We start from the raw sequence: 138,050 nt of genomic DNA on the forward strand, positions 1-138,050 counted from the left end.
AGGCCAGCCTGGTCTACAGAGTGAGTTCCAGGACAGCCAAGGATACACAGAGAAACCCTGTCTCAAAAAAACAAACAAACAAAAAAATCCAAAACAACAACAACAACAAAAAGAACTTATTGTTGAGTATAATGGAGTTGCTTAGTAAGAGTTCACAGGTCTTGAAGACAACAGTGCTCTTGGTAGATTGCTGTCTGTACCTGTGGGGTTGAAATTATGAATAGAACACTACGTGGCAAAACAAAACAAAAATGTTAGTCATCTCTTATTAAACTATGTAGCCAAGGATGAGCTTGGCCTCCTGACCCTCTGCCTCCAGCTCCAGGGCGCCGACGTCCAGCACCATGACTAGCTTTAGTTGGTGCTGGAGATCATGCATGCTAGGCAAACACTATCAACTGAGATCCGTTTGCAGTCTTTCCCGCTTATTTTCATGATGTGTGCACATGCGTGTGCTACGGGGAATCCTATCGTGAGCGTTAGCAGAGACACTTCTGAGTACAGTGCTAATGACATCAACTGTTCAGCAAATTACATTGTGGGTGAAGATACAAAGAGCCACCAGTAGTGCTGGTGGCTTCTGGTGTAGCTCCACTTACCAGAGATGTGGCAATGTTCTGCCTGTTAAACAAAAGCAGTACAGTATTACTGGCTAAAATTTGTTTGTTTAAAAGCTGTTTGCTTGGTTGTAACTTCTTTTGAGGGGAGGAGCTCCTGGGGATTGAATTTAAAGCTTTGTGCATGCCACATAGGCTCTATATAACACTGAGCTGCATCCTCAGTCCTTTTGTAAATGTTGTGACAGGGCCTTACTATTTAAACATGTGATACTCCTGCCTTTGGCTGGAGCCTTAGGTTTCTGCCTGTGTGCTGGAAGTATAGGTATGTGCTCCTATACGTATCTTTTATATAATATTTAATTTTAACTCCTTAGATATATTCATCATTCATCTATTTTTGGTCATTTTAGAGAATTTTGTTGTCCATGTACTGCCTTTTCTTGAGATGACTGTCTCAATGTCCAGTTATTGTTAAGGGCAACATGAAAACCAAAGCTTTCAATGAAAACTGTAGACATAAACAAGGCTCCAGCTGTCACCCGCACTGTGGTCAGCCTGGGCATCCTCCTGAGAACTGGCTACAGCATCACACACCTGTTCCAGGTGCAGTGATGTCGGTGAAGGCAGAGGATGAAGGGAATTACCCAAGTCCAGAGGTAATAAGGCCACACAGCTCCTTGTGGTATTAAAGGGACAGTGTGAGAACCAAGACAACTTTTCTATTCTAGGCAGTCTGGCATCTGCTGTTCTAGTGGGGAGCCAAAATTCCTCCTGCACCAGGAGTAAAGAGGAGGGCATGGGTACTAGACTTCCACCCACCCTGGGCAGTCAGAGCTCTCCGTTTACCTTCAGGGCAGAGTCAGACAAAGACTGAGGAGGCACAATGTCTAAGCCAGACCTAGGGTTTCAGAACTACCCATAGAGCTGAAGAAGAAAAATTCTCAGAATGAACAAGAGGACAGCTAACAGATGCCAACATCGAGATGACACAAAAAGAGGAGAAACTGTCAAACTCAAAATAGGTTCAAAACAGTCATGATGGCACACAGGACAACACAGAGAGACCTATCACAAAACCTAACCAAAAAAAAAAAAAAAAAAAAAAATGGAGTCACTTATGCCAGCCTTCCAAAAGTAGCTCGAGTTTGGGCTGTATGTATGGCTGTCTGACACCAACTAGACACAGATGGTCACCTTGGCTACTTGCATCCTGCTTCCTGCTTCTGACACTTCTTCTAGGCACAACATATTTCCAGAATTTTCACTCCCAGACAAAGGATGTTGATGAATTTGTTGTTGGTTGACCTTTAGAGGCATAGCTAAATGAAGCTCTCTGAACAGAGGAGAAACAGTGACCAGAGTCCCAGAGCACCAGCAGGAAAGGGCAAGGGAGAGGGTGAAAAATGGATCACCACCATCCTTTTTTGTTCCAAATTATCTCTGAATAAAAACTCCAAGTCCCGCCCGTCGAGGCTCTGAAAGTTCAGACATCTGTACTGGAAGAGGGAAGAGAGGCCCAGCAGGGAGTCTGAGGAGAGTGTGGTAAGGCACTGGGCTGTGGTGGAAAGCCTTGGCTGGACTTTCAGCACCATAAAGCACAGTGGGTCATATGATGTAACACCTCAGAGCACACATCAAAAAAGGCAGTCTCAGGAGATACAATCAAAGACACTATAGGCCAATCAAAACTGCATTCTATAAGAAAAAAAGTTCAACGGCAGGAGAAAAGAAAACAAACAACACAACAGAAAACAGGAACTGGATGGCAGACGAAAGCCCTGACAGATCTGTAATTATATGTAATGGGAATAGTCTGCAGCCACCAATTGAAAATGGGAAAATCACATGCTGAGCATAGTTGGTCCACTAGACATTCATGTCTCATATAATCATATTGGTAAATTTAAACAGAGAAGGGCCGAGTGCACCTCAGTGTGTACAGGTCCTGGGCTGTCTCAAGACAAGGGCGTGGGGCTGAGAGAGATACAAGCCAGAGAAAGAGAAGTTAAGACAGACTTTGGGATAAAAGCTAACAGCCACACACAGGAACCTTACATAATGAAAAACAGGCCAACCCAGGGGAAAAAATAATCCCAAGTGTGTTTGCACCAAATCACAGAAATGTAAGACTTGTGAGTAAAACTTTTAAAGAGCTGAAGAGATTGTAGCTGGTGATTCCAATACCACCCTGGCAGAAAAGTATGGCTGACCACCAGGTACTCAAGAATATGACTGTGAACAGAATCTTACTGACCTCCATAGAACCTGACAGCATCAGAATAGGAGGCATCCCTTAAGTGTCCACAGAACATAGGGCAAAGTGGACCACATCTCAGACCATAAACAACTCTCACTCAGTAAATATGGAAGACCGAATGAGCCATCGTCCATACGCTGTTAGACTGACATCACGTAGTTGTGAGGAGACTGGAGGGCAGGTATCTCTCATATGCCGCTGCTGAGAGTATAAAATGCCATGGCTACCCTAGAAAACAGCTAAGATAGTTTCTTATAAAACTAAAACTTTACCACAAGGCCCAGTCGGCATACTTCTGGCTGTTCACCTAAAAACTTGCATACAATCACCCGCTGCAGCTAAAGGCATCAAGTTCACTGGCCCCAGAGGCAGAAACAAGATGATGGTGAGAATGACTTGTTATAGAAAGCGCAGGAATAACATGCAGTGTGTTCCTGCCATGGCTCAAGAAGAAGTGTAACTGGTGTGTCAAAGCTAAGAAGCAGGACACAGGGACAAATGAGGCATCATGGAGTCTGTGAAGGCACCACAGCTGACCCCAAGGGGACAGCTGCTGCTGCAGCATGCAGTTCATCTTGAAGATTTCAATGATCAACCATAAAATGCATGCTCTGTTCACAAACTGAAGGAAAAAGAGGGTCTGTCAACAGGCTAATGCTTAAGCTGAGGCATAGCCGAACTATGGACACACCTCTGCAATAGAAGAGATGAGCTATATTACCCTGTCACAAGACTTGGACAGGCATCAAAGGAATTACACTGAGGGGGAAAAAAGAAAATCTCAAAGGTCATGTACTGTACAGGTCTATTTGTGTATTATTCTATTTAGAGAGCACAGGGATTAGTGCTTGCTATGAGCTGAGATGGGCAGTGATTATCAAGGGGTAGGGCAAGAACTCTGTCCCGAGAGAACAGTGTGTCTTGACTGTGGTCGCAGGAACCACACACATAATGAGCCAACATTCAAAAAAAAAAAAAAAAAAAAGCCTGTATGTGCACTACATGTCATGGCGCAGTGGAGGTCAGAGGGCTCTTGCGTCTGACCTTGTTGAGGCAGGGTCTCTTGTCTCTGCGGCTGCGCTATCAACGCAGGCTAGCTAGCCCACAAGCCTGCAGGCACTCGTTTCCACCTTCTACCTTCCTCCCCAGTAGGAGTGCTGAGGTTACGAATGTAACCAATCCAGCTTTTTATGTGGGCTCTGGGGAAGCAAGCTTGGGTCATCAGGCTAGTGCACTAGCAGTTTTACCCTGAGTCATCTCTCCAGCCCTCAATTTTCTCATTTTGGTGTACTAGTTAGGTGAAAAGAAAGCCATGGGGGAAAGCTGGTGAGGGTACACAAGGCCTACACCACTTTTTTTTTTTTTTTGGGGGGGGGGGTTTCGAGACATGGTTTCTCTGTATAGCCCTGGCTATCCTGGAACTCACTTTGTAGAGCAGGCTGGCCTCAAACTCAGAAATACTCCTGCCTCTGCCTCCTGTGTGTTGGGATTAAAGGCATGTGCCACCATGCCCGGCTTATACTACCACTCTTTTTTTTTTTTTTTTTTAAAGATTTATTTATTTATTATATATAAGTACACTGTAGCTGTCTTCAGACACTCCAGAAAGGGAGTCAGATCTCGTTACGGATGGTTGTGAGCCACCATGTGGGTGCTGGGATTTGAACTCCGGACCTTCGGAAGAGCAGTCGGGTGCTCTTACCCACTGAGCCATCTCACCAGCCCCTATACTACCACTCTTAAAGCACATGCAGCAGAAGGGCTCAGTAGGAACTGGATTAGGCGACTGGACACAGTAAGAGCTAGCTCCTAAATGGGCTCAGGTCAATGGAGTTGTTTTTGGATTTTGAACTGATAGATGGAGATCCATCAAGGAATCCATACTAGACAGTGCTATGATAACAGGGAAAAAAAATCTAATTCTGAGGGGCTGGAGAGACAGCTCAGCAGTTAAGAGCATACAGAAGGCAGGGAGTTATATGAGTTCTGTGCCAGTCTGGGCTGAGCGAGAACCTTCTCAAAACAAGGAGCTGGTAGGTGATAAGTCCCACTTAAGGAAGTCAATGAGTCTCTGCCTCTTCCAACTACCAGTCCTAAACACATGCTTAGAAAAGATGAAAGGGAACAAAGACTTCTTCCATCTTTTAAGATTTATGTATATGAGTACACTATAGCTGAACAGACGATTGTGAGCTTTCATATGGTTGTTGGGAGTTGAATTTTTAGGACCTCTGCTCACTCCGGGCAACCCTGCTCACTCCAGCCCAAAGATTTGTTTATTATATTATGGGTGGTTGTAAACAACCATGTGGTTGCTGGGATTTGAACTCAGGACCTTTGGAAGAGCAGTCACTGCTCTTACCCGCTGAGTCACAGCACCGCGTTCCATCTTAACTGTATCAGAGCCTCAACTTTCATATGACTCAGCAGTGGATTCAGGGACCCTAGGGAGAAAGTGAAGAAAAACAGCTGGCTCTACTGAAGTCAGTTTAATGTGCCAAATGTCTACTACAGCTATGGTCTCCACCAGAGATCTAATGCCAAGGCAGGCCTTAGATTCTCTGTGTAGCTAAGCTGACCACTGCTTCTACCTCCTGAATGCTGGAGTTCCAGGTATTTACTGGCACACTCAACTATCTCTCCCTTTATAGGTGATGAAGAGCTGTGGGCTGATGTCTGTCCTGGGAAGACCAGAAGGACCTAAGGATCAAAGGGGGTGGGGGAGGTCCCTCTCGATACAGAAACAAAAGTAACCTTAAGGTTAGAATCCACTTACCAACCTTTTTTTTGAGACAGGGTTTCTCTGTATAGCCCTGGCTGTCCTGGAACTCACTTTGTAGACCAGGCTGGCCTCGAACTCAGAAATCCACCTACCTCTGCCTCCCAAGTGCCGGGATTAAAGGCATGCGCCACCACTACCCCACTTACCAACCTTTAAGTACTTATCTCAGAGTCAAAGGTGCAAATTCACAAACGTGTGTTAGGACGAACAGCAAGAGATCCCACCCCCCATCTCCCAATGGGCCTAGTGGGAACTCTACTCAAGCAACGTCAATCACTCTTGGCCTGCCTGATGGGAAAACTGAAAAGGGCCACATTCTCCTCACTTCCTAGGCTAGTCTCCATTTCTGGTCTTCCATTTCAGAACCCAGAACAGACATCAGCCAGAACCTCTTCCCCACCTATAAAGGGAGAGAAAGATGGGTGTGGAGGTATATGCCTGTAATCCCATGGCTCGGTATGCAGAAGCAGAAGAACTGGGAGTTAAGGCCAGTTTAGCTGCACAGTGAATTTTAGGCCTGTATACAGTGCCCAGGCTTCACAGCCCCAGATGACCTCAGGCATCATCCATCACTCCATCTAAAGTCTGGCTGGAGGCAATTCCCAAAGCATGCAGAACCAAATGAAAACAAGCTGAAGCAACGCAAAGTTCAATGTTTTGTATTTTATTCTTTTTGCTAACGTAAGATCAGAAACATTGCTCTGGCTCACTTCTATGAAGTCATCCAACCCAAATTATTATAGTGATGCAACTGAAGGTTGCTGTCTTTGCTCCTCACTGACCTCCTCACTGGGCATTCATAAGCCCTCGGTTGCCTGAAAGAGAATGTAAAGCCTTCCTGACCTTCCACACACTCATAAGAGTACTACCTTCTGAGGCCACACCCTCAAGTCTGCCAGGAGGTGGGTGGGGTGAAGTGTCTCTCCACATTCCAGCTGGTGTGCTTTGAGATGGGACCTGAGGAACATGGTCTACAGACTCCAGTCACTTCCTCGTTGGTCAGCCCCTCAAAGGTGACGATCAGTGTGCTGCAGCTCCCCCTCCTCAGTTTTGCAGTTCTTCAAGGTATGCAAGCTATGCCTCAGAAGTCACCCATGGGATGCACAGATTAACCACCAAAGCAGGATACAGGTTTTCTTTGGTTCCAGAACACAGGGGCAGCATCTTTCAGGAGCAGCCCTCCAGTGTTGTTCAAGCTGTTCTCCTAAGTCACAAAGGGTTGTTCAGGGTCCTCTGCCAACTTAAACAATCCCTAAAGGTTTCATAGACTTTCCCAGTCTTATCCTCTCTTTTGGTGGTTATATGCTCTGACCTATGAAGCTATCAAGGCCCCAGCGCTAGGCGCGCCTCATCCAGATTTCATACCTTCTCAAATTCTCTGAATGCCTTCTGAATTTCAGAAGACAGCTCCACTCTGTGAACCACTGAGTGCAACTCCACAGCTAAGGCGAGGTGTGGAGACTGGAGACCTCTCGCGTCCTATCACCCGTCTCTGACCTGACTTGCCTGAGGCTCCTCCACACTGTGTCCACTCAGATTATAGGTGAGAGGGCTTTGGTGTAGCTGTATATGGCCCCGTGACCAAAATCACACTTGAGTTGCTTTATTTCTCATCTTAACAGAAACTTTCTAAGTATGAAAGGGAAAGGAGCCTTGAACACAAGCTCAGAGCCAAACTCCAAGCTCCATCTGCACAGCGTCACAGGAAATGAGAGGCTCTGCTCCATCGTCAGTGCCCACATCACCAGGACCACAGTCTACAAGGCTCAGGCTGGCCCCGGAGCCTCACACAGTAGTCAACAACCTTCCTACTTCTAAGCAGAAAGGCAGAGTTCTAAGAAAGGAGACAAACTCTGAAGCACAGCCTTCCCTGTCCTACTGCCCCAAGCTTCCTACAACAGCAGAGATAGCATGGTAGCTGGTCAATTGCTTCATTGCCAGGCAGCACATAGGACTCTCAGGGATTCGCAGTTTCCCTGACTTGGTAAATTCCATTTTTCTAGCTTTTCTTAGGCCCTCAAGTGTCATGCAGAGCTCCAAGCCCAAGCTGCCAGCAGCATAGGGCCCTTGGGTATGCCTTGCCAACTACTTCCTTTGCTGTCCATCCCTCTTTTTGGACCTACAGGCTCTCTTCTACAGGCGATTGCACAAAACATTGTGAGGAAGAGGAAGGGGCCAGCCATCACATGGTAACCACCATTCCCCACATCTTAGAGCAGCTAAGGGCTGGCAGCTGACAGCCCACTTCTTCCTGCCTTCATCATGAAACTGCAGTGAGCCGTTCTATACTGACACTGGGGTCAAATTACATCAGTGTTGGGGTATAAATGCCAACTATCCAACTATGCCAGACCTGGGGATCCCAGGAAGCAACTTGCTGGCCTTATATCACCTGGCCTAATGTTTTCTCAAGCCAGAGGCCCAACCCCAAAGACAGCTAGTAGACAGGTGAAAATGGCTGTCTTAAGGATGTCTTCAGACACTCAGCCGGTTCAGCAGGACCACACGGTTCACCTTGAGGCAGTTTTCACCAACCTGGTAAGGACATTTTGCTGGCATACTCAGGGTGCTGGAGGCAGACGCTGTGGCAAAAAAAGGGTGAAAAGGGGTCAAAGTTTAGCCAGACTAGACCCCTCCTCTGACCCAATCATCCCACTCCCAAGAATGTAAGCCAATGTAACGATCAATAGGAAATAAGACGCTCTGCTCTGGTGTTATGCATGTAAGAGAACTTGGATTCTACAGTCAGGCCCACTGGGCTACAACTTGGGGTAAGGACTCACTAGCTCAGAGGCTCTGTGAGCTCCCCTCTCACCTGGGACACAAATGACAGCACCTGCTTCCCAGGAATACTGCAGGGATTAAGTAAGATAACCTGCATAAAGCATCAACAGTATAATTCTCGCTCAACCACAAACATCAGCTCTTGGTTGTATTTATCACACCCAAGGACAGGAAAGGAACACAGAGAATAGGAAACAAGTACATCACTAGACAACCTGAAAGGGAAATAAATGTCCACAACTGTTACGACAGTATCATCTTTAGGTCATGGGAATTTTGGATGTTGAGCCTTGCAGCCTGGGAAGAGGGCACAGGTGGACAGATGACATCTACTCGCTAGGCTACCGTGTTTCTACATGTCACACGGATAGAAACCCCAAGAACACAGTGAAGAAGACTAAGAGCATGGGAGGGAAGGATGAAGGGTTTGATGAAGGACCCACTCCCTACTTGCATACAGAGCCCCAGGACAGGGGTGCACACAGGAGGTCACTGTCCTGATCTAAGTGAGTGTAACTGAGCAGGGACTCCTGCAAAGCTGTAGTGTGGCACACTGCCATGGACAACAACTAGACAAGGGCCTCCCAGGCGGCCACCACCAGTGTGATCAGAAGGACACAGAGACTGGGAATGTAGGGTACAACATAGCCGCCTTCTTTATCTGCAGCTCTTATCTGTCAGGACAAACAATAGCTCAAGCCCATCAAGGAAGCATTTTATGGATCTAACAAAAATTAGTTGGTACCATGCACCAGTACTAAGAACCATAAAATAAGGAGATGGAGGAAGAGGAGGAGGAGGAAGAGAAAAAGGAGGAGGAAGAAGAGGAGGAGGAAACGAGTACTTCTTTAAGTCAGGTTCCCATTGGTCTAGGTCAGCTAATCCAGGTCCTGGATGCTGCTATTACAGGCATTCACCATCCTGCCTGACTCATTTGGTGTATTTAGGGCTTCATGCATGCTAGGCAAGCACCTGACCACGCCCACCCCAAAAGAACCGATTTTTCATTAGATGAGCTGGTCATGGTAGTTGCTTTCTTTAACTCCAGCACAGGTCTGTAGGCTGGAGAGGTGGTTCAGCAGTTAAGAGTATTGACTGCTTTTCCAGAGGTCCTGAGTTCAATTCCCAGCAACCACATGATGGCTCACAAACATCTAAAATGGGATCTGATGTGTCTGAAGACAGCACAGTGTACTCATGTTTAAATTAAAAAAAAAAAAAAAAGGCAGAGGTTCGTCTCTGAGTTTGAGGCTAGCCTGCTCTACAAAGTGAGCTCCAGGCCAGCCAGGAGTTTATATAGTAAGACCCTTTCTCAAACAACAAAACAAAAATTAGGTAAAATATCACTGTCACATATAAAGAATTTAACAAATGCTAGGCACAAGGACAAGTATATGTAACCCCAGTACTTAGGAACCTGCAGAATGCTAAAATAGGGACTGGTCTGAACTATATTCTTGTGGGCACGTCTCAACAGAAAGCAAACAGTGCCTTTTATCAACAAGTACCCACTGAGTGTTCACATTTCCAACAGCCTCAAAAATATCAAATGTGGGTAGTTTGGTTTTTCATCATTTAAGCATTTGTGTTTCTAAGGTCCTTGGCTTAGCTGGTTAGTTTTATGTTAACTCGACACAAGATAAGACTAATTTTGAGAGAACCTCAATTGAGGAAATACCCTCCCCACCCCTAGACTGGCCTGTGGTGTATCTTCTTGACTGTGAGAGAGCCAAGCTCACTGTGCACAATGCTACCCCTGGGCTGGACCCCAGCTGAGCAAGGAATGAGAGCCAGCCAGCAAGCAGCATCCCCTAAGGTTTCTGCCAGACTCTGTTTCATGGTGCAGTGTGCTCTGGTATTTTATCACAGCAATAGAAACCCTACCTACTTAAGTCAATTTCTACACCAAGCTAGATAATAAGGCCCAAACCTCAAGAATTCAAGTGATTTGCCCAGGATCACACAGCTAAGAGCTGAAAACCAAGTCTAACCTGAAGCACAGAGTTCTTTCTTTTAAAATCACACTGTTAGGCCAGGTGAACAGAGATAAAACTGGAAACATGGACTTGATAACCCCTTTCCTGTTGGAGAAGGACCACAGTGGACCCCGCCCAGCAATAATGTACCCATTTTATTCACATGAAAACTAATCTGGGTTAAAGCAATGAGGAAAACCCAGCTTTCATGCAGCGCTTCGACTCAGCATGGAAAATGAGGTGGATGTCTTCTTTAGAGAAGAGCAGCAACCTGCATTCTGCTGCACAGCCCCTTTGTTCAGTCCCCATCAAAGCACGAAGGAACAGAAGAACTTCTGTACTGTCTGCTGTAGTGTACAACAAAAAACAAAACTCTTCCTATTGTATTCTACAAGGACCAAAATTATCTTTTACAAAACTAGTTAACAACACTAAACACACACACACACACACACACACACACACACACACGAGGTGGAAGCAAAAAACAAAGGGAAACCTACAGTCTAATACTATAAGTGGAGCCTAAAATTCCAAGTGAAACAGAAGCAAATGGAAAGGATAAGCACCCCATTAACCAGCAGACGCTTCTGTTTCCAGCCTGTTCTCCTGTGACAGGGCCTTGTGTCCTTTGTACACATAATGAAAGTAACAAGGGTTGCAGAAAAGAGCAAGAAGGGGAGATGGCAGCGTGCATCTGTGACTCTGGAATTACACTGGCACCTGGGAGACATCTGAGGCCAGTCTGAACAACACAGGGTGACCCCATCTCAGACAAAACAGGATAAAACTGATGGAAAATAATGCAGTCCTGGCATTTGAAAGGCTAAGCCAAGAGGATCAAAAGTGTAAGGCCACCCAGGGTTACACAACAAGACCCATCTCAAAGAAATAAACCCAAACAACAAGAATCCAACAGGGCATGCTGAAAACAAAACAATACCCACCCACCCCCGATTCAGACAACGGAATATTAGGAAGGCTATTTAATGAATCATTTTCACCAAAAAAGAACTGTTGATGTTCAGTCATCTCATGGGGATGATTCTAAGAGGGCTGGGCACCTGCACTGTCAGACAACAGAAGGCTAGTATAGAAAGAGAAAGAACAAGGTCATACGACAGACTCACATGTGTAGAGTTACATGGAATATTAAAGCAGAGAACTTCAAATGTTTTTTAAGGATAAACAGATTCACCCTTTACTTCAATGGGTGAAAGGTAAATAAAAGTGCATGGTGTGCACGCCTGTGGTCCCAGGACTTGCAAGGCTGAGGCTGTGAGTCTTCTACATAAGTCAAACGCTGCCCCGAGGACAGAAAAGAAGAGTCAAATGTAGGGCAGTCTATGCTGCCCTTCTAAAGGGAAACTTGTAAACAAACAAACAAAGATGGCTGGGCATATTCTAGCAGATGTGAGTGATCTCAGTCAGTTTGAGGCCAGCCTGGTTTATATTATCAAACTCCAGACCAGCCAGAGCTATACAATGAGACCCTATCTCAAAAGAAAAATTTTTAGCTGTATGCATGTAATCCTAGCTATTTGGGAGGCTGAAGTAGAATGATCACAGCCTTGAGGCAAACCTGAGCAATTCAGCAAGACCCCGTCTTAAAAAAATAAATCAAAAAGGGAACTGGGGAGATGGCACAGTAGGCTAAGCACTGAGTCGGCCTGAGGGCCTGACTTCAGGTTCCTTCCTGCTCATACAACACTTACAGTGAGCACCTGTACTCCTGGAGGCCTGAGGTCTGCCCAACCCTAGCAGACACGACAAGTTCCAGAGTCACCGAGAGATCCTGTCTCCAAAACTACAGTGGAGAAGTGAATGAGAAAGATAACCCCAATGCTAAGCTCTGGCACCAGCACACAAGTGTGAGCAAAATGCACGGACATACACCACAAACAGACAGACAGACAGACACACACACCATACAAGATCCAGAAATAGAAGTTAAAAGCCAAATGTTGAATAAAAAGATAAAATGGGCTGGGCGTGGTGGTGCAACGCCTTTAATCCCAGCAGGCGGATTTCTGAGTTCCAGACCAGCCTGGTCTACAAAGTGAGTTCCAGGACAGCCAGGGCTACACAGAGAAACCCTGTCTCAAAAAACAAAAACAAACAAACAAACAAAAAAAGATAAAATGGCTTGGACTAGAGCTCTGGCAGGCAGTGTTTGCCTAGTCTGCATGGGACGCTGGGTTAAATCCTAAGTATTATACAAGGAACTGAAGGAAGTGACACACATGCACCTGTAACTGGAGAACTCAGGAGGTACAGAAACGAGGACCAGGAGTTCAAGGCAATCCTTAGTTACATATTAAATTCAGGACCAGCCTGGGCCTGATCCTCTCAAAAAATATAATATGCAAAGGTAGATGAGATGGCTCAGTATTTAAAAGCACTTGCAGTTCCTGCAAAGGGTCATAATTTGGTACCTGGCACCAACATGGCAGCTTACAATTGTTCTTGACTCCAATTCCAAAGGATGTGGAGCCTTCTTCAGAACTCTGAGGGTCCCAGGAATGCACACATAAATATGCAGACAAAACTCATACACAAAAAATAAGAATAATAAAATAAAGGCAATCTACTGACCAGGATAAAGCGTAAGAAACTGCGTAACAGAAAAAGGATTAACATAAAACCACTGTTTGTTTTACTGTATGTAAAAACTCACATTGAAGTGACCAAGATCCAACTCTAAAAAGTTGTCCTCTAATCCCCACCTATGATCTAGGGGGTTTTTTGTTGTTGTTTTTCCCTAACTTGACACAGCTAGAGTTATCTGGAAAGAGGAACCTCAACTGACAAAGGGCTTCCATAATCACACTGCATATATGTAACTAGCAGAGCACTGATGTGGGAGGGCTCAGCTCACCATAAGCACTGCCGCTCCTGGGCATGTGGTCCTGGGGTGTATAAGAAAGCAAGGTGAATGCCGGGCATGGTGGCGCACGCCTTTAATCCCAGCACTCGGGCGGCAGAGGCAGGCGGATTTCTGAGTCCGAGGCCAGCCTGGTCTACAGAGTGAGTTACAGGACAGCCAGGGCTACACAGAGAAACCCTGTCTCGAAAAACAAACAAACAAACAAACAAACAAACAAACAACAACAACAAAACAAGGTGAGCAAGCCACAGACAAGCCATTAAACAGTGTTCCTCCTTGGTCTATGCTGCAGTTCCTGCCGCCAGACTTGGTCTTGAGTTCCTACCCTAAGTTCTTTTCACCCTGTCAAGCTATTACAGAATCTATGAGAATAGCACTGAGAACTGTAAACATCCCTAAATTACACTGTTCCTGTAATGTTCCAATAATTTAGTAAGCATAATTATTTTTGTAATTGCAAAAAAAAAAAAAAGAGAGAGAGAGAGAGATATGAAAAACACTAGGCCAGTAGCTGGGCAGTACTAGGTCTAAAGCCAGGCAATGGTGGTACATGCCTTTAATCCCAGTGCTTGGGAGGCAGAGGAAGGCAGATCTTTGAGTCCGAGGCCAGCCTGGTCTACAGAGAGAGTTCTAGGTAGCTACACAGAGAAACCCTGTCAGAAAACAAAACACAAAAAAACCTTCACAGGCCGTAGGGACAGACTGGGCCCGCCTGCAGACATACAGTCTGTCCACGCCTCGCTCATTCCTATGCAGACAGCCGAGTGGAGTCAGCTACTGTAGAAGAGTGCAGTGTTGGACCAGGACAGTCTTGTTTAGCCTCCTGTCTCTGGATGGCTGCTCAGATCAACACTGTAGATCAGAAGCATTTACTTTCCTTTAAAAAGTCATAACGGAAATCAGCTAAGAGGAATCGACTGCTACTTCCCGGGTAAACTGTAAAAAAAACTAGCTATGCCCTAAAGATAGCAATGAAGACATGGATTCAAGAGTCAGCCTCTACTGACAAGCTGTGAATGATGAAACCAAGAGAGGGAGGAGAAAGGGAAGAAGAGAGAAATACTCAGAAACATTCTACCCAGTCACGGATGCCCTTGGAGATGCACCACCTCAATTCTCACAACAGACAGTTTTACAGAGAAGGAAAATCAAAGTGACAAGGCTAGAAACCTCAGAGTCCAAATGTGAATCTAGTCTGCCAACAACTTCAGTGCAATGGCAGGTGTGATCAACACTTTGGCCAGCCCCACATTTACCTAGGACTGGAGCCTGCTCACTTCCTGGGTCTGCCCAGGCCAACTCACCTGTGAACTAGATGGTAGCATCTGGGAGTTGGGCTCCTCGGACGGCGCTGCCCCTGACCCCATAGGGCTTAGCGTGGTAATTCTGCTTGGCTGGCCACGCAGCGTCAGAGTAATGGTGGTGGGGACCTTTAAGCCTAAGTAAGAGACAGACAGACATAGAGATAGGAAGACAGGGGACTGATTTCTAGCCTCTACTTTCAGGTAACAGTTTCTTCCCAAAACAACATCTTGGCTTTCTTCCTGGGTAGGTAGGTCTACGCTGTCAGTAAAATTGAAAGGCACCAGTCTGTGTTCTCTAGACCTTTCTGAGGGCAGGTTCCACAGAACTGAATCCAAGAATCAAGGAAAGTTCACCTTGCCTATATAAGATCTGGAAATACCCAGAGCTGGAAGTCCCCATCATTTTCATGAGACTTACCTGATGCTTGGTTGGAAATTTGAGCCAAGCCAGGTAGGCTGCTTGCCAACTTAGCGAGGCTCCCATTGGTCAGCAGCTGGTGAATGGCAGTGGGCTTCCCACCAGGAGTGGCACCCAAGGAGGAGAGAGTGGTGGCCACAGGGATGGTACGGACAATGGTGCTCGTGCCTGTGGTGATGGCACCCAGACTCTGCATGGGGGTTGGCAATTTCACACTGGTGGCCTATTGGACACAAGCAGATGATTAGAAGTTACCACCCAACAACAACACCGGAGCCTGCAGAGCCCACTCAGCACATGTCAAGGTACTCTTCCAGGATTTTTATTATCTTTATATTATTTTTAAGCATCACAGATGTATGAGAGAGCTAATATTATTACCTTATTTTATAGGTGAAGACACAGACAGAGATGCCAAGAAACTCATCTAAGCCCATAGAATAAGTCATAGATTATAATGTCTGGTAGCTTCTTGACTATGTATTTAGAAGGCTTTTTGTCCTTAACCCACTCATATCAGACATAACCTCCCTTCCATAAGAAGTTCTTATCCCACACTACCCAGTACAGCAGATGATATACCTGTGGGGCTGGCCCTGGGGAGGGACTTCCTGGGAGGCCAGAGGTCTTGCTGCTAATATCTTGTAAGCTGAAGCTGAGGCCCTGGAGGAGGCTGCTGGCTGAAGCGGTCCCTAGGAGAGGACATGGCAGATGCAGCAGACATCAGTCCCGGGTATTACCCACAAGCGGCCTACAGCACTTTCATCCTACAACAACCTAAGCTTGCCCTTAAGCACTACCCTGCTCTCAGAAAGATACCAGGAAAGCCTTCCCAGCACACACAGTAGTTACTACACAAGGACAGGTGCTATGCCAGACACTGCCTTGGATTTACTCTTCCAATCTGTTCTAAGCCAGCAGTCCTACACTTTGTACAGAAAAATGGAGAGCTTGAATCTCACTTTTCAGAAACACAAATTCAATTACTTCTACAGAAAATAAGAATAAAGCAAGTGGATTCAGATACTTGACCACATGACATATAGTCCAACAACCTGAAAGTAAAATCTTAAGGGAGAGGTAATTCAGCAATGTCCTAACCCACGGTATCAGCAATCAGCCCTTCCAGGTAGGCTAGGCTCAGAAAAAGTAGATATCAAAGAGGTAAAACACATCTCACTTTGCTGAAGTCCAGTTCAGCACCACCTCCAGCTTTATCTAGTTGGAGGTACGAAAAAGAAGAAACAACACAGGCATTGTCCATCCTCACAGTAAAGGACACAGCCCCTACCGACAGTGAAGACAAGCTAATTCCAGTTCCCATTAGCTTCTGCTACCACTGGGAGAGCAGAGCTACTCTTCTCGCTCCAGTTCCAGAACTGGTCTAAGACCGCCCCCCTGTGCAGCAGATCCAAGACAAGATACCTGGAAGGGAGCTGCCTGGGGAAGTGGCCACCAAGCGGCTCTGCAGCGTGTGGATAGCATTAGGTGTGGCACTGCTGGAAGCCACTGATGGGGTTGTGCTGGCTGTACCTCCACCTTCAGAAGAACTTGACCTGGAAAGAAAGAAAGGAGCCCTGTCATCCAAAGAGCAGCAGCCCACAGCCACAACGGGGTATCCCATCCCGAGTGAAGTCCGGCAAGGAAGAATCTTTGGTTTCTGTTTCAGTTTCTAAGCCCCACCTCTATCCTTCTAAAAGCCAGGCCTAAATGAAAGAACTCAAGTCCTGGGTAAAGTCAGTGGATGCTCTGCAATATCATAAGGAAAAATGAACTCAAGACTGTCAGAAATGAAAGAAAGCTCCCAATCAGAAAAAAGTCACATGCCTACAACTGACTCTAGAATCTCTCAACTTCCCTGAAGACCAAAAGAAGCAGAAGTTGAGTGAAGAGGAGGAAGACTAGGAGAGCAAAGGCAGACTCACTTGGCTGTAGTGAGAAGTCCAGTGAGTTCCTTGGCTCCTGCTGAAGCTCCCAGGGTCATGGTGATGGGCTTCCCTCCGGCAGCTGCAGAATAATCAAGACCAAAGCTAGGTCCTAACTTGCCCCTAAACCAAGGCTGAATTTAAGATGGAAGGTGAAAAAGGACAGCTATGCTATTCCGGGAGAGCTGGGGTTCTTCCTTCCTTCCATTTTTTAAGCTTTCAATTACCTTAATTAAAACCCCAAATGGACAAAGTGTATAATGTTCTAAATGGCCCCACAAGTACTCTTATATTGTCTTCCTTCTTGAGACAGGTGACTACCACTTTCCACCATGTGTGACCTCAGACCATCTCTGTTCCAGGTGACCATTGACTGACAGAGGCTGGGTTGCCTGCCAAGCCTGGGAATGCTGATCAGCCTTTATCAAAGACAGCACAAAAGACTCACCTTCAGGTGTTCCACCTTGAGAAAGAGTGCAAGGTCCTCCAATTGTGTCCCCTTGGGAGATCAGGGACACTTTGATCTTTGGTCGCTTGGAAGGCTTTGCTCCAGGAAGAGGACTGGAAGAATGGTGCCTCTTAAGCTGGACCCGAAGCTCTTCTTTCTCTATGTCCTCCACTGATTCTGATGAAATGGGAACTAAGAAACAGAGCTGAGGTAAGATCTTCCATAACTTATAAGTACCACAAGCCAAGCCAGCCAGAAGAGACATGTGGAAGTTGCACAGGAAAAGGGACACAGGTACAGGTTGTCCCACCCATTGGGGACCTGACTTGGAGTATCTCAGAGATAACTCAGCCCATCTCAGTTGCCCTGGAGTAGGGAGACAAGGGGCCTTGAGCTGTTGGGAACCAAAGGATAAAAGGCATGCAGACGCCATCTAGCAGAACCAACCCCATCAGAGAACTAAGTAAAGAGTTTTCTCAGCACTTTCCAGACTCGAAGAAGTTGGTCATTTCCCTGTTAATCAACTTCTCCCAAGTTGTCCCATAGCTGGGGACAGTAAACAGCCTATAAGGAACATCCACAGGCAGGCCACCTAATCCTCTGCACAAGGGAGTTTTCCCAGGGCTTCCGCAGCCTCCATCATGCATTAGGTACTTGAGGCTGAGGGCTTTGCTTGTCAAGTGGAGGTAAGGCAGACAGACTGCTACCAGGAGTTGCTGGCTCTCAGGAACTACTAGGTGAGGTAGCATTTCAGCTGCTGCCCAAATAAGACAGAAGTGGCCCATGTCCCAACCAGGTCTAGGGATATGGACTTCCATTAACTCAAACAGATCACTGTGTATAAAGGCAAGCGTCCCGTGCCTCCCTAGACTTGATAACCTTTATACTTTCTCAGTTTCCTGCTCTGTAACCTCAGAAGTCTCTTCTGTAGTGAGCAAGACAGCAGGCCAATGAACATTGGGGTTGCTGGCACGGGGCTACAGTGAGGGAATCAAGGGCTGCTTAGGGATGAATGTACTAGCCTAAGACAGAGGAGTGCTCTAAGTAGCTCTCTTGTACTTGCAGCAATCAGGATGGAAACAACCAAGGCAGGGAGAAAACAGACAAGGAAATGCAGGCTCACATGAAGGCAAGCAGGCCACAGGCATACAAGCATAAAAGGGAGACTCAGAGCCAAGGAGCGTGGCAGAAAAAAGTGAGAAAGCAAGAAATGCCACCATGAGAAACCAACAGGGAGAACATAAGCAAGGGAGCTAGTACAAGGAGCTGGGAGACAGAGAGAAAGGAAGAGAAAAAAACAGTGGAGAGCAGAGAACACTGAGAGGCAGGGAAGAGAGCAGTAAGCCTAGGCGAGCAGGTGAAAGCAATACTCACCAAAGAGACAGGAGGAGGTGCCAGGAGGAAAAGCTTTCCTCACCAGCATGTTTTGTTTCAGAAAAGCAGCAAACTGTGCTGGAATGAATCAGAAAGAATTATAGAATCACAGCCAGCTAGAGAATGGAGGAACAGAGTGGGAACAAGGAAAAGATGAAAACCGTCAACCATTCTTTCTAAGGGAACCACACGGATCTGGAACCTGACTTTGCTGTGTAATTGTCACACGGGGCTGTTGCCAAGCCTCAACAAGCTAGGGCAAGTCACCTCCAAATAGAGGGGTCAGCAGGCAGTGAGAGTTCTGTTAACTACTGTTCCCTACCCACCCATCAGCTCTGCCTAAGCCATGGTTGTATGGATGCTGCTTTCCCACTGACACTCATGGCTCCCATCTTAAACCCAGCTCACCACTCAGACTTCCAGACCACCTTACATTTCTCCACTAATCATGCTACCCAGAGATACAGCAACCTGCTGGCTCTGCCTTCACTAAATTCTAAGGAAATTCCACTAGCCCCAAGTACCACTTACAGAGCATGTACACAGATCGCAGGTACCCAGCCTCTTTTGTTGCCTTCACCCACCCACTCACACTTGTTAGTGGCACTTCATAAGAAGCCTTAGTTTAAGTAATGGAGCCTTTGGCCTCAGTAAAAGTAAAAAGGGTGGGCTGGCTCAGTGAGTAATAGCACTGACTGCTCTTCTGAAGGTCCTGAGTTCAAATCCCAGCAACCACATGGTGGCTCACAACCACCCATAATGAGATCTGACACCTTCTGGTGCATCTGAAGTCAGCTACAGTGTACTAATGTATAATAATAAATACATCTTTAAAAAAAAAAAGTAAAAAGGGTGGTGAGCAGAGGACCATGTTGGGATGGAGGGGAGTGGGACAGACAGACATTAGGGACAGAGCCACTGATGTTTCTTTCTTTACTCACTGAATTCTTTCTTTTCTACAGCTCCTTACTCACACAACCCTTGGATCCCTCCAAACCCTGATTTCAACAATAGTGATGTTCCCCAGCCTTATCTGAAGCTTAATGGCAGAACACTGACTGAATCTGTAAATGTCGCATCATGGAACTCTTTAACTCTTCAAGACCAAATCAAAAGGGCAAGGTGAGCTAGCCTATTCTGAGGAGTAAAATCAGTCACCATGTGCTTATCATTTGGAAAGCCCTCTGACTCCAGGAATGGTTGGCAAAATACACGGCTTCTTCAATTAGAAATTAGAAAAAACGCCAGGCTACCACACACACACACACACACACACACACGCGCGCGCACACACACACACACACACACACACACACGCACGGTTAGCTTATAAGCTCAACGTCTCCAGCACACCAGAACACTGAGGGCTGTGACGAATGACAAAATGCCTATTACCACATAGCCTTGGGACTCATTTCAACCTGAGTTTACCTAGAAGCAGTATGGGAGCCTCTCAAGCTGCCCTGAAAAAGCTGCAGAGCTAATACTTCCCAACTCCACATGACACTAGCTACAGGGGACAGAGCCCCACTGGGGCTGCTGGGCCAGGAGACCATCTGTACCTTGGGCTTGTCTGTGGGTCAGCACAGCTTCTGTCCTCTGCACATGTCTTTTCAGCAGCTGGGAGGTCCCAATCTGACTTGATTTCTGGGTAGAGGTCACTGTGGTCACTTTGGTCTTAGGGCTAGAGGTGGGGCTGCTGGACACACTGGAGAGATCCTGGGTAGTGAAAGTACAAAGAGACTTGAATCCAAGCATCATTCGGCATGGCTCCCTGCATCTCCCCTTACAGGGATTCCCAGACATCCCCACAAAGGAAGACCTCAGTAAAGGTGCCTCTCCCTGCACACACTACCTCTGAGCCTGAGGGGGATGTGGAAAGCCTGGCAGCTGGGGAAGCAGGACGACTGCCTCGCTCAGGAATTTCAAAGGCCAGGTCTCTTCGGGCCAAGTCCCGGGGTTTCTTCTTCTTCTCAGCATCCTGATCCCGAGGCTCAGAGCCCACATGACCCTCAGCACGAGTGAGCACTCCAGTCAGGAAGTCCACAATCTCATCCTAGTGTGAAAAGGAGCAAAGGCCTTCCTTAGTCCTCCCCTGGAGAACAGGACCCTCCTAGATAGCACCAAGATAAACAGAACTCTATCCTCCAATGATGGTTCTTTCCACTCCCAAGGCCACATACAGGCCAAGCTTAGCTGCAATACCTGGGGAAGAGCAGCAGGTGCCTGTGCAAAAGCTCTGGGCATACTCCACGCCCCACTCTGTTGAGTGCCCACCCATATCTCAGTTCACCTCTTCTTTGCTTTTTCCTTCCCTGTTCTCCTTTCTTTGACCATGACTTAGGTCTACCACACAGCCTACTGGAAACCCTTCATGATCCAGAGTGAGAAAGGCTGCTGCCAGTAAGACAAAACCTAGCAACAAAAAGGAGAGCAAACTGTTTACCTGAATACATCTGTCCACCATGCTCTGAGTCAGGCCCTCTGATTTCTTCTTTGCTTTGCTTATTCTAAGAAGCAAAAAAGAAACAGTGAGAACAGTGAGATGACCAAGCAGACAGAGCATGACGACTGAGTGCAAAATTCTGCAGCCTAGAGTGGAAGGGACCTGACCCTGAGAGTTGTCTCTCTCTCTCTCTCTCTCTCTGTCTCTCTCTCTCTCACACACACACACACACACATACTCTCTCACACACATGGAGCGGGGGAGGGAGGAGAGGGAGAAGGAGAGAGAGAGAGAGCTGTAAAAAATGTTTTACCTACAGAGTAAGACCCTATCTAAAAGCAACAAAAACCTGATTTCTGGCTGATGCTCCTGGAAAACAGAAAATCAGACCTGTAAGTTTTACAATGGAAAGCAATATTACTAAAACTATACCAGCCCTCCAAAATAAATGGCATTTAATACAAATACTACCTATGTTCGTATTGATCTTCCAATGTGAGTTGCTCAGGACCTACATGGTTTAAAAGAGAACTAACTCCTGCACATTATCCTCTGACCTTCATAAAGTGTCAGGGCATGGGGACACCTGCACACAAAACCAGTAATAAAAATGTAACTCAAGGAGGCTGGTGAGATGGCTCAGTGGATAAGTGCACCAACTGCTCTTTCAAAGGTCCTGAGTTCAAATCCCAGCAACCACATGGTGGCTCATAACCATCCATAACGAGATCCAATAGCCTCTTCTGGAATGCCTGAAGACAGTTACAGTGTACTTACATATAATAAATAAGTCTTTAAAAAAAAAAAAACTGACCTTGCTTTTTAAAAAAAAAAATGTAACTCAAAAGTTACAAACAAAAATTTTTAACCAGGTAAGGTGGCATACACCATTAATTTCAGCACTCAGGTAGCAGAGGCAGTAAATTTGAGGCCAGTCTGGTCTACATAGAGAGTTATAAGACAGCCAGGACAACAAAATTAAAAACTTAAAAAGAAATAAAATAAAAAATGTAAGGTGTATGTAATGAAAAGTTTGATGTCAAAGACAAAAGTCTCAAAATCTTTCCTCTTGACAGACCAGTGCACACCATTAATTCTAGCATTAACTCAGGGCAGAGGCAGGTGGATCTGTGAGTTCCAGACTAGCCTGGTCTACATAATGATAGTTCCAAAATAGCCAGAGCTACATAGAGAGATTCTATTACAATTTCTGCAACTAAAGATGTTTCCTAAGATTTAATGAATGGCTGTCTTGATGACCAAAGTCACAAGACACCTTACCTTAAATCCCTCCCAAAATTTGGCTTTATTGATACTTTATAATGTATCTAGTCAGGCTTAACACAAGTAAATCTATGTTCATACTGGTCCTCAAGGAATGAAATTTTTTAAAATGCCTACCCCAGGAAAAGTCTGATGACAAAGAATCTCAAAGTATATTCTCCCCACAAGATGACTCCTAATTACAAAGGGGAAACAGTAATTTCATAGTGGAGAACCCCACAGTAGCTATCCCAACTGTATGATCAACGTTATTATCAGTAGTAACAAGATAAATTGAATCATGTATCCTCTGACAGAGTACACCGAGAAGCAATGTCACCTTTGTGGCATTCCTGACAAAACTAAACATCTTCAATAGATCAGAGGAAAAACATGTAAAAGAACTATCGATATTATAACTGATCAGCCATCTTCAGCTGTGTCAAGGTTCCAGAAAACAAACACTGAAGACTAGGCATGGAGACTCAGGAGGCTAAGGGCAGAAAGATCCTCCTCAAGGCCATTCTCAGCTACATTATAAATGTGAGTGCAGTCTGGGCTACATGAAATCCTGTCTCAAAAAAAATAAGAAAGAGAGGAGGGAGAGAGGGGCTCACGTTCTCTCCCCCCTCCCTCCCTTTCTCCCTCTCTCTGTTCCTCTCCTCTTTTGGGAGATACTGATGAAATCTAGGTTTGTTATTTAGATTAGACAATACTATCAAATCGACAATTTGGTTATATTTTGTTTATATAAGAAACTCTAGGTGAGGGATAGAGGAGATTTCATATTTCTTGTACTAGTGCTGTAGTTTTTTGAAATAGGTTCAAGGGCCAGCTAGCTTTTGCTTTAGCCTCCTGAATACATTTTGGGATTATAGGATGCAAGTTTAATTGTTCCTTCAGTCATACTGGTCTGTCATTATTCGGCCACGGATAAACATTCTCTAACATTCCAATACATTCTCGTCCTTCGGGAGATGGACCCACCTGAGATTATCATCAGCTCCCCCAACCACCACCAAGCTATTTTCTGCTCGAATCTTTTCCCGGAAGTCCTCCATAGCTTCAGGGTGACACTGTAGAGAATTCTGACCAATGACAAAGAGGACTGGAGTCTTCATGTCCAGGAGGGGATCGTCCACATCCTGGAAGAGGCAGTAGTTTAGATGTAAGCAGTTGGCCCTCACCTAACCCCCATGCAGCATGCACTCCACTGTTCCACATTCCTGCTGCCTCCACTCCCACTGCCAAAGACCAAGCAGTTTCATCTCCCTCTTACCCCCCTGGGTCCATCCACAGTAAGCAGAGGAAACCCAAGGCAGACAACAGCAGTGACGTACTCCATCACAGACACCTGTACATAATAAAGGCATCATTAAGCTTTAGGATAAGTAAATTCACTACACCCCCAGCCTCCCCAGAATGCAGGTGGGCCTGGGTAGCCCAGAGCCATCAGTCAGTCCCAGCTTTTCTTGCTTGTTCTAGCCTTCAGTTTTATCAGCCATACATGATTAAGAGTACAGAGCACAGGCAGTCACCACCTAGAGAACTGGAACCCTGATAGGACGACCTTCATACACACCTGAGTCTGATGGGAGCTGTCATACTCTAGTCCTGCTAGTCAATCTAGACCAGAGCCCCCCCTTACTTACTGACTTTGTTATTGAGAACACACATAATCAAAAGAACACAAATGTTACCAGGCTGGGAGATATAGGAAAGATAGAGTAGCACACTTATCTCATATGTGCAAGGCCCTGGGCTCCATCTCTAGAACACACAGAGAAATACCCCAAACAGAAAAAACACAAATGCCAACACTGTCCCTTAAAAGAAGAAATCTCTCATCAGCAGTTTTAAGGGACACTCCCACCCAGCTGAGGCTTCTCAAAGCATGTGGGCCTGAGAGTCTGTCCTGGGCGGGCGCAGGCGTGTGCGTGTGGGCGTGTGGGTGTGCAGAGGGTAGCAGATGCTTGTTCTCGCTACTCTACACCATACTTGACTACACTGGTTGGAAGAACTGGGACTCTTCAAACATGAAGACAACATCAAATTCAAAACTAATTTGTGTCTATTTGAAATGTTAAGCAGAATAAATCTTAAAAAAAAAAAAAAAAAAAGAAATGTTAAGGAGAGATCACAGTATGTATTTAAGTCTGGGGCGAAAAGGACCCCCCCCCCCGAGATACATGCTCTGTCATATATAAATGAAATACAGATTTGAAACTTTTAAGACTGTTTAGTTTTCTTCTCTTAAGAAGTTTGGAGTAAAGCCAGTGGGCAGTGGTGGCGCATGCCTTTAATCCCAGCATGAGATCAACGAGTTTATCTTGGGAGGCAGAGGCAGGCGGATTTCTGAGTTCGAGGCCAGCCTGGTCTACAGAGTGAGTTCCAGGACAGCCAGGGCTACACAGAGAAACCCTGTCTTGGAAAAAAAAAAAAAAAAAATGAAAAAAATGGAGTAGCCTAGAACTTATATAGTTCAAGGTAGCCTGAAACTCAGGGCAACCTTCAGGCCTCAGGCCCCAGAGCTGACATCACAAGCATGTGCCATTACACTTTGGAGGTTTCGTCAAAATAATCCGGAGCACAGAGAAGGTGGGCAGGAATAGAACAAGCAAGCCTGACTATGAGCTGATCACTGAAAAAGCTGGGCGAAGAGATCAACGAGTTTATCTACTACTCCCTCCTTCCTACTGTAACATTTCTGTAATGTCATCCAAAACTAAGACTGTCCTCCACAGTGTAAATGTAGTAGCTTCCCGTGCAGACTACCTAGGACTAAGACAAACAAGGGAGATCTCAAAGTAAGAAAGGCTCCCAGAACCACCTTCAGGTTCTCAGTAACCTCCAAATACGTCAGGAACTACTTACATGACAGGCCACCAAAGCTCCTGTATTCCATCCAATCAAGATGATGGGTTTGTGTGGGAAATGGCTGTGAATCTTTGTGGCAAGAGAAAAAAAGACAGTAAGTAAGATGGGAGACTCCCTGGCACAGAACAATCACATACGGGGTACGTCTCAGCCAACTAAACCCAGGCATTCTCACCTCTAGCACTTTGCTTCTCACGGCCCCAATCATGTGTTCGAGGCACTGCAGAACTCCTACCCCACTGCCATTGTTCAGTAGATGGGTAGCTACAGGGATGACCTAAAGGGAGACAGAGCATCTGTGCCAGGAGTGCCAAGGTTCAAATCTCGATTCTGCTTGATATCCCAAATCCCTTAGACATGTGACACTTAATGCTAAAATCAGAGTTAGGGGAATGAACCACATTTGTGTTTAACAAACTCAACCCCTCCCCCACACTCTTCTCTTTAATCCTCCAAGACTATACACATTCCTACCCAGAATTCCTCTTGCCCTTACAATTACCTTGCCTAAGCAGGAGAGCTGAGACTGCCAGAAGCGGTGGCGGCGTGAGGCAGGGAACACAGAGCTGGAGGGACCAGAGGAGACGATGAGAATCAAAGGAGAACCAGGGAGTTTGCTCTGAGGAGACAGAATCCCATCCAGAACCACTGAGTGAGACATGTTCATCTATAAGCCCGCAACAACTGTAGCAAACACTTCCTGCACCAAGCACTGGTCCTTTGCTTATGACTGGAGGGATGGCTCAAGCAGTTAAGAGCACAGACTGTGCTTCCAGGGAAGCTGACAGCAGTTCTCAGCACCCGTATCAAGTGGCTCACAAATGCCTGTAACTCACCCAGGGAATGCGAACCCTCTTCTGACCTCCACGCGCACAGGAGCATCTGCACTCACATGCGAGTGCACACACACTTTAAAACAAATCTTTACAAAGAACCCAAGCTATTAATAAGAAAAGTGGAGCCACTTATCACCTCTTGCCAAGCCTCTAAAGGCTCAGTCTGAACATTTTATGTGCACTTAAAGGCTGCTGATGTTAAGCCAAGGCTGAACAACCAACTTACTGGTTTGTTATGTGAAAGCACACCAACAGCAGGGTCCCAGGGCCTCTTGAGGAGAAGTGACAAGGCCTCTGCTCCTGCAGCCCCAGTTTTGGTGTTGGACGACACAAGCATCCGGTCTATCAAAGTTGGGATCTACGAAGAAGGAAGAGCAAAGATGTTTCCAGTGTGAAGTGAGAAACCTTCCCTTCAGCTGCAACCAGCTGCATGAAGAATCCCACTGCGCTCCTAGCTCTTATGCACAGCCACAAATCACAAATGAGTCCACAGCCAGAGAGTGCACTCCTGTGGAAGCAAAGCAGCGCTGATCCTCTGGAAGGCAATCTGGTGGGGTTCATTCTGCCATCCTTTTCCCTCATGACTGTACTTCAGGTACTTTCTCACATCAGAAGACACAGAAACCAACCTCAGCTATGGTGGTTGTGGGGTGGAACACTGCAGAGCACGGGATAAAAAAGACACTGCTTCAACAGACAAATAGTCTTCAAGATGAGACATGCATAATGAACCCTGTTATTGTTCCCCCAAATATATCCTACTATATTATGTATATTTTGCTTTATATCATATCCTGTTTTTAACTAACTATCCCCCAAAAAAGTGACCTCACTAAATATAGGTTTCAGACATGCTGATGCTTATACTGCAAAGAATTATCTTCATAAATTCCACAATACCCACAGAGAAGTCAAAACAATCTCAAGGAAGAAAGGAGAGGTTTTAAGCGTGAGCATTTTCAGGGGAATTTCAAAGGAGTTTTCTCAGACAAGAGAATATGGTGTGAGGCAGGCATAAAACTGCAAAGGCAAAGGGAGAGGGAGGAGGATGGGAGGGAGAGGGGGAGAGAGAGAGAGGGAGAAAAACATGCAGTCAGAAAGACTGATTTGAAGCTGGGAGTAGCTCTTATCTAAGATTTGCAAAGCCCTGGGTTTAATCTCTAGCACACAAAATAACTAAAATAAAATGAACAATGTGGTATGTTACTTGAAATCCCTCTCTGTCCTTCATATAAATATGCTTCAGATAAGTAAGTTTAAGAAGATTTGAAATCTGGGTCCAGCACTCAGGAAGCTGAAGCAGGAGGGTATCTAATTCAAGGCCAGAAAAGGAAAACCCTGTCTCAAAAAAGTAAGTAAGTAAACAACAAAGGGAGAAAAGACACCGAGAGGAGCTGTGCGTGAGACTGTGCACATCTAGACTGCCTCAATGCACTCAGTGCCTTACAAAGCACCAAGCTAATCCTGCAGAGGGATTTTCTCTCAAAGGATGAGAAAGACAAACCAAGTTGGGGGTGGTGGTGGGGGGCGATGACAACACAGAAAGCACTAACTGGTGATAGTGCCATCCAACAGAGCAGGGAAAGTGAGCAAGAAGTCACATCTGAAGCACCAATTTATAAGGTGACGCAGGCCTAGGAGAGGCAGGACTCTATCGTGAGATGAGGTATGAGCTATAAACCAAAGGCACAGCTGGGTATGGTAGCCCAGGCTGGGTATGGTAGCCCATTCCCATAATCCCAGAGTTTGGGGAGCAGAGGTTGGAGAATTAAACAAAGTTCAAGGCTGTCTGGTCAACAAAGCTAGTTCTAGGCCAGACAGGGTTACCCAGTGAGACCTACTCTCAAAACAACAAAAAGCAAGCACATGTTGTGGGGTTTATTCCAGACCCAAGTAGACTGAAATCCCAGATTCCAGCGAGGCAGAAGGAGTACGCAGTGACAAATGCTCACCCCCCACAACTGGCCTTTCTTTATAACTCCCTCTAATCACTGAGGTTGCTTAGAAATCTTTCCAGGCAGCAGTCTACGCAGGAAACTGAAAAGCCCCGAGGCTCACTGTCAACATGAAAAAAGCCATCAGTAACTGACTTCCACCTAAGACCAAGCTTTATGGCCTTTTCAGCCCTGTATGCTTCTGTCTCAACAAAAAAAGAAGACCCTGAGATTGCTGTCCCTTCTCTGCTAGGAGGGAAAAGAGCAGCCAGGTGCTGTCTAAAGCCTAGCACGTATTTTAAAGCAAAACAACCCATGCTCACTAACAGCTGTAAGTCTGGTGGTAGAGGAGCTACCAATGGAGAGAGCACGCCTAGGGCAGAAGGTACCTAACATTCAATGTGCTTACTGGCTAGTGTACCAGGCACAGCCATGCCATTTCAGCTAGCCCACACTGGACTCCAGCAGTATGTCCAGGGAGCACTAGCTGTGCACACGAAAGGGGTCTACCACGCTCAAAATATCGATCACCTCATTCACACAGAAACTTACACAAAAGTAGTTGCAGCCTTGTCCCTTCAAGCAAGGGAATTCCTTCTAAATCCTGGTGATGGCAAGTGTGGCAGGCAGGGCTACCCCTGCCCTGGGTACTACCAGCACTCTGCCATAGCACGCTCTCCACCAGATAAACTTCTAGTTGCTCCTCCCATGCAAGGTAAATATCAGGTAAAGAAAAACTGAGGCCAAATATCCTACCACACATTAACCATTGTATCTAGCTCTAAGTTCTCTTTTATACTGGCACACAACCAGTTTTCTTCAGCTTTCTCATGAACACAGCATTTTCTAACTTCAAAAAAATTAAGATTAAGAAACAATGAAACCGGGCTGGTGAGATGGCTCAGTGGGTAAGAGCACCCGACTGCTCTTCCGAAGGTCAGGAGTTCAAATCCCAGCAACCACATGGTGGCTCACAACCATCTGTAACAGGATCTGACTCCCTCTTCTGGAGTGTCTGAGGACAGCTACAGTGTACTTACATATAATAAATAAATAAATAAATAAATAAATAAATAAATAAATAAAAGAAACAATGAAACCAGAAGGACGTAACTCTGTGAACATCTGGCAGAGCAGATATAAGGACCTGGGCTCTACCCCACTAGCACCATGGGAAAGAAAAGGAAAGTGAAAAACTGAATTCAGAATCAAGACCTGCTTGTGCTGGAACAAAGCACACACTCCTCAAACCCCTATGAGGGCCACTTACATAATCCTCGGTGGTTACTGTGTGTGGGCTGTGGACTTCCCATATGCTGGCTTATGTGTCAAGAACTCCACCTCACTCACTAACTCAAGCCCTACAATGAACTTGCAGTGTAGACCAAGCTCCAAGTGATAGAGCAGATATACCTGCCTCTGCCTGTACAGTTCTGAGATTAAAGGTGTGTAGCACCATACTCAGCCTACAGTCCATCTCTTCATGAGGAGAGTTAACTCAGAAGGTACCCTTGGTCCTCCTCTGTTCACCCTCATCTCTTCCACCACAGTTCAAGTCAGCGATGACCCAAAATAAGAACTGCAAGGCTATAGAGGGGAAATTATGTATTCTGGTTTTCAGATGCCACACTTTATCCAAAAAAAAAAAAAAAAGCACGACTGAAGAAATTTATACCAAATAAAGGGGAAAATGATCCCCTTTTCCATTATAATAGCCAAATTGTTAGCCTCCGTGCTGTCCTAGTCACAGGGCCTTGTGCAAACCCCCTGAACTCACAGCAAACACTGGCTGCTGCCACTAGGGCAAACCAACCACAGCCTTACCTTCCCTTTCAGTGTCTGCAAGGCATCCAAGTAAGCAGCCAGCATGGGCAGGCTCAGGGTCTCCACAAGGGTGGTGTGCAGCCACTGGATCAGCTTGGTATCCCAGCTGACACTTGCCAGCGCCTGCCGCACCCTCCTTGCACACTTGTCCACAGCCACGCGACGCAGCACAGGCTCATTGCAAGCCTGAAAGGTGTTCACAAAAAGAATAAAACAAGAGTTACACTCCGTGAGCAAGCTGGGGGCTGAGGGGAGAGAGCACACAGGACACAACAACCCCCGAGGCCAAAACTAAGAGAGTCAACTATAGACAGACTTCCAATGTCTTACCCCTTCATTGGCCAATCGTGCAAGCCGGTCAGACTGCAGGGCTTTGAGAATCTTGTTAAATAGCTTATTCTGAGCCACTGTCCAGCCAGTCCTATAACAGAAACTCCGAGGAATTAAAATGCAACCCTGAGGACATTTCCCATGTATGTCCACCATATAAAGAGATACTGTCATATTTTTGTTCTCATTACAAAAAGTCTAAGGCCACTAAGCTAAAGCATGAACTTTAGCTTTTTGTCCCAATTCCGCCAATGAATCGCCTTACCATACACCGCAAGTCACAACAAATGACTTGGAGTTTTTTTTTCAGTGCTCAAAAGCTATTTATTTACCTGGTGGCTAAAATAATCATATTAGTAACAAAAGACAAGTTTCAGTTCTATTTATTTCCAGTACGGTCTCACTTTAAACTGTACTCAAACTCTAAACTCTTCTTCTGCCTCAGCCTCCACAGTGCTGGGATTACAACACATGCCACAACAGTTGATCAGCGTGCATTTGAATGTAAGGTCTGAACCAGTTTGAAGAGCAAAGATGTAACAGAATTGTAACAATTCTCCATTGCCTCAACATTGTCCCCAATACAATTCCTTTTCCATGGTTTTTGCCTTTTTTTGTAACAAAATTACTGAAATAATATTAATATTTTCTTATCCTAGCACATTAAGACATACAAACATCTGTCTTCCTTACTGACAGCTTCTAAGCCCGGCTGTAAACTGCAATCACAAGTTTATTCTACTGTTCTCAGCCCCACTTCACTGCCAACATAGCTGGGTATGGGGACACGAATCTGTAACTCAGTGCTGGGGTGGAGGGGTGGGTAGAGAAAGAAGGATCTCAGGGGTTTGCTCCCCAGCCCACCTAATCAACCAGCAAGCTCTAGGTTCAGTGAGAGTCTATATCAAAAAATAGAGGCTACAGCAAAATATCAGATAAACTCAGGCCTCCACCTGTATAAACACAAGCCTTATGGACCCTGGATCTCCCCAGTCTCAGCCTCTAATGACTGTCACTCAGCTTAGCTCCCTGTGCTCTTCTATCCCTGATCAACACCTCCATTCTCCTACATAGTCCCGCGGGCACCAAGTACAGCCCTAACCTGGACCCTTCTCATTCACTCCCTGAACGGACACAGTAATGCCGTCTTTCCTTTCCTTCACACCACTGTTAAATACCACCTTCTACTGAGGCTTCCTTGATCTCTCTTAGCCCACCCTGGGATTCTCTAGCTCCATTTATATATATTCTATAGCTCCACCTCATATTCTAGCCATTCTATGTGCTTGACTCCCTTTGTTAGAATGCAAAAGCCAAGAAAGCCAAGATTTCTAAGGTTGTGTTTTACTGCTATATCCCCAGTACATGCAACAGGTGCCTGACATACACTGAGGAGTTAAAACACTGCTGAATGGACATAGTGATTGCACACACGCTAAGTGTTCAGAACAGCTCAGTCCATCCCGTTCCCACACACTATGCAACAGGAACACACCATGACCACGCTGCAGAGAAGCTGCTCAAAACAGTGTCAACAGCCTCTACTTCTTATCTCACAGAAGATGAGCAACTTTCCATCACACCTGACCTTACTCAACAAGAGACTTCTACAGGTCTATAACTACTGGTATCATGGCCCAGTGAATACACAGATGAAGGACAAATTACCCTTTTAATTTACTCTGTTCAACTACCTGGTTCCCCAGGAACAAGCTAATATTTACTAGAAACTCCCTTTCTCTGTGTAAAATAAAAAATCTCCACCTACCATGCAATTTACATGGTCCAGGAAAAGCCTAACCAAGAGGCAGGATGTTATTCTACTCTGTAATAAGGAGCCGGCTATGTACCCCGAGTCTTCCCCGTCTAAAAAAACAGACATGGACTAGATGATCTCTACATTATTTAAACTTCAGGTTTAGCTATGAACAATAATGAGAGCAACCTAGGTTTAGAGAAAAAAAACCAAGCAATCCCTCTCCAGCAATGCCTTCATTTCCCTCAGGATCAAATCTAACCAAGTCCATCTCCAAACCTTACTCTTTTGAATCTGCTATGTAACCAAGGCTCACGCCAAGCTCATGAGCCTCCTGCTTCTTTCTGGCTCCTGAATGCTGGAATTACAGACCTGCGGCATCACACCCTGCTACCAGTGCCTTCCATCTATCTGTAAAGCTGTCCTTGCTACAGATAAATAAATGCCCTAGTTCCCAAAGCTACTCGCTCTCTTGTGATACTGTGGAGGGAACTAGAAGCAGGTTTACATTTCTAGATTGTGTTTTTTTCTTTTCCCCTAGTTCTCTTGGCCTGACTCCTATGACTTCATCAGAATCATGTCTATTGTAAGAGACTTTGATTTTGGAAATAGATGGAAAACCTTGACTGCACTTGGCTAGGAAGGCTTGTTGGTCTCTAGCCCTTTGGTTCATACTCTCCCTTTCTTCACATTACTGAAATGCACAGCATATTTACCCTAGCAGCCTCTCTCCATAAACAGTGATTCTCAGGTGGGCTTGAGTTGTGCATATGTAGCAGTAGGAAGAAACAGGATGTTCACAAACAGAATAGAAAAGGCTTTCCAGAGACAGATACAGTGCCATTTTAATGTACTTCTTAGTTTTTAATCACTAGTTAAATTCTACCCTGCTTTTGTTTGATTTGGTTTTTCAAGATAGGGTTTCTCTGTGTAGCCCTGGCTGTACAGGAATTCACTAGACCAGGCTGGCTTCTAAAAGAGATCCATCTGCCTCTGCCTCTGCCTCTGCCTCCGAGAACTGAGATTAAAGGTGTGCCAGCACCACCCAGATAAATTCTATCCTATTTGTAAGCACTAAGATTATTATCTCTGTGTATGTGATATATACATGCTTATGCATGTGAGTGGGGTGTTCAAGTGTGAAAGCCGGTGGTTGAGTTTGGGTGTCTTCTCTTTCTCCGTATTATTTTTTTTTAACAGTCTCTCACTGACCCTGGTACTCCATGCTTGACTAAATGGTCGGCCAGGAAGTTCCAAGGATTCCCATTTCCTCCTTCTCCAAACCTGGGGTCACAGACATGTGTCACTTTGCCCAGCTTTCTTTACACAGATGCTAAGGATCCACACTCTGAGCCTCTCTTCAGTCCTTCCCTACTCGTTTTTAAAACTCTATTTCACTATGAAATCAAAATGACATGAGGAAAAAATATGATCTGAACAAAAAAGTCAAAATCTATTTAGCCTGTTATGTTGTTTTATATGGTTATTTCGGGAGAGAAACTGGTTTTATAGCCAGACTCTTTTTTTAAACATGATTTAACTCCCATAATGAACAAACTGTCTGACTTAAGTTTTTCATAAAATAACTTTAAGGATGGATCTGTTTCTTGCAATGATATGATTGAGATTTTAAATGTTCTGTTCATACTCTCATCTTATAATTAAAATTTACATCCATTAAAAAAAAATCTACTTATAAACGACTGCAACAACACATGAAATTAAATTTGAAAGCCACAAATTTTGCATCTAAAAGCTCAGGAAAGAATTCTTAGGGTTGTTGCTGTGCACACAACCAAGTGACCCAAGAACGGAGATGTGTTCTATGCATTGTCAGCTTTGTGGGAGGCTAAAAAATTAAACGGGCAGGGGGAAAGATCTAACCCAATATTAAGATAAAGAGCATGCTAAAGATATCATTTAGGAGCTGATGGGAACTGTGTGAGTCAACAGCCCCGCCCCTTGGGCCTGACTCTACTTTTCACAATTGCAGAAACACATTTTCTTATTTCATAGGTGACATCAATCTTTTGTCTTCCTTGGTCTATCATTGGAATGATATACGCTGACCTCAGGCTCGGCCTAGTTGAAGAAAGCAAAAGAGCACACTGGCCCTAGAAAGCCTAACTCTTTTTTTCCTTTTTTCTTTTTGAAGAGACAAGGTCTCACCATGTAACCCACACTGGCCTCAAATTTGGATCCTCCTATCTCTATTTCCCAAAGGCTAGGATTACAGACATATCCCACAAAGCCAGCAAACCTAGTATTTTCAAAGGTAATTATTAATTTCCTGACTCTGTTCCAAGGGAGACTGATTCAATACAAAAATGTCAAAAAGAATTTAAAAGATTTCATTTTATGTGTATGAATGTTTTTGCTTTTATGTATGTATGTGCATGTCTGATACCCAGAGACCAGAAAAGGGCACTCAGTCCCCTGAAACAGGGTTAGAGTGGTTGTAAACCACCACAGGAATACTGGAAACAGAAATCTGGCAAGACTCTTAACTGCTGAACCATCTCTCCGACCCCAGATTTAAAAGAAAAAATATTTTTAAAAAACTGCATGTGCGTGAATGGGAGCGTGTGATGTATTTAGGAGGGGCACATGCCACATGCCATGGCACTTATGAGGTCAAGTTTGTGGAGTGACTTCTCTCCTTGTCCCGTACATGGGCTCCAGCAACTGAGCTCAGGCCATCGGCCTCGGACCAGGCTTGTGTTCTGCCAATGCCATCTCACTACCCCTGTCTAATGGAATTTTTTAAATCTTATTTTTCTTTCTTTATTTTAGTTTTTGTGACACAAGGTCTCTCTAAATAGCCCTGGCTATCCTGGAACTTACTAGGTAGACCAGGATGGCTTCAAACTCAGAAATCCTACTGACTCTGCCTCCCACCCACTGGAAATCAAGGTGTACACACCATGCCCAACCTATAGGAAAGTTTTAAGTGAAAGTCAAACAGGATATGACAAAAGATATCAGAAAGCCGGGCGTGGTGGCGCACGCCTTTAATCCCACCACTCGGGAGGCAGAGGCAGGCGGATTTCTGAGTTCGAGGCCAGCCTGGTCTACAAAGTGAGTTCCAGGACAGCCAAGGCTACACAGAGAAACCCTGTCTCGAAAAACCAAAAAAAAAAAAAAAAAAAAAGATATCAGAAAAGCTTAATTAAGTCACACAATTAAGAAAGTAAAGAATTAAAAAGGCAAAAAGAAAATGGGCAAGAGGTAAGGAATGAAAGAAAACAACTCAAAGCTCTTAGACTTGAAATATCAAACATTCAACCTGATATATATATATATATATATGTCATATAACGTGTGTATGTACATCCAGCCAGCAGTCATATAACATATGTGTGTATGTACATCCAGCCAGCTAACTTCTTTACTATAGAGTATGTGTATATAGAGTATATATGTGTGTGTCTGTGTGTATATGCGTGCGTGCGCGCGCACGTGTGTGTGTGTGTGTGTGTGTGTGTGTGTGTACACACTCACAGAATAGTATACAGTTATATACAAAATTCAGAAAAGGACACTGGGAAGGCTTTTGGTTGAAATTCTAAAGTTCTCATTTCTAAGATAAGACAGCCTACTTTTCAATACTAGATTGTTTTCAAACTAAAATATTAGATGTTTTAAACATCATCTGGCTGGGTGGTGGTGGCACATATCTTTTAATCTCAGGCTCCAGGAGGCAAAAACCATTTCATACAGTATCCACTCTCATTAGAGAAGACTAGGATTGGGTGGTAGTAACTGATTTTGTTTCCTACACACAGAACGAACGAGGTTCTACTGAGTAGAAGAGGCAAAGGAAAGGGCTCTAACAAAGAATGGAAGTTTCTTACTCTAAAGATACAAGCCACTCAGTAGTCTCTCTCTAAAGATAAATATCTAGAGTCTAGGGATCTGTCCTACAGAGGCGTCCATATTCTCAGTGTGGAAACCTGTAATGCCCTATGCAGAAAGAAAGGAAGCAGCAATTTAGCAATCAAGGGAAAGAGGGCAATAAGAAGATTGGAATCACAGCAGAGGCAACTTCCAAACAAGCTATACAACACCACCAACCTCTTGTTTTTGTTTTGTTTTGTTTTTCGAGACAGGGTTTCTCTGTATAGCCTTGGCTATCCCGGAACTCACTGTGTAGACCAGGCTGGCCTCGAACTCAGAAATCCGCCTGTCTCTGCCTTCCAAGTACTGGATTAAAGGCGTGCGCTACCACCGCCCGGCACCACCAACCTCTTAAATTAAGATAGTATTACGCTAACAAATAATAGAATCAGCTATCTGCAATCATGACCTACCCAAAGAGATAGCTGAAGGGCTGCTACTGCAAATCAGTGTGCAGTGGGCCTAACAGAAGGATGAGGGCTCACTCTAGAGACCACAGGTGAAGGCACCCTAGTCTACTCGGTTTGCCCATCTTTCTTCTGTAGACACTCTACTCACCCACCGCAATGGAACAAAATAGCTTCTCTGGATTCTCTACCCGGAACGGACACTCTGGCCAAGCACTCCAGTGTCTCTTCTGCCTTGTGGTTTTATCTCTCCTTATAAATTAACAAACTAGTGACCATGCATGATGGCACAAGCCTTGGCTCTAACAGTAAAACAATGCATAAAAATAAATAAAAGAAAGGCATGGGAGTGACACACACCTATAATCCCAGCACAAGGATACGAGTTCAAGGTCAACCCTAGCTAATAGGGAGTGTGAGGTGGGCCTATGTTACACCAGAGACCCTGCCTCAAAAAGAAATCAATAAAGGGGGTAAAGACAGTTCAACAGTTGTGAGCACTTGCTGCTCTCAAGAGGACTAGAGTCAGTACCCAGCATCCACATCAGATAACTCACAAGTACCAGCAGATCCAGAGGGTCCAACAACCTTTCTGGCTTCCAAGACACACATGTGGCATACACTGGCATACTATCATAGATATACATACAGTAATATAAAATGTATCTTTTAAAAGGAGTGACTAAAGGAAGGCATTGTTATGTACTATTAAGTCCAATGACTAGCTCCCAGACCTCTCAATCATAACCAAGGGTTAACTAATTTTAAAAAGTACTTCAATTCTCATACATTTATCCCTCATGTTTTTTTGATATATCATTTTTATCTTTTGTTCATTGGTGTTTTGCCTGCATGGATGTCTGTGTTAGCTTGTCAGAAGCCCTATAATGTATAAACTGTAGTCACAGACAGGTCTGAGCTGCCATGTGGGTACTGGGAATTTAATCGGGTCCTCTCAAAGAGCAGCCAGTGCCCTTAACAACTGAGCCATCTCTCCAGGCCCTGTTTCCCACACTTTAAAAAGTTGTATTTATTATTATCATTATTATTATTATTATTATCATTATTATTTTTTTAAAAGATTTATTTATTATATGTAAGTACACTGTAGCTGTCTTCAGACACTCCAGAAGAGGGCGCCAGATCTCGTTACGGATGGTTGTGAGCCACCATGTGGTTGCTGGGATTTGAACTCTGGACCTTCGGAAGAGCAGTCGGGTGCTCTTACCCACTGAGCCATCTCACCAGCCCCCTATTATTATTATTATTATTATTATTATTATGTGTGTGTGTGTACACACGTGTAGGTATGTGCATACAGGTGCCCAAGAAGGCCAGAAGCATCCCCCCCCTGAACCATCTCTCTAGTCCCTCTCATCATTTTTGAAAATTAAGTTCTGTCATGGAGCTATACCTGGAACCTTGCAAAACTATATTTTAAAGCAATTCAAGCTATTGACTTTACATACGATTCCAAAACATTTATTATCTTAACTGTAGATCATATCATATCAATGCAAACATAAGTTTAGTTTTTTAGGGAGTTTGGGTGGCTCTGAATTATACGGTTTTGTGGTGTTGGGGCCTCACACATGCCAGGAAAAGGCTTTACCACTGTGCAACATCCCCAACCACTCCTTGTTGTAAAAAGATTAAAGCTTCACCACTGTGCTGACCACACTCATCGTAAGTTCAAGTCCTCCTCCTGCCTAGGCCTTCCACGGCGCTGCAACTGTAGACATCTGCCACTGTGTATGTTGGTCAGTGTGCTAGAGTTAGGACAGTGAGTGAGGCAGTTCATTGTAACCCTCCTACTATGTGCTGCACGGCAGTGAGCGGAGACATCCCCACTGCAGGGCCGTAAGGGAAATGAGATGAGCTCTAGTCAACATTTCAATGACAATGATACTACAGAATTATCAAGTACTAACATTAGCTGCAAATTGGCCAATCTATCCCGGACTGGCCTACCTGTTGACATGCTCTTCCCAGTCTTCTGGCGGAGGAGGAGCATCTGCATCTGTCCTGGCGAAGATCACGTGCCGTTCACACTCGTTCATCACACTTCTTGCCTTCTGATTGTCATAAAGTGGAACAGGAGTTGCCGTGACCGTCTCCACATCTATTGGAGCGTCTGACTCACTGTAAACAGGTGAGGAAATAGGACCAAGCCACACACACTTCACACAACACAGATGCTTAACCATCAGCTGGTTGCCAAGGCTTAAAACATGTCTAATGAACATGATTAGCTTTAAATGACTTTCATAGCCACATGAAAACTCTGATCCACACTCATGACATCCTCTCATCTAGCTCTCTCCTCTCCCTGCTGTGTGCCTGGGAAAGGCAAGGTTATTACACTTTCTGTGGCTTTGGGTTTTTTGGTTTTTTTTTTCCTTAAAGTTTCATCCTGGCCTGGAACTATGTTGCCCAGGCTAGCTTTGAACTCAGCCGTTACAGTTTAAGATTTTAAATATATGTGGGTATGCACACGTGAGCTCCGGTGTCCACAGAGGCCAGAGACATCTGACATGGGTGTTGTGAGCTGGATTTGGGTCCTCTACAGGAGCAGTGTATGATCTTAATTGCTGACACATCTCTCTCCAGCTCCTAGCCCTAACCTCTTGACTCTGCTCTTGCCTCAGCCTCACCAAGTGCTGGGATTATAGGCATGAGTTATCACACTTGGCTCCAAAGACTTTTAAAAATGCAGCTATACAAAAATAAAACAATTTTAAAATTCAGTTCCTAAGGGCTGGAAAGATGGTTCAGCAGTTAAGAGCATTTGATGTTCTTGTAGAAAACCCAAGTTTGATTCCTAGCACCCATGTGGGGTGAGTGACACAACTGTCTAATTCTAGCTCCAGGGAGATCTGATAACTCTAACCTCTGAGGACACTGGTATTCGATGAACATACCACACTCATAAATACAATTAAAAATAAAATAAAATTTCCAGTACAGTAATTTGGTTCCTAAATCACTGATTCTCATCAAAAATAAAAAGTCATTAAGATACAAACACAAAGCAGGAAGTTTTATATAGTTAAAAAAAAAATTCAAATTCTACTTAAAGGCGGTTTTCAGTTATCCCCAGACCAGAAGGATTAGGATTATGCTAGAATGTTCACCTAAAGTCACGGCTCATGGACGTTGAGGAAACTGAAAGCCAAAAACCTGTTACTATCATTAGGAAAGAAAAACTCCTCTGAGCTGGGGGGTATTACAGGTCTGCACTTGGGAGGCAGAAGCAGACAGATCTGTGAGCCAGCCTGGTCTACATAGAGAGTGCCAGGATGGCCAGAGCTACATAGAGAAACCCTATCTCAAATAAGCAAACTATTATTCTAAGCCACAGCAGTGACTGCAATCGGAACGTAGGGAGGCTGCCAACCTGAACTACACAGCAAGCTCAAAGCCAGCCAGGGGTACACAGTAAGACCCAAGTGATGGAGGTAACACAAATCTATAATCTGAGCACCTGAGAGGTGCAAGCAGGAAGATCAGAGTTCATACTACTTATTGGGGAGAGAGAGAGAGAGAGAGAGAAAGAGAGAGAGAGAGAGAGAGAGAGAGAGAGAGAGAGAGAGGGAGGGGTGTGTGTGTCTGTGTGTATAGAACCCAAATACAAGATCTCAACTCCCACCAAAACAAAAATAATCTGTGCTTGAGGAAAGATTAAACATGAAGTCAAAACAAACACAAAATCTCCTATCTTAAAATTTGTAAGCCGGACATGGTGGCGCACGCCTTTCATCCCAGCACTTGGGAGGCAGAGGCCAGCCTGGTCTACAGAGTGAGTTCCAGGACAGCCAAGGCTACACAGAGAAACCCTGTCTTCTCAAAAAACCAAAAAAAAAAAAAAAAAAAAATGTAATGATCAGAAAAAGTGTGTCTCAACAAATCCTGACACGAGTGAAATCAGAAGGTTCAAAATTAATTAGTTAGGTCAAATATAATCAAATCATTTATCAGAGAGTACATTTTTGAAATGTTCTTGCCTCCTGACATAGGGTGGCTGGAAAGATAAAGAGACTTACTTAGGAAGGGTTTAGATTAGCCCACAGGTGGCTTTTTGTAAGGAGGTAAGAATTGAAAGCGATGTTTTGGGAACTCTCTCCCAATCTGTGCACTGAAGCCAAAACCTCAATGATAAGATTGTAGCCACTGTCAAACAAACTAGATGCTGCAGTAAAGGGAGGAAGGAATTCTCTAGTTACTAGGAACTAAACAAGCTAGGCTGTGTTTTCCTTTGCACATCTCCCTTTTCTAACTCGCATTTGGAAATGTCTGTGTAGGTGTCCAACCTTGCCCTGCCCTTCTGATGCTGCTCATCCAAGCTCTCCATTCACCCTGCAGCCCCAATCACTCCTAAGAACATCTAAGCCCCACCACGCATCATTGCCAAGGTCAGGCGGAAGTAGCCCTTAAGAAGGAAACCCAAACTCACATGGTATTCTCAAACTCACATAGTATTCTCCTGCTGCCGACGGGGGGTTACAAAGAGCATGCGGGTGGGGCGGGCACTACTGGCATCTGGGTGGGCACTCCATGGTTTTGCATAGCTATGATCCAGGAAAACGAGGTCCAGTTCCCGCTCATGCACTGAAAGCTGGAAGAGCAGGGAGGTACCCATCCGCCGAGCTGAAGTCTGGAAGTCCCTCTCCCCACCCCGGTGGGCCATGTCAGTAGTCAGGCAGCCAAGTCAGGGTGTGAATATCTGCATGCTAGTCACCTGCAGTGAAAGGGGGCTTGTAAATTCAATAGCTTCCATTTCTCCCAACTTTCACTGTCAAAACACGTCTTTATGCTCAGCTTTCGATCTTTTTTTTTTTTCGATTATGCACATCTATGTGTCCTCCCACACCGCCATACACAATTCTGTAACTGTAAACTGACAAGACTCCACAGTTCACAAAAACATGACCTTTGCAATTGCCAAGGCGTGGTGACGCACGCCTTTGATCCCAGCACCGGGGAGGCAGAAGCAGACGGATCTCCGGGAGTTCAAGGGCAGCCTAGTCTATACACAGAGTTGGTTCCAGGACAGCCAGAGCAATATAGTGAGATCCTATCTCAAAAACAAAAAACAAAAACCTAAATTTGCTGGGCAATTTTCGTCCTGGGTGGTAAAGGTTTCTGCAAACCAGAGGGATCACAAACATGAATTCATCAAAAGCTAAAGGTCCCTACTTTTCATCCCCTAAATAGGACGTGCGCAGGGCTGGTCGGCTCGGGTGGCCCCAGCACAACAGGCGGGCACCACGGGCCTCCAGGCTTCATTGCTTTGGGCTGAGGTCAAGGGGACTCTCCTAGGGTCACGCTCCACCAAAGGTTTGCATCAACCTCATGGTACAACACCGGAGTTTTGGGAAAGGGAAAACCAGAGCCCGCCCTCAGCCCGGCCGGGCCCTCAGAAGGCCTCTCCTCCTTCGCCCTCCCTCGGCGAGGCGCCCGGCAAACGGCCCGCTCCTCTGAGAGGTTCCCGCCACGGAACCGCAAAACCTCAAAACGGCCCACCCGGGCGGCGGCCCCCGAGCCCGGGCGACTCGGCCAAGGTCATCCCGAGTTCCCGGCGAGGAGGAGCCGCCCGGCCCCACCTCCCCTCCCGGGGCCCTCCTCGGCCTCGGCCGCCCCAGCGCCGCGTCTGCCTCCCGCGCCCCGCCCGGCCGGCCCGGCCCGGCCCGCGGCTTCAGCCCCCGGGGCCCCTCATGCCCGCGGAGCCCCAAGGGCTTCTCCGAGGCCGCCGCCCGCCGCCTGGAACCCCACGGGCCGCCACCCGCGCCGGGGCAGACCCGCGTCTCACCCGCAGTTGTCGGCCGCGCGCTCGCCCGAGCCGGACCCCAGTGCGCGTGCGCCTTACCGCCCGGCGCCTTGGGCTCTGAGGAAAACGCGGAAGCAGATCGCTCTCCCGGAACCGCGCGGCGGCGAGCGGCAAAGCCCGGAGCGGATCCGCGCCCGTGACCTCGCTGGCCTGTGGGGAACGCGGAAAGGGCGCGCGACTCCCGGGGCAGAGACGTTCTCCCTCTGCGTTCTCTGTGGGAAAAGTGAGGACAAAGAACAAGATAGTTCAGACCACCCCAGAGCTCGGTGTCCCCGTCCCTATTACAGAGCTGGGTTCAATTTGCAGTGTGCGGGTGGGGTTTATTTCAGCCCAGCGGGGTTTATAATCCTAGCACGCGCGGAAGGCTGAGACAGGAGGATCGAAGTGAGTTCCAGAACGACCTGAGCTACACCGTGACACCCTGTCTCAAGACCTCAAAGCAAACCAGAGAGATGGGGAAATGAAGAGAGGGAGGGAAAGCTTTGCAGGATGTTGGGATACAATTCTAGGGCTCTGCGGAGTTTAATGAGAAACTGGTACAGCTCAGACTAGGATGAGGTGGAAGATGAGGCAGAGGATAGATGTAAGGTTCAATTTTTTTTCCAGTTTTTTATTAGGTATTTAAAAGGATCTTTACCAATCCTAAATCAGATAGGGGACTAATATCCAATATATATAAAGAACTCAAGAAGATGGACTCCAGAAAGCCAAATAATCCTATTTAAAAATGAATGGGACACAGAGCTAAACAAAGAATTCTCAACTGAGGAATATCAAATGGCTGAGAAGCACCTGAAAAAATGTTCAACATCCTTAATCATCAGGGAAATGCAAATCAAAGCAACCCTGAGATTCCACCTTACACCAGTCAGAATGACTAAGATCAAAAATTCAGGTGACAGCAGATGCTGGCGAGGATGTGGAGAAAGAGGAACACTCCTCCATTGTTGGTGGGATTGCAAGCTTGTACAACCACTCTGGAAATCAGTCTGGTGGTTCCTCAGAAAGTTGGACATAGTACTACCAGAGAATCCAGCAATACCTCTCCTGGGCATGTATCCAGATGTTCCAACTGGTAATAAGAACACATGTTCCACTATGTTCATAGCAGCCTTATTTATAATAGCCAGAAGTTGGAAAGAACCCGGATGTCCCTCAACAGAGGAATGGATACAGAAAATGTGGTACATTTACACAGTGGAGTACTATTCAGCTATTAAAAAGAATGAATTTAAGGTTCGATTTTTAACTGCTTGGTTTGGTTCAGCAGATTCCGGCAAGCAAAGCTACGGCTTTTTTCTCAACTTGAAATGTGCAAATGCCTAAACCCTGACTCACCAGGTTGCCAGGGGAATGCAGTCGATTATCTCTGCCACCTGTCAAGAACTCCATTGATTTCTTGATGCCAATTACTATGAGCAACCCCCACCTCCCGGCCTTAGAACTCAGTGTTATTGGTTGTTTTTTCATTTATGGAGGGAATGGGGAGACAGGGTCCCATGTATCTCAGGCTAGGCTCATACTAGCTATGCAGCCGGAGAAGACCTTGAATTTGGTTGATGGTTTGCTTCAATTTTGTTTTTGTTTTATGTTTTAAGACAGAGTTTCTCTGCGGAGCCCTGCTGTCCTGAAACAAGCTCTGTAGGCCAGGCTAGCCTCAAACACAGAGATCCGTCTTCTGCGCATGCCCACCACTTCCTGGTTGCCCTTGAACTTCTGATTCTTCTGCCCCTCTTCTTTTCAAGTGTCGGGATTATAGGCCTGCACCACCACGCCTTGCATAGAACACAGTGTTTTAAACACTCAGTTGCCATCCCATTTAGGCTTGAATAAGGTAGAGGGTCAGGAAAATTAAGCTACAAAAGGTTTCTAAGTGTACAAGGACTGAAAATTAATTCAAGGGGTGTAACTGGCAGTTCATGACTCACATCCACAATGTCACTGCAGCCTTGGTTCTGAGCACACAACGTGCACTTTCGCAAGGCTCGTGCCATTTAGCTAGCTAGAGTGCCAACAAATGCTTTCAAAACCCCTTGGCTCAGATTTTAGACTACTGTATGTTATCAATTGCAGTGTTTTCGCTGTAGACACAAAGTTTTCTGCTCTTACAGAAACCAGATAGTTTTATTACAAAAACAAAGGCTCTTAATATTTTCCTATCTTTCACCATGTATCAAAGTAGCATTTCTTTGGATTGTGACAGCATGCTTGGTCTTAGAAATTGCATTTTGAATGGCTGACTTGGGCTTCCTAAAACAATCGTTAAATGAATTTTAGCTTGGGATCAGGGCATACTGCCCAATCATTTCTGAGAACACTTCTGCCATTTTATAGCCTGTCTTTATATGAAGTAGCTTTCTTAGCATTAATTACTATAAAATCAAACTACCTATCCCCTCAGAGGCAGGAGGATCAGGAATTCAAGAACAGCCTCAGCTATACAGCAAGTCAGAGCTAACCTGAGCTATGTAAGTCAGAGCCAACCTGGGCTATGTGAAACCCTGTCCCCCAAATTAAAAAAAAAAAAATCAAAGGACAAAAGAGGCCAAATGTTTTACTTTTCCATTAGAAAGACCTCCCCTTGGGCTAGAGATGGCTCAGGGGTTAAGAGAACTGACTGTTCTTCCAGAGGTCCTGAGTTCAATTCCCAGCAACCACATGGTGGCTCACAGCCATTTGTAATGGGATCCGATGCCCTCTGCTGGTGTGTCTGAAGACAGCCACAGTGTACTCATATACATAAAATAAATAAATAAATCTTAAAAAGAAAAAAGAAAAGAAAGCCCTCTCCCTCCCGTGAGGCATCATGGATTTTCCTGTATATAGATCTTGATGGTCTCACTTCTTGTATTTTCTCATCTAAATTGCATGACTTTGCCAGTAATTCATTCCAGACAGAAGAGAATTCTGTGCCTGACTTTGAACTCAAAAGGTCAGTAACAGAAGAAAAGGAAGGAGGAGTCCTTAAAGCAGGGAGGTCGATTGTCTGTGTGGGCCTCAAGTCACTTGTCTTATCTACACTCGGTCACGCGTCCTTCACCTCCCAGAGATTCTCTTTGGAACCAAGAACCTCTTATCTCTGTGATGTTCCTCTTGTTGCTAAGCTCCACTCACCCTGTGAACCTGGGACAGAGGAGCTCCAAGGAGCAAGAGGTGGCCCTGTGCAGGGAAGGAGGAGAGGGAACAAGTGTCCAAGATGCTGAGGGTTGTTGTGGAGTCCGCTTCGATTAACCCTCCCCTCAGCACCACACCCAAAGCTTTCGTAACTGTCTACTTCAGAGGTGAGAACCCAGTTCCAAAAGGCTACCTGTAAGGCATCAAAAGGTCAATTCCACTACATGAATGATGTCCTGGGTAGATTGTTTGTTTCAAAACCTGTTACCAAGCACCTAGCATCTTGGGAGTGAGAAAATCAAGTCCATTGAAACAAAGGCAGTGTTGCTGGCCCTCTGTATCTGTGGACCCTGCGTCTGGGAACTCAGAGTCAAAAATATTTAAGGGCAGGCAAGATGGCTCATTGAGTAAAGCAAATATCATTCCTACACTCCATTGGCCAGAATGAATCACAGTCCCACATGGCTTTGAGACTCAGGGTACTATGTGCTAGGAAAGAGAGGGAAATAAAAATAGAGTTGCCTGCTATGTAAGAGTAGGGGGCCTTGGTCCAGTCCACGTGTGCTCTTTGGTTGGTTGGTTCAGTCTCTGTGAGCCATATGGGCCCAGGTACTTGACTCTGTAGGTTCTCTTGTGGTGTCCTTGACCTGTTCTCTCCCCCAATCCTTCCCCAACTCTCCTACAACATTCCCCAAGCTCCTTCTAATGCTTGGCTATAGGTCTCTTTGTCTGTTTCTGTCAGCTTCTGGATGAAGCCTCTCAGAAGATAGTTGTGCTAGGCTCCTATATGCAAGCATAGCAGAGTAGCATTAATAGTGTCAGGGGTTGGCTCTCTCCCATGGCACGGGTCTCAAGTTAGGCCAGGCATTGGTAGGACATTCCCTCAATCTCTGCTCTGCCTTTATCCCTCATGTCTTATAGGAAGGACACATTTTTGGGTAGAAGGTTTTGTGGCAGATATGCTGCGTCATCTTCATGTAGGTCCCCTAACAATTGGGGTCTCTCTGACTCAGATGCCTGCCTTCGGATTCCCTTCCCCTAGCCGGGCGCCTTATCTGGCCTCAGTGGGGAAGGATGCACTTAGTCCTGCTGCAACTTGTTGTGTCAGGGCAGGTGGTACCCAAGAGAGGCTTCCCCTTTTCTGAGGAGAAGGGGAGGGGGTAGTGTGGAAAGGGGCTTAATGGGGGAAGTGGTTTATGAGGGTGGGACTGGGAGGAGAGGAAGGGGCTGCAATCAAGATGAAAAGTTAATTAATTAATGAAAAAAGGAACAATAGAGTTATCTATCCCACAGGGTGATAAATTTGAACTAACTGAGAAAGAATGCACAGATGCTAAGTTACAGCTGCCAGCTGACTTGACTTCTAGGGTACCCACTCCACCTCTGTTGACCCCATTCAAACTCAGACACCGACATACTTCCCCCAACTCATCCCAGCCCCTTGGTGTCTTTGCAGATATGAAGAAAATAACTCGAGTGGAGGAAGGACATGACCCCATATGGAATGAGGTAGACACTCCGCGACCATCCTGGAAGAGGAATGAACACTTCCAAGAGCAAAGGGGCAGGGCCTCTAACCTGGTGCCTAGGGAATCTCTCACCCAAGTTTCTTAAGACTGAGGCAACTTAGCCTAGGTTAACCTTTGATCTGAAAGGGCTGCAAAAGCCCTCAGCTGTTCTTGATCTCTCTCCCTCTTGCCTCTGGGGACGCACAACATGATGGCTCATCCACTAATCCACTGACGCCTAGAATCCCGAGGCAGAGCCAAGGCTCCTTGTGCAGCGTCCTCTCTTCTCTTGGTCACTTGGTCACTCACATTGTCTCACTCGACAGTCACTCAACTTCTAACATGCCCAGGAGGCTTCAGCATAGGAACACACATGGGAGAGCCCACATGTGGACAAGGAAGTCTTGTGGACAAGCCAGTGTAGTCTCCTTAGGAAAGTAGACACAACAGAGACTCCTGAGGTCCAGCCCATCCCCAGATCTGCCCTCACTTCCTAGAAGGGTGGATGAGAAGGAGGAGGTAAGATGTTGCCCAGCTTGGTGTCCTACACTCTTAATCTCAGCACTCCTGCAACTGAGGTAGGAAGACCGCTGAGCTCCAGGCTAACCTGGCCTACCTAGTGAGTTCCAAGGCCATCCAGGATGCATAATATGGCTCTGTCTCAAAACACCCAATTTCAAAATAAAAGAAAATAGCAACAGAAAATAATGATTTCTTTCTGCCCCTCACAGACCCTAATCTGGCACCTCTGGAATCAGCCACTGGAAAATGACTCCTTCCTGAAAGTCATACTTCAGGACTCAGTTTCTAAAAAGAAAGAAAGGTGAGGCAGAAAGAGGCAGGAAGAGCCCGGCTCACTGACCAAAGCCACAGGGGAGCAACTGCTAACCCATTTCTAACCCATAACTAACTCGGACAAAGAGCCAGAACCCTTTCCACACAGTCAAGGAAAACTGGAGGGTGGTATTAAAGGAGAACCAAGAGATGAAGATGGCCTAGAATACACACTTGGATACCAGCAGCAGCTCTGATTTGAAGCCTCAGTTCTTGAATGTTGGCCTAATCCTAGCCTCCGGTCGAAACCCAACTCTCCTATCCATCCCAGATTAACATCCCCTTAGGAGTGGATGCACGGCACACCATAGGCCTTTTCCAGCACGTAGAGTCTGGTTGGTCCATCCTCGGTCCAATGATGTAGTTTTCTTGGGATTTCCTAAGGAGCTTCCCATAGAGTGTGGGGAGACCCTACCCTCACCGGTCTCCAGTGGAGGCTCTGCTCACCTGGATTCTTCCGGTTGTGTGTGTGTGGAATCATCCCCAGGACACAGCCTGGGACCCAGGAGGAGCCCTCTGTCCTGCCTGGGAATCTCACACCTACCCCTTGCCTCCCCCAGGTTCATTGGCCTGGCCACTGTACCGCTCAAGCGGCTGGCACAAAGACCGAAAGAAGTCGTGTTTGTGAGGGACCTGATCCTGCTCAACCATTCCATGAAGCCCACTAACGTGAGTCAGGCACCAGGCAGCCCAGGCAGGAGGAGCATGGGCTGCTGGTGTAGCTGAACTTCTCACTCCAGGAGCACCCAAGTGCTCAACCACAAAGGAGTCCCTTGTACCCTGGGAGGGCCTGTCACACTGCTGTTATCACACCATCCATCTCCCATCCACTCTTCCATCACCCCAGGAGTCAGTCCCTGTGCTAGACACTGGGATTCCAGACTGAATGTTGGTAGGCAGGGAGGAATGGGAAAGCTTTGTGAGAGAAAAGGAAAGAAAAAGGAAGGCTTCAGTGGGCCCCAATTGAAGGCTGCTGCTTTGGGGAAACCAAAGTCAGGCTCACCCAAGCGATTGGTTTGAAATTCATATTTGGCTTTTCCTGGTTGGACCTATGAGATAGAATCCTAAAAACCTTAGTTCAACCCCAGGCCCCACATGGAAGCAGGAGGATACTGACTCCCAAAGCTGTCCTCTGAGCTCCACACTTGCACCTTGACACAAACATGTCCCCCTCATCTTACACAACATAAATAAGTAGAAGTTAGGTCATCTGTCATCTCGCTGTTTATCGAATCCTGGCCATTGGGCGCTGACAGTCACTGTTTGGCTCCTTGACTTGTTATTAGAGATGGCAGACTGACTTCCTAGAGTCTAACATAAGGCAGGCTGGCCTCCTGGACTGCTTTCTGTAGATGACAGATCGGTCTTCTGAACTAGTGGCCACAGAGAGAATCCTGTTATATGCAGTGTAGTCACAACCCATGCGTATATCCAGTCTCTCAGAAGGACATGAGTTTGTCTACTCATCCAGAGAGGCAGGACCCCCTGCAGAAGGGCATGGAGGAAAGGCAGGTTTAGGGAGGGCAGGCTGCCGGTGCTATTGGTACAACACACTTGAAGTGTAGACAAAACAGGAGCCAGAGGCAAAAGGGCTTCTGGTGTGTGCGGCTAAGACTTGTTTCTAGTCATTTAAAGAGGTAGTGGGTATTCAGTGGGCAATCCTGAGGAATGGTCTGGAGATAGGTGGGTCGGTAAGGAGTTTTTGAAGGAAGGATATCAGTTAAGAGGTAGCGATAGAAGTTTTCCCAGATCAGGAGACATTGAAATTGCCATGGGTGATCACCCTAGTTAGAACCATGGTTCAGGACTGGTCCCAAGTCATGTTTCCCTCTTCTCTGCAGCCTCTTGGGTCCTCTGCCATTGATATCATTATAGTTCATTTATCTTCCAAGCCCCCTTCATTGCAACCCATTACTATCTCTTTACCAGTCTGTGGCTGCAAACACATGTACATGCACACACACACACACACACACACACACACACACACACACACACACACACACGCATGCACACACATGCAATAGGGGTCATGAATCCAGCCAGACTAGAAAGGCTGGTGCTATAGCTTATTAAGGATTTCAAGATCTGGCTTCCAAGTCCCTCCCTTTGCTTTGCAGTGTACTGTCACCCTACAGGTGGCCCAAATATACGACCAGGATACTGAGATGACAGGTATGTCTTTTTCTAGGGCATTACCAAGCATATCTGAATGGGTTCTTTGGGACTTTTGAAACCCAATTCTTTTTTATTTTGTATTAGATATTTTCTTTATTTACATTTCAAATGTTATCCCCTTTCCTGGTGAGACCCAATTCTTTTTTTTTTTTTTTTTTTTTTTTGGTTTTTCGAGACAGGGTTTCTCTGTGTAGCCCTGGCTGTCCTGGAACTCACTTTGTAGACCAGGCTGGCCTCGAACTCAGAAATCCACCTGCCTCTGCCTCCCAAGTGCTGGGATTAAAGGCGTGCGCCACCACCGCCCGGCAAGACCCAATTCTTAAGGCTTACCAAAAAATTATGACCAGGGTCCCTGGAAGTTGGTTTTTTTTTGGTTGTTGTTGTTTTTTGTTTGTTTGTTTTCAAGACAGGGTTTCTCAGTATTGTCCTGGCTGTCCTGGAAATCACTCTGTGGACCAGGCTGGCCTTGAACTCAGAAATCCGCCTGTCTCTGCCTCCCAAGTGATGGGATTAAAGACGTCCTCCACCACTGCCTGGCTTCCTGGAAGTTTTATAGACCTAATAGTCACATCATCATCCATCTGGCTAATGCCACTGTTCTAGTTTGATTTCTATAAACGCTACAACCAAAAGCAAGTTGAGGAAGAAAAGGTTAATTTCCACAGTCCACCATAAAGAGAAGTCAGGATAGGAGCTCAGGATGGGAGCCTAGAGGCAGAAACTGAAGCGCAGTCCATGGAGGAGTGCTGCTTACTGCCTTGCTCTCCACGAATGCTTAACTCACTTTCTTATACAGGCCAGGACCACCTGCCCACGGGTGAAACCAACATAGTGGGCTGGGCCCTCCTACAGCAATTGTTAAGGGAAATTTCCCCCACAGACTTGCTTACAGGCAATCTGATGGGGACAATCTCTCTTCCCAGATAACTCTAGGTTTGTGTTAAGTGGACCAAAACCAGCCAGCAATGCCGCCCATTTCTCCATCTTTAGTTCTCTGGACATAAGGCTTCTCTTAGTAGGGCCAGAAAGACATAAGGGTGGCCATTTCCAAGAGCCCCCACGTATGAAGGGCAGGGTCCAAGGATCCCTTACTATTGAGAATGAGGGCCTCATGAGCTTGTTCAGGGAGAGACATGTGCTCTATCAGGGTCAGATTTTTATCAGGAGTAGGTCATGGCGGACATAGTGATTGAAAGGGGGGAAAGGTTTAAAAGCCTTCTAAACTGTCCACCCTGTACTTTTCCGTAGGCAATAAGGAGCTCCTGGGCTCAACTGTAAATGAGGTGACCCAGAAGAAACTAATGGTCTCTGGCCTCCCCATGCACAGGGCTCTGGCTTCCAAGCCTCAACACTTTCAGGTGAGAGACTAGAAGGGTGGGGAGGGCTGGAGAGATGGCTCAGAGGCTCAGAGGTTAAGAGCACTGACTGCTCTTCCAGAGGTCCTGAGTAGTTCAATTCCCAGCAACCACATGGTGGCTCACAACCATCTGTAATGGGGTCCTCTTCAGGTGTGTCTGAAGACAGCAGCAGTGTAGTCACATACATAAAATAAATAAATCTGTGGCGGCGGGGGGGGGGGATTGGGTCCTTATGGCAGCTGATCAGACCCTTGATAACCCAAGCCTGCTCCTTAACATTCAACTCCTTCCAGCCTTCCCCCATACAGGATCTCTATCTGTAATACCTGGAGTGTTGTTACCTTGAAAGGTTTGCTTTTGAGAGAAGAGTCCCCCTTGGAGGACAGAAATCCACACTCCCATGATCAGATCTATTGGGTGTCCCCTCTGTAGGTCCGGGTGAAGGTGTTTGAAGCCCGACAGCTCCTGGGCAACAACATCAAACCTGTAGTAAAGATAAACATCGCAGGTCAGCAGCATCTCACTCGGATCAAGATGGGAAACAATCCTTTCTTCAATGAGGTAGGCTGAACAAGCCACGTAGGGCAGGGGAGCCAGCCAGGAGCCCAGCATTCCCCGGAAGCAGCTGGCAAGCTTGCTTCCTAAGTGGACTGTCTGTAAGCTACAAGCGTTTATTAAGCAGCTACTACACATCAAAAATTATGCTCAGGGTTGGACAAATAGGATGGGTTAATTCTGCTAGTGGTCTGATGGCAACACAGCATGTGAACCCACAAACAATTGCAGGGGTGGGGGCAGACAGGTATGGGGAGCACTGTTAGCGGGGCTATGGAAAGCAACCTCAGTTCACGCACATTTTTTCACTGCCGAGCCCCAGTAGCACGGTGTCAGGAAAACAGAAGGTGCTGGTGACTAGATGAATGAAGACCAGGTCCTGGGACAGTGGAGAGGGCTTAGGAAATGCTACGAAAACTATAAAGAAAGAACTTACCAGAAGATCGAAAGGACAGAGCGATAATTCAAAGACTTGGAAGCAAGAAGCAGATTTGATTTTTTTTTTCATGCCAAACTGTAGCTGAAGGGTGTGTCTGGGAGTGTGCAGTGCAGATTAGGGTCCCACCACGGATAGCTCCTAACAGCCATGGAGGACTTAAGTCTGAGAGTGACGAGGGAAAGGAGGTTCTAGCTGACGAAGAGAGAAGGGTGGAGCGGACTGGCAGGGCAATCCAGAAGGGACACAAGGCTCAAATAGCTACTGTGGAAGAGTGAGCTGGTTTTGAACAGTTAGGTTCTCTAGAGAGGCCTTGGGCAGAACACCCCCTGGGAGCCTAGGAATCCTCTGGTTCTGAGGGGTCTGTGGGTGATCATAAGCAGAGAGTCACTGAAGTGGGCATGTAGTGAGGGAGAGGGGAGGGCCTGGCGGTAGAGGAAGCGTATTATCCCAAAGCTTCAAGTAGTGGAAGAAACTGTCTACCCAGCCCCCATTCTCTCTGCTCCAGATATTCTTCCAGAATTTCCACGAGGTTCCTGCAAAGTTCTTTGAGGAGAACATCTCAATCGAGGTAAGGAGTCAAACTGGTTTCCAGTTAAACGGGACCATTTTCTTGTCCTACTTCAGTATCATAGAACACTCTTGAGTTGGAGTCAAGTGTCTGCCTGTCTCCAAGGCAGCATCTTTCATTCCCCTTTGTGGTCCAAACACCTCATCCATTTGTTCATTCATTCAACCAGTGTTATTAGAGATCGCCAACTGGGGCCCGAGCTACATGCTTGGGTGAACATGGAAGCCAAATTCTCTTGTCACCAGAGTGACATACCCCATTCCCCAACAAGAGGGAGCCAGTGACAATGGTGACTATATATTCGTCCAGTGCCTTCTGGGTGGGTGTCCAGCACAGGGCTGAGGGGGAAGCTTCCTCCCACCCTGAAAGGCCATTTCCGTGTTCTTGGGCACATAACACAGTGGAAACAACCAGAACAATATGTACTAAAAAGAGTAGATTACAACAGCTTACTTTGGGACAAGTGAATTGATCTCTCTGATCAATATCTTCATCAATGACATTAAATTTAAAAATATGAACCTCACAAGGCTCCTCTGAGAACTACCTAAGAAAAATGACATGCAAGTGCTGGCCATTAGGAAGCTCAGTGAGGTGGGGGGGGGGGTGGCCTAACACCTGGGACCCCAGAGCTCCAGAGGTGGGGCAGGAGTGTCAGAAGTTCAAGGTCATTATTGGCTACACAGTGAGTTTCAGGCCAGCCTCAGCTACATGACAGCCCAACCCCCAGATATATCCTTGCTTCCCACAGAGGGTAGGGGTAATTGGCATTGTGAATGATAAGATCTTTCTGGAAACTCTCCGCAGGTGGTGGACTCTGCAGCATCAAGATCAAAAGCAGAGATTGGGAGATTCCAAGTGAGCCCTGATGGAGGAGGAGGCTGGGGAAACTTCTGGGCTCCAGGATCCCGTCCAGGGAAAAGGACTTGGCATTTCACACAGATCCACATGTTAGGATGCTAACAGAAATAGCAACTACCATAACACTGTGCAAAGCCTGAGGTAGCATCAAGAGGGTCAGAGTGTGTCAGGTTCAGATAAGGATTGGTACCCACTGTCATGTGCTATAGACACTGGACACGTCTCCGCTTCCATTCATGGGTCCAAGAAGGTCACCCTAAGTGCTGAAGAACTCCAGAAAGAGATTGATGCCTTTGAGGACAGATTGGGGGGCGGGGGGGAGAGATTCTGTGGCATAGTCCAAAGTGGTCAAGAACTCACTATGTAATTCAGGCTAGCCTCGATCTCATAGCCATCTTCCTGCCTCAGCTTCCCAATTGCTGCAATGACAGACATGAGCCACCATGCCCAACTTAGTATTTGCATTTAATTTTAATGTTTTTATTTTTAAAGATGAAAGGTTTTATTTATTTTCATTGTGTGTGTGTGTGTGTGTGTATGCTTGCATGCACTAGCTTTTATATAGGCTCTAAGGATTAAACCGGGGCCCTTGTTTGTTTAGTAAGTACTTGCCAACTAAGCCATCTCTCAAGTCCCCAGAATTTTTATTTTTATGTAATTTATTTTTTCTCTGTGTGCGTGTGTGTATGCACGTACACATGCGTGCATGTGCCACAATCTAAAGTCATGTGTGTGGTAAGAGTACACTTTCTTGGAGGTTGGTTCTTTCTATCATTGGATCAGGGGTGAAACTCAGGATTCAGACTCACACAGCCAGACTTTAACGTGCTGAACCATCTTGCCAGTCCTGTGCTTCTATTTTTACATCTAGATGATGTGTATCCATGACCAAAAATCACAAGTTCCTGTTTTGATGAAGTGTCTAGAACTGCGTGCGGATGTAGCTCAGAAATAAAGGACTTGCTCGGCATGCACAGTGTCCTGGTTCAGTCTCCCACGCTAGGGAAAGGGGATGGGAGAAAGCCATTTTAGTAAAGTTCCATGTATCTGGGTTTGTATGGATTGTACAATGTGTGTCTGTGTCTGTGTGTATGTGATGTGTGTGTGTGTATATCTGTGTGTGTGGTATGTGTGTGTGCATGTGTATATGTCTGTGGGCATGTATATGTGTATGTGATGTGTCTCTGTGTATCTCTGTGTGTATCTGTGTGTGTATCTCTGTGTTATCTGTATGTGCTTGTGTGTAAGTGGTGTGTGTGTGTGTTGCTAGGGTCTGAACTCAGTGCATTGTGTAAGTGTGTAAGCTGGGAAAGTGCTCTAATCTGGCTTATACTTTTTGTCTTTATGTTTTGTTTTGGTGTGTGTGTGTGTGTAAGAGGCTTTTGCTTCTCTGATACAAGCCAGTGAATGAGTTTGAAAGCAGGCCTATTATGCAGTCTTGCTGTTGATCTGTGGAGCCTGGGCACTGGCCTATTCACATTGCCACTTCTCCTGTAGCATCTCCCTCAGGCCTAGGCTAATGCCCTCTCCCAGGAGGAAAAAGGAAGCCACCTATAGTCTCTCTGCCAGAGACCACTCAGTCATCCTCATCCCTAGCATAGAGCTTCCCTTCCCTACCCAGGGAAAGGGAAGAGTTAAGTGTGTGGATAGTTCCAGCACAGGCTTCCTCTTAACTAGCTGTTAAGCCTTTGGGGCATCTTTCAAACTTAGTAGCCTCCTCTATATCGGGGACAATGGTCCTTCCATTTTTTCTACAGAGTTCAGACTAAATTGACACTTAAGCACTGCTCTAGTGTGGCCACTGGATGAGGTAGAATTGCAAATCCTGGTTTTGGCTTGTGCTGCACAACTTTCCCTTGCTAGACCAGATACCAGTAATATTCAGCATAGGATGAGAAAGGGCTTATTTTGCCTCCTGGTTGTAGATGTTAATTAATCCACAGGTCTCTTTGGGCCTGTGGTGGCACATATATTAAAAAAGAGAACAGCTGAGAACAGGGAAGACATGTAAACAGAACAATAGATTTCCCCAGATCTCCTTCAAAACGGTGCTGACCAGAGACCCACAACCCTCCCCCTTGGCCTCAGCTTCTGAAGGCTCTCCCATCCCCACATGGCCAGGTTGGGGACCAAGCCTTTACTTCATGATGCTTTGGGAGGACATTTAAGATCCAAGCTTACTGGGCATGGTGCTAATGCCTTTAATCCCAGCACTGGGAGGAGGATCTCTTGTGAGTTCAAAGCCAGCCTGGTCAATGTTGTACGATCCATGACAGCCAGAGCTGAACAGTGAAAACCCGTCCCGTCTGAAAACAAAAACAAGAACAGAAATCAACCCAAGCTAATCATTTTACTCTTATCTTTTTCAGACAGACATTGGGTTTATCTACCATTCCCCAGGTAGGTGACAGATAATGCAAACATTTGAGCCTTCTGGGAAAAAGTAGACTAAGAGTTAAAAAAATCCCTCAGAATTGCCACTACATAGGGAGAAGTAGCTGTCTGCTTGGAAATAGTTACTTACTTTGTGGTGTGTTTCATCATGACCTGTACTAATAGCATCTTTCCCTGAAAAGTTCAACACCCGGGAAGGGGGAAGTCAAATGCTCAGTTTGTATCGAACTCTTAAGTTATAGTTCTAATTTCTAAAGCCAGTAACAGTTTTGTTGTTTTTCTTTTTTTGTTGGTTTTTGTTTTTGTTTTTGTTTTGTTTTATTTTCGAGACAGGGTTTCTCTGTGTAGCCCTGGCTGTCCTGGCACTCACTCTGTAGACCAAGCTGGCCTCGAACTCAGAAATCCACCTGCCTCTGCCTCCTGAGTGCTGAGATTAAAGGCGTGTGCCACCACGCCCGGCTGTTGTTTTTCTTGAAGCTGGATCTTACTATGAAGCCAAGGCTAGCCTGGAATGCATGAACCAGACTCCAAGTCCTAGGATCATGGGCACATGCCCCATACCATGCTCTTTTTAAGCATATTGTTTTAATATAGATAATGTTAATAGATAGATAGATAGATAGATAGATAGATAGATATAAGCTAATTCAATGTGGTTTTTGGCATTTTTACACACACACACACACACACACACACACATGCTTGCTGAGTATTTTCTCAACCCAACCTTCTTATCTCTCTCCCACCCTTTTCTACCCCTATCCCACACTGTCTTAGCTAGGGTTTCTATTGCTTCAATGAAACACCATTCCCAAAAAGCAAGTTGGGGAGGAAAAGGTTTCTTTGGCTTACATTCCCACATCACTGTTCATTATTCAAGGAAGTCAGGACAGGAACTCACACAAGGCAGGAAGCTGGAGGCAGGCACTGAGGCAGGTAGAAGTCATGGTGGGGTGCTGCTTACTGGCTTGCTCACCCTGCTTTCTTACAGAACCCAGGACCACCAGCCCAGGAATGCCACCACTCAAAATAGGCTGGGCCCTTCCCCACTAATCACTAACAGAAAATGCCTTACAGCTGGATCTCATGGAGGCATTTCCTCAACTGAAGCTCCTTTCTCTATGCTGTCTCTAGCTTGTGTCAAGTTGACACAAAACCATCCAGTACATGTCCTTATAAACATTTCTCATATTTACATTTGTGTGTGTGTGTGTGTGTGTGTGTGATCCACTGAGTTTAACCAGGGCCATCTGTGTGAGCATGGGTTTAGAGTTACCCGTTGGAGCCTGGTGGGCTCAATGGTAGATATTCAACTAAAGACAGTGACTCCACATGTCCTAAAGTGTGTCAACAGCCAGTAGTTCAGCAGTGACAGATAGGGAGCCATGAGCTCCTCCTCCATCTGTGACTGACTGTTACTAGGGCCAGCCTTTGGCAGGCTCAGAGCTGGTAACCACCACCGCTGTGAGGTCACGATCATAATGGTTGCATTGTGCCCGGTGGATGGCGGTTCTCAGCCTGCCTTCCTATCCTCGGTCCCTTCCTGCCTGTCTTCCACAAGATCTTTTGACCTTTCAAGAGAACATGAGAGGAGTGGGATGTCTTGTTTAAGGCCGAGCCCTCTCTGTTTTGTTGTTGTTGTTTGTTTGTTTGTTTGTTTGTTTGAGACAAGATTTCATATATACCTAGGCTGGCCTCCCACTTGCTCTCATCTCTTTGTATTGAGAATGTTCAATATCCTCGCTATCATGTTGAAACACACAATTACTGTCACCCACCATTACTTTGCTGTAGAGATCCCATCCCTTCCTATCCCGCTGCATCCTGTGCCCACTAACATCCTTCTTCTGTTCTCCTGCATCCTATCCATCCTAGCTCTGGTACCCACTAGTCTATAAGAGATTGAGACCATAGTGGGGAATTCTTTTTTTTTTTTTTTTGGTTTTTCGAGACAGGGTTTCTCTTTATAGCTCTGGCTGTCCTGGAGCTCACTTTGTAGACCAGGCTGGCCTCGAACTCAGAAATCCGCCTGCCTCTGCCTCCCAAGTGCTGGGATTAAAGGCGTGCGCCACCATGCCCGGCTCTCATAGTGGGGAATTCTACTGTGATCCGGCCATCACATACATTCCAGGTTGACACTGGATCTGGGGGTGGAGAGATGTTTGCCTCTGTAGGTTTGGCATCAGGCCAGGGTGGAAAGAGGACTCTCCTTTCCCAGAGGTACTAGCAGCCTTGTGAGCGAACCATCCTTGTGTAGTAGTAGAGGGGACTTCTGTTCTTCTCTACCACTGGGTGAGAGCCAGTACATGTGAGACATCACTTGCCCTGTTTTCCCTGGAAACAAAGGCTATTTCAGGAGGGAGAGAGGTGGGGAGAGAGAGACAAACAGACTGGAGGGTCTCACATTGGCTCTGCCTCCCCAGGTCACACACTCCTGAGGAAATGGTTAGGCCTCTGTCAGCGAAATAAGACCACCAGCGGAGTCAGAGGCTACTTGAAAGTCACCATCTGTGCCCTCGGTGTAGGGGATCAGGCACTGGTGAGGCTGCCACCTTCTTCCCAACCCCCAGTCATATAGCTTATGTGGCTGCCTCCCTGGGGACCTCTGAACCTTCCAAGTGGCCATTGGCCTATACCACCTTTATTCGGTGTGCCATAAAGGGTTGTCCGCTCTCCCTGCATCACATGGAAAGTCAATAGTGGGTGAACTTGACTGAGCCCTCCCTGCCTCTGAGCCTGACCCTGTCCACTTCTCGGGCATCTGCAGGTAGATCAAAAGCTGCCCTATGAGCAAAACACCCAGGTCCAGATCTTCAAGTCAACAGAAGTTCCAGTCAGCCTGGCTTACTTACAGTTCTTCATCTACTGTGCAGAGGATCTCCATTTTGGTTAGAGCCCGTGGGAAGGGAGGGGAGGGGGAAACTCCATGGCTCTCTGGAACAGGGTTTCTCTTTGTAGTCTGGGTTGTCCTGAAACTTGCTTTGTAGACCAGGCTGGCTTCTAACTCAGAGATCTGCTTGCCTCTGCCTCCCAAGTGTTGGGAATAAAGTCATGTGCCACCACCGCCTGGCATATAGTTTCCAAGATACATTTTCAAGGCTCCAAGCCATTGAGTTGGTCTTGGTGTCTAGAAGCAGTCTTGGGCTTTCTAAGACATCCTGTATGCACACATGTACACACACACACACACACGACATGTACATACCCTGGAACCATTGTGTAAAATGGAAACCAAGCTAAAAGTGGGAGGCGGTGGCAGATTAAAAATTGTTCAGACCCCCCCCCCATTTCCTTTTCCTGACCCCTCCATAAAAAAAGATGTGTCTGTCTCAGAAGTCCTTTTATTTCCTGTTCTAGGCACCCACAAGTCAGCCACTCCTGTGTTGGAGGTGGAGCTGATTGGGGACAAGGTAGGTACAGAAAGGGTCTAAGATCTAGAGAAAGTGGCACCTAGGAAAAACAATGTATAGGAAGAAAGGCGGGGGGCTGGTGAGATGGCTCAGCGGGTAAGAGCATTGACTGCTCTTCCAAAGGTCCTGAGTTCAAATCCCAGCAACCACATGGTGGCTCACAACTACCTATAATGAGATCTGACACCCCCTACTGGTGCATCTGAAGTCAGCTACAGTGTTCTTATGTATAATAATAAATAAATAAATCTTAAAAAAAAAAAAAGAAAGAAAAGAAAAAGAAAGAGGGGAAAGAGCAGAACCCTAGTCAGAGGCCAGCCTGGTCTACATATAATGAGTTCCAGGTCAGCCAGGGCTACATAGTGATACCCCATCTCAATACAATACAATACAATACAAATAAAATGTATGCTAGACATATGATATATAGTATATGCCTATAACCCCAGCGCTTTGGAGGAAGAGACAGGAAGACCAGGAATTAGAGGCTAGCCTCGACTATATGAGACGTGCCTCAGTTTTAAAAGGGAGGGGGAGGAGGAGCTGCTACTGCCACAAGCCATGTTTTTTTGGCCATTTTTTTCTATTGGAACTGATCTAACAAAACCTTTGTATATGCCTCATGTAACAGAGTTGGCAGTGCTAGCTGGGAGGTGGGAAGACCACTGCCAGTGTCAAGCCAGAGCCTGGTCAATACTGAGTTCTAGGCCAGTCAGGGTTACTTAGCGAAACCCTGCCTCAAAGCAAAACAAAGTTAGGGCTGGTTTGGAAGTCAAGCGTACTGGCTGCTCTTCTAGAGGACTTAGGTTCATTACCAGCATCAGTGTGGTGGCTCACAACCATCTGTAACTCCAGTTCTAGAGGAGTACTAACACCCTTTCCTGACCTCCTCTGGCACCAGGCATCATGGGATGCACAGACACACATGTGGGTAAAACATCCATAAGTAGGGAAAAGAACACCCCCCACCCCCAACACATAAAACAAAAACAAAAAACTACACATTCCTAGCGTGTGCAAAACTGAGGGTTTTCAGCCCCCAACACTGCTTTAAAAAGGTATGGAGGCAAACGTTTTAAGATAATGAAGGGAATGGAGCTGGGGCTCTTGAGGAATTATTGTCTGAGGGTAACTTTAGGCCAAGGGTTAAGAATCGGCCCATCCATCTAGGCACTGCAGGAAGTGGACTGGACAAGGAGGTGGGAAGGGAGGGCCAGCTCCTGCTAACACTGACTAAGCCTCGGGATGTTCTCAGCTCAGGACAAAACCACAGAGCCCGTCCGACAACCCAATATGGAACCAGATCCTCACCTTCCAGATTCAGGTATGGCTACCCATCATGCCCTCCCTCCTGTCCTTTGCATTCAAAAGGGACAGTCTGGTGTCAGTGTTGGTGTGGATGGAAGTTAGGGTGAACTGAGCACAGCAAAAGAGGAAACCCATGCTATAGCAAGACACAAGGAAACCCAAGATAAAATACTCAGTCCAGTAGAGAACAGTAAAAGGCCATACGACCGAATTCTAAAGATTAGATGTGTACTTTCACCCACACGAAGAAATCACAGACAGACTGCAGAGATGGCTTAATGGTCAAGGACACCATAAGACCTACAGAGTCAACTAACCTAGTCCCACCGAGCTCCTAGAGACTGAACTACCAACCAAAGATCAGGTACAGACTACACCTAGGTCCCATACACACATGTAACAGATGTGCAGCTTGGTCTTCATGTGGGTCCCCCAACAACTGGGGATGGAGGCTGTCTCTGACTCAGACTCTGTTGCCTGCCTTTGGATCCCTTTCTCCTAGCTAGGCTACCTTGTCTGGCCTCTGTGGGAAAGGATGCACTTAGTCTGATGAGACTTGATGTGCCAGGGTGGGTTGTTACCTGGGGGAGTTGGGAGGGGGGAAAGAGAGGTGGAAGGGTGGGACTGGGAGGGGAGGAAGAAGGCAGACCACCATCGGGATGTAAAGTGAATAAATTAATGAATAAAAAGAGCACATGTTGCTCTTACCGAGCGAGGACCTGGGTTCAGATTCCAGGATCCCATGATATTGTACCTGTGTGGGGAAATGCATGTGCCAAGGGTACATGTGTGGAGGTCAAATTTCAGCTTGAAGGAGCTGTCTCTTCCAAGAGGTTGAGCTCAGGTCATTGGCCTTGCACACCAATCCCTTTTTACCCACTGAGCTGTCTCACCAGCCCCAGCCCTGAAATTTCAACAAACTGGGGTCCATATTAATATCAAGAATACAAGACAGGGTCTGGATAGATGGCTCAGTTGTCGAGAACTCTTGTCCCTATTGCAGAGGACCTAATTTCAGCTTCAAATATCTATGTGGAGGCTCACAACAGCCTGTAACTTCAGTTCTGGGGCATCTAATGCCTTCATCAGACATACACATGGTGTACTTATGCAGACACAGGCAAACACTCATCTACACAAAAAAACTCTTACAAACCAAATGAACACAACACGATGTTATACCATTCCAGGGCCTTGCCAGCAGCCCCTATACGTGGGAAGCTTGGGAGCCAAAAACAGTGATAAACTTGGCTTGTGTGTGATTGAGGCAGACCCTCCCAACTGCTTGCAAGGTCCTGAGGACCACGCCACACTAGTGTACCTTCACCCCAGTGCCACCCGTCTTCCCTTGCAGCTGCCCTGCCTCTCTAGCTACATCAAATTCAGAGTCATGGACTGGTGAGAAACGGGCTAGAGGCAGAGCCATGCTCTGGGGAGGAAGAGGCAGAGCCAGGCTGGGGCTCAGCCTGCAGTGTGTTTCCCAGCTCCAGATACAAATGTCAGGATGAGATTGGGTCTGCCAGCTTGTGCCTCAGCCAGATCTCGTCCACCGGTGAGGAGATCCAAGGCAAGCAAACCCTGGGACCCCTCCCTCCCTGGGACCCCTCCTTTCGCATCTCTTCCACCCAAGCCCCTGAGTTCACTCTATCTCCTTCCAGGGATGTACTCTGGCTTCCTGCCCTGCTTTGGCCCCAGCTTCCTGACTCTCCGTGGGGGTAAGAAGCCCCCTTTCAGGACCTCAGAGGAAGGCACTGTAAGTTTATCTTGTCAGCTTTCGGGATGTGGGGCAGTAGAGGTTAGGTTGACTGTGAGTGAAGCACCAGGGGATTAGAAATGTCCAGGGAGGACACTGCCTGGCCTCTGTCTTCCTCCTTCCAGAAGAGGGTGGGTATGGGTATATAAATAGCCATGAACACAAGAGTCCTAATCCGTGGTACCAGAAAAGGATAAAAGGGATGCTTTAGCTAGTTGTTAAGGAACACTGAAGATGAAAACTTTGGTGGGTTTCCCACAAGTAGGAAAAGCACACCAGGTTAAAAAAAAAATACAGGTTTGTTCAAGATTGCTGATTAGTGCTGGAAACCCAACTCAAATTGGCTTAAACAAGAGCATGCAAGAGGTCTGATTGGGGAAGATCAGAAGAGTCAGAAGCCAGCTGGACTACACAGCAGTGTCTTATCTTTAAAAGGGCGGGGTGGAGGGAGGCTGGCAATATGGCTCAACCAGTAAAGATGCTTCCTGCCACCACACCTGTGACCTGTGTCCGATATTGGAACCCATATGGTAGAAGGACAGAACCAACTCTGAGCAGCTGTCCTCTGACCCAACTCATGCCATGGCACACCTCACTCCCTCAACACATACATAAAATAAGATAAATAGAAGAAAGCGTGTAGGGCTGCTTAATAAGGCTGGCAGGGAGTTTGTGAGAAGAGCCCTGAGTTGTCACAAGCTTTGTCTTGTCTTCCATGTCACTCCCTGGCTCCTCAGCCTTTGTCTCCCACCAGTCAGCCCTTTGCAGGGAATTTGCCCATAAGGCCAGGTGATCCCCCTAGTTGGTCTTTTCTGGGCTTCTGTGATCTTCTTGGACCTGTCTGACAGGGGTCTCTGGACACTGTCTCTGAGTTTACAGGGTGCCTGATCACTAGGGATTTGGCTCCACATGAAACCCCTGGGAGACTCTTGGGGAATACGCCAGTAGACTGACTAAGCATTCTTTTTTTTTTTTTTTTAAGATTTATTTATTTATTTCATGTTTGTGAGTACACTGTTGCTGTCTTCAGATCAGACACACCAGAAGAGAGCATGAGATCCCATTACAGATGGTTGTGAGCCACCACGTTGTTGCTGGGAATTGAACTCAGGACCTCTGGAAGAGCAGTCAGTGCTCTTAACCGCTGAGCCATCTCTCCAGCCCCTGACTAAGCATTCTTATATTCCTAACAGATTGGTGACCAATGTCTCTTGTAGTGTCAGGAATGCCCCCCTCACACACACACAGTAGATATCTGGATTACTTTCAACACAGAGGCAGAACCATTGACTGGCCTGGTTGGAAACCCTCACTCTGCTGATTACCACCCCCTCCAAGCTCCGAACATTTGTATAGTTCAAGTTCCTCCAGGTTAGCCGGCAGAATGAAATCAAACAAGAGGGGCACTTTTCTGCGTTGAGGCATCCTGGAATTCGTTAGCAGGGCTGTGGGTGGAGCCATCCCCAAGCAGGCTGTCCCTGCATAGTCTTACCTTTGCTGTGTGGGCTCCAGGGTGATCTGTTCACTCTTTTTTTGATCATCCCTTTCTCTCTTGTTGCTCCAGTGCATCATGGATGCTGTCCAGCATGGTTTAGATTACCGTGGCCGAATCTTTGTGGAGATAGTCACCAAGATCAAATCTCAGCAAGACTCGGTAATGAAGGACCTGTCTCAGGAAGTGACCCAGGTGGAGGTAATCACAGGAGACAAGCAACATAGGAAAAGAAGGGTTTCTCTGCATCCCCCAGATATCTACTCTCTCTCTCTCTCTCTCTCTGTGTGTGTGTGTGTGTCGGGGGGGCATTTCTGACACTGCAAGAGACATTGGTCACCAATCTGCTGGGAATATAAGGATGCTTGGTCAGTCTACTGGAGTATTCCCCAAGCGTCTTCCAGGGATTTCATGTGGAACCAAATCCCTAGTGGTCAGGGACCCTGTAAACTCAGAGAAAGTGTCCAGAGACCCCTGTCAGACAGAAAACAAAAGTGAGGCTGACTCCTGCAAGCTTGTGCCCATTTTCAGTCTTGGGAGATGGTGTGGTCAACAGTGTCTGCCACCAAGATGGGCTTCCTTTATAAAGAAAGGAATATGGAAGGTGGCAGATCCTATCTCTAGTGTGAGCTTGTGAAACATACACATAGCTCAGCCTGGAACCTGCTAGCCACATAGGCAGTGATAAGCACATCACCACTGAATCTGTTGTCTTGGAAACAATGGACCTGGAAGAGTAGATGGACTGGACAGAACCAAGAGCCAAAGATGGACCCTAATATGGCACCACAGCCAGGAGGGGAGGGGAGGAAAAGAAAGCAGAGATTGTGTGTGTGTGTGTGTGTGTGTGTGTGTGTATGTGTGTGTATGTGTGTGAGTTTAAGAGAGACAGAAACAGAGAGAGGAGGAGGAGACAGAGGAGAGCAGAGACAGGGAGACCCAGACACACACAGACAGACAGACATCCAGAGAGAGAGAGAGAGAGAGAGAGAGAGAGAGAGAGAGAGAGAGAGAGCTGGTGGCTGTGGTAGCTCATGTCTGTAATCCTGACACTCAGAAGGCTGAAGCAAGAGGACCGTCATAAACTCAATGCCAACCTGGACTACACAATGAAATTGTCTTTAAAAAGCAAAAGAAAGAAAGAGAGAAAGAAAGAAAGAAAGAAAGAAAGAGAGAGAGAAAGAGAGAGAGAGAAAGAAAGAGAGAGAGAAAGAAGAAAAAAGAAAGGGGAGGGAGAGAAGAGAGGAAGGGAGAGAATGGGAGAAGGGGAAAGGAGGAGAGGCAGGGGAGGGAGGAGACAGGGCAATGCTAGCAATAGAAATGAGCAGCTATTGTGGGTAGTGGATGGCATGGCAGAAACAGATATAATTAGGGACAGTTATGAGGCAGTAGTGGAAAGGGGCAGTCTTTTTGGATAAGGAAGGGTGACTGTGACTTGACCGTCACCAAGAACAGGGCTCCTGTGTGTGTGTCTGTATGTTTGTGTGTGTGTTTGTGTGTGTGTGTGTGGGGGGACTCTACTTCTCTCAACTCAGAGCCAAACCTAACCATAAAGGAGACCCTCCCGCACAGCTTCAGAAAGGAAGGGGACCAACCAGCTGGGTGGAGTGGAGCAGGTGAAGGAGATCCTGGGAGCAGCTGCCCTTTATCAACCAGTGCACAATTTCAGTAATGGTCTATTTCATCACAAAGTGAAGTACAGAACACTTTAGGAAAAAACCAGGGTACTCTGTCCCCTGCCTATCAGTATAGCTTTACTCAACCTGTATGTACTGAAGATGCCCGTGTTTGTGGTTATTGTTTTAGATGCAGTATTATCGCCAAAAGTATGGGCTGTGCGTCATCTTTCTCTCCTGTACCATGATGCCCAAATTTAAGGACCTGATTCAATTCGAGGTCAGCATGGGCCACTATGGAAACAAGATGGATCCAAACTACAAGCCTCTTGTGTCCACCACACAGTACAGCCCGGTGATATACGATGGTAACTGTCAGATTCAAGCAGAAACTGAGACAGCCCACGTGTGTGTGAGACTCTCCCAAGGGAATTGGCTCATAGAACATTCTTGAATATTCTCAGTTGTTTTTAAGTAGGGTCTCATTATGCAGTCCAGGCTGGCCTTGATCTCATGGTCTCCCTGCCTCAGGCTGCAAAGTGCTAGATTAACAGGCATGAATACCACACATCTGGTCACTTGGTGACAATATTCAGGGTGGTGAAGTCACCTGCCAAACCGTTCATAGCTAGGGGGTGGTGACCTCAAGAACAGAAAGCCACCAGCCATCCGATTATCTGCTGGTCTCTCTCCTCTTCACCCACTGCTCTGCTTAGCTTATTTCTGCGTGTGGTGTCCATGCCCATGTATGAGCTTGTGTGTGCTTTCGCAGAGGCCAAAGGAGGATGTTGAATGTCCTGTTCTGTCACTCCATCTCACTCTGTCTCTTATGGGACCTGGGGTGAGGCTGGTGGCCAGCCATCCTCCTGTCTGCACCATGGGCACTAAAGCCCCACACGGCCACAACCTGCTTTTCACACAGGTGATGGTATTAGAACTCGGGTCTTCATAGGTGTGCAGCAAGCTCTTATCCAGGGAGCCATCTTTCCAGGCCCCAATCCATGTATTGAGCCATTCAACTTTCAGCTGTCCACTCTCCCAGACACCCCATCCATCCATCCATCCATCCACCCATCCATCCATCCATCCATCCATCAATCCATCCATCCATCCTCCCACCCACCCATCCCCTCATCCATTGTGAACTAATCAGAAACCTTATCTGTTCACTATAGTCCCTGGGCCAACAGCGTCAGCATGTTAAAAAGGCAGATTTAACCCCCCCTCCAGACCTATAAATAGCAAAAGAATCTACGAATAGAGCCTAGCACACTGTTGCCCCCCCCAAGTGATGTGGGTTCATGTTAGCATTCGAAAGCTCCTGACTAGTCTCCCTTCCCCTTTGCCAGCTTCACCATCTCAGCACACGTCAGGATGCTTTCTGTGGGCCCCACTTCCCTACCTACACGGTTAAATAAAAGCTCTGTTGAGATATCACTCCCATAACATATAATTTGCCCTTTCAAAGCATACAATCGCATGGATTTTAGGATTTTCACAGTTATGCAACCATCACCACAGCCCGTTTTAGACTGCTTTCCTCTCTCCCCAAAGAAACCCTAGGCCCATTAGCCCTCCTCCTAGCTCTCTCACCTCCATGGCTGTAGACCGACACTAACCTACTTTAAGTCTCCATACATTTTCCTAGTCTGACATATGGTCCTTTCTGACCAGCTGGCTTCTTCCATTTAACAAAGTAAGCTCTGCTGGGGTTTTTTTTGTTTTGGTTTGGTTTTTTTGCTTTTTTTGTTTGTTTGTTTGGTTGGTTTGGTTTTGGTTTTTTGAGACAGGGTTTCTCTGTGTAGCCCTGGCTGTCCTAGAACTCACTCTGTAGACCAGGCTGGCCTCGAACTCAGAAATCTGCCTGCTTCTGCTTCTCAAGTGCTGGGATTAAAGATGTGCGCCACCACTGCCTGGCAAGTTCTGCTGTTTTTATAGTGGGAAATCTGTATGCAAAAAGTATCCAAATATGTGTGTGTGTGGCTTATGGAAGAGTAAAGTGACATCTTACAAATTTATCATCTGGTTAATACGTAGATGGCAGCCAAAGCCTTAAAAGGTCAAGAAATAACTACAAACCCTTCTCTTAGGCTCATCAACCTTTGGCTTTCATTTTTGCTTTGATCCTCTATATGTGGAACCCAGGAGCAGCATGCTCTTCTGCTGTTGCATGTGACATATGTGACAGGACTCCATCCATACACGTATACCTGCCTTGTGCCTAATGCCCAGCATGGCTTGACCCTGGGTAGCTACATTTTATTTCCATTCCCGAATGCATCCCACTGTGTGATCAGACCACAAATTATATAGTGTATATAGATAAGCTGGTTGGTATAATAACTTCGTTGTAAGCATTCTCATACATGTCTCCTGGTCACAAGGATGGGGGTTCCTCTAAATTATATACCTAGGGGTGGGGTGGGAGGGAGTCTCAGAGCAGAAGCGATTATACCAAATTACACTCCCAACAGCATGGGATGAGAATTCGTTTTGCTCTCTGTTCTCACCAGTACTTGATGCTGCCAGGGATTTGATTTTGCCATGCTATTGGATGTGAAAAACAATTTCACATGAGTGTAACGAGCTCTTTCTCATCATAAACGAAGGTTGGGCATCTGTGTTTATACATCATCTTACCTTATCCCCCTCCATCTTCTCTTCCAGTATATAATCACTTGGCTGTATCTTTCTTCTTGGTTTATACATTAAATCTTTTGTCAGATCTGTGTATCGTGTGCTTATCACTCACTTTAAAATATAGATTAGCCACTCCCTCTCTGTTTTGTTGTTTGAGACAGACAGGTCTCTAGTAGCCCAGGCTGGCCCCAAACTCACGATGTAACTGAGAATGGCCTTGAATTTCTGATCTTCCTTACTCTACTTTCTAACTGCTAGATTCACATCCATATGCCATAAGACATGCTTTATGTGGCACTGATGGCCAAACCTAGGGCTTCTTGAATGGTAGGTGGAGTTGGTTCACTCCTAGACGCTACACCCCAGCCCCACCTGTCTTCCTTTAGTGAAGGGGGGATGACCTTGAACTCAAGATCCTCCTGCCTAAGCCAAGTGCCAGGATGGCACACTGCAAGGGAGAAGGAAGGGCAGTGTGCCACAGTCTGCACGCATGTGTGTGGCGAGCAGAGGACAGCTTTGGGGAATTGGTTCTCCCCTTCACAATCCAGGATCTGAACTCAATCACCCAATCATTAGGCTTAGTGCAAAGCGTCCTTACCACCGGTCCTGACTGAGGTTTTATGTGTTGTGTGAGGGAGGGGTTGAAATTCCTTGTTTCTATATAGACAGCCAACTCAACACTATTTGCTAAGAAACATTTGATTTCTGCATTGAATTACTTTGGCACCTTACCTATAAAGATCAATTAGCCATGTACTGTAGTCTCTTTCTAAAATGTCTATCTCCTCCCCCTTTTAAGGTTTTTGGAGGGTGTTTTGTTTTGTTTTGTTTTGTTTAATGTGACTGTGTCTATGGGTTCAAGTGACTATGAATTCAGAAGGCAGCATCAGGTCCCCTGTAGTTGGAGCTTCTGGCTGTTGAGAGCCATCTGACATGGGGACATGGAATGGAGCCAGGAAGAGCAGGGCCATTCCCTCAGCCCCCATTGTCTGTCTGTTTGTATGTTTTGGGTTTTTGTTAGTTTTGGAGACAGGCTTTCTCTGTGTAGTCCTGGCTGGCCTCGAACCTCACAAAGATCTACCTGCCTCCGCCTCACAAGTGCTGAGATTAAAGGCGTGCTCCACCACCTCCCAGCCCCCCTCTTTATCTTTTGAAGTACCAATTTTTCAAAGTTAGGTCAAATACAAATTTTCCCCCATGGTGTCATATCTCAAGAACTTGGCCTTACCTTAGGATATGAAATTTTTTCTCGTATTTTTTTCCTTCAAAAATGTTATGGGACGGGTTGTGTATTTAGTTCACCTACTGTTTGTTCCCCTAACTGACTGACTTTATGTTCTAAGATAAAGAACTCCTCTGTGCTTTACCTTCTACTGGGGCTCTCATAGATGGGGTTCCCAGTTCCTCCTTGGTTGTCTTCTAGTTATCATTTTCTCCCTGGCCCCCTTTACCCCATTAATTTACTCTTTTCTTTTAAAGATTTATTTATTTATTTATTTCATGTATGTGAATACACTGTTGCTGTCCTCGGACACACCAGAAGAGGGCATCAGGTCCCATTACAGATGGTTGTGAGCCACCATGTGGGAATTGAACTCAGGACCTCTGGAAGAGCAGTCAGTGCTCTTAACTGCTGAGCCATCTCTCCAGCCCCCTAATTTACTTATGTGTTTATTCACTTTCCATCCCGATCACAGCCGCCCCCCCCCCCCCTCACTTTTTGACTCTGTCTTTTCATTTCATTTTGGTCACTTGAGAAGTTCTTATGCCTCAGTGAATTGTCTACAAGGTTTAAATGTCACTTTGGGGCTTCCCAGAGTTGTCTTTCTCTGTTGTTTTTGGTTTCTCTTGGCTGTCTGCTGAGCTCGCATTTCATCCTTGTTTCCTCAGGGAGTGGATTTCTGAGGTCAATCTTCAGCCTCCTCTCAGCAGGCCTCGCTTCCCGCTGTGGCCCCTGCTTTCTGCTGTCTTTGCTCCTCAGTGCTTCCGTGGAAGCAGGGTTACTTTTGGCAGTCCTTATGTATATTTTGAGTCTATAGGTTATCCCTGTCTCTCTGCTTGCTGGAAAAGGACTTATTTTCTGCCTTGTTGCATTTGGAAGTTCTCCAAGAATGGAAGAAGAAAGTCGCTATCTTGGATCCTGGGCTCCTACTCAGAACCTAAGTCGTGGACCTCTTTATTGATTATGAAGCCCAGAGTCGAAAACGGGTGTCTCGAAGCCATCCCTGACATTTTAAAGGGGCTTCTTTTTGGGAATCATTCTTTCTAGTTTTCTCTTCTGTTTCCTTCTGGAAGTAATCTGCTCTTTTATAGCCCACTCTACATCCCTCCACCACCCCCCCACTCCTCCTATTTTTAAGTCTCCTGTCCATATCTTTCATATTGGGCTCTCTCCAGGCTACATCTGGAAACTTCTAGATCTTTCCTACTGGCCCGCCAGTGCCTCCTTTCTCCTACTTGTTCTTCTCAGCATCACATTCTACCGCCGCATGTGAGGCACCACCCTCACTGCGCCACGCACACTACACATCACACATGCTGGCTTTGCCCTTTTTGTCCTCACTGTTTTTCTCTGTGCACATGATACTAATGGCAAAGTATATTTTTACAATTTATAACGACTCACAGTCAACACAGGATCAACACCAGCCATAGCCCCTGGGACGGAAGGACAGCGGGTGGCTTCCTCCGCCATCCTGCTCAGCAGGGCTGCACGATTTTTAAATTTTTTTAAGTAAAGATTTGATTCAAGAATAACATACTCATGGAAAAAAACCACACAAACCAAAGCACACAGCTCAGTGACTAATCCTGGGGCAAACACACCAAACAATAGCACTCAGATGGCAAAGTGGGACACGGACATCCCAGGAGCCCGTGCCTCTTACTGCTACCCACCGAGGGCCACTGCACTCCTAAGTTCCATCTCATCCTTCTATATTAAAGAACATGTGCCACCGTCACCCATATTCTTTTTGAAAAGCTCGGCCTTCTTCATCAGTTTGTGAAATGTAGCCACAGAACAACATACACTTGGATATGACTGTAGCTTTCTTACTTGCACTTCTATGTACTTAGTATGCCATTGTGTGAATATAGTCAGCCATGTGTAAGCATGGACAGCCAGATTTAACTAATCAGGCATCAAAAATACTAAAACGAACCAGGTATGGTAGTGCAGGTCTTTGGTCCCAGCACTCCAGAGGCAGAAAATTCAGGTGAATTGTTTGCGTCCAGCCTAGTCTACATAGAGAGTTTGGGGACAGCCAGGGCTACATAGAGAGATCCTGTAGATTGAAGATAGATAGATAGATAGATAGATAGATAGATAGATAGATAGAACCAGCAATGTATACATGAGAAGTATTACAATGTATGCATACGATGTGTAAATATAATGTATACATAAGAAGTATTACCTGAGACAAAGAAATTGAAAAGTACCAAAACAAGAACTGGAGAGATGGTTCGGCATTTGGGAGGGCTTGCTGTGCAAGCCTCAGGATTGGAATTCATATTATAGTTCTCCTGTAAGAAGCCTGTAACCAGGTTGGAGTGGAGACAGAAGGATCGTTGGGCCATGTTGGTTGCCACCTAGCCAAGTAATCTGAGCTCCAGGGGTCTGAAGAGATGGCTCAGAAGTTAAGAGCATTGGATGTTCTGTCTTCCCGAGGACCTTGGGTTAGGTTCCCAGCACCCACATGGTGGCTCCCAACCATCTATAACTTCAATTTCAGGGGATTAGATGCTCTCTTCTGGCCCCTGCATGAATCAGACACAAATGTGATACAGAGACAAACACAATAAAATAATTAACAAGACCAAGCTCCAGGCTTTAGGAGAGCCCTTGCCTCAAAAGAACAGGCAGAAAGTAAAAGAAGGCATTCGACAGTCACGTTTGACACAATCCTCTGATCTCCCCATACTGTGTAACAAGCATCGTTCTCAGACTTACTCTACACAGACCACACTTGCACATAACACACACACACACACACACACCTGCATCGATGCTGAACATGTTCTTCTTGTCACTGTCCTCTAAAGAAGGCCCCATAGCAGAGTAGTAGCTATTTGCATAGACTCTGCCTCACTTGAGCTAATAATAAACCCTCTGTAGATTATCCGAATAGAGGGGACATGACGGTAGATCCTATGCAAATGCCATGTGTTTTATATAAGGGACTTGATCGTCTGGGTTTTGGTAACACAGGGTATCTAAACCAGTTCCTCAGCGGTCCTAAGGGATGGCTGATGGCCATAACTTGTTTATCTCTTCTATTGTGGATGGCACTTCAGCCTTTTCCAACCTCAGCCCATTCCAATTACAGCTGCTATGCAAGCCTTCTCTGCACAACCCCTAGCCAGGCTGTATTCGCTTCCCTGTAGGGTATTTACAGCAGAACTGGAATTGCTGGGTTAGGGAACGTGAGTGTTGTTTTTAAACTGCTAATTTTCTCTCCATGTTGTGGGAATTCTTTGAGGTCTGGCTCAAATTTCATTCTCCAGGGAAATCTGCCTATTCCTTACTCCAGGGACCTGGCCACTGCCAAGAAGCCAGTTCTAACCTGCTCCTTGGGCATCCTTCAGACTTCAGCAATAGCATGTCTCAGGATGCTAAGTTATGTGTCCCCTCCACCTAGAGCCATAGTAGAGACGAGCAAGTGTTCTCACTGTCCACTTGTGGGTGATGGGCCATCTCTTATTCATCCTGACCCTGAGAGCGGAGGTCTTGGGGGTATCCACATTTCATTCTAGGTATGACATTACCTTGCCTAAGAAACTGGGTGGCTTAAAAGGGCGACTCTGGAGTGGGGAGATGGCTCGGTGGGCAGAAGTGATCGTTGTGAAAGCCTGATGATCTGAGATCAAATCCCAGCCCCTATATGGTGGAAGGAGAGAGCTGACCCCTGAGAGTGGTCCTCCAACCTTCGCCTTCACACATGTGAAGGCCTGCACTCATATACACAAACCATGCAAACACAAGAAACCAAACCAAGAATGTTATTTTAAAAAGTTTAAACTAAGACAATAGGAGGCTATGGTGGCGCACACTTTTAATCCTAGCAGTCAGGAAGCAGAGGCAGACAACAGTTCTCTGTGTTTGAGGACAGCCTAGTCTACAGAGTGAGTTCCAGGACAGCCAGGTTTTCACAGAGAAACCCTGTCTCAAAAACAAAACAATAATAACAAGGAGATAATAGGAAGGTGGAAGCTGGAGGTGAGGGAGTCAGAGTTGGTTCTCTGAGAGACTGCTAAGGGCAGTCCTTGGTGTTCTTCATCTGGCAGATGAGTCATTCTATTCTCCTGTAGCAATCCTTTGATTTCTCCTGATAATCCAGGGTCTCCACAGGGACACTATCTTTCTGTCTGCCTCCCAGCCACATTGGTTTAAGGACCCATCCTGCCCCTCAATGAATGACCTCATGTCAACCAATTATATCATCTGTGATCCCATTTCCACTTTAGATGGTATATTGAGGCAGCAGGGTTAGAACCTCAATGTATTGTTCAGGATAAACAGGACATAGGGTGTCCTGTTAAACTGTCCACACTGGGTAGGGCCCAGCTTCCTGTCATATTTCCATGTCCGGAAGTTACAAAAGAAGCTCAACTTCTTTTTCAAGGTTTGAGTATTGGCCTACCAGGTTTTCTGCTTAGACATTTTGAGCACTTGTAATTTTTGTTTCTTTGAGGCCAACACAGCAGGGAATTGCAGAAAAAGCATATTGCAGGGGAGATGGCTCTCTTGGCTTCTTCCCAGCACAAACATCAGCACCAACCTGATTTTCTACCTGTAAACCCGGGGCTTTGAAAAGCCACATGATACTCTGAACACAGTGTATACCCAGGGGAACCAGCCATGTATAACTGCCCACTCCGGGCTTGGGCTTGAAGGCCCACTTGACATGATTAGCAGATCCTTGAGAACCAAGATCACACCAGAACAGTCCTTTAGGAGGAGACAGTGATTAGGAGCCTCTATTGGTTCCTCAGATATCCCACCCCCTCCATCCTGTGTCTCTATGACTTAGGCACTACCTACCATTATGTGCCCTGGTACAACACGAAGCCTGTGGTGGCTGTGACCTCCAACTGGGAGGATGTTGGCTTCCGAATGAACTGCCTCAACCTCCTCCACATCACCCGGGATCGCCTGGTAAGAGTGCAGGAGGGAGCTGGGGTAGATGGGAGGCCAAGGAATGTATATGACAGTACTAGGAAGCCAGTCACGCCCCTCACTTGTATACAGCATTGGGATCCCACATCATTGAGAAATGTGCCAGATACAGCATTGGGCACCGAAGACAAGACAATGAATAAACAAATTTTGTCCTCACTGGCTGCAAAAATCAGAGATACAGTTACTATTCAGTGCAACTAGGGTTGCCATGGAAATGCAGAGATGCAGTTACTGTGCAGTGCAATTAAGGTTGCCATGGAAATACAGGAACCAAGAGATTTAGGATCAGAGAGATGGGGATTGAGAGGGTAAAGAGAACAATTAGGAGGTGACAGGGCAGTAGGGTTTTGAAAAATTCATAGGCAGTTTTGAGGATGGAAGCACAAAGCTAATAATATGTATGAAATCACAGTGATGTGTCAGTTTTGAAGTCATGAGAGGAACTAGGGCCATAGAAGTACCATGAAAATCAGAGAGGCTAGGTAGGGTCACCTTGTTTATGGAGCTTTGCCTGGAAATATGTTGTGTGAGACACTTAAACAAAATAATAGTATGACAATTTCTCCCATCAGAGCATAAGTGGCTAGACATGATGGGTCAAACAGCCTCTTAATATTGTCCCACACATTACAACCCCTACACCAGGGAAAGAAGGATTTTAGTATTACAGCTACAATCATTGGGACCATCATTGCAGGCATTGCCAGGACGACAATGACTGCTGCCACCTTAACCCAGACAGCCACTTCGGTGGAGACTGTCAACACGACGGTTCTTGTCAAAGAGCATATTTTCCTGCTTACAGATGGGCATCTGCACGTCTCCTACCACCCATTTCCTCTGTTGGGTACAAGAAGTAGGGAAGAAAGGGTGTCGTACATTTGCTAGGGTGCACCACAGTCTGGAATTGACATCACCAGGTTACAGGCCTGTCAGTTCTTCAGCCTATCCCAGAGAGCTCCAGGCTAAGGCCAGTTCTCTCCCTTTCTCTCAATGGGCAGAAAACCAACCTGGACATCCTGAGATCCATACGGAATCCCGGGGATCCTGCTCTACTTCAACAGTGGGAGAAACTGCTGAAGGAGCTGCAGGAGGACTGCCAGTAAGAACTGAGTACCCTGGCTGGGGCCGGCTTAGGCTGAGCTGGGTGAGCCTCAAATTAGAAACTGGAGGCTCTGCGTAGCACCCAATGGACTCTTACCCCACAGGAATACTCCTCAGATCTCCCCCAGCTAGAACCCACACACAGCTACCTTCCCTGCCCATGTAGAATATCCCTGAACTCCAGTTCAGAACGTGGCTCCATGGCCACGTTCCATGTCCGTAGCACACAGGCAGATCTCCACTGCCTAGAACAACTCACACCATTATCACACCTCATCTCTTGCCATTGTTCATCATATCTAGCATGCTGTTTCAAGCTCACTGGGAAGCCTCTCTGTGCCAGGCCTCCACACCCCCAATGGTTTGGTTAGCCTCTTCCTTGGAAAACATCTACCCACAACCTAGCACACTACAGGGCTTCAAGAGGGGAACGGGACGGAGTGAGAGCCTAAGTCAGGCCCATGGAGAAAGCTAAGCATCTCTCCCCCCCAGGTCAGGACAGCCACGGGTCTGGTAGAAGCTACAGACTAGAAAGGGAATATTGGCCTGCAGCAGGACCACAGTACACATATCTTCCTCCTAACCTGTCCTTGCTACAGGCGCACTCTGCCTTGTATGACTGATCAGCCCAGAGCTAACAGCTTGGACAGGAATAAATGGCAGCTTCGCAGCCAGCTTCTGCAGCAACTAGCGCAAATGGCCAAGGAAGCCAAGCCGGTGAACATGGTGGGCACGGGCAAGGAGTGGTTGCACCGTCTCAATGCTGTGATCCCTGAGGTAGGCACTGGCTGCACTGGCTGGACAGGGAGGCCCAGACTGGCCCCCAGGTCCTGATGCTCTCCCATCTTGGCAGCCCCAGGAGAGCCTCCCAGATGTGCTGATCTGGTTGATGTCCAGGCAGCAGCGAGTGGCCTATGCTCGGGTTCCTGCCCACACTGTCCTGTTCTCCCCAGCAGGACCCCTGAGCTCTGGCAAGTTCTGTGGGAAGATTCAGAACCTCCTCTTACAGGTGGGGGAAAGGGGTGTCTTCCAGGGAAGATGTGGTTACCAAATACCCCAGACAGAACCCCTGGGATTCCAAGAAAGCCATGTGGGGACCCCATGCCCACCCAGAGCCCCTGAGGATATGGTCCACATGTTCTTTCCCTGCTTCTGTATTAACTAGAACTGAGCTCATACAGTCCCCAGAGGTAGGGAGGGGGCTACACTTTTCTGCATGTGAGCTACTGCCTAGCCCACATCTGTGGTAAGTGCTCCTCAAATCCCCCACCCCCTTCACCACTCCCATGCCTACACTTGGTCTAATACTTTGTCATCTCTCCTGCAAACCACAACTGGGTGACTTCCAGAACATTCTATGAGTGTAAGATTTGATACCAGCTCCTCAGATCAGAAGCAAGCTATAACACAAGCCTGATGGATCCTCCTTCTCTCTTGGAGAGAACAAGGGTCCTCATAGCCCCTTCATGGCTCCTATTGTTTCTCAGGGAAAATCCAGCATGCCTGGCCTGCCCTAGACACCTGTATCAATCCTCAACAAACAAGCCACCCTGGGCCTCCCAGATCCCAAATATGCCTGCTCTCTGTTCTTCCTACCATCATGCAAAGCCCCTGTCTTTGTCCAGGGCCTGACTGAATCCTGGCCTCAGCGTGTTCCTAAGGCCCATGGGCTTGGTGACACCCTCACTGGGGTATGAGGCCTGGGGTACTTAGCAAAGTGCTGGAGCATGGTGATGAAGCTGTAGGCAGTAGATGGTAGCTAGTGTCACCAAAGCTACCATCGTCACCTTCCTCGGGCTTCCAGGCAGCCTCGCTCACCTTGGGCAGCCCTCCTTTTTCTCTTTGCCTGACGTCTCCCTCTATGACCACCAGGGCAGAACTCAGTCACCTTTCAGTGCTGGCAATCAGCACAGAGCTTTGTCCTATTGCACTCCTGACTCCAGCACAGTTTGATGTGAGGGCCCCTGCTCCCAGGACTTGGTCAGAAGGGTGGATGTGGCCCATTCCGGCAAAGCATCTCGTAGCCCTTCCCTCAGCCTCTCCCTCACCCACACCCCTGTCTCCCCCCGTGGGACCGGGGAGTGACACTACCTCCTATGGCACCCCCATGGGACTGATCTGCCTCTGGCTCAGTACCCAGAAGGTGAAGGACAGGACACATTCCCAGCCTCCCTCCGGGTCTGTATGTGGCTTGGCAATGTCAAATACAGCAAGAATCTGAAGCTGCTCCAGCAGGGCTCCATGGTGGTGTATGCAGAGACGGTGAGTGGACAGATATCGGAGTAATGGGGGGAGACGCGGGGGGGAGAAGGAGCCAAATCAGAGCCAAGGCAGGGAAGAGCAGGCCTCACAGTGGGACATGCAGTTCAGGAAGGGAGGGTAGAGAGACAATATATCAGACCCAAATGTGACAAAGGGTGTTCTGTGTACACACACACACACACACACATGCATATACACACCCATGCACACGCATGCACACAGGGAGGAGAGATGGCCATGAGCCTTGTAAGCTGTTCATGTATTTCCAAAAAGCAACAGATAGCCTGCATTCTTGCTAGTCTCCCATAGGTAGTCACAGCTGACCAGATTTCAGGACAACAGTAGTTGTGTCATGTCTGAAAGACAGGATTCCACAACACAGGCCTTTTGAGTTATGGAATTATAAGACGTTGTTGTTGTTGTTGTTGTTTTGTTTGTTTTTGTTTTTTGGGTTTACTTTTTTATAGTTGGTTGGCATCTGTATTCTCAGCACTTGGGAGGTTTAGGCAGGAGTTCATGATTGGCCTGGGCTACATGAGAAGTACCAGGCCAACTAGAGCTATTTCACACACAAAAAATGCATTTAAAACATTGTTTTGTTTTTAAGTTGCATGCGTTGATAATATATCATAGCACAGTCAGCTCCCTATGTCAACAGTGTCTATATTACTGAACCAGCTGTGGCTTAAAAATGCAGTTAAGTCTGTGATGGCCGCATCTATACTGTCTCAGAGTTTTACTGCTGTGAACAGATACCATGACCTAGGCAGCTCTTATAAGGACGTTCAATTGGGGCTGGCTTACAGATTCAGAGGTTCAGTCCATTATCATCAAGGCGGGAGCATGGCAGCATCCAGGCAAGCATGGTATAGGCAGAGCTGAGAGTTCTACATCTTCATTTGAAGCTCTCTTGGAGAAGACTGGCTTCCAGACATCTAGGATGTGGGTCTCAAAGCCCACACCCACAGTGACACACTTACTCCAACAAGGCTACACGTACTCTAACAAGGGCATACCTCCAAATAGTGCCAGTTGCTGGGCCAAGCATATTCAAACCACCACATATACCAAACATGAATATACCTATTTCCTTGTCATTGTGACCTTAACAATACACTAGAACAACTGCTGACATAGTGCTGACATTGGATTAGGTCTTATACCACATACAAGTGACTTAAAGTGTATGTTATACACAGATGCTAGGCCATTTTAAAACGTAAGGGACTATAGCATAGGTTGTGGTACACAGGGACATTCTGGAACTAATTCTCTGAGGTTGGGAAGGGATAGCTGTGTCTAACCAGTCCTGCCTAAGGCAGAGGTAGAGGGTATGGAGGGAGGCTGTAGAAGAAAAGATCTGGGTAGCACAGAAGGATGAGTGTAGCAGGACCGGATCTCTCATGTCTGCAGTGACTAGGGAGTAGGCAGGTCACATTGAAGATGCAGGCAAACTTATCTCATAGTTGAGCAGCACCAGATAGTGATGACTGCTGAGCCTCAGTCTCCTAGATTCAGTAGAGATATGGCCCCATCTGACCTGGCTACTACATTTCTAAAGGTTGGGGATCAAGAGTCTCAACATCCCCAATGCTGAGAGGTTGGTGGAGGAGGCATGGGCATTGACTGGCATTCCCCTCCCTCAGTATGAGAATCAGGCCAAGATCAAAGATGACTGGGGACAACAAGGGCTATACCACTGCCCCAACTTCTCCGATGTCATGGGACGCAAGGCTCTCCCCAAGACAGACTTCAAGGCTCCCCCAGGATGGCATTGGAAGGACGACTGGGTAGTAGAGCCTCAGAGGAGGTAAGGAGGGTTCAAGCCCTGACCATGTCTCACCTACATGGGCTAGTCAGCTGGAACTTAGAATGGGCCCCAAGCCACTGTTTTGGTCGCTGTGCGTGGGAATACATAGACCAACAGCCCTGCCCAATACCCTGTCTGTATGCTAGGCTCTGCTTTGCTCAAGGGAGATGGGATGTCACATAGGGGTGTTTAGCTAGCAGAGATGACCCTGGGAGTTCAGACAGCCCTGGGAACTTGGGGTATCACTGCTGCCCAGACTCCTCCTGGACATAGACATCAACAAGAGCCAGGTGCTGGAAGAGGTGTATGAGAACCAGCTTCGCAACGCCACAGGTGCCTGGGTGCCTGCAGCTATCCCCAACACGGACGTGGTAAGCATCTCCATCCTGCCATAGGGTACACGGGGCAAGGCAGATGGGAAGACTCAGCAATTGGGACGGCTCAGCAGCAAGAGCTACATCTGAGCTCTGGTCTAGATAAGCTGTGAGACCCCCAGATAAGTTTTTCAGCACCAATGAAGGGGTTGTCCTCAAGGATGGTAAGCTGCAGATACCTTAAGTAGGATGACAGAAAGAACTAGGCACTGTGGTGCCTGCCTGTCATGCTACTGCTCTGGGAGATAGGGCAGAAGGATAGGGCGCTTGAACCCAGGAGTTTGAATTTGAGTTGTATCCACATAGAAAGACAGGCATGGTGGTATATACTTATGATCCTAGCAGTGGAGAGGCAGACATAGGTAGGACCCCTAGTGCTTGCTGGTCAGACAGCTTAACTTAACAGGCAGAGCCCCGGATCCCAGTAGAAGACAATTTCTCAAAAACTAAGGTGGATGGGCTTCAGACCAACTCCCACATGCATGAGCACGTGTGTGCACCCAGCACCCACCTCCACATGCACACACGCTCACACGCAGACTTTATCACGACAGAAATATTCTGTCCTCTCAATCACTCTTGAGCACAGGAAAGATGGTACCATGATATAGGAACTAGCCTTTGAATTTTGTTTCAGTTTAATGGAGGTTACAGATCACTGCACTGAGTAGAACCATGCAAGTCAAACCAACCCTCAATGCAACAAGGACAGAGCCATGGTGGCCACAGAAGGAGCAAGATTTTTCTGGCCTGGAGGGTCAATGATAGGCCTGTGTGTGGAAATGAGCGAAAGCAAGTTTCATCTAGCTCACGTGTCCCTCCTCCATCCTCAACATCCCTACAGAATGGACAGCCTGTGGAAGCCCTGGAGAACATGAAGTGTCCCCAAGGCTGGCACTTTAAGAAGAATTGGATGGTGGAGCTCAACCACGCAGTGGACAGTCAAGGTCAGTCTCCCGACAAGTCAGGCATGAAGGCCTGGGACCCTGAAGCATTTAAGTCTGGTTCTTCTAGGAGCCTCTGAGTGGCCAAGCCCTCAGGCAGGATGTGTCTGAATTTCTGGGGGTTCCCAGATTCTAGGGAAGAGAGTCTATCTATTCCACAGGTATAGACCCTAGTGTTGAGATGCAGCAGGCACCCCCAAGGCCTGACCCAGAGCAAACCTGGTGGGTGAATGCATGTGAACATGGATTTAGTTGTAGAGCCTCAGTTTACTCAAAGTCGCTCTGGGGACAGAGCAGTGGATTGAAAATCTTGAGGCCTGGGCCCTAGAAACAAACAATTGCTGCAGCTGGCCCCAGGCAGTCTATATCATACAATCTGAGCACATTTTCCTGGACATGAGGACTCCTCTGTCCCCAGGACCTGTCTTTCTAGGGCCCTTTTCTCAGGCCTGTCAAAGCTCCCCAAGTCTGCAGGTTCAAGTGGACTCAGAGGTCATGATGCTGCTCCTGCAGGCTGGGAGTATGGCGTGGGGATCCCACCTTCCGGCCTGCCCCAGATCTGGAACTCGGTGGAAAAGACTTACCACTCATGCCGCCGGCGACGGTGGGTGCGCGTGCGCTTTCGAAACCACAAGGAGCTGGGCCAGGAGCTGAGTCAGGAGCAGGAGACCCTCTCCTTCCTGCAGATGGTAAGACATTTGGGGCGAGGGTCCTGGTTGCGACACAGGCAGGGGTGACTTGCGAAGCAAGGACAGGAGCGCGATTCTGAGAGCCTGCGTTCTTCCCTGCAGCAAGACCTCTCTGAGGAAGGAAAGGAAGGCTGGGAGTATGGCGCATTCGACTCCAGGTTCCACCTAGACCCTCAGCCCACAAGCCGCTTCCGTCGCCGCTGCTGGCACCGACAGCTGGCGCCCAACAAGGACAGGGGTGTAGCTTCCATATTCCTCCTGGAGGGATCCTTGGTAAGGCTTCCCCGGATTGGGTGACATTTATGACTCCACATCCAAGGAGATCAGGAACACGCATCTCTGACCCTGGCTGACCGGGCCCCACCCCTTCAGGTTTGGCAGGGGCCATCCGTAGAGGGGTTGTGGATGGCTAGGGCCTGGAGAAGAGTCCGGAAGGCCGGAGAACTTACTGGGGGGAGGGGGGCCCTTTCTGGCCACAGGCAGTGGAGCAGAAAGACCAACCTAGGAAGGAGATGGAGAAGACGAGGTCGTGGCAACCCTGGAAGGACTTGAGGCACACCCCAGAGGATCCCCGGATCCCCACCACGCCTTTCATTTATTACATCCTCAACAGTAAGCCTGGCCTGGGCGTCTACTGAGTCTCCTCCTCCACCTCAGGAGGGAGGAGCGTCTGAGGAGGCTGGGGACAGGTACTGAATGAGACTTCTCTTTACGCAGAGCCTCACTACTACCAGCTCTTCTGCTATATCTACCAGGCCCGGAATCTGATGTACAACCAGATCCTGACCTTTCAGGGTAGGAATGCCCCTTTATCATCAGCCCTGTCTGCTAGTCCCCAAGGTCTGATGACATACCCACATAAGACTGTGGTGAGCATGTGGCAAAGATGGAGACCCCCCTCTCCCAAGAGAAACGTGTCTTAGTTAGGGTTGTTCTGGGATGAAACACCATGACCAAAAGCAACTTGGAAAGGAAAGGGTTAATTTCTTTCACACTTTCACATAACAGCTCATCATCAAAAGCAATGAGGGCAGGAACTCAGACAGGCCAGGAACCTGGAGGCAAGAACTGATACAGAGGTCATAGAAAAGTGTTGCTTACTAGTTAGAACCCAGGACCACTAGCCCAGGGATGGCAGCACCCACAATAGGTTTGACCTTCCCCCATCAATCACTAATTAAACAAATGGCCAACAAGCTTGTCTACAGCCTTTCTAGAATGCAGCCTTTCTAGAATGCAGTGTACAACCTACAAGCAGGTCTCATGGAGGCAATGTCTCTCTCATTGAGGCTCTCTCCTCTCCACTCACTCTAGCTTGTGTCAAACGGAAGTAACACCAGCCAGCACAAATGACTATTGTTTTGGACCCCCCAAACAAAGACTACAAACCCAGACATGACCTCAATGCTGTGAAAGTTGGAGGGGGGAGTTAAGGAACTCAGTCCCTTTGCTGGGACCACTTAGTAGGCCTACAAGAGGGAGGAGCTTGTCTGGCAGAGACCAGAAGAAGGGTGAAGTGTGGGATGTGAAGGAGAGCGATACGCTGAGCTAGAGAGAGAGTTCCGTGGTTAAGAGCACTGGCTGCTCTTCCAGAGGCCCTGGGTTCAATTCTCAGCACAGAAATGGCCGCTCACAACGGTCTGTAACTCCAGTTCTAGGGGATCCAATACCCTCCCACAGACATATATGCAGGCAAAATACAAATGCTCACACAATAAAAAGACAGACAGACAGACATGCTGGGGAACTGCATCACTTGAGACTTTGTAGATGAGGGAAAGAAAGGAGGCCCCAAGTAAGGAAGAACCACAGAACCATTTAGGAGGCAAGCAGATTACTCCGCCTGTGTCCTGTTAATGGCATTGTTTATAGAAGATAAGCAATGGCTGACAGAGATCCAGGATATTTGTGGAGATCTGTATCCATTGAGCATCACCAGCTATATCAAAGGACAGTCACTGCTGCTATGGATGGTCAGTAAGGAGAAAGCTTATCCCTAGACCTCCTCCGTCTCTGTGAAAGCCAGGCTGTAACTGCAGGGGGCACAGCATTCCCATGGATGGAAGCAAAGGTTCTTCCCCTGGCCTGTGGGGCATGCACAGGATCTGCAGTGCCTGCATTCTAGAAAGGCTGCATTCATAAGGGCTCACAGCTACGGGGGCTGCCTGTCCTGGGTCTCCTTGGTCTAACGACTGCCCCTGCAGAGCAGAGGAGAACCTCACTTGGCAGTTTGGAGCTGTGACATCCTGCCCTCCCTCCATGAATTAGAGCCTTTCATCCAAGTGGTCTTCCTGAACCACAGCTTGTGCACCCAGACCCTGCGAAGCTCTGCAGCTCCGACCTGGTCCCAGTCGATCATCTTCCAGCACCTTCTGCTGTTTGAAGACCCCAAAGATACCAGAGAGAACCCCCCACTTGTGGTGCTGGAACTGTGGCAACATGACTCACGGGTACAGTGGACTGGGCTTAAGGCAGGAAGACCTACCCCTCAGCCTTGCTTCAGGATAGAAGTGTTGGAGTATCTAGTGAGGCTGGTGTTCCGAGGCCATGTATGCGTATTACTGCGCCTCTCAGAAGCCCATGCTGGTAGCCTGGTTGGTTGCCTACATTCTATGAACTCCCTTCACTTCTAGGGAAACAAGATCTTGTGGGGACGGAGCATGTGGCCCCCAGTCGTCTGGCTGGGCCTCCAAGACTGGGTCTTTACCCCGCTGAGATGGCACCCCCTTGTAAGAGAGTTGGGAGAGGAAGAGGGTGAGATCTTGGCATCCTGTGAGCTGATCCTAGAGACACAGGTACAAATGGGCTCAGGATGGATTCCGTGCTGTCAACCTAGCCAACCTCCCTCTTAAGTCACCTCCTCCTCCAACCCATGGGTTCTGTTCTGCAACATGTTGGGTGGGGGTAGGAGCAATGGCACCAGCCCCCAGGGCCTCATGCTCCGCTTTCCCTCTTCTGCCCTCCAGAAGCTGAAAGAGCTACACCAGCCAATCCTAAGCATCCCCTGTAAGGATGGGATTTACTTGTTGCCCAAGAACATTCAGCCTACCATGAAAATGATGGCCATTGAGGTGTGTGCAGATGGGGAGAAGTGGGCAGGGAGAAACCTTTTCCAGAGCAGCTTGCAGCTCCTGGGGAGATTTTTCTGACAACCTGGCCCAAAGTTTGAAGCCTAAGATTTTCAGAAGAGAATCCAGGGCAGAGGCTAGACAATATGGCAAGGCAGGCAGCAAGCAGGAGAACTGGGACCATCTTGTACTGTGTATCAGGGACTGACTTCCTGGGAAAGAAATGGAGGCTCAGAGATGACATACTGCAGACAGAGTAATCAGAGATGAAATAACAGACCACAATTTAACCCATCCCTGCTTGAGGACAAATGGAGGTCTCCATATTAGTTAGTCTGTGCCCTGTTCCAATTGACAGATAATAGTCAAGTAGTCCAGGAACTAGTGACTCCTTAAGACCAGATAGTGTGGTTGATCCCCATTCAGTCCCCAAGAAGGGTCTTGTGAAGAGTATAGAAATTCCTTTGTCGGTTGAGAGAGAAATTCCAGTGGGCCGGGTCCCTGGTTGGTCATGGAGCTGTGTGGGACACAAGTCAGCAGTAAGTTAAATGGCGATATGGACTCTGAAAACTCTGGGCCCCATCTGCTTCTGTGGGCTCGATAGGCAGCCAGCCTCAGGACCTCAAAGTCTGAGAACTGTCTGGAGCCAGCAAGCCAGCTGTGAGCAGGTTTGCCACTTACCAGCTCGGAGGCCAGGTCTTGAGAACCAGCCTGACCTCACAGGGCAGAGCGGCCTGGGAAAGCTTCAGATTCTAGTCTGACCCTGCCTCATTCCTAACCTTGGCATGCTTCCTGCTGCATGGCACTTCCAGGCCAGTTTGATTCCCCCACCCCCCCACCCCCACACACCCTGACTAAGGTGCTGTCTGCCCCTTGTCCTGGCTCTGACAGATCATGGCCTGGGGCCTTCGGAACATGACGAAGGTGCGTTACCCCCAGCTCCTGCTGGAATGTGGGGGAGAGTCCCTGAAGACAGAACCCATCAGCAACTTTCAGGAGAACCCCAACTTCCCTACGTCCACCTTCTTCTTCACGGTGGTAAGAGGCCCTGGGCAGGGGCTGGACAGTCTCCTCCTCGAGGAGCCTCACGTGCCTCTCTTTGGGCTTGTAGTTCATGCCTCTGGAGGAGACCCATGCACAGCCTCTGGTGGTGAAAGTGGTGGACAACCAGGAATACGGCCAGCAGATTGTGGTCGGTCAGGCCAACATCGACTTTCTCCAGCCCTATTTCTGTGACCCGTGGTCTCTGAACTACACAACTGTAAAGCTGCCAAGTAGGCTGCTTTCACCTGGCCTTGTCTCTTCTCTTCTCCAGGAAGCCCTCAATAGGCGTAGGGTGGGACCCTGGCTCCTCTGTGGGGTTTGCGCCCCTCTGCCTTGGCTTCTCCCTTTCTGAGCCTCATGACTTTGTTTTCTCCACAGCTCTGTCTGTGAAGAAGCCTGATACTGTGAGTAAGAGTCCCAGGCTACCTTCTCCCATACCTTTTATGTGAACGACCTTGTCCCCGTGTCTATTAAACATTCCTATGAGGAGGCTTAACTATTCAGGAGAAGGCTAAGGGCTTAGTCCTCCATCAAGTCTGCATGTGAGAATCACCTGAGGGGGCGGTACTAGGAGGCAGCTCTGAGACAGGGTCACTTGTATATATATGGCTGGTCTTGAACTTGCTCTGTAGTAGAGGATGACCTTGAACTTCCAATCTTCTTGCCTCCTCCCAGCTGCTGGGATTACAGGTATTCATCCAGCTCACCTCTGCTTTTGTTTATTATTGTATATTCATCTGTGTGTATGGGGGGATACATGTGGTGTGTGTGTGTGTGTGTGTGTGTCTGCCTTGCTTTTTGAAACAAGGGTCTCTCTTGCCTAGAAATTGCTAATTAAGCTAGGCTGGCCAGCCAGCCCAAGGGATTCTTCTATCTTCACCTCTCCATCACCGGGATTGTTAACCTATTCTGCCATTTTTACAAAGACTCAAGAATTTAGATTCTCATGCTCCGAAGTCTGTGGTGACTAACAGTGACTGTCAACTTGATAATCTAAAATCACCCAGGAGACAAGAGGGTTATCTAGATGGGGGTAATGGAGGTGGGAGGACCCACAGTGAATCTGGGCAGCAGCATCCTGTGGACTGGAGCCCTACATGAAATCAAAAGGAGAGAGCTGAGCAATGGTTCTCATCACTGCTTCCCAAATCCACATGCAATGAGACCAGCTATCTTAGCCACCGGCCCATCTCCTCCTCACCATGATGTCCTAAGCTCTGAGCCAGGATAATCCCTTCTTCCAGTGAATTGCTTCTTGTCAGGCATTTGATCACAGCACCAAGAAAACTAACACACAAGCATTGTGTGGACTAAGACCTCCTTACCTGAGGCCCTGGCTCCTGAAGGATCCCGATATGGTTGCCAGTCATTAAGATTTTGTCCCAAGTCCCTCTACCCCTAATGCATTATGATTAAAGCTCTCAGGCAAGAGCAACACATTTTAATACAGTCCCTAAATGCCTTCATTGCAAGCAGATGCTGCCAGGCATAGCTACATGCTTGTAATCCCAGCACTCAGAAAGACGGAACAGCAAGCTTGCAAGTCCAAGATTGCTTATGCTTAGACTGAGCTACATAAGCAAGACACTGTCTCAAAATGACAAGGGCTAGAGATGTACCTTGAGTGACAGGTTGTTTGCCTAGCATGAACAGACCCTGAATTCCATTCCTAGCACAAGATACAGAAGGGAGGGAAGGTTGATTTTGCTGGGAGGGCCATAGTAGTTAGGCCTATAATCCCAGCACTGGAGAGGCTGAGGCAGGGGGATCACAGCCTAGGCACATGGTGAGTCAGTCAGTCTCTCTCTCTCTCTCTCTCTCACACACACACACACACACACACACACACACACACACACACACACAAAGATTCTGCCTCCTCAGGTTCAGATAGAGTGTGAGGTACACTTTTGAGTCCTGTCCACACGGATGGACAAGGAACACTAGGAAGCACAGTCCCCCTCCTTCACCCCTCCCATTCTATCTGGACTGAAAAGCCTATGTAAAGGCCATGGGGTCAGGAGAGCCAGGTGAGCCTGCTCAGCACGCTGCTCCCATTCTTTTCCTCTAACCTTCCTTCCTTTTCAGTTCCTAGACTTTGTCTACAAGAAGTTCTGGTTCGATTCCAGCAAAGAAGAGGTAGAGCAGACTCAGTCCTGGGAAGCAGGGAGAACCCCAATCAATTCAGGGAGGTGGGTGGGCTCTAGCCTTGCCTGAGAGCCAACAAAGGCTTCTTCTCCGTTAGGATGTCTATGAAGAGGAGGTGGACTGGTGGAGCAAGCTATTCTGGGCCACAGGAGATGCAGACAAGTCCTTGAACTACAACCACAAAAGCTACCACACCCTAAAGGTCTGGAGGGCACTGGGAACGGGGTGGAATTTGTCAGGGACCACCAAATGGCAGAACGCTTTGGTTTTGCCTTGTCTGAAATAAGCCCTGTGTAGCGCAAGCAGGTCTGCAGCTTGCTTGGTAGGTGTAGATGACTTTGAGCTCCTGAGCCTCCTGCCTCTACCTCCTGAGTGCTAGAACTGCAGCCATATACCAACCACATTCAGCTTAGAGCAGGAACCCTGTTAGACAAGCTCTCGCCCAGACCTTCCAACTTTACCAGGAGAAGCCCAAGGTGGACAGCCCTGTGGTAGGGGAATTATTCAAGGTGTGTCTATACCAGCTTGGCTACCTGTCTCTCTGTAGCCCATCTGTCACCAAAGAAGGGGGACTTTGTACATTGTCCCCTAAGAATACCAGGGACCCTTTTAAGAACTGTTCCATCTGAAGCAGACAGTAGGGCTGCTGACAGGGTAAACTCTTAGGGAAAGGCTTGGGTTCTGGTAGTCTCTTCATCTCTTGATTCCCCAAACGGTTCCTCAGCAGCCAGGTCCTGCATACACCCCTACAGGTATATGACTGTGAGTTGGAGGCCGTTCTGACCTTCAAGGGCCTGCAGGACTTTTGCCAGACCTTCAAACTTTACCAAGAGAAGCCCAAGGTGGACAGTCCCGTGGTAGGGGAATTCAAGGTGTGTCTATGCTAGTTTGGCTGCCTGTCCCTCTGTAGCCCATCTGTCTGTCCCCAAAGTCTCTAATAAAAGCCCTGGCTCTGCACACCCCTGAGGATGATGAGCAGGAGCCCAAGAAACAGCTCCAGAAGTATAGCAGCAACGCGGATGGGTCTACGCAGGCAGGGACGGCAACACGGATGGGTCTATGCAGGCAGGGACGGCAACATGGATGGGTCTGTGCAGCAGGGACTGGGAAAGGCAAGACCTTCAGACTCCCAGCTCTGGCTCATGCTGGTCCCCTAAAGACACAAAGATGTTCAAATTTGAAGGGGTGGGTGTGCAGAGTTGACATCAGCATAGTCTGGAACACCACGTAGCTTTGAGTGCTTTGCTCAATGTCCCTCTTTAAACTCAATGGTCCCTGCCTGAAGACTCCTGCTGCTCACCCTTAGCCCAACCACCCCCTCCCCCACTTATACCCAGGCGGCTGGGGTTGGGGGACATTTTTACAAAGTTAGGCTAGCGCACTACAATACCTTCTCACCCCCCCAGGGCCTCTTCCGCATCTACCCCTTTCCGGAGGACCCAGATGCCCTTAAACCTCCACGTCAGTTCTCGGCTTGGCCTGAGATTGAGGACTTCCCTCAGATGTGCTTGGTACGGGTGTACCTGATACGAGCCATCAACCTGCAGCCACAGGACTACAATGGCCTGGTAAAAAAAAAAAAAAAAAATCGTCCCATCTGTCACCAGTGGCCCCTACCACATGCCCAAGTCATGGTGATGCAGCATCTCAGGCTGTTTACACCCACACAGGCACCCCCGTGGGTCCATACCCTCCCTGGCCAACCCTGACTGATTCCCCTCTTCCTTCCTTCCTTCCTTCCTTCCCAGTGTGACCCTTATGTGATCCTGAAACTGGGACAGACAAAGCTTGGCAGCCGGGACTCATACTACCCCAACACTCTGGATCCCATCTTTGGCATGTGAGCTGTCACCCACAGCCTTTCTAGTCCCCCAGGCCATGCTGGAGGGCAGTTCCAGCAGGCAGTCATTCCTTCAGAGCCTCCAAGGTCCCTGTAAGCAGCATCTCAGGGGCTCGATAAGTGGATGATCCACCACCGCCACCTTTTCCCAAAAGGAAGACGCTCACTCGGGCCTCCATAGCCCGGCCATCTTACTTTGAAGTTAACTTTCAGCCATGTTCAGGGAAATGAGATGCTGGGTGGACAGAGGCCTATCCTGTGCTCCGCTGCCCACATTCACTGGGAAGGAAGGAAGAGCTGGAGCAGGGACACTCAGGCTGAGATGCCAGCCCACCAGTGAGACAGAGAACATGTCCACAGCCACTTTGCAATGCCTTTTCTCTAGGATGTATGAGCTCACCTGTAACATCCCGCTGGAGAAGGACTTGGAGGTGCAGCTGTTTGACTTTGACCTCATTACTGCTGACGATGAGATTGGAAGTACGGTCATTGACCTTGAGAACCGACTTCTGTCTGGCTTTGGGGCCCGTTGTGGGCTCTCTAAATCCTACTGCAAGTGAGTGTGGACCCACTCAGCAAGCAAGCCGGGTGAAGGGAGGTGTGAGCCCACGGCTTCTGGAGACATAGCTGGGAACTGGGCTAGACCTGCCTCTCTGCCCACGCTTCCAGCTCCCTCACCTGCAGCTCAACCCAGGTGGGAAGGACCTGTTCCTTCCCATCTGTTCCTCTTGCATACTCCCACAGGTCAGGGCCCTTTAAGTGGAGGGATCAGATGACCCCAAGCTACCTTCTGTACCGATATGCCAAACAGAAAGGGCTGCCTCCACCTGTATTTGACGTTGAGGGAGATTCACTTTACTACAATGGGGAAACGTTCAAGCTGCAGAGCTTTGGTGAGCCCAGCACACTTCCAGACAGCACAGGTGTAGCCTCAGGGAAACAGTAAGGACCTGGGCAGAGGGAAAGAGGAGGGCAGGTGAGGAGATTTTGCCCTTGGGTAGCGTCTTTCCAATTTTCCCCTTTCTTTTCATAGAAGGAGACTGTAGCCAAGCATTCTGGCAGGGCTGGGAAAGGTGCTCAGATGGGAATGCTAATGACTTCATGATCCTGTTTCAAATCCAGAGTCCGTACCCCCTACCTACAAGCATTTGGGGCCTAAGAAGGAGCGCCTGGCACTGTACATCCTGAACACCCAGGGACTGGTTCCTGAGCATGTAGAGACTCGCACACTGCACAGTAACAGCCAGCCAGGTATTGACCAGGTATGTGACTGGAAAGGCTGTTCCTGCCTCCTATGAACTGGACTGGACCAGGAGATGTGGGTATCCATCCACCCAGAACACAGTCCACAGTGAGAGGCGAGGGCAGGCAAACGGCATACACAGACAGGAGGCAAGTATGTTTTGCATGTGAGTAGGAAAGATGCTCCAGTGGCAAGAACTTCACACCTGGATGGGCCTCACAACAGTTGTAGGAAGCTCTCGGCTGTCCTAGAAAACCAACAGTGCCACTGTTTTGCTCTCCTGGGTGTAGTAAGGTGGTATCATAGATCAGAGGGCACAGATACACAAACCACAGTTCCGGCCACTTAACTGCAGGCTCTCTTTTCTATGGCAAGGAACCTGGGGACACAGAGCCTCCCCTCAAGAGCATCTTAATTATCCCTCACTGTCCAACTATCAAGATGGCTTCATCTTCTATAAATTTTTCATATTAATGAAGTCTTTTGCTGAGAAAAATTTAAAATAACCATCCTTGTTAAACTGACGTTCTCAAACGGGTCAACTTTGAAAAGTCAAAGTAGGTCAGGTGGTTTGACAGGCAGAACATATTTATTTACCTGTTTCCCAAGGCTGGGGGTGCCACTGTCTTAGTTAGGGTTTTACTGCTGTGAGCAGAAACCATGACCAAGGCAAGTCTTATAAAAAACAACATTTAATTGGGGCTGGCTTACAGGTTCAGAGGTTCAGTCCATTATCATCCAGGTGGGAGCAGGGCAGCATCCAGGCAGGCATGGTGCAGGAGGAGCTGAGAGTTCTACATCTTCATCTGAAGGCTGCTAGTGGAAGACTGACTTCTAGGCAGCTAGGAAGAGGGTCTTAAAGCCCACTCCCACAGTGACACACCTACTCCAACAAGGCCACACCTCCTAATAGTGCCATTCTCTGGGCCGGGCATTTACAAACCATCACAGCCACCCTTTCCCTTCCTCCTTTTACTATTTCCACCACTAATTCTCATATTGTCTGTCTGTCTGTCTGTCTGTCTCTCAACTACTTTGTGGCTGCCTTAATATCCTTAGGCTGTGGAAGGTACTTAGGAAGTACCTTCCTATCTAGTTTTCTCTTACTTAGGGCTTCCATGCTGTGAGTACAAGAGGCCCAGCCCCAGCATGGATCCTACCAACAGGCCGTCTAGCACAACCTCCTCACCCAGCCATAAGGGAGAGCTCAATGCCCACTTGGACTCTCCAAGCCAGATCTTTCACCCCTACTCACTTGCCTTCCCAGGCAAAAGTTAAAGGAGCTGGCAGGTGGTCACTGTCACCTCCCAGGAGGTGACATTGGTCACATGTCACCTCTAAGCCCTGCCCCTAGGTGGTAGTCCAACCTATGTGTCACATCCTCATGCCATCCAAGTCCAAAGAGACCAGCAAGTCCCAACCAGCAAATCCATTCTGACTCTAGGGAAAAATACAAATGTGGGTGGATATCTTCCCCAAGATGTTGGGACCTCCTGGGCCGCAAGTCAACATCAGCCCCAGGAAGCCTAAACGGTGAGTACACTAAAGCTCAGCTTCTGAGCGTGGAGCTCCAGCTCAGCCCCCGGGGTGCAGGGTGCTGCTGCCCACAAGCCCAGGGAGTAGAAACTCTCAATTGAGATTAGAACTAGCTTTACTGCCCAAGTCCAGGCTCTGTGGGCAGGCAAGGCTGTTTGTGGCTGTGGGGTGGGTTCTCACCCTAGCCTCAGAGCACAGTGGCTGCAGGTACCAACTGCGCTGTATCATCTGGAGCACAGCTGAAGTGGACCTGGTCCGAGAGACCTTCAGTAGAGAGAAAATGAGCGATATCTATGTGAAAGGGTAAGGCAGGCAGGGGAGGAGGGCTCCAGAGGGCCGCCTAGCTCCCTGGTTCTGTTACCCTGCTAGAGCCTCCTAGTCCTAAGGGGAACACCTCCATCACCACTTGTGTCTGTCTGGGGGATGAGGACCACACACAGGAACCCAAGGTAAAAGGACTCTGTCCCCAGGTGGCTCTTTGGGCTAGAGGAGGATACTCAGAAGACAGATGTCCACTACCACTCCTTGACTGGGGAGGCCACCTTCAACTGGAGGTTCATCTTTACCATGGACTATCTGACAACGGAGCGTGCATGCATCCAAAGTCAAAAGGTAAGGAAGGGGATGGGGAGGAGAAAGAGGGAAAGAGGCCTAGGCTCCAAGAGGTTACCCGCTCCTTTCAGAGACCTGCAAGCTGTTACAGGATGTTAGGTCCTGTCCTCAGGCAGAACTCTTCTTCCTTGATAGTCTGTCACTAGAGGACAAGTAGGTATCTGAGAAAAATGTCCAAGAAGCAGGCCACTAACAGCCTTCTGCTATCCTCCAGGACTACATATGGAGCCTGGATCCCACATCAACGAAGTTTCCAGCCCGGCTCATGATCCAGATATGGGACAATGACTTCTTTTCCCCAGATGACTTCTTAGGTGAGGTCCTGATGTAGGGTTTGTGACATGGGATGAGGAACTCCTTTTGCTGACAACAGCCTTTCTCTGGCCTCAGGGGTCTTGGAGCTGGATTTAGCAGACATGCCCCTTCCGGCTCAGAACATCAAGCAATGTTCCCTCAAGATGATGGAGACTGACTCCAAATGGCCTTTCACCCCACAGAAACATATCTCTCTCTTTAAGAAGACCAATGTAACTGGATGGTGGCCTTGTCAGGTCCTAGATGGTGACAAGTGGCGTTTGTCGGTAGGGGCTGGGGAATGTGTTTAGTGAATAGGACCCTCTCTAGCAAACTTCTGGGGGGCTGCAGCCAAACCTCTTTTCCTTTGTGGCGGTAGGGAAGTGGTCCTGAAACGACCTTGCCCTCTTCTGACACAGCAGCCCCTGCTCTGTCCTTCGGTATTCCTAGGGTAAAGTCAAGATGACTCTTGAGATGCTATCAGAGAGAGAAGCTCTAATCAGGCCAGCCGGGCGAGGCCAGTCCGAACCCAACCAGTTCCCTATGCTTCATCCTCCTGAGTAAGGGCCCTGGAGGGTGGTGGTGCAAGCCCAGCTTTTTCCTACTTGGTACAGGGAGGTGGCTGGTGGGCCTGTGTGGAGAGGGACAGCTACTTCCTCCTACCTGGTTAAGTTGGTATCAGAAAATAAGACCTGAGGTTGAGTGTAAGGGACTTCCAACCTGTCAAAAAAAAGGGAAGCCCTTTGCTCTGGATCACTTAACCTGAAGATTGCTCTTGCTCTCTGTCCCTGTCACGGGCAGGCGAAATGATTCCCTTTTACTGTGGTACCAGTCACCTATTAAACACTTCTGCTATGCTGTCTGCAAACGCTACCGCTCCAAAATCATATGCTTAGTGGTGACACTGGTTATAGGGTTTATACTGCTCAACTTCGTCTATTCTGCTCCGGTGAGTGCTGACCCATGGGGAAAAGACAATGGCACTGGCACCTCTTGCATTATCTCTCGGAGCACGTTTAAGTTGCTACTTTAGACTACTCTGATGTCTCTTTTCTCTAGAGCTATTTCGCTATGAACTGGATCAAACCTCAACTCCGGCTGTCTTCTCCCATTAGAATAGTCAATCTCATCGGTACGGTGAACACCAGCAATGTCAACTCTTCCATTCTCACCATGGAGGGCTCAACAGATCACTCAAGCCTTGTCTTCCCAGGGGCTCCAGCTCCATGAGGCTCCGTGATCTGGCCTTCCTTTCTCCCACCTGCCAAGTACCCTGTGCCTTGGACTTCCTGGCAGATCCTTGTTTGAGTCTTCTAGGACACGTCCAAAGGGCTGTGCACACTCTGACTCATATATGTTTAGAGATCACTTCTGACAAGAAGAGCAGAGCTGTAATTTTCTATTGAAATAAATTCATTTTTCTAACAGAGCCACCTTAGGACTTGGGGGTTGGGATGGAAGACAATATGAAAGGCTGTAAATGGCATCTCTGTGAGACTTGGGAAGCGATGCCACATTTAATCACCCTATCTAGTCCTCGGCAGGGGAAGGGTAACCGTGTGCCATACACCGAGGCCACGGCTTCTACTCAAGTGTGAGGGCACAAGAGCCGCACCAGGACAGGCACCACCTCCTCCAGTAGAGCCTTACTCAGCATGGAAAACATTTGCTTCTGCAACAACAACAACAAAACAAGAACTGGGGCAGGATGCAGGATGGGTACGTTTTGTTTTTAATTGGCTTGGGTTTTTTGTTTAGGGTTTCTCTGTATAGTTGTCTGTCCTGGAACTTGCTCCATAGACCAGGCTGGCCTTGAACTCAAGAGACCCACTGGCCTTTGCCTCTGAGTGCTGGGATTAAAGGTGTGTGCATGGGTGGCTTTCTTATACACATTTTTCAAAAGGGAAAAGACTAGTTCCCAGGCTACATGAGGACTGCAGAGCCTCTTTTCTGGTCCATTTCAAAGCATCAAGGTGCTCATGAGCAGGAGTTAAGCTAACCTGACTCACTCTCTCACTCTTCCTGTGGGCAAATCCTATCAGTCCTGGGACAGTGAGAGTCATCTCAACAGGCCACTTAGATCCTCTACCACAGGACCCACCCATTCTCCCTTTGAGATATATTCAAAGCAGACAAAACTACGATTACTTTTCAGCACTCCTAGTACTAGAGCCAACCTATATCCCAGCTTGTTCCCTGGTTCCCCTTAAGCTGGTATGCTACTGAGGGAAGGTCTAAGACTTCCTGCACCCCATCTTTTTTTCTCCTACATAAGGGCTACACAGACTCCCATGGACAGGGGGCTGAGATGAACTCTCACCTGCAGCACCCTTCCTCCTAGTCTACGGATGGATGGGGTGAGGATTTTCCCAACCATCCAGGAGGGGCAGGATGAGAGCAGACACACCTGAGGCTCAGGAAAAAGGCTGGAGCCCCCAACCAAGCCCACACTACAAGAAGGCCACTGAGCCAGAACTCATGAGTGGTTTCATTAGCTACTTTATGAAGCCTTTTCCTCGGGCTACAGAGAACTGTGCCAGGCCCTCCAGGGAGACTAGCCTGTAACCAATTTAACCACAGGGCAGATAGGTGAGCAGCATGTGGCCCTTGTGGAATAAGGCAGTGTAACAGGTGACACACAAGGGCACTCAAGCTGTGCTGCTGCTCCAGGACCACAACTTTTCCAGGCACAGAGGATGAAGGGCTTTCACTCTCAGAGATGTGTAACAGATCACCAACTGTTTCTTCTCAGTAAGAGGCCAAGCATTTGGGGGCATGGCCAAGTCCAGGGAGTAAGAAGAAAGCTGCTTATCACTTCCAACACTCAGAGCAGAATCCCAAGAATCAGGACAAACACAACACATGCGACTAAGCAGGCTCCAGCAGGTCCAGACGACTCCACACGTGGTCAAACGCAGCCAACACTGCTCTCTGAGGCACACCTGGACCTGGATGATTCCAGAGTTAACCTCACAGCATCTGTCAACTCCTCCGAGCTTCTCTTGAGTTGTAACAACTTTTAGCCAAACCATCCAAAGGCCTGAAGGTTTCCTTTGATGAGGAAAGCAGAAGACACAGCCACAGTCAGAAACAGGATCCACCCAGCAGAGAAGAGGCTGAAGCAATGAGAGGCTGCAGGAAGCCCCAGGTCCACCTAATGAGAGCAGCAAACTTCTTTCCTAGCTAAGGATGCATATAAAGAGGACAGTGAGTGGAGGGAGACAGGCGGGTGAGAAAGAAGTCTCCATCCAGATTGCCAAGGAGCTCCTGAAGTAGAAAGAGGCATGGGCAAAGCAAAGACTAGTAAGTGGGTCTCCAGATTGTACCGGTTCTGGTTTCCTATTTGGGAATTCTAAAATGCAATGGAAGGCCTACTGTGTGTAGTCCACGCTTGGGCTATCTGCCCAATTGTGTAATTTAGGCATCACAGTAGATATTTCTCCATGTCTCTGCACTCGGAAATGGAAGGACTCCAGGGAAAGGCATACCACAGCTGCTCGGCCCTGTGGTGGTATCCTGGGCCAGTGAGATGTTCCTGTGGATGACCATGAGGATGCAGGCTCCTAGCATTCAAATCTCCAGTGACAGAACAACGGGCCGACTCGCCAGGCTGTATGCTCAGACCCACACCTTATGGTAAACACCGTAGAGGGACTGATGGCAGCGGGCTCAGTAGAAGCGTTTCCGGCTCTGGTCTTGCCATTTGTTGTAGAGTATGATCCCGATGACAATGGCAAATACGGAAAACACCAAGGAGAAGAAGACAATAAGGAAGAGGGCCAGGCCACTCAGGGGCGTTGGTGGTACTGTCACTGAGGAAGTAAAACAACAGTGAGGAATATAGAGCCTACCCTACAGTGGATCAACAGGGTGTCCAGTCCCCAGTTTCTGACACCCACTTCTGAGGAACCAGATCCCCGACCTCCCCCATTCTAGGTGGCTCTATTGAAAAATGAAGCAGCCGTCCGCCTGCTGTTGCTGCTGCTTTGCCTGTAACAGGACAGATGGGGAGGTAGTGCAGGCATTCCTTGTGCCTCACAGGAGCACAGAAGGGCCTGAGAGCTGCAGGTATCTGTCACCCCAGACTCCACGACACTGCAACCTCCTCTCTAAGCACGGGCCATTTCTCAGAATCCCACACTCACTCTCTGGCAGCTTCAGATTGTCCACCGAGGGCAGGAATACATCTCGATGTAGCTTTTCTTCTTCTGGGGTCCTCACTCCAGTCAGCTCAAACAACTTGAGGGAAATGACATCATGGTTATCTAAAGGAGGGAGAACGGAGGATTACTCCATTGCCCTCAACAAGGGCTTCTGGAGTTTGCATCTTGCTTCAAGCCTCTGATACAAGCCTCTCTCTTGACTGACAGCAGTGACAGGAAGAAGACTTTTCAGGGGAGCATGGAGACTAACAGGAGAAGGGAGGTGGAACCAAGGCGTGGTAGTGGGGGCACAAATACAGTATGCTTTCTCTCCTATGCCGAATGCAGACTTAAATACACAAGACAAATGCAAAGGGAGGACAATCTGGGGGAGGGAAGAGCTGCAGGACAGCAAGGAGACGGGACAGGGACAGTGAGTATGAGCTAAGGAAATGACATATGTCAGTGCAAGTGTCATGTGATGGTGCATGCCTGAGATATCAGCACTTAATTGAAAAAGAAAGAAGCCAAGTGTGGTGGCACATGCCTGTAATTCTAGCACTTGAGCTACAGAGACAGGAAAACTGGTACAAATTCAAGGCTAACTTAAACACAGGCCAGACTCAGGCCAGCCAGGGTAATATAGCAATCTCAAAAGCAGCAGCAGCAGCAAAAACCAAACTTTCATTAAAGCTTCGTACTTTTCTCATCTAAAAGAATAAGGAATTGGATCTATTCTATGTATTTTACTGGTAACTATGCATTACTTATGTAATACTGAAAATAATTAGGGCTAGGGAGATAGATAGCTCAGTGGTTAAGAACGTTTGCTGAGGGCCAGAGTTCAGTTCCCAGCATATATCACATGACTCAGAAACATCTATAGCTCATGCTCCAGGGGATTTGACATCCTCTTCTGACCTATGCAGGCACCTGCACACACGTGTACATAAACATCTAAAACCTTAGAAACTGAAAGATAATTAAACCCAAGATCTTTTAATAGTGAGAGGGGATACAGCACACTGTAGCTTCCTCATGGTGGAGCATGAGCACACGTGCACATGCATACACACGCATGCACATAGCATCTGGTTAATGGGTCGTGGTCAGTCAGGCCAAGACAAAACGCACAGAAGATGCTGTGCTTCCCGACTCTATGTCTTTGTAGCTCCCTGGAATTCTGAGCTGATTTTCCCAATGTTACTAGACAGGAGATCCCGAATTCTCGTCCTCTAGTGTGTAAGTACAAGTATGTAACACACAGTTTTACAGTGCAGCACAGGTTGGCCTTGAACTGATGATCCTCCTGCTTCAACCTTCTGAGTACTGGGATTCCATGTGCTGAGTACCATATCCAGGCCTATGTCTCTCCTTGTTTGGTTGGTTTTATGAGACAGGTTCTCACTAGGTAGCACAGACTGCTGGCCTCAAACCTGTGACTTTCTAGTCTCAGTCTTGTTAATGCTGGAATTATAGGCACGAGTCCCTCTGCCCAATTTCTCTTTTTTAAAGTTTATGTTCTTGTTCAGTTGGGTTTGGGCTTTTTAAACTTTTGTTTGAGACAGGGTCTTCTTATGTAGCCCTTGTTGTTCTAGAACTCACAGATCCCCTGCCCTGTCTCCTGAGTGCTGAGACTGAATGGCCTTCAGGCCTAGGCTTGCAAAGTTTCTTGCCGCAGGCGTCGGCTAACTCTTGATGAAGCTCTGCTCCCTTCGGCGGGGACGGACTTATTTCCTTCGAGGCTAGCTGTTGCCAGAGGCCTGGATTTCTGATTTTTGTTATCAGGGCACATCCACAGCTCCTTGTTCTGCTACAGTCTTCACTTCATCTTTGTCTTGAAAATGTTTGTGCTGTTGGAACTAAGTTTAAACTACAGGACAGGATAAAAAGCAAGGGCAGGCCAGGCATAGTATCATGCATGTAATCTCAGCACGTGGGAGGCCGAGGCAGAAAGAACCTGAGGTTCAATGCTAGCCTTGGCTACACAGCAAGTTCTAGGCCAGCCTGGGCTATATAGACCCTATCACAAAACAAAGTAAAGCAAAGAAACAAATAAAACATCAAAGAAGCCGGGCGTGGTGGCACACGCCTTTAATCCCAGCACTTGGGAGGCAGAGGCAGGTGGATTTCTGAGTTCGGGGCCAGCCTGGTCTACAAAGTGAGTTCCAGGACAGCCAGGGCTACACAGAGAAACCCTGTCTCGAAAAGCCAACACCCCCCCCAAAAAAAAAATCAAAGAAGCTATGCAGAAAACTGACCTTCCCTTTCTTTCCTTCATTTCTTTTTTGAGACAGGTGTCACCCCGTAGTTCACTCTGGCCTAGTCAGCTCATCTCTCTTTTTTTCCTTCCTTTAGGCAGGTCTATATAGCCCAGGCTGTCCTGGAACTCATTATATAGACCATGCTGGCCTCAAACTCAAAGACCCTCCTGCCTTGGCTTCCACCTTTTCCTTCCTCTTGCCTTTGTCCTTCCTTCCTTTCAGAACTAACCCTAGGCAATGCTCTACAGTGTGAGGACATCAGAGCCTGGAACAGATGAGAGCAACAAGTCCTTGAATTTAAAGAAAGAAAAAGAAAGCAATTATGCTGGGTGTGGTGGTGTGCGCCTATGATCCCAGCAAGGACAAGGTTGAGGCGGCCACGTCACTAGGTCAGGTCTGGGTACAAAGCAAGACCAAGATGCAAAGAAACCAACAAACACGCCAACATTCATGACAATTAAACTATATGCTTCTATAGGTTAGAAGTTCATAGATATTTTTAAAAATTGGCTGCCCAGGCCAAAACTAAGTATGGCCTTGGCATGTGAACCAAGGAAGGTAGGAACCCCGGTGCTGATGAGATGAACTGCAGACCAGTCAAAGAAAGGCAGAGACAGTGCACTGTGCACAGGAGCAGATACTGCTGCTCAGAAGAGAGCCAGGGCAAGGCGCTCTACAGCATGCAGATGGCACAGTAGACATTTACAGTACCAAGTGCAGCTCAGGAGGAGGAGGCAGATGGTGAGCAAACTTGTCCGCAAGCTTCATTCAAATGTCTGAACAAAGAGGGAGAGAGACTGGGGTTGGTTAGGAGGGGATGGTGGGGCACAGCAGTAAGTACGGGCAAAAGGCACAGGCCAGAAGAGCTGCCCAGACAAGGCACACACACTCAATGCTTAGGTAGCTCCTGGCTACAACTGTCCCAAAGGAGCCTGGATTGAAACTTTTACAGATCTAGACAAGAATGTGCAGCATTCTGAAACCATCTGAGTGGCTTCCCATAGCTCTCTAGCTGTCCTTTGAGGGGGCCTCACTAAGCCTGGGGTCCTGACCAAAGGGGTCAACTGAGGCACAGAGAGAAGGAGCAGTACAGTACCAGAGAGATCCCCAGTGATGGAGGAAGTGCCGAAGTAATAGCCCCGGGGGAGCCGGACCCCGGGCATCTCAATGCAGTCCCTCCACTCATGTTTGCCATCAATATCCATCATTATCTGGAATAAGACAAAGAGTATCAGGGTCAGGCCACAGGAGCAGAGGCGGTGCAGACCACCAGCTGCTCCAAGACAGGACTCACCGTCAGATGCCTCTTGACATAGCGAATCACGAGGAAAGTGTCATAACGGATATTTCGGACAATGGCTGTGCAGCCACCCAGCTCCGTAGGCCGCCCATCCCGCTCGTGATCATAGCTGAGGGAGCCATTGTTCACCATGGCTGAGATGTAGGGGAATACCCGCTGGAACACAGGGAGGGAAAAACAGACAGGAAGGAAGACTCTCAGCCACGTCTGCACCACAGTGAGAGGAACTGAGCCCCCTGCCTCATCGTAAGCAGCCCACCCCAGCAGGACTCACATACAGATGAGCATGCACAGGGGGCATGGACTCAGGGAGCATGGGCTCCACACTGGATGTTAGGAACTCTGCAGACCCAAGGTAGACCTGAAGTGGCCCTGCAAGACACTGGGGGTCACTCCACTTCTCCCAGCAATCACTGGTACTGCACACCAAGAGTCTCCTCCTCGTGGATAGGCATCTTTCTCCCCAGCTGCCACTTAAAAAGGAAAACCATCTCCCAGGTCTCCACTTCAGCCCTATCCTCTGCCCAAGTGAAGTGTTTGGCACACAGCAGGCATTCTCAAAAATACCTGTTTTGAGTGGTCAGGGATTCCTTCCAGTCTGGATAGCTCCTTTCTGACCCTAAAATCCTGCCAGTACTTGATGCTAAATGAATCCAGAAAGCACTGCTGGGACAGGCTCTGGGGGCTTCTCTAGCCTAAATCACTGTTCCTAGTCAAGACTTCCAGCCCACCCACACGTAACGCCCCCACGGGCACCAACAGTGAGAGAGCAAGGTCCCATGTCGCCTACTTGGGTTCCCACTACTTAGTTGCTTTCTCTCCAGCGGATCTATACAAGCAAACTCCTCCTCAAAACTGGTGAGCTAGCCATTCCAGAATGATCCCAGTGCGAATCACTGCAGAGGGGCAGAGTGATGAAGGGGAGGGGAGACGAGGCATGCGCTCCTTGGACAAGCTCCACACTGTTCCAGACAGTCAACATGCAAGGTGGAAATGCAGTCAAGACCAGAGACTCGGAACTCCTGAGACAACAGACTCTAAGTGGCAAGAAATGTCAGGTGGATGGTGAGACTAAGGGACGAGCATGGCGGGTCAAGAGCCGACCAACTGATACCTGGACTCCTGGAGAATAGCGCCTCTTCTGGGCCTGAGCGGGTCCAGCGGGTTATTACAAAAACAAGACAGGACACAGAACACAGGAGACCAAGTCAGAAAGAGACAGCCTTTGGAGAGAGCTAGGACCCTGCTGTGTCGGATGAGTTAGCAACTAAAATCCTCAAACAGAAATTTAGGGTCCACAAAGGGCACCCAGCAAGCTCCTGAAGCTCTCACAGTATATGCAAAGTGCCTGCAGGTGCCGCACACCACCGCTGTGAGGCTGTCTGGCTATCAGACTCTTAAAGGAGCCTACTTCAAAGGCCTCTCTTCTCTACCCCATGGAAGGGACCTGGGGCTTTTAGCAGCTTTGTGAAACAAACCATCTTGCATTACCCAAACACAGCTGGGTTAAGTCTCCTAGACCACTGTATGTCTATAGCACAGGAGAAAAAGAGACCAAACAAAAACAAAAACAACAAAAAAGTGAACTCTTCCAAGTTTGAGAAGTCTTATACTCAGGTCTCAGGATACAGGTCTTGCCCAGAAGACAAAAACCCTACTGTACGAGACCATAAAATTAACTCTAATCCAAAGGGATCATTTGCCCTCTAATTGAGCCTCATGGACATACATCCCAAATAACTGTTGTCACTGACCTACAACATGGGGCAGGGTGAAGCTCCGTGGGAGCGCAGCAACACAAGATTAGAAAGTCATTGGGCTCCAGGCACTTCAGCTTTGCCTCAGCAAATCTCCACAGCTCTCAACTCTGAGAGGAAGCCGCATGCTCAGCTCAGCCCAGATCCTGAGGGGGGTCCCAAAGCATGCAGCCCTCTCCTTCTTAGGAAAGCCAACCAAGCTGAGTCAGGACTGTGTGAAATGCTGGGGTCCAGCTAACTGCTCTGCTGAAAAAGGAGGCGCTAGCAGACGGTGAGAGGACTGTGCTCAGGGCAGGGCCCAGGCAGTCAGAGGGAGTCCAGCACACAGTCTGATGTAAGGAGAGGCTGGTGCGAGGCAAGGCAGAACACGTCAGCCTCAGGGACCAGGGTACTGAGGTAGGGAGCCCCCAGATCTTGTGAACCCCAGCATAACGTATGTGCTATGATGGGACCCCGAGGAGCATGTAGTCCATCAGTGGATGATTAAGCCACCATAACATTACCCTTATGCAACTGCCATTGAGGACAAGGTAATTGCCAGCATGTTATTAAGTAATTCTCAGAAATGAATTCTGAGAAAGCTTGTAACTTCAGTGAACAATTAAGGAAAGGAAGGGATTAAAAAATGCCCTAAGGTGCTCTGATGACCCCAAGATTTGCTTTATTCATCACTTCTAATCACAAAATTAACTTAGAATTTTAGAATGCCTGGGACAGCAATCCTTAGGCAAGGGTACCCAACTCTTCCTAAGGCTAGTGAGACATCTCGTCACCCAGCAAAAGCCAGGGGGAGCTCAGCCCAAGTCACCCTGGAGAAGGCTGTCATCCCAACTCTTCCTAAGGCTAGTGAGACATCTAGTCACCCAGCAAAAGCCAGGGGGAGCTCAGCCCAAGTCACCCTGGAGAAGGCTGTCATCCCAACTCTTCCTAAGGCTAGTGAGACATCTAGTCACCCAGCAAAAGCCAGGGGGAGCTCAACCCAAGTCACCCTGGAGAAGGCTCTCATCTGTGTACATGATACCCCAGTCACGGAATTTCCCAGCAATCTAGAATGGGGCTCAGGGGTTCATCCTTGGTTTTGTTTTTCTGAGACATTTATGTAGCCCTGGATGTCACCAGACTCTGTGTATCCCAGGATGACTGAGTTTCTCTACTGCACTTCCCCAGTGCTGGGAAGTTTCTGCCACTGCCAGGTCCACGACATGCTAGGGGTCAAATCTAGGGTTTCCTGTGTGCTATGGAAACACTCTTAACTGAATTACGTCCCCAGCCCCAGGAAGACTGAGACATGCCATCAGAATTAAACACCAGAACCTACCACCTGTGGCTTCAGCAGCTAACACTACAGCAAGGTGGGCATTTCATTCCCAATTCAGAGTCCCCAAAATATGGAATTCCTGCCTGTGAATACTGTGTATAGCACAGGAAAAGTTTCCAAACCTTGCACCATTAGGGCCATAGTTGGGTTTTTTGTTTTGTTTTGTTTTTTGTTTTTTTGTTTTTTCGAGACAGGGTTTCTCTGTATAGCCCTGACTGTCCAGGAACTCACTTTGTAGAGCAGGCTGGCCTCGAACTCAGAAATCCTGCCTCTTCCTCCCAAGTGCTGGGATTAAAGGCATGCGCCACCACCGCCAGGCTGGAGCCATAGATTTTTAAATGACCCTCAGCAACATTCACTCATTAACAAGATACTCAGGATTCTTCCATGGACCCCTCCCACTCTTGGGACCCCTCCCACTCTTGGGCGTTTGCTCCCTTTTCTTACTAAATCAACTTCTTTCACTTAGCCTCAGAGAGAGAGAGAGAGAGAGAGAGAGAGAGATGGTGGTAAGGGAGCTGGAGTGTAGCTTAGATGGTAGGATGCTTGCCTGGCATGCACACGGCCTTGGGTCAAATGCTCAGTTCCACATAAAACTGAGCATGGCCGAGCGTGGTGGCGCATGCCTTTAATCCCAGCACTCGGGAGGCAGAGGCAGGCGGATTTCTGAGTTCGGAGCCAGCCTGGTCTACACAAAATGAGTTCCAGGACAGCCAGGACTACACAGAGAAACCCTGTCTCGAAAAAAACCAAAAAAAAAAAACCAAAAAACAAAAAAAACACAAAACAGCATGACTGCACATGCCTATAAGTCCACAGCCATCCTTGCCATCCTTGGTTACATAGTAAACTCCGGGCTAGCATCAGCTAATTGACACCTTGTCTCTCCAACCAAAAAAGATTCTCATGAACTTCTGGAGTTGTGGATTTTAAAATTCTACAGGTCCAAAGCACATAGTGTTGATGCCTAACAGACAGGAGCACAGAGGGTCTCTGGAAGCCGAGGCTGGGTCCTCATTATCCTACACTACCTGCAGCTGCATGCCTTTGCGCTGTGCGACCTCTATGTCATATCCTTATTGGGATACGTGAGTGAGGTGTAGAGTTCATGGGATTAACTATGGGAAGATGAGGAGGGTGGACCACTTGGCATCGTGACTAGCATTCAGGAGGACGTCAACAAAAGTCAATAGCTGCATTAATGAATTTTTACATTATATATTGTTCAAAGCCAAACATGCATGATTCAGGAGAATAATTTCCTTGGCTGACATAGACCAGAAAAATGTCTAGAAACATTTGGGAATTAATAGGTGCAGTCTGTTCCTTTTTAAAAAAAAATGCATTTTAAATATATTAAAATACAATGAAAAGGTCATCTTTAATACTGTAACACCAAAAGGTTAAGTATATAACTTCCTAAAATAAAACACACTTGACTACACTTAGCACCTGGGAAACGTCACTTCTCTGTTCAGAACCTTGGCCGGGAATCCCTCTGGTCCCAGCGCTCCTGAGTTCACCAACTAGCACAAGGGAGCCCCTCTTCTGGGGCAGTGCTTCCCAACCTAAGCCTGCTACAAACTGCCAAGCTGTGTGCCTAACGCTAGATGTGAAGAAAGGGGTGGGGAGAGGAGGCGCACAGCAGCTACTGCCACGCTGGCATCTACCTACGGGTGAATAGCAGCAGTCGTTAAGGGGACATGCCTTCAGTGCTCTCAGGCCTGTGAGCCAGCACCACCATCTTCCTTGCTAACTCACTTCATTTACTTATTTAGCAGGGAGAGGTCAGGGGACAGCTTGAGGGAGCCGGTTCTCTCCTTTCACCTTTTGGGTCCTGGAGATCAAACTCACTTGGTGACAGGCACCTTTAACAGTCGAGCCACCTGTGAGCCAGTGTCCTCACTTCACAGGCAAGAAATCTCGTGAGAGAGAACACTGGTATTCAGGAATGTACTTAAGGTCTGAAACCAAGTGGTTCTCTCCAGAGCCCTGACAGAATCACAGTGTGTGACCAGTCTGTCTGTCATCCTAAAGGAAGTCTCAGCAAGTATAGTGGGTACCTATGCTCCCAGGACTGCTACAGTTACAGACCAGGATACAAAGTAAGATCCTGTCTATTTTAAATAAGCCAAAGTTTAAAGCATACTTTTTTTAAAGGAAAAGTCAGGTATGTAAACAGCATACCTAAGCAGGAACTCTAAAGCACAAAGACAGACTGCAAAGTGGCTCCAAATTAAAGACTAAGAGAGGGCAGCGAGATGGCTCAATGGGGAAAGGGCCTTGCTGCCAAGCCTGACAACCAGAGTTTGAGCCCTGGGACCCAGAGGGTGGAAGGAGAAAACCAACTCTAGCAAGTTGTCCTCTGATCTCTACATGCATGCACTCCACCCCATACACAAAGTAAGTAAGAGAGAGAGAGAGAGAGAGAGAATGAGAATGAGAATGAATATATGTTCCTTGGGTTTTCTTCTGCTAAAAACACATCAAGGAGCATTAAGGATACCAACGTGGAACCTGAAGACTAGTAGCAGCGGGCTCACCATTTTTAACTCCTCTGTTTTTTGACCACTATGCTGGGAATAGTTCTTGCTGTTTTAGGAAAAACACATGTGCATTTGGGGTTAAGGAGGCAAAGTTCAACAATTACTCTTAGCTAGTTGAGAAGAAAATGCTCACGTGTGAGCAAGTGTGTGCATGCCCGGGGCATATAAAGGACACAGGCTGGGGGCAAAGTGGTACATGACTGTAATCCCAGCTCCTCAAGAGGCTGAGGCAGGAAGAATACCTAGGACCAGAAGTTTGATACCAGCCTGGGTAGTATCAGTAGGGTATATTCTAGAACTCTCTAATAGATTACCAATCTATAAATTTGAAACTTTTATCAAAATAATGATTTATCTGGATCTGACGTCCATCAGATCCCAGCTCCCAGCTTTGTAACTATGTCTTTAGACAGCTGCTATATGATGCGACCTTTTCATTTGTAGAAAGATGCCTATACAGATTTGCCTTCTTCCCTGCTCTGGATTTTCTGTAGCAACAGAACAAATGACTCCTCTGCTAGGTGCTCATAGGAGGCAGCCTCCTCTTGAGCTGTGCACATAGGCCCTCAATGCCACTGGCCCTACAACGCTCTTCAGCTAGCCCTTCGTGCAGGAACAGAAAGGACACCCGAGTATCTAAGCAGAATCCATACTCCTCAGAGCAGGCAATAATCAAAGCTGAGACACACGACTCTGTCAGCACCAAACCCCATTGGCCTCCTACAAGGTGACTCTGACCTCAGCTCTCAGTTTCTCAAAGGTTGTGGAAAAAGGGGTACTTCCAGGCCCCTAAATAATGTTTATATACTGGAACATCATCATTTAAGAAACTTAAAAAAAAAAAGTGTCACATCTAAGCGTTAAAACATGAAAACTTAAGAAGTCAAAGTTCTTTTGAAAAAGATTTCCCTAGATGGTGGTCTTACTCCTGGCTGCCTCTCCTTCCCATGTGTGAGGCTCAAACACGTCACAGACAAAAAGACAGCTCAGCCTGCCAACAGCTTTGCTCTTCCGTGTTGTCATTCCAGGAAGTCTCTTGCCACTAGACTCTGGTTTCAACTGAACAAAAACATCTGTGCTCCAAGGATGCTACCAAGTTCTCCGAAGTGTTCACCGACATCTGGGTTCACAGGAGAAAGAAATATGATCTTCAGTGGATGGGTTCCTAGGGTCAAAGGGCTATGGACTCATCTTTCAACCACATCTACATCAACAGTGACACAGAGACATCATCCATGGAACACTTGACCCACCCATAGTGGGTTCAGGTAAGTGCTAATTAAGGTGATGATTATCATAAGGTCAGAACATTTTTAACCACTCCATAACTCCATGCCCACTGGCAGTCACTTTCACCCTCCCTACTTGAGAGCCCCAGCCCTGGACAACTCTCTCTACCTTGTCTCTGTAAATCTGACCATATTTCATAGGAAAGAGCTCACAAGATAAGCAAGACTCTTGTGACCCATAGCAATACTTATTTTATCACCCAATATTCCAGCTGCTGGACACAAGGTGTTATCAACGTTTTGACTGCTATGACCATCTGTGCACAAGCCTTTTCGTAGATACTATTATTTCTCTTGGCTACACACACGCAAGGGGATTCACCGGATTAGAGTATCTCTATCTTTAGCCCGCTTTCCAACTGTATCATTTTACATCCCCACAAGAATCTGTAGCTGTCTTCAGATGCACCAGAAGAGGGCATCAGATCTCATTATGGGTGGTTGTGAGCCACCATGTGGTTGCTGGGATTTGAACTCAGGACCTTCAGAAGAGCAGTCGGTGCTCTTAACCACTGAGCCATCTCTCCAGCCCAAGTTATTACTTTTAAAAAATATTTTGAGAGCTGAGCACAGTGGTGTACGCCTTTAATCTCAGTGCTTGAGAGGCAGAGGCAGGCAGATCTCTGAGTTGGAAGCCAACATGGTCTAAAAAAGCAAGTTCCAGGACAGCCAGGGCTACGCATAGAAACCCTGTCTTGAAAAACCAAAAAAGAAAAACAGGACATTTATTTTAGGTGTCTGTGTGTTTTTCCTGCATGCATGTCTGTGCACCACATGCACACCAACAGATGTCAGAAGAGGGCATGGAGGCTGCAGAAGTAGAGCTATGGACAGTTATGAGCTACCATGTGGGTACTGGGAACTGAAACTCTACAAGAAGGCCGGGTGCTTTTAACTGCTGAGCCATCCCTCCAGCCCCAGGTTCTTCCTTTGGTGAAGACCAGTTTCCCTGTGCTTCTTTTTGTCATTTCTGCTTTTGTTACCAAATCTAAGAAGCCAAAATCGCAGAGATTCTGGAGTCAGACCTATGACCTATGTGACCAAGTAAGTTCTGCAGCCTTTCTTCTGCTCTTCAGAGTCTTACTCATAGGGCAAGGATGGTAACAGTTGCAACAAAGAGTTGCTACAAGTAAATAATAAACTTGGACCAATGCCTGCACCCTTGTGTGAGTAAGCAAAGTAAACCACACCACTGACAACATACATTTGATTTTATCTTCTGAGACAGCCCCAGTTGGTTGGGTATGGAGAAGATGACAATTTTCTACATTCTCTGGACTCAACAGAAGCTCAAAGAACTGAAATCCCACATATGAAAACACCTACCATCTCTTCTCTCAAGAAAGAAATCAATGGGCAGGAAAGCAGTGGATGGCTGGAGGTCTAGCACCACAATGGTGAGCTTCAGGACAGGGAGACCCGACAAAAGCTGCTACCTTGAACAACACAGCTTCTCTAGTCTGTTCATTCACAGGGAAAGAGGAGTAACACTGTGAATGTCTAACAGCCCAACTAACAACCACTGGGGCACATAGATTCATCGTGACTAGTGTGCCTAAGAGGGAAGAGAAGGAACAGAAACAGTGCAGCTCATGCGATGCAGAACATGACAAGGCGCTGGCCTTCCTTTCTATCTGAAGCTCTCTACTTCCTTATCCTCGCTGTCCCCTCCCAGAATGCCTTAGTACATGCTCTCCCTCATCATGGACCACTGGCTCCTTATCTTGCAAACCTCAATGTAAATGTCTTGTCCTGGAGGAAAGTTCTGCAGCCACCACTACTGCTGTCCCTTCAAGGACAGATGAGTCTACTGTATCTTCTAAAGAGCCCCAGAGTCTCCAGCAATCTCCATTCTACAGAGCACAGAGAAGGTTAGTCATCTAACCCAGGTCTCCCTTTCCAGCTCCTCTAAAATGACCTTGGGAGATTCTGACTGTTACACCTGAGTGTGGTACACCGTAGTCACTGCCACGTTTTACATGTGTTCCTGATACATCTTTGGGGGGAGTAAGTAATCTCCATCCCCACTCCCAACCCTGCCTTCTGAAGGGTATCCATGAACAGCTTGTCAGCAGTTCTCTACCGTCTCACGGCAGTGCCACAGAAGAGGATACAGTCCTGGGCCAGTATAAGCAAGTTCTGAAGAACCCTCAGAGGCACTTAATGTCTCTGCACCGTCCAGACACTAGGTTCCACCAAGATGCTTAGATCTGAGTCAGATATGGTGGCACCATTTGTAATCCCAGGACTCAGAAAGCTGAGGATAAAGATCTCAGGTAACTCCAGGCCAGCTTGGGTTACATAGCGAGACCTTATTATTATAAATAAGTGCAGCAGTCTAATCAACTTCTATTTACTTAACCCTTTCTTATAAGTGATGAAAACTGCTGCCAGAGAAGATAAAGATGCTAGAAATGGAGGGCAAGTGGCAGGAGAGAGTTCACAGTGATGGTTAAAGTCTGGACCACCCATCTTTCCTCTTGCTTTGGCCTCAATTCCAGAAGCTGCCTTATAGAAATGAATGAGAACCCTGCTGGCACTATAGGAGAGCACCTAGTGTGACTAACAGCTATTCCTTAACAACTGCTGGGATCACAGGCAGTTCCCTCCAAGTAAAGAAAGAAAAAGAGAGAGAGAGAGACAGAGAGAGAGAGACAGAGAGAGAGAGAAAGAGAGAGAGAGAGAGAGAGAGAGAGAGAGAGAGAGAGAGAAGAGAGAGAAGAGAGAGAGAGAAGAAAGAGAAGAAAGCTGCCGAGGGCACTATCTTTTGAAGTCAACAATGGGCCCTCCCTGTCTCTCCTGCTCCCTCCTGTGCTCTGCTCCTGGGGGAGGGCTGTGATCAGTGCAGCTGCCCTAAGCTCTGACACTCGCCATTACCTCGTGCTGCTTCTCCTCATTGGGATAGGTGTCTACAAACACTCCCAGCCCCACAAATTTGTCCATGTTTCCAAACACAGGCCCTAGAGAGAAAGAACAGATGATGAACAACGACATATAGCCAAGAATGGACAAAGGGAGAGATCTTTCATGGCAGAGGACAGGGTGATATTCAAATGGCCCCAGGTATTTCCGAAGATGAGCACACACACATAAAAGCACCCAACAAAGTATATGACCTACACCTTGGCCCATGAACAGCTGTAGAAGTTTGCTGCTAAAGGCAGGAAAAGAGGGAAGGCCACTGTAACCTTGTTTGTACTATAGTAACACCCTATTCCAAACTGGTTGCTAAGGCTCCCCTACCTACAGAATTCTGCTTCACAAACACTTGGTGACGATTATGCCCCCAAGAGAGAACTGAATTCCCAAGTTCTACTTCTTGTTGCAAGAGACCAGGTCAAATCAGGTTCAGCCCGCCATCCATTTGGAGCACCAGCTCCAACAGCAGCAAGAACAACAAGAGTATTCTCTCTTGGCTCGTGCATGCTGAGATCGTAAGCATGTATAAGAAGAAACTAGCACACCAGCCTCCAGTATTCAGGAGAGAGTGCATTCAGTCAGTCAGTGGCCAGGCTTCACAGGAAAACTCAGGAGGAACCAACAAGCAAGGACCCATCTGAGGATGAGCTAAGTTCAGACTGCTTAGGACTCAGACCCCATTCTACAGTAGGTTAATATTCATTCACAGGCATCAAGGGAGAGGGAAAACTAGAAGGAAGGGCCCGTCTCAAGAAGAGGGCACAGGAATAAACAGGCCTGCTACACCCATGTAGAAGCAACCCAGGATCCCTAATACCTGGCTGCATTCGGTCCTTTGTGTACCAGATTGCCAAGCCGTCTCCGTGCAGGTTCTTCTTCCCTTGGCCGTGAATCTTGAAGTGCACCTGCAGTTCCCAGTCTTTCAGGAAACATGGCTAATGTGAAGAAGACAGCAGCGTAAGACAGGAGCATGAAACCAGACATCCATAAAGCCCTCACCAGCCATCTACAGACTCGGAAAACAGCTTTGCTAACAGACTAGAAGTTAAAATGAAATATAAGACTTGGAAAGTACTTCTGTCAAAAAAACTAAACAGACAGGCTGGAGAGATGGGTCAGCAGTTAAGAGCACTGACTGCTCTTCCAGAGGTCCTGAGTTCAACTCCCAGCAACCACATGGTGGCTCACAACCATCTGTAAAGGGATCCAATGCCCTCTTCTGGTATGTCTGAAGACAGCTACAGTGTACCCATATAAATAAACAAATCTTTAAAAAACAACAACAACAAAAACCCTAAATAGACTGATTAAGGCACTCTGTAACAGAGACGGACAAACCACGTGATTATCTTCACGTCTTCCAGCAGAAACAGAGGAGAGTACACTAAAGCTGGAAGAGTCACATAAATTTGCCGTGATCCTCCATCTACCTAGAAGCGCAACTGGATAAAGAAGATTGACTTAATACTTGTTTACAACTTCAAATTATTCTTCTGAGGGCTGGAGAGATGGCTCAGCAGTTAAGAGCACTGACTGCTCTTCCAAAGGTCCTGAGTTCAAATCCCAGCAACCACATGGTGGCTCACAACCATCCTAATGAGATCTGACACCCTCTTCTAGCTGTCTGAAGACAACTACAGTGTACTTACATAAAATAAATGGACAAATAAATAAAGTTTTAAAAAAAGTTATTCTTCTAACAGACTCTAAAAAGTTGGGCTTCCAAGAAAAGTCAAAACCTCATTCACTTAAAAAAAATAAAAATAAAAAAAGCTAAGTCCCACACAGAGGTTTCCAGGGATAATTAGCAGATGTTATTGAAGAGCTCTAATTAGCTAAAGCTGGAATTCAGCCAAGCTGAGGGGCAAGCCTGAGTTCCCAAGAGAACAGATAGTAGAGTAAGTTACCGTCCCCCAAACCTTTGTGCCCATGGCTAGGAAGCATAAATGTGCCAGAGGCAGATGCTATCTCCTTCTGAGTTTTGTAATTGTGTGCCAAAACCTCATAAAAAGGGAGGCGGGGGCCAGAGTTGTGGCGCACGCCTTCAATCCCAGCACTTGGGAGGCAGAGGCAGGCGGATTTCTGAGTTTGAGGCCAGCCTGGTCTACAAAGTGAGTTCCAGGACAGCCAGGGCTATACAGAGAAACCCTGTCTTGAAAAACCAAACAGAAAGAAAGAAAGAAAGAAAGAAAGAAAGAAAGAAAGAAAGAAAGAAAGAAAGAAAGAAAGAAAGAGTGATTCGGGGAGAGGCTGGCTAAGTGTGTGACACAGTTGTAGTGTTTCCAGGAGAAACCAGGTTGAGTACAGTATTTGGTCTCGGGAGACTTCTAGTTAAAATCTGCTGTGAAGAAAGAAGGGAAGGGTTCAGCCGGGTTTGGCTGGGTTCTGCCAAAGGCTTTCCAAGTAGATTGTTCTGGGCCTTGAGCAACACAGTGCTTCATCATGTTCGGTTTTTCGTTTTTAATTTCTGGGCCATCATCCAAAAGAACTGGTGTTAGGAGTACAGAGCCACAGTGAGGGGGTGGATGCGTTCCTACTCTGCAGGGAGCCCTGGTGTCTCCAACAGTCTGCTCTATTCTGTCTTCTCTGTTGAGTTATCTCTCTGCTGTGACATTTAGCTTTCAGGACAAATAGAAAGCTGTCCTGTAGCCAGCAGGTAGTACAATAGCCCTGCAAAAAGGGCAGGACCAGAGAAGCCCACGATGAATAAGCAGGTAATTGTAGCTAATTCTTGGCCTTGGGCATCACAATGCAGTTTTGATCATGGTGATTTTTAAGAATGGCTCTGAAACTTCGCTGCAAGTTTGAAATCCCAATAGCCGAATCAGTGGGGGTGGATCACGTGTTTAATATCAGCACTAGGGAGGCAGGGGCAGGCAGAATCTCTGAGTTCAAGGCCAGCCTGGTCTCTACAGAACGAGTTCTAGGACAGCCATGGCTACACGGAGAAAGCCTGTTGCAAAAGAACCAAAAACAAAAACAAAGAACAAAGAAAGGGGAATATGATGACCAAATTGCTCCCAAGAAAGAAAGAAAGAGAAGGCAAGGAAAAGAAAAGAAGAAACCCAATAACCAAATTGTGCCCTACCCTAATTAAATCAGCATCCTGGGGTAGAACCCACACATCAGCTCTAGTGGACAGTCAAACCTGAGAGCCACTTGTTCAAACTGTGTATCTTAAAATAGGTCCTTGGTTCATTCTGTCGAGAATATAGGTGCCAAAGACTCTTATATTAAGGTATTAAGCCTTGTATAATTCAATAACCCACCAGAACCCATCGGTGAAACTGAGAGCAGGTCTGAGAACAGCCTCTATTTCCATACCCACTGTAGCAAACTTTACACAAAGTCTTTTCATGCCCACCATCTGGCCATATTCTGACAACGCAGATGGATAAGTAAGTCAAGCAGGTGTTACAGGAGATCTGCCCAGGCCTCTTCAAGCTGAACTTAGATCGGTGCGTCAACTGATTCTTACATCTTCTACCACGACCCACACGGGGCTCAGTACTACAGCCTAGGTTTCGAGGTCGGCCTGTGTAGATGGCTCCCGCCCCTCTGCTCCTTTACAACTCTTGGATAGAAACAGTTCTCTCCTATGAGACCCGCTTGGAGCATCTACAGCTAATGAGAAAAACCATGAAAGTGTAAGGAGTCCAAACACCAAGGATGCCAAAGTCATCCCTGACAGTGACCTGGCTGTGCCCGGCCAGGGCACACCTGCACGAGCCACAGTGCAGCAGCCCCAGGTGCTCCCTCCTGCCACCACACCTCCAGGAAGAAGAGGTAGCTAGAGGAGGTCCAGAGGACAAGCAAAATATCTATAATGGCTCAAAGTGACTTTCATACTAAAGCAGAAACAAACTCTAGACTGACACAGAGAGGCCACTAGGATTACGTCTGGGATAAACACACTTCTGGACGTTTTGTTATATTTACATAATTATCAAGCATCACTGCCCCACATGTTGCCCAGGCTGCGACTCAATTTCTGGGCTTAACTGATTCCTCTACCTTACCTCCTCCCCCCAAGTAATTTGAATTACAGATACATAGCACCATATCCAGAGTACAGAGGTTGAGGCAGAAGGATCTTAGGTTTGGGGGTAGCCTGGGCTAGTATCAAATTCAAGGACAACCTGGGTTACATGCTAAAGAGACAAACATACAATAACAGCAAAAAGCCAAAAGTTTTCTGTTTAACAAAGTAATTAAATAAGACTTAAGCTACTAAATCCCAAAGTGTGGTATGTCAGGTTACAGATAAAATGAATTATTTGCTCTAAGTTAGTGAGAAAATGAGTTATTTGTTCTAATAGGGCAATAGAGAAATATCTGACTCCTGTATTATGAAGTTCACCTTTATCTGTAAACTAAAGACTTTGTTTCTTTTTAATGATGTATTTATTTTTAACTTTATGTGCATTGGTGTTCTGCCTGCATGTGTGTTGTGTGAGGGAGCTGAATGTCTGAGTTATAGACAGTTGTGAACTGCCATGTGGGTACTGGGAATTGAACTCAGGTCCTCTGGAAGAGCAGACAGTGCTCTTAACTACTGAGCCATCTCTCCAGCTCTCTAAAGACTTTCACTATCTTTAGAAGATGAACACTGGGAAAAAACGATATGATGAAGTCATGTCAAAGTCACTCTGAGCATTTTTAGGACACTGAGGGTCCTAACACAGGAAGCCTCTTACCACCCGGTTCCACAAGGCACCCTGTTTACTTTGCATATCTGGAGTGAGGCGGATGTACTGCGTCATCACCATGGCGTTGCCCATCAGGTTCCATAGCGAAGAACTGCTTGTTCCCACACCTATGGGGAGGGGAGAATCAGCCCATAGTCTTTATCAATTGGTTCACAAAGCCAGATCCTACAAAGACTAGAGCCATTGTTTTTCCTTTAGTATTATTAATGAATACATGAATTAATGTTTTTCTTTTTCTTTCTGAATGGGAGTCTCAATATTCTGCCTCAGGCTCCTGGACCACAGGGACCTGACATCTCACCAAACTTCCTGCAGCTAAATTCTTCAGCTGAAGAATCCAACCGACCTCAGAGCTGTCATTTACACATGGCACAGTAACCGTAGTTGAGATCTGTATGTGTGGGTGGACTTTAGCACTATGAAAGGACAAAAATTTGTCATTTATATTAAAAGAGATATAGTCTCAAAAGCCTATGAGTTTAAACATATTCTTTTAAAATCAATCTTTCAGGCCGGGCAGTGATGGCTTTAACCCCAGCACTTGGGAGGCAGAGGCAAGTGGATTTCTGAGTTTGAGGCCAGCCTGGTCTACAGAGTGAGTTCCAGGACAGCCAAGGCTACACAGAGAAACCCTGTCTTGAAAAACCAAAATAAATAAATAAATAAATAAATAAAAATTTAAAAATAAAATAAAATCAATCTTTCAAGTGTGAAGCTGATTATCCTCAAATCCCTTAGACTAAGTATAAGTATCTCCAGGGTGAAAAACCAGACTAACCCATAGTATCAGCAGGGACCAACACTAAGGAGGTACTACAACCAACCAGTGAAATAATGACATCTTAGTAACAGAAATGACATCTTAGTAACAAAAATTCAAACTGCTTTCTGCAGTTTTTGTTTCCTGCACCCCCTATCCACAGCTCTGCGAGAAAAACAAACTTGTATTAAGCTATAACAGCATTAATTTCTCTTCTTTGTAGACACCTGTGTCAATTTTCTGACACGGAGCTGTGCTTAGAGACCTAGAAATCCCTGAAGAGAGCAATGCTAACCAGCCTCTTTCATCATCAGGGCTCGCGGCCTGGGAAGGAGCAGGTGTTCTAACCAGCAAACAGACTTTTTTTTTTTTCCCTCTCCTTTCTCAGTCCGACCGAGTTCTACCCGGGTTCTTGCTTTCTATCCAGAGCAGCCACCGCTCTATCCCGACACCGGCTCATCGCTAATGGTCCTCAACCATCCCTCATTTATCTCAGTTCTCTGTCCTCATATTTCTGTCCAACTCCAAACACCTCTTCCTTCGAGCCTGACACTAGTGACAGCTGAGAGCCCTACCTAGACCTACTAGAAACTTCTAGCGCTCGGAAAGGGGCGGGGGTGGGGGGCGGACCCTTGTCCTTCGGACCTGTGGCTCTTCAAAGGAGCGGAGATCCTCGGGGCGCCCCCTCCCACCGGGGGCTGCGTCCTCGAGCTCAGTCCCGGCTCGGTCCCCAAGCCCTCCCTGCACGACCACCTCGCCCCGGGCGCCTCACCCTGGTAGGGCTTCGACAGCGAGTGCTCCCGTTTCAAGTACTCCACCGCTTGACCCGCCCTGACATGTCGCGGCCCGGGCCCAGACCCCAACAGAAGGAGAAAGAGCAAAAGCTTGGCCCCGTCCCGAGCCCACGCGCGCCGCCGCCACCGCTGCCACCAGGAGGGTCTCGAAGCCGCCGCCATCTTTCCCACCGCCGGCCCTTCATCAAAAAGCCCGCCCCGTGGCCCAACCCATTGGCCTGCGGAACCATCGGCCCGATCTCCCATTGGCTCCTGGAGAGTCCCCGCCCCCGCAGGTGAGTATCCCACCGATTGGCTGACTAGTAGCAGTTGCCTTGCCAACCCAGGCAAGGGGCGTTGCCGAATGTCCAGACTCCCTTCTTTGCTTTTGTCCCAGGCTTCACCAGGCCTGCTAGTAATAGAGATTCTTAGTTTGTTTCTGCATTCTGTAGTAAATTTAAAGCGATAAAACATTTTTTTTTCCGATTGTCACTGCCATTTGTACCTACCTGGCCGCCAAGCTAACAGCCAAGAGGGCATAGAAGTAAAAAGAAAAATAGACAAATCCGTGACTAAAATGAGTGGAAGGAACTGAAGACTAGCTGTGTTGGTAAAGAACTTGACTTACGATGTGGGAGGGCATTAGGTCATCTCAGCACTCTAGAGACTGAGGCAGGAAGGTGGGGAGTTCAAAGTCAACACAGTGAGTTAGGGAGTGACCTAAGTAATTCATTAAAATGAAATGACTGGCTGGGGCGGGGCGGGGGGGGGAGGGTCGGGGGTCGGGGTTGTGTGCACGGATTGTATCCCAATGCTTGGAGGTAAAGGTTTTTGGATCTCTGAGTTTGAGGTAAGCCTGGTCTACAGAGCAAGTTCCAGAATAGCCAAGGCTACACAGAGAAACCTTGTCTCAAACAGCCAAACCAAACCAAACAAACAAACAGCTGGCAAATTGTAAAATGTGTAAAGGACAGCCTGGGTTACACATGCTGGGTTGACGAGCACTATCAAGCAACATCACATGATATTTATAGAAATTAAGCGTATGCTAAACTCTGTGCGAATTTTCAGGATTACATGCTTTTATTGTGCAAACCCTGTTCCTTGATTTAAAATGACTGGTTAAATAAAATTGACTACAGCCAATTACCAGAGGGAGGGATTAGAGGTAGGTGGGTTTTAAGTTACTTAGTTGAGGGTGGAGAAGAGAGAGGAAGGAGGAGAAACCAGGGGAGAAGAGGAAGAATGAAAGGAGGGGAGGAAGCCTCCATGAGAGGAGATGGACCATGAGCCCACGGCCAGGAGAAGCAGCCAAGTGCTTAGGGTGCACCATTGGGGAGGTAGCCAGGCCAGCAGTTAGAAGAGTAGATTAGGGGTTACCCCTAGAAACTGTCAAAGCCAAATAAAATAACCATAGTCTGAGTCTCACTTACTTGTAAGCTGGTCAGGGATAAACTTCAATTGGTTGTATTACACCCCAGAGTTCATATTTCACCAAGTTCCAGCTTCCTGTCTGATTGCTCACTTCTTTCAGAAAACTAGCTTCCTCTTACCTACTTCCTCCTGGAGGCCTCCCTCGACCCCACTCAGACCAGAGCGTGTGTGCATTGCTGAGCTCTGACTCAGGTCCATAGATAGCTTACAATGGACTTACCAGACTTGTGTCTACATCTTCCCAATAGACACCGTCAAAGCTAACTCTCTTCCACACATGAGTAAATTTAACAGAGAAACAAGATGGGAGCTTGCCTCCGAGAAGAAAGCCGACAAAGCTACCAATCTTTTACAAGCCTATCTTGAGACAGATAAATGGTGACAAGACTTTAGGAACTGCAGTTAATCTGTTTGCCATTCACTTACCATAAAACCATTCAGGGCCCACAGTGGCCATAGAGTAACACCCAGTCACCTTAGTTTGGCCACCCAAACCCTGTAGGAACTGATCAGATCAGTCTGTATACATGTCCATTAAAATGGGTGTCACCGGAATTACATAACTCAACTAACATATTAAGCATGTTCTCCTATCCAGGAATGCAGCTCACAGGCCTTTCTTATTTATTTCCTATACCAGACCCCACCCACTTCCACACTACCAACCCCTGTCACCAGTACAGAGTAAGGGTTCTATTGGCTTTGAAGAGTTATTTCCACTATATTTCTCTGTTAAGTAGATTGTTTTTGTTGTGCTTAAATAATAAAATATAACCTTTGATGACTTTTCTGTATTGTTTGGCTAGCCCCTCTACCTTGGTTTTTCCCTACTCCTTGTGGCGCTAAGTATTAAACCCAGACCTTGCACGTGCTAGGGAAATGTTCTGCCATCAGGCTACATTCCCAGCCCTGTCTATTTCTTCATTGTTTTGCCATATAGGGAAATCAAATCAAGGATTTCAAGCATGTCAGGCAAGGACTATATCACCAACCTATGCTCCCCTAACCCCCTCTCCTTTCATAGGGTCTCCTGTAGCCCTGGCTGGCAGTGAACTCACCGTGTAGCCTAAGTGGGGCTCCTAATCCTCCTGCCTCAACCTCACAGGTGCTGGGATTCTATGTGTGAACCATGAGACCTGGCTCCAGCTCTCCATGTCTAAGTACACCATACATCACAGGCAAAGTAACATGAATGTTTGTTGCTTACTGTAAGCTGATGAAGGAACAAGACAGATGAACAGGCAAGGTGGACTTACTGGCCTCTTCATGAAACTACCACAGATCTGCGATCTGGTCATCAGGACTTTGATTTCTATGAGTTTGTCTTTGACTAAATGAAGCAATGAAGTCATGAACCCTGAGCAGTAGTTTTCTTCTGTTTTTGTTGTTGTTGTTGTTTGTTTGTTTTTTTTAACTAGTGCAGAGTCTCAAGCATGTTTGACAAATTCTCTAACATTGAGCAACAATCCTTCCTCTCCCTTTCTCTTCCTCATCATCTTCATTCTCCTCTCCATCTTCTTCTCTGCTTTGTGTGTGTGTGTGTGTGTGTGTGTGCGTGCGCGCGCGCGCGCGCGCAGAAAACTGAATCCAGGGCCTTGTGTATGCTAGACAAGTCCTCTACCACTAAGCTACATCCTCACAGTGATCTGCCTACCTCTGCCTCCTTTGTGCTGAGTTCAAAGGTGTGTACCAACCACTCAGCACTAAGGGGCAGAGGTAGGCAGATCTCTGAGTTCTGGGACAGCTTGGTTCAGATATACAGTTAGACAGCTGGGTCTGTATACTGAGTTTCAGGACAGTCAGAACTGTCTATAAATAAATAAGTAAGTAAATAAATAAACAAAACTGCTCCTACCAGGGACAGTTTTGTAACACAGCCCAAGTTGGCCTGGAATCCAGCTCTCCTTTCACCTCTAGTTGAGGGATTATAGGTATATACCACCACACCTGACTTTTAGTTAGTTTTTCTTTTTTAATTAGAAAAAATTATGGGACAGGGTCTTAGAAGTTAACTTGTAGCCAAGGCTGGCCTCAATTTGAGACATCCTCCTGCCTTCATCCTCTTGACCGCCAGGATTACAGGCATGTGTCATTATGCCCAGAAAGTTCTTAAAGATTTATTTAGGGCCGGGCATGGTGGTGCACGCCTTTAATCTCAGCACTCAGGAGGCAGAGGCAGGCGGATTTCTGAGTTCGAGGCCAGCCTGGTCTACAGAGTGAGTGCCAGGACAGCCAGAGCTACACAGAGAAACCCTGTCTCGAAAAAAAAAAAAAATTTATTTAGGGCTGGAGAGATGACTCCACGGTTAAGACCACCGACTGCTCATCCAGAGGTCCTGAGTTCAATTCCCAGCAACCACATGGTGGCTCACAACCATCTGTAATGGGATCCAATGCCCTCTTCTGGTGTGTCTGAAGATAGCGACAGTGTACTCATGTACATAAAATAAATAAAAAATAATAATTAAAAAAGGCTTGTTTATTTTATGTGTATGGGTGTTTTCCTGGACGTAGTTGTGTGATCCACCATTCAGGCCCTGGGAATTGAACCCAGGTCATCTGGAAAGAACAAGAAGCACTTTTAACTATTGAGCCATCTCTCCAGTTCTCTCTCTCTCTCTCTCTGAGACAGAGCTCTGCTGTATGCACTCAAGACATGTATTTCATCTTTCTTGTTCTCAGTGGGTAAGATGGATGTAAGAAGATTACCACAAGCCGGGCGTGGTGGCGCACGCCTTTAATCCCAGCACTCGGGAGGCAGAGGCAGGCGGATTTCTGAGTTCGAGGCCAGCCTGGTCTACAAAGTGAGTTCCAGGACAGCCAAGGCTACACAGAGAAACCCTGTCTCGAAAAACCAAAAAAAAAAAAAAAAAAAGAAGATTACCACAAGCTGTATTGCTGAAAGCATGAGATAAAGACTTTATGTATCTACACATACAGAGTATGAGATTTCAGAGACTTCTATAAGGGTATGTGAAGTAGAAACTTAAGGGTTCTTTGAAAAGTTGGTTGAATGGTGTTTTGCTGGGGCAAATACGTGAAAGAACATTTAGCTGAAGTGGATACAGGTGAAAGGCTAATGCAGACTCATGAAGGAATGTTTAACTGAAGCAGACATAAGAAAAAAGATGTTCTGCTAAAGCCAACACATGAAAGGACACATGATGAAGGATTCTAATGATGCGTGTATTGGTCTGCCTTACATTGGGTAGTTGAGCTACATTTGTCTGGACTCCCTAGAGAGAAACACACCCAAAATCTTACAGTGGTGTGCTGCAGTTTCTTGCCACTTCTGTGGATTCAGGCAGACTGGCAGAATGATGTCAGCTGAGACAGACCCATTGCTGAGGCAAGACCTGCGGAGGACAAGGGATATTTGGACTGTGTATAAAAAAGAACCTATGGACAGTGATGGAGGCTGAGCTTGGCTTGCTGGTGGAGCTACCTAGCTAGCTGTGGGTCTTGCTGATCTTCACTCCCCTGAGAGAGGCACACCCGAGAACTTCTGGCTTTCCTCCTGGTCCCTGCTGACTCAGCCTGGCTGTCTCTGCTAAGTCATGCCACCACTGCTGCTATCCCGACTCTACCAAACTAGACTGCTGGTATATCCATGAAGTGTTTGCAAGTGGATCGAGCTGCCACTGCTGACCTGTGAACTGAACTGTCGATTTCCAGACAACACAGACAGGAGTTGCTTCAAAGAACCTCTCTAAACAGGTCCACTTTCCCTGTATCCTTTCTTTTTTCATGCCTCTGGTGGGTGGTGGGCTAGCAGGGAAGTTAAAGTGTTTAAGAACCATCATTAAAGGTAGGACTTGGGGCCTGGAGAGATGGCTCAGTGGTTAAGAGCACTGACTGCTCTTCTAGATGGTCCTGAGTTCAATTCCCAGCAACCACATGGTGACTCACAACCATCTGCAATGGGTTCTGATGCCCTCTTCTGGGGTGTCTGAAGTCGGCAAGCAGTGTCACATAAATAAAATAAGGAAATCTTTTTTTTTTTTAAGTAGAATTTGATTAAATTTACAGCTACATGAGATTTTGTTATGGCTAGCCTACTAACTCTTTTTCTTTTTTTCCTTCTTTAAACTTATTTTTCTTTTTTAAAAAATTATTTCTTTGAGAATCTCATTCAATGAATGTTGACCATATCCAACAGCTCCAGTTCCTTCTAGATCCACTTCCCTTTTCTGCCCAACCAACCTTGTCTCTCTCTTTCCCACATTATGTCCTGTTTGAAGTGCCCCCATATATGCAGAGATGTGTGACCTTCCACACAAGCATGGTCAACCTAGCCGGGACAGTTTTCTTGAAAACTGACTCTCCCTCTCCTGATGCGGGAAATATTAATAAAGTGGTACTGTCCTGAGCTATACTCACTGCCCCGGTCGTCTTGCCCAGCTACTCACTGCCCCGATGGTCTCACCAACTCTGTCTCTAGGGTTGCCCAGCAGCAACCGATGGATCGCAGTTCTATCGCGGCAGATTCTGCTCGCATTCCCAGCCATCCAATCCCTGTGGTCAGCAGTCCCAAATCCCAGTAACTTGGTAAAATCAAAACTCTAAAGGCTTGGAATTTATAAGTCAGATTTATATCAGTAAATTCTCACCTCACAAAACGCCCACACAATGAACTCAAAGCCAATTGATATTGATATAAACTGCCTACTGAGATAAGACAAATTGTCCTGTAATTATCCATCCTTTATAAGATAGTCATAGCTACCGATGACAATTTAAAGTGACTCAGAATCTGGATCATCTTGCTCTTCCTCCATCTTCCTTCTTCCTCTGTCCTCTCTCTCTCTGGCTCTGAAAACTCTTAGCTCGACCTCCCTTTTCCCTGTCCAATCACAGACTTCTTGTAGTAATATTTAAATTAATTGGGAGAAATTTTGCTACCCTCCCACCAGGGTCAGTTCCTGATGGATACCCAGCTAGGGGTAAGGCCTCATGTCTGTCTACCTCCCTTCTCCCCACTGAGATTTGGTTTGGCTCTAGCTTGCACTGGATTCGTTCACGTGGCTATTAACTGCTGTGAGTTCATAGTCACAGCTGTTCTGCTGTCCCTAGAAAACACTGTCCATTGTAGCCATCAATAATTCTGGCTCTGCTCTTACCTACTTCCCATCCACCCCATCTTCTGAGATGATCCCTGAGCCTCCAGTAGAGAACTGTGTGTGGTACGTGCGTTCCATATAGGACTGATCATTCTGAAGTCTCTTCATCTCTCCACACCTTGGCCAGTTATGGGTCTCTGTGTTGATTACCATCTACTGCAAATAGAAGCTTTTCAGATGGTGAATAAGAGCTGCTGTAATCTATGGATAAGCCACAGATCATTGGGAGTTGTTTTAAGGGTCTCAACCTATGGCCTGGGTGAGTGTCCAGTGAAGTAGCAGTTTCTGGTTGTGTCGTGTGATGCAGACTCACATGGTGTTTGGCTGAGGCAAGACCCATGGGAGGGCACTTGCTGTTTGCAGAGAGTATAAGTAGGGCTCGACAGACAAGGATGAGGTGCGTGATAGCTCTGCAGCTCTTCACGGGTCTCGAGTCTTCCCCAATCTTCGCTTCAGTCAGAGAGGCATGGCAGAGAACTAGCATTCTGGCTGAGCCTGGTCACTCCTGCTGAGCCCATTCAACAGAGGTCTGGGGAGTTCTGTTGGAGAGTGCTGCCATTGCTGTTTTGTGTTTGGTGACACTTTTGAACTGGATGGTTGGTCTCCTGACAATACTGAACTGGACCACTGATATTCTGACAAACGGAGATTGTAATCTCCCCCAAAGAACTACTTCTAAACAGGTCCATATCCCCTTGTCTTGTTTACCACTTTTCTCCCCGTTTTTTTGCACAATGTGCTAAATGGGGGGGGGGTTGAAGGGTTTGAGAACACTTATTAAAGTAGGTTTGAAAAAAATCTAAGCCTACCCTCCAGCTTGAGCTGCTCATTCCTAAACTTGAAATCCTCCAGCCTTAGCATCCTTAGTGCTAGGATTCCAGACCTGTGCTACCACACATGGCCCTACACACTTGTGAAATGTATTCTGGGAAAGTGACTCTGGTTCTTTTAAAAGAAAGTACTTGGGAGACCCAGATAGGGTACCACATACCTATAATTGCAGCATGCGGGGGGAATTTCCCTATGTGGAAGGCCAGCTTTGCTGTTACACACACACACACACACACACACACACACACAGGACTGACAAAAGAAAGCAGACTTCAGGACAAGTGGAAGCCATGATCACATCTAGGAAACCAGCCTGGAACCCTGGATGGTAACCTAAGTCCAAATCCTTTAGACTGAAAATTGAAGACGAGGCTCATTATGGTGGTGGATACCTGTAATCCTAGCATTAAGGAGTAGGAGGCTCAAGGCCAGCCTGGTCTACATAGTGAGTTTCAGGTCAGCCAGTGCTACATAAAAAGACTATCTCAAAACAAACAAAATTCTGACCTCTGTAAGCACATTCATACACACAGAGAGAGAAACAAACACAGAGACAAATGGACATACATACATATGCACTCAGAGAGAGGCACACAGACACACAGAGGGGGGGAAGGAAGAGGGAGAGGGAGAGAGAGAGGGAGAGAGCTACACAGTGAGCTCCTATTTCACAACAGAATAAAAAAAAAAAACCCACACAACTATCTCACTAGGTGGTCCAGGCTGCCCTCAAACCTATCCTCCTGCCTTAGTGCTAGACTTACATAAGGAACACTCCTGGAAGCTTGGTTTGTTTGTTTGTTTGTTTGTTGTTTGAGACAGGGTTTCTCTGTGTAGCCCTGGCTGTCCTGGAACTCACTCTGTAGATCTGCCTGCCTTTGCCTCCTGAGCACTGGGATTAAGGGCATGAGCCACCAGCACCTGGCTCCCAGTATCTTTTTTATTGTTGTTTTGTGCCAAGGAGAGGTGCCTTGCTAAGCCACAGCCTCCCACTGAGTTGTATCCCTAACCCATAGCTGTTTCTTAGATAAAGATTTCTATCTTCTATCTTGAAAATGTATACGTCCTTTAGTTTCAACCTTTCTTGGTGCAAATGACTCCTTGGAATGCTGGGGATGACCAGGTTTGGATCTCAGCCCTATGCTGTGCTGGCCTTCAGCAAAGTATTTAAGGTTTTTGGCGCCTAATTTTTCAAAATGAGTATATCGCAAAGACTTCACATTACAGAATTACCGTCCACACTGATGTGAGTTATGGAGAGAAGGCTGAGTGCCTCAGGCACAAAACTTGATAAGCAGGACTTTGGGTTTGGTTTCCTATGTTTTGTTGGTTTTATGAAAGAAAGTCGTATGATGAAGCCCTAGCTGGCCTGGATCATGCTTTGTAGACTAGGCTGGCCTTGAACCCATAGATTCCCCTGCTTCTGCCTCCTGACTGCAGGGGTTACAGCATCATGCCCAGATCATACTTGGCTTTAAAAACACTGTTACTCAATATTAATATCCTGTACGTGGGATACACATACACACATACACACACATGCACACATATGTGTGTGTTTGTATGCATGCAAACATATCTTTGGTTTTTTTAGACAGTGTTGTTATGTGGTCAAAGCTAACTTCAAGCCCTTAATCATCTGGCCTGTCTCCCAAGTGCTGAGTTTACAGGCACACATCACAATACAGCGTTTTGTAAAATCTTTATTACACTTATTTACTTATGGGGGGGGGCATATGTGTGTTATGGTGTGTGTGTGTGTGTGTGTGTGTGTGTGGTCAAGACCAACTTGTAACAATCTGTTCTCCTTCTTCCATGTAGGTCCTCGGGATTGAATTCAGGCTGTTAGGCATGGCAGCAAGCATCTTTATTCACAGAGCCATCTTGCCATCATCCAGCTGTCTCCCTCTCACACTCACCTAACAGCCTGTCAACAATATTCTTCCAAATTTTTCGGTTCTATCACATCCCTCCCTAAGAACCATCACTCCTCTGCTAAGGATTCTTGTCTCCCCGGAACAGGCTTCACACCAAACCACAAACTGTAGGTCAGTGCCAAGTCTTTGGTTATGACTTCAAAAGAAATAGAAAGCTTTCAATCAGAGATTCTGATCAGAGGAAACTGATCTAAGTTGTTTTTAAAGGATCACTCTGGATGTGGATTTAAAAAAAAAAAAAAGGAAAAAAAAAAAAAAAAAAAAAAGACTGTAGGGGAACCAGGTGGAATCAGAGAGGCCAGATGGGAGACAGGTGGTAATCTGAAGGAGAAACGGAAGTGGCTGGGCAGGTGGTGATAGACAAGTAGTGAAATCTAGTTGGCTTTTATTTATTTTGTGTGCTTTGCCTGCGTATGAGAGCGGCATGTGTGTGCAGTGCCCGTGGAGGCCAGAAGAGGGAGCCAGGTCCCCTGGAACCAAATTTAGACAGTTATGAACCACCATGTGGGTCCTAAGAACTGAACTCAAGCCCCCTGCAAAAGCAGCAAGTGTGCTTAACACAGAGCCACCTCTCCAACCACTGGCTGGATTTTATTTACTTCTTTGTTTGTTTATCCATTTATTTACTGTGGTACTGTAGAGTGAACCAAGGGACTCATGCAGACTAAGCAAGAATTCTACCAAAGCTATATTATCAGCCCCAGGTGTCTGGACTTTACACAGACGGTCTGTTTTGTATCACAGGCTAGTCCTGTAAAGTCTCACTGTGTCACAGGCTAGCTCCTTAAGGTCTCACTGTGTACCCCAGGCTGGACTTACCCACACAATCCTATTGCCTCAGATTTCTGAGTGCGGGGATTATAGGCCTGAACTACCCACACCCGGTTAAAATAGTTTAAAACTTTTTTCTTCTGAGAGGCAGGATACAGTGCTCACCACCTAGCCTACGCACCTGAGTTTGATTCCCAAGACCCACACGGTGAAAGGAAAGAACTGAAAGGAAAGTGCTCTGCCTCCCGAGCACTGGGATTAAGGGCATGAGCCACCAGCACCTGGCTCCCAGTATCTTCTTTATTGTTATTTTGTGCCAAGGAGAGGTGCCTTGCTAAGCCCACAGCCTCCCACTGAGTTGTATCCCTAACCCATAGCTGTTTCTTAGATAAAGATTTCTATCTTCTATCTTGAAAATGTATACATCCTTTAGTTTCAACCTTTCTTGGTGCAAATGACTCCTTGGAATGCTGGGGATGAGTCCAAAGGTTGTCCTCTAATTTCTGTACATGTGCCATGGTACATGCACATACCCAGACACACAAATGTGCATACACACATGCGCACACACACACAACACACATACACACACACATACACACACATATACACATGTGCACACACACATGAATACACACACACACACAGAGGCTGCTTTTCAAGAGAACCAGGTTCTATTCCCAACACTTGTGAGGTTGCTCACAACTGTCAGCAACTCTAGTTTCAGGGTTTTTGACACCTCCTGGCCTTTCTGGTGCACATGACACATGCTGGCAAAACAGCCACACACATAAAATAAAATTTAGAATAAAAAAATTTCCTGCATCTGGCCATGGCGGCACAGACCTGTAATCCCATTTGCTAAGACAGGATGGTCACAAGTTCAAGGCTTGCCTGGGCCACCAGCAGGCAATTTCAGAGCAATCTGGGCTAGTAAAAAGGGGTAAGATGGGCAGGGTGGCCCTGGGGTTAGAGTTCAATGGAGGAGCACTTGCTTGGTAGGTAGGAGGCACTAGATGCGATCCTTAATATGGCTAAATATGTACATAGCATCTGAACTACAGACTTATCTTGTGACCATCCCGTAGACAGCTGTTAACACAGAATTCACACCATGTTAGATGTCAAATATTTCAGAGATGCTTTACTGTCAGTGAGGTGGGGGTTGGGCACATTAACTCAATAGTGGAATCCTTTTGTAGCATGCAGGAGGCTCTGTTTGATACCAGAGCTTCAGAGAAGAGAAGGGTGAGGAGAGGATCTAGGAGAATGCACATCCGTGGATTTCGGTGTCCTCCACAGGTCCTGGGATGGGATGTGATGACCGGACTTTCAATGGATATCCAGTGTGGTTTGTTGACGAGACAGACAGAGATGTGATAGGTAGAGAGCAGGGAAGCATAAGCCCAGGAGGTTTTGCCATGGCAACTGGAAAAATAGAGTTGTTCTATAGAAGGAGAACTATGGGAAGAGCTGAGTGTGGTAGTACACGTGGTAGTTGTGGGGATTCAGAGTCTTAGCACTTGGAAGGCTGAGGTAGAATGGTTATGAATTGGAGACCAGCCCCTAGCCACATAGGGGGTTCACAGCTGAAGAGACCCTATCTCAAGATGGTGGTGGTGACGATGATGATTGTGATGATGATGATGAAGGTTGGGGAGATGTCTCAGTAGGTAAGAGTGCTTGCTGTACAAACATGAGGACCTAACTTAAAACTTCCAGCATCTATATTAAAAGCCAGCAGTGGCCGTGCATGCCTGTAACCTCGTGCTGTGGAGGAGCAGACATTGGAGGACTGCTTACTGGGGCCTGCTGGTTGCCAGCCTAGCTAGTTAGGTTCAGTGAAAGACCCTGTCTCAAGAAGTAAGGCAGGGGGAGATAAAGCAGGACAGCTAGTGTCCTCTTCTGCCCCGCCCCCCACCTACATATACGTGTGCACAGACACCATGGACATACATCATACCTACAACAACAATAAAAATTTTTTTACGTAAGAAAAGAACCGGACTAGCACGGTGCTAGGCTGCTTCCCTGTTCTGCAGTCCTCTAGATTCAGTCCTCAGCACAGAAAGAAGACAAAGGAGACACTACCAGGGGGAGTACTGGTGGTTCTAGGCTTCTCTGTCTATTGAACCCCTAAGCAGAGAACAGTTGCTCTAGTAAGGCCATGTTTCCAGCCTTTAAAAGGAAGCTACTAGGATCTCAGGGGGAGGACTCCCAGGAGGGTTGGTCCGTGGTTACTTTTCCATTGCTGTGGCAGAGTATCTGACAGTTTAATGGAGGAAGGATCTGTCTCTGTCCATCATGATGGGGAAGGCACCGCAGCAGAAATGTGGGCTGGCTGCTGTGTGCAGGGTGCAGACAGGAAGCTGGAACCAGAGTCAGATAGAATCTTCTTCAAAGGCCGGCCTTCATGACAGACTGTCACCAGGCAGGTTCCACCTCGTAAAGGCCCCAGAGCTGTTACAATGGTACCACCATTCAAAATGTGAGCCCAGAGGTGATGTTGGCTCACGCCTTTAGTCCCAACATTCGGAAAGCAGAGGCAGGAGGATCCCTGTGAGTTTGAGGGTAGTCTGGCCTACATAGTGAGTTTCCGGATAGCCCAGCTTAGGGAGACCCTGTCTCAGAAAAGTAAGTGGAAACCCAATCAGTCAAACAGAAAGACTTAAACCATGGCATTCAATAAAGTCCCATGAGAGCCAGACTCCTCATGTCTGTTTTCAGATTTACAGTCTTTATATGGAATATCAGAGTCTGTCTGTATGACCAATAGACTAGGAATTTCACAGGAAATAAGAGGTGGTTTGGGGCTTTGTAAGTCGAGGTCACAAAAACGCACCTCATCCAGGCCCCTCCCCCCACTTCCTTGATTTACTTATTCTGGGGAAAGCCGGTTACCATGCTGTGAGCAGCCCCAGATACTGCAAACCTACAGCCCCTGCCAATGGCCACAGATAGGAGCTGGGAAGTGGATTTCTCAGCTCCTGATCAAGCATTCAGATGACTGCAGTCCCAGACAACACAGAGGACAGCGTGTGAGCCAGAACCACCCAGATAAACGAGTCCGTAATTCCTGTGGCTTGGGAATTATGGCTTAGTAAATGTTTACTGTTTTGAGCCACTCAGTTTGGAGGGGGGCAGGAAGGGGATATGTTATGTAGCAAAAAATAACTAACATACTTCTCACAGTCAAGTGGTGGGATGATCCGAGAGAGAGAGAGAGAGAGAGAGAGAGAGAGAGAGAGAGAGAGAAAGAGAGAGTACTTCCTGCCACCATAGACTCCCTCCTTAGGCAGAGAACTTAACGTTCTGCTCTACCCTGGCACCATCATAGCAGGAGGATGGGAAGTGGAGAAAGACTTGGAGTAAAGAGGGAGGTTGGTGATGGATGGTCTATACTGTAACCATAGGGAGACTAGTCCAAAAAGGATGCTTGATGCCGGCACGTTATACGGCTTTTCCTGGGTAAACAGGAACTGGCATCTGCCTGTTCACTCCAGATAGAGCACTGGTCACCAACCAAAGAAGCAATCCATCCAAACCTAGCTCTGAGAGCCAGTGGGTTTGCTGGGTGTACTTATGAGGAGATGGGTGATGGAAGATGGGTGATGTGAAGCACAGATGGCGTGGAGGCAGCGTCATCCCTGAGAAGCCCACTCCAGCAAGGGTGATAACTCAGAAAGGCTGCATCCTTAGATTCCCCCCTCAAGGCTTACAAGCAGGCAGCTCGGCAGAGAGTCTCCTCTCCCTGGCAACTGGCACTCTTGCATCGAAACCTTGGGGAGGGTCTTTGGGAATCCTGTTTCAGGACATCTTTTTTTAAAATTGTATGTATATGAGTACACTGTAGCTGATTTATTTATATATTTTATGTGTATGAGTACACTGTAGCTGTATAGATTGCAGATGGTTGTGGTTGTTGGGAATTGAATTTAGGACCTCTGATCGCTCCAATCAATCCCGCTCAGATCGGTCCTGCTTGCTCGGGCAGAACAAAGATGTAATTATTATTATAAATAAGTACACTTTAGATGTCTTCAGGCACACCAGAAGAGGGTGTCAGATCTCACTACGGGTGGTTGTGAGCCACCATGTGGTTGCTCGGATTTGAACTCAGGACCTTCAGAAGAACAGTCAGTGCTCTTACCCACTGAGCCATCTTGCCAGCCCCATTTCAGGGCATCTTGAGACTTGGAATTTTAGTTCAGTTCCTGGGTCTTAATGAGCCTCCCTCCACTCCAAGAAAATCCCTGACAGGACTGAGCTGAGCCTGCCACAATACGAATCCATGTTCAAGGCTGGCAAGATGGCCCAGTAGGCAAAAAATGTTTGCTACTGTGCTGATTTGTATATATGTGCTTGGCGTGGCACTAGTAGGAGGTGTGGCCTTGTTGGAGTGAGTGTGGTCTTGTTGAAGTAGGTGTGGTCTTGTTGGAGTAGGTGTGTCCCTGTGGGTATGGGCTTTAAGACCCTCATCTTAGCTGCATGGAAGCCAGTGTTCTGCTAGCAGCCTTCAGATGAAAATGTAGAACTCTCAGCTCCTCCTGCACTATGTCTGCCTGGATGCTGCCATGTTCCTTCCTTGATGATAATGGACTGAACCTCTGAACCTGTAAGCCAGCCCCAATCAAATATTGTCCTTATAAGAGTTGCCTTGGTCATGGTATCTGTTCACAGCTGTAAAACCCTAAGACAGCCACCAAGCCTGCTGACCTGATTTCCACCCTTAAGACCCACATGGCAGAAGGAGAGAACTGACTCTGGCAACCTGTCCTTTGACTTCTAGATATGCACCATGCCTGGCCTAGGCTTATATGCACACAAACGTAAATAACTGCATTTGAAGAATCCATGATCTGCCCAGCCTGGGCCCACCTGTAGTCCCAGCACTCAGGAAGCAGAGGATGATCCCAAATTCAAGACCAGCCTGGGTTACATAGTGAGTTCCAGGCCTGTCAGGACTACGTAGTAAGATCTTGTCCCAGGACAGCAAGGAAAACAATAAACCAAAATCTGGACACAAGTTATTCTACCGAAGCAGTGGCAGCTAAAGAGTGGAGCAGGGGGAGAGCTACATGGTGGAAGATAAGTAAAAATAAATAATTACTCACCTTCTCTTCCTGCCCCTAAGAGATCCCCAAACTGGAGACTTTAGGACCTGGAAAAGAGGCAGGGAGGGGGAGTCTATTGCAGAACCAAGTCATGTTCCATTCCATGCAACACCAGACACACACACACACACACACGCACACGCACACGCACACACACACACACACACACACTCTCTGACTAAAACCTTGGCTCATTTGTTCCTATAGCAAAACCCTTGAGACTGGTTAATTTACAAGGAAGACAGGTTCACTGGACTCATGGTTCTGGTGTCTGGGAAAGCCAAGAGACTGTGGAAACTGTGTGCTGCATCACAACGTGGTAGACAGCCAGGTCCTCTCTTCTTCTTGCCAAATCATGATGCCCTCCTTCTAGTGACTTTACCCAATCCAAATTCATTCTCCAAGTCTCCACTCCCAGGCGGCACCGACACAAGACTTTGAGGATTGAATTGCCAACACATGAATTCAAGGAGACGCACCCAAACCATAGCCCCAGGAAGGACTGTACAGCCAAGAATTTCAATTAGGATAGAAAGTGGATCTAGTTCAATGCTCTTGTGTAAAATCCCCATAGGCTCAGCAATACCAGCCACTCACTGCAGGCTCTCCAAGGAGCTTTTGTGGTGGCAAGCATTTAGATAAACTTAAGGAAATCTGGACACCTGGGACTGAAGATCTCATGTTCTGATTTCTGAGTGAGGCGGGGACACAATCAGAAATTGCCTTATTGATTTGCCCTTGGCGATAGATTGCCACGTGTGGATTGTGGCGTTGCTGTGCATCTCAGGGTTACTATTACTGTGGTGAAACACCATGACCAAAGGTACCTGGGGAGGAAAGGGTTCTAATGGCTTACACTTCCACATCACAAATCATCATCAAAGGAAGTCAGGACAGGAAGTCAAGCCAGGCAGGAGCCTAGAGGCAGTTGCTGCTGCAGAAGCCATGGAGAAAATGCCCTACAGCTGGATCTTTCAGGGGCATTTTCTCAATTGAGGTTCCCTTCTCTAAGATGACTCTCGATTGTGTCAAAGGTGGCACAAGAACGATCCTGCACACCATGAGTGTGACCACTAACGAAGAAGAACTAACAGAAGATTCTAACCCTCCAAGGGCAGTTCCGATAGGATGCTTACAGCAACATGTGAGACCAGTATTGTGCTTGTTGTGGGTTGGTCAGGAAATCAATTTAAGCCCGGTGGTTGTTGCACACACCTTTAATCCTAACACCTGGGAGACAGGGGCAGGTGGATCTCTGAGTTGAAGACCAGCTTAATCTACTCAGAGAGTTCCAGGACAGCCAAGGCTACATAGAGAAACCAAGTAAAACAAAACAGAATAGAACAGGAAGAAAAGAAATCAATTTGTCTAGGTCAGGATCAGATGTTTTTCTCTCTCTCCTTCTCTCTCTTAGGAAATAAAATACCAGGGCCAGAGAGATGGCTCGGTAGTTAAGAGCACTTGCTGCTCTTGCAGAGGACCTGGGCTCAGTTGCCAGCACCCACAAAGTGGCTCACAACCATTTATGATTCCAGTTTCAAGGGATCTAAAACCCTCCTGTTACCTCCGTGGACCCCAGGCTTGCAAGTGGTATGGCATATGTACATGCAGGCAAAACGCATACACATAAAATAAGTAAATCTTTAAAAATGCAATGCGGGCTGGAGAGATGGCTCAGCGGTTAAGAGCACTGACTGCTCTTCAAAAGATCCCGAGTTCAAATCCCAGCAACCACATGGTGGCTCACAACCATCCGTAATGAGATCTGACATCCTCTTGTGTGTCTGAAGAAAGCTACAGTGTTCTTAGATATATAATAAATAAATCTTTAGACTGAAGCAAGTGGGGCCGACCTGAGCAAGCAAGCAGAAGTCCTGAATTCAAATTCCCAGCAACCACATGATGGCTCACAACCATCAGTACAGCTACAGTGTACTCATAAACATAAAATAAATAAATAAATCTTTTTCTAAAAATGCAATGCAATACAGGGTCTGGAGAAATTGCTCAGTGGTTAGAGCATGTGCAGCTCAAGCAGAGGGCCTGAATTAGGTCCAGCACCACATCTGTTGGCTTACAGCTGCCTCAAACTCCAGCTCTAGGGGCTTAGAGGACACTAGCTTTCCTGACTCCAGTATACTTGCGAATGCTCACACACACACACACACACACACACACACACACACAAAGAGAGAGAGAGAGAGAGAACTCAAGGAGTTAAATATAGTCTCAGGAAACAGTCTTGTAGTTTTATATCTAAAGCCACTGACTGAACACTTCCTCCTCCCCTGCCCTAGTCTCTGGCACTGTCACTGCTGCCTCTTTAGAGGAGGTCCAACCCACTCTACAGACGCCTAAGCTGTCATAAGGACAGTGCTGGGACCAGTTGGCATGGTGACCAGCTGTGCTGAAAGTGGTGATCTCTAGCGGCTTCTGAGCACCAGGAGTGGTTTGGTGAGTGGTTCGACCCCCTTGTCCTCATCACCTGGCTTGTGCTCCACCTCAGCACCCCAACAGCTGTCACCCTGGCCTTTCCCTGTCTCTGTCTTGTGTCCAGTGTGTATCTCTACCTACTAGACCTCGACATGTTGCTAAACAGTGTTTTGTACTTCTTTTTTATTTTGTTTTGTTTTGCTTCATCTTAGAGGCTCTCTCAATCTAGTGGAAAATGGTCTCTGTCCCAGAGTTGAGAAGAAATCGAAGAAGGCAGGTAGTGGAGAAACACTAAATGGAAGAGGAGCTGCCTGGGTGGGTATATATATAAGTATGTATGTTATATACTTCGTGCTTTTTGTCCTTGCTGCAGGAAAATTCTGTTTTTCAGTTTTAAAATGCAGTAAAACATATGAAAATGCCTGACTGAATACACAAATGAAATGCCACACTGAAGTCCTGGTCTGGGGAGTGACTTGGGGCTGCTGGCTCATTTAGTCCTTTCTGAGGCTCTTGGTCCCCAACCAAAGGGAGAAGAAAAGGCCCTGGGAGGTGAACCGCTGCTCCAGCTCACCAGCTAAGGAACTCCAAGCTTTCGTGTTCCGTACAACCCTTTTCTGTCTCCATCGTGGAACCTGAGAAGTCGGATTCTTCTGCTGGGTAATGAAGCCTGTCACTCAAGAAACAGAGTGACAGGAAAATCAAAGTACACATGTAACACACACACATACACACAGACCACACACACATATATACACGCATAGCAAACATGTATACCATACACACACACATGCACACAAATATACACACATATATACACCTATACACACATATACACACACAAATACACAACTATACACACACCTATGCACACACACATGCACACACATATACACCTACACACACACACATATATAAATATAGACATATACACACAGTATGTCCACAGCACACACACACATATACAAACACATATAACACACACATACACCCCACACACATATACACACATACACACATACACATACACACACATATATACACATACACATATACACACACATATATACACATACACATATACACACATACACACACAGTACACACACAGCACACATACACGTACATATACACACACATATACACACATAGCACACACATACCATACACATACATATATACACCTATACACAAACCTATACACACACATACATGAACACATACACACACATATACACAGATACACGCACACATAAACATATACACACAGTACACACACAGCGCACACACATATGTACAAACACACGTACATGTATACACACCACATACACACACACATACACAGATACACGCACACATAAACATATACACACATATACACACAGTACACACACAGCACACACACATATGTACAAACACACATACATGTACACACACCACATACACACACATATACACACATAGCACACACATACCATAGACACACAGCACACATACATAGCATACACATATCAACACAAACTTAAATTAGTTTTTTTTAAGAATTTTTATTTAATTGTGTATATATGTGAAGCCCAAAAAAAGAACATGAGATTCCCTGGAGCTGGAGTTACAGGCAATTATTAGCAACCATCGTGGGTCCTGGCAACCCAACTCTTGTTCTCTGTAACAGCAGCACACACTCTTATCCACGGAGCCATCGCTTCTGCCCTCTACATTTTTATTTTCACTTTTTATTGATTCTTCGTGAGTTTCACATCATGTTCCCCAATCCCACTCATCCCCCCATCCCTTAGTATCCACCCCCACCCTTGCAACCCTCCCAAAAGAAAAAAAATCTCCTTGTGGAAGCTGTAGTGTGTCACAGTGTGTCCCACAGTGCACCCTTTTGTCCAGGCCTCTTTACTTGCATGTGTCCATTGCAATGAATCATTGGGCTGCTTTGAGGCCTCTGGCTTCTGCTACACTATTAATACTTGATCCTCACTGGGACCCCTCTTGGATGTCCTGTTGTTGCCCTATGTCATGGAGGTCCTGCAGCTTTGGATCTGCAGTCCCAAACCCTTCCCAAACCTCAGCAGTTCATAGCTGGGGTAAATAGATGTTGGGCTGGGCCAAGTCAAAGCCCTGGATCTGGGCCTGGGTGGTGGCCGAGCTGGTCAGCCTGCTCGCTCTCCCGCACCCACACCACCAGGGTGAGCTCTCCAGCTCTGCCCTGCTAGCTCACTCAGTGCTGCAGCTGGCAATGGCTGCTCTCACACCCTTGAGGCTGGTTCACAGACAACTCTTTTTTTTTTTTTTTTTTTTTTTCTTTTTTTGGTTTCCGAGACAGGGTTTCTCTGTATAGCCCTGGCTGTCCTGGAACTCACTTTGTAGAACAGGATGGCCTCGAACTCAGAAATCCGCCTGCCTCTGCCTCCCGAGTGTTGGGATTAAAGGCATGTGCCACCACGCCCGGCTCACAGACAACTCTTGTAACCATGGCCAGCTCCCAGGTGTAACTATTTAGCTCTATTTGGCTTGAAACTCCCCGTATATAGCATAGACCCCAGGCTGGCCTCAACTCACAGAGATCTACCTGCCTCTGTCTGATGAATGCCAGGATTAACAGTGTACACTGCCATACCAGCCTGGTCCTGGTCAAGCATAGGCCTGGAACCCCAGAGACCTGGTGGGTGATGAGTTCTGCCTTCATGGGACCATAGGAGTTTGGCCATGCCTCCTGGGTCCCTGGCTGCTGTCACAACTACAGCCTCCCACAGCCCCATGCAGAAAGGTGTGTGGACATCAGTCATGTAGGCAATGCCCCAAGGTCCTGGTATTCTGTCAGGACTCCACCCCCACAGTTACCTGGCAACAGCCAGGTAGCCCCAGCCCACTATAAAAGGAGTTGCTTGCCCCCTCCTTACTCTCTTACCTCTTATTCTCGTACCTCTTATTCTCTTGCTCCCTTGTTCCCCCTCTCTCCACCTTCCCTTCCTGCTCCCAACCCCTCCACGTGGCCATGGCTGGCCTCTACCTCCCTACTCTCTCCCTCTCTCTGCCTTTCTACAATAAACGCCTTAAAACCATGGAGCATCTCTGCTCATCTGGACCTGCTGTGCCGGAGCAATGGAGCAGGTCTTCTGCTAATGAGCCACACATCTAACCTCCCACTAGGAGACCTCTCTGCGCTGCAGGCACAACTGCCAGCAACCAACCTGTTCTCAGCTCTTCCTCGACATACAGTGGCATCTGGGATGTCCAAGAGCGAGAACCTGTCGTCTCTGGCCTCCGAGCAGATCCAGGGATCCCAGAACTGGCTCTTCTGTCGCCCCCAGCGGTGTCTGTGGTGCCCGAGA

The 138,050-nt window shown here is 47.1% G+C and overlaps 3 protein-coding genes across 9 annotated transcripts; 1 reads left to right on the top strand and 2 right to left on the bottom strand.

Moving 5' to 3' along the window:
• Nucleotides 1-6,242: 6,242 nt before the first annotated feature.
• Nucleotides 6,243-42,164, bottom strand: Kansl3 (KAT8 regulatory NSL complex subunit 3). Of its 6 annotated transcripts, XM_021175288.1 has the most exons (23): nucleotides 42,095-42,164; nucleotides 40,758-41,023; nucleotides 38,257-38,427; nucleotides 30,226-30,316; nucleotides 29,896-30,081; nucleotides 26,364-26,495; nucleotides 25,804-25,920; nucleotides 25,477-25,578; nucleotides 25,299-25,370; nucleotides 23,704-23,778; nucleotides 23,412-23,569; nucleotides 21,162-21,225; nucleotides 20,571-20,771; nucleotides 20,278-20,434; nucleotides 18,716-18,793; nucleotides 17,342-17,533; nucleotides 16,894-16,975; nucleotides 16,394-16,524; nucleotides 15,551-15,660; nucleotides 14,969-15,191; nucleotides 14,551-14,684; nucleotides 8,135-8,181; nucleotides 6,243-6,803 (listed from the first exon to the last, which is right to left on the bottom strand). In XM_021175288.1, exons 2-22 carry the CDS (start codon nucleotides 40,970-40,972, stop codon nucleotides 8,161-8,163), a joined length of 2,712 nt encoding a protein of 903 aa, XP_021030947.1. In that variant the 5' UTR covers nucleotides 40,973-41,023; nucleotides 42,095-42,164; the 3' UTR covers nucleotides 6,243-6,803; nucleotides 8,135-8,160. The 6 variants fall into 6 exon arrangements, with proteins under 6 accessions (XP_021030947.1, XP_021030940.1, XP_021030952.1 ...); XM_021175281.2 differs by having other exon boundaries at nucleotides 6,243-8,181; XM_021175293.2 differs by lacking the exon at nucleotides 18,716-18,793 and having other exon boundaries at nucleotides 6,243-8,181.
• Nucleotides 42,165-45,258: 3,094 nt separating this feature from the next.
• Nucleotides 45,259-94,522, top strand: Fer1l5 (fer-1 like family member 5). Its single transcript, XM_021165906.3, has 53 exons — nucleotides 45,259-45,393; nucleotides 46,683-46,735; nucleotides 47,466-47,557; nucleotides 48,129-48,237; nucleotides 49,689-49,743; nucleotides 50,995-51,104; nucleotides 51,537-51,665; nucleotides 52,604-52,666; nucleotides 53,474-53,524; nucleotides 55,897-55,927; nucleotides 58,345-58,460; nucleotides 58,689-58,809; nucleotides 59,279-59,331; nucleotides 60,587-60,655; nucleotides 61,994-62,037; nucleotides 62,124-62,206; nucleotides 62,298-62,392; nucleotides 63,957-64,085; nucleotides 65,691-65,868; nucleotides 74,176-74,300; nucleotides 75,326-75,426; nucleotides 76,028-76,205; nucleotides 76,282-76,437; nucleotides 77,562-77,690; nucleotides 79,337-79,500; nucleotides 79,757-79,871; nucleotides 80,719-80,821; nucleotides 81,332-81,507; nucleotides 81,610-81,780; nucleotides 81,987-82,119; nucleotides 82,225-82,302; nucleotides 83,776-83,957; nucleotides 84,141-84,302; nucleotides 84,474-84,578; nucleotides 85,467-85,613; nucleotides 85,687-85,849; nucleotides 85,998-86,023; nucleotides 87,708-87,758; nucleotides 87,865-87,969; nucleotides 88,520-88,639; nucleotides 89,174-89,335; nucleotides 89,516-89,607; nucleotides 89,993-90,163; nucleotides 90,352-90,500; nucleotides 90,730-90,869; nucleotides 92,295-92,383; nucleotides 92,594-92,689; nucleotides 92,857-92,998; nucleotides 93,213-93,312; nucleotides 93,389-93,579; nucleotides 93,743-93,852; nucleotides 94,094-94,241; nucleotides 94,352-94,522. Exons 1-53 carry the CDS (start codon nucleotides 45,309-45,311, stop codon nucleotides 94,520-94,522), a joined length of 6,117 nt encoding a protein of 2,038 aa, XP_021021565.1. The 5' UTR covers nucleotides 45,259-45,308.
• On the bottom strand, nucleotides 92,199-117,306 carry Lman2l (lectin, mannose binding 2 like). 2 transcript variants are annotated; one of them, XM_029478240.2, is made up of 9 exons: nucleotides 117,069-117,306; nucleotides 115,525-115,643; nucleotides 111,645-111,762; nucleotides 110,786-110,868; nucleotides 102,113-102,145; nucleotides 100,993-101,154; nucleotides 100,795-100,909; nucleotides 97,438-97,557; nucleotides 92,199-97,104 (listed from the first exon to the last, which is right to left on the bottom strand). In XM_029478240.2, exons 1-9 carry the CDS (start codon nucleotides 117,250-117,252, stop codon nucleotides 96,962-96,964), a joined length of 1,077 nt encoding a protein of 358 aa, XP_029334100.1. In that variant the 5' UTR covers nucleotides 117,253-117,306; the 3' UTR covers nucleotides 92,199-96,961. The 2 variants fall into 2 exon arrangements, with proteins under 2 accessions (XP_029334100.1, XP_021021035.1); XM_021165376.2 differs by lacking the exon at nucleotides 102,113-102,145.
• Between the last annotated feature and the right edge of the window lie 20,744 nt (nucleotides 117,307-138,050).

The sequence above is a fragment of the Mus caroli genome, unplaced genomic scaffold (assembly GCF_978045245.1).
Source record: "Mus caroli unplaced genomic scaffold, Mus_caroli_1 scaffold_1, whole genome shotgun sequence".
Lineage (NCBI taxonomy): Eukaryota > Metazoa > Chordata > Mammalia > Rodentia > Muridae > Mus > Mus caroli.

Coding starts and splice junctions, on each gene's coding strand:
- Lman2l (XM_029478240.2), bottom strand. CDS start 117,252: ATGGCGGCGGCTTCGAGACCCTCCTGGTGGCAGCGGTGGCGGCGGCGC. Junction 115,644..117,068: donor GCTGTCGAAGCCCTACCAGG/GTGAGGCGCCCG, acceptor CCCTCCCCATAG/GTGTGGGAACAAGCAGTTCT. Junction 100,910..100,992: donor ATGTCAAGAGGCATCTGACG/GTGAGTCCTGTC, acceptor GTCTTATTCCAG/ATAATGATGGATATTGATGG.
- Kansl3 (XM_021175288.1), bottom strand. CDS start 40,972: ATGGCCCACCGGGGTGGGGAGAGGGACTTCCAGACTTCAGCTCGGCGG. Junction 25,921..26,363: donor TGCTTTCACATAACAAACCA/GTAAGTTGGTTG, acceptor CTGTCTCCTCAG/AGCAAACTCCCTGGTTCTCC. Junction 8,182..14,550: donor TGCTACCATCTAGTTCACAG/GTGAGTTGGCCT, acceptor TTTTTGCCACAG/CGTCTGCCTCCAGCACCCTG.
- Fer1l5 (XM_021165906.3), top strand. CDS start 45,309: ATGCTGAGGGTTGTTGTGGAGTCCGCTTCGATTAACCCTCCCCTCAGC. Junction 62,393..63,956: donor GGACCTCAGAGGAAGGCACT/GTAAGTTTATCT, acceptor TTGTTGCTCCAG/TGCATCATGGATGCTGTCCA. Junction 93,580..93,742: donor GTGACAAGTGGCGTTTGTCG/GTAGGGGCTGGG, acceptor CGGTATTCCTAG/GGTAAAGTCAAGATGACTCT.